The following is a 136,904-nucleotide window of genomic DNA, read 5'->3' on the forward strand; positions in this document are numbered from 1 at the left end:
AACAATAGAAGTGCCCATAACATAGAAATAAACCTTCATGTCTGGTGTAGACTCCCCAGAAACCCACCTAACAAATAATTTTCTGTTACTCCATTCTCTTAGGAAGAGGAGCTGCCTTCTGCAATATCAGCTATGAAGAGCTATGTATGAAAAAATATAAAGACTGTTTTGGTCAATTTCTCCCATCCCAATATGGATAATCTTTGTTTGTGAGCTTCTATTCTAAAAACTGCATCTAATCCCAGCATATTGCATCCCTCCTAGGAAATCAAGTTCAGCCCAGAGTGTTTCAGAAGCCTTTATTTTATATTACTGCTACACTTTCATGGCAAGTCCCAGCCAATAATGAAGTCTTCCTATGCCAGCTGTAAATAAATGTTACAGATAAGTGAACTACAGGATTTCTGCAGTACTGCATTTTGGTTTATCAAACATGGCTGTAATGGCTATTTTCAGATCAAGTGAAAATCAAACTGCTCCTTTGTTGGTGCTATATTCTGAAAATCCTAGTCCTTCCTTTTCTTCTCTGAGCCAAGTTCATGTCTCAGTGATTCCCCACTCACCAATTTTACCCGGGTTTCAGATGGAGAAAAGCATGTTGCTTTCTAGAGAAAGGGAACGGCCCAATGGGCAGGCTAATTTCAAGCTGAGATAGAAATGCAGCTTAATATGCTGTCAAAAATGATTTGAAACAGACCTCTTTGTGCCAGCTGATAAAACTGAAATGTTCTGCTTTGTGCTGAGCCACCCCAGGTTGAAAGCTGACATTTTAACCTTTTCTCATGAAAAGAACAAAAAAAAAAAAAAAAAAAAAGCAAAACCACCACCACTAAACCCCAAATAAATAAATAAATAAATAAAACTTTCTGGGGGCAAAGTGAAAAAAAGAAGTCAATATTCAAGTCCTGCTTTGGAGCTTTTGTAAAACAAAACTGATGATATGAGACAAAGCAGTGGAGTATGTAATGCCAGTGTCAGAACCAAGAGGGCAAGGCAGGGCTCGTGGCTGTGACTCTGCTGATGCACGATGCCTTGGTTTCAATGCCATAGCTACTGCAGCAGACTGCCACATGTCGCAGTCATGATTTGCAGGATTTTATCCAGCCACAGCCTGATGTGCACAAGGATGCAAGAACAACCTACAGCCACAAGAAGATGGTTGTGTGTTCAGCTCCTCAGTCTGCCGTTTGTGTCACCAGACAAAAAGGATGAGCTGCATGGAAAGCAGATATCTTCATTTGATTTATCTTAAGCCGATAACTTATTCCACTTACGCTACGGCATCGAGGTTTAAAAAGAGATGACCCAGCTGACCTCCAGCAGCATCCACCCAGCCCCTCTCCCTGTTGGCTCTCGTCAAAGTCCTGTCTGTCAAGCACTTGCAGACTTTCAGCCTCTGCAATCTCGGTATCACAAGCAGCAAGAGTTTGTATACAAAGCTGTCACCACTCTCAAGAGTGGGTGAATTTTCCAGCTCATCTGTAACCTGAGTGGCACTTCAGCTCTGGGATCTTTCTTCCTAGGGTCAACAGCATGCAGTGCTGCACTATCCCATTACACATTATCTTCGATCAAGTTGATGGGCAGGAGGGAACAGAGCCAGAAGTAATTGTGACAGGCTGGGTGTTTTTACAGGCACAATAGTTAATGGGCTGGTTAATGTAAAGGATTAGCCCCTTCATCCTTGAGACATATGAGAGGGGAGGAAGGGGTGGCGCTACTCGGTAAGCCCCAGTAGGAAACATTGCGATCGGCTTGCAATCAGATAGAAGCAAATCAGAAAAATCATTTAAAATATCTTGTTGTTGGTACAAGGGCTGGCGTTTCAGGGCCCTGATGTTCATGGTACGCAACACAAAAAACAGAGCCTTAATATGAACTGTACTTCAGAGGAGTGGGGAAGGGAGGAGAAGGCTAAACACATGTTCTTCTCCCTCAGCTGGGGGATAAGAGCAGGAGGCAAGGGGGAAGCTCTCACCTGCACTGCAAGGACATCAAGTCTCCTCTCCCAAAAACTCCTCCCAGCAGATGATGCAGTGTTATATCTTTGTGTCGGGAAGTTCAATAAGCAGTTGCCTAGACGTATTGCTGCATGCTGGATCTCTCTGTGTGCACAGTGGACATTTGCCACATTGCCTAAGGCAGCAGAGCCCGTAGAGCTGACCCTGAGGCTCCAGCCTCTCTCTGCTGCATACACCTTACATTACAGAAGCATTATCCAGAGGAGTCTATCAAGTATTATTGTATCACTACTAAGTGCCCAAGCTTATAGGATTTATAGCCATATGCTCTCCTGGATTATGCATTGTGAAGTTTGAAAATCCTTCCTCAAATTTTTCAGGCAGGCTAAAACCTCCTGACTGAGAGCTGGATCAGCTTACAGCACAGACAGTCTTAGAGAGACACTCCCCAGGAAAGCTGCTAAGCACCAGAAGAAAAGAGACCATCATCAACAGAAATCTGGGAGGAGTTAGAGCTGGCTTGATAACATCCCATGGGGAAGGTATATCACCAGGAGGTAGAAATCTGGGGCAATAGACAGGACTGTGTTACCTTGTGTCACCAAGCCAGGGAAATATGAATTTGTCTGTGGCCAAACAGTTTCCAGGTATGCTCTAGCATGTAATTATTTGCAGTTTGCATTAGGCTACTGGGATTTAACCAGCCCACAAGCTAAATCTCTGTCATCTTCATAGCAAAGCGATGTTTAGCATCTTCCTCATCACAGTAACTTTCAGCTGTGTCACATGGTCCCAACCACTAAAAAAAAAAAATTAGTTTAAGTTGGTGAAAACTCACAGAAAAAATTATCTCCTTCCTTCCCTTCTCTCCACAGATGGCATCCTAATTTCAGGAGCAAGAAATACAGGAAGCAAAAATGTAATTATAGATAGCTGCTTTTTTTTTCCTTGTTTTGATATATTTTAATTATTTTTTCATATTCTGATATCTAAGCAAAGGGGGAAAATGCATATTTTGATATCTTGGTGAAGGGGAAAAAGAGAGGAAATAGTTTAAAAGTAAACTTGTGATTTTTCCATCTTTAATTGGCCAGTTTATATTCACTTCAGCAAACTCATAGTACTATCATTATCACCATTAACACCTAGCTGATTTGTAGGACAGGTCACTACAAAGAAAAACATCACAGGGAATGATACATCAGAGAGGAATTTAATTCACCTATCTTTATGAATGTCCAAAATTTATGTAGAGAGGCTGTTACAATACACATTGCACTGAGCCATTCCCACCAGCCTCACTGAATATGAAAGACACCGAGAAGAGATCAGATCCTCTCTAAGCCACCCACCCACTTCATTGTTGTTTTCAAAAAGTGATCAGCATCATCATAATGTTGAACAGCTTTGGCCACCCTTTAGTCAGGTATTTGCTCTCTGCCATATCCCCTCTGTCACCGACACTTATCTTCTACCTTTGCAGGAATTTTTCCAGCATCCTGAGTTCTGCGGGAATTGCTTATGGAGTTTCACAGCCTGCTCTGGTAACTGAGAGACAGACCTTCACCAGGGCACTTCATCTGAATACCTAGGGATCTGAGCACAGGTAGGGAGCTGATGAAGCCTGGAGTATAATTTTGGAGCTGAGAAAGAGTAGCTCAGCTGAAGTAGTCTACTCTATAGGTATATAAAGCGGGAAAAAATTAATCCCACCCTATTAGTCTAATCTACAGAAGATGAGTGAAGAATTTTTATTATCATATTTTCACTATTATTTTGCAATGGTGGTCTGTAGTGACACCCAGAAAGAACCAGTTTCTTCTCCTGAGAACCCTTTTACCTTTTTCCCAAACATGCATGTAAATTCTATAGAAATTCAAATGTAGTTTCTGCTTCTGGTTTACATGCACAAAAAAGATTCAAGTTAACAGAACTAATATTTCTGCTCAAAGCGTGCTCCAGCTTTGGAAAATTTCCATATGTCTACATGTGCAAAAAGATTGAAAGCAACTGAGTTGCTATTGTGAAATATGAGTGTCACAGAGAAGTCAAAAAGGAAAGTGATTGCTCTGTTCTCAGATCAGGGCTTGAGCAGCTTTCAGAAAATTAGCCAGGGGCAAAACCCCAAACTGTGTCAATAATGTATAACATTAAATAGCCAGTTTCTAAGAGGGACCCATTCAATTTTGGACACTGAATGGGCCAGGAGTTGTTCTAGCCCTGCCTTAGAGGCAATACGTGGTTTTGCAATACCAGTTAGAGTTTAGACATATGCTGTGTTTTAGGAAATGGTGAATGTTGTAGTAGGTTCAACAAAGAACAAGGTCCTCAAGGGACTCCCAAAAGCAACGGAGCTAGAAACCACCCTGCATCAAAGAGCTTAGAGACAAAGCCAGTATTATCATGGTCATTACAGATCAAGCCATCAAAAGATTAAAGGCTTGATTCTTATATATGTATCTATAAATGTATACACTATTCTGGCATTGTAAAAGGACCCATAAATGACACTTAATAACAGATAGTTCTTATAAAGTATGTACTAAATCTGGCATGCAGAATGGCCAGTGTCAAGAGATAAGACAAAGGGAGCATATTTCATATTTTCAACCAATCCATAAATGAGGTAAAGAGGTAACATAACAGGCCCAAGTTAGAAGAAATCTGTGGCAAAGCCGTTAATGAAGCCAGAACAACCAATTTCTGACCAAGGACCTGTACTTTTCAGGGGTTGTTTTTATTTTTTTTTTTCCTGTAGAAGAAGTAATTTAAACAAATATGTATTTTAGCAAAGACTAGAGCTGTTTCAGCTGGAAGTGGACTTTTTAAATAGCCTTTCTACAGAAAAATAATGTCCCAACTCTCAGCAAAAGTGAGGAAAAGAAAACAAATATCTTCAGGAAATAGCTGCAGCAAATTTGTCACCAATAAAGTAGTCAGTAGTTTAAATTAGACACACTTCATTTATAGATCTATGTTGATTTCACCTCCAAGGGCAAGATACAAAAGAGAAGAAAAAATCACATTGAGATCACACACTGTTCTCAACAACCTTAGCAATACCTACTTTGCCACGCAAAATTCACTTCAGTTCTGTGTCAGACCAAAAGCAAATCTATACTGCATGAATCAAGATAACATTTTCATTTAACAAAGGAGTGTGGGGTGGAGGGACAAAAAAGGAGAACAGTTAAGAACTACAGTTAATTAATGTAAGAATTTGACCAGATCAATCCACATGTTCATTTCAAGCCACTAAGCTTCAGGCCTCTGCACCTGGACCGTTCAGGTTGCTTTCCACACTAACAAAACAGCAATCCTGATTCAATATAAACAGTGTTCCATACCACAGACAAATGACGTCAATTTAGGATTTATTTATACAAGGCAAGCTTAGATTGGAAGTAACAGATGAGAAAAGGGATGAGAAATGATGAGGGGAAAGCAAAAACATAATTGAGATCAAAGCCGTCATTCAGCAAAGAATCTAAAAATGTGCTGCATGTTAAGCATACGCTTAAGTGCTTCTAGAAAAGTGTGTGATCCTTAATTGCAGAAGAAAACTCCACATTTATTCCAAAAGTACTGAAATAATTGTTGTTTTTGATTAAGAAAGCAATTCATTTATTTATTTTATTGGATTCCATGTGGCTGAGAGATGTCTAGACATGCAAGGAAAATTATATACACTTACATGGTGTTAACATAAGGTGTAGTAGAAAAAAAGAAATAGGAAAATAACTAAGGGGCAGCCTTACCTGCCCAGCTTACATACCTGTTTTCCCCAGCATCATTCTGCAAGATTTTACAGGGCATTTTGCTAGGGCATGTAGTGATATGACAAGGGGGAATGGTTTTAAACTGTCAGAGGCAAGATTTAGATTAGACATTCAGAAAAAATTCTTTCCTGTGAGAGTGCTGAAGCCCTGGCACAGGTCGCCCAGAGAAGCTGTGGCTGCCCCATCCCTGGCAGTGTTCAAGGCCAGGTTGTACGGGGCTTTGAGCAACCTGGTCTAGTGGAAGGTATCCCTGCCCATGGCAGGGGGTTGGAACTGGAGGAGCATTAAGGTCCCTTCCAACCCAAACCATTCTGTGATTCTATGAAAATTATCCGTCTTCTCACTGGGAAAAAAAGTGGTATTCCATGATTAAACATTGCAAACTAAAAGTAAAATTAAATTTATTCGGTAGTTCATTCCCAACCTTTTGTCAATAATCACCTGAAAATCCACTTTTTTTTCCTGGCTAGCTCACATAGTTGTCTAGGCAACCAACACCTGCTCTTAATTAATGACTAATATCCCAAACCAGAAACAGTGCTCCCTTGTAACACAGACATGACCTTTGATCATCTCCTCCTACCAGCAAATGTTCAAAACAGCTGAAGATGGCCAAGCCTAGTTAACATTGTCCACCTGCTGCTGCAGCTACTGAAGCCTGGACTGCTCTGCTGTGCTGAGTTCCTTAAGTTTTTCTTTTGTTTTTTTTTTTTTTCTGCTGTGCTGTGTGTAGTGATCTGAATTGGCACAAATCTGGCACTTGCACACCCATAAATTTGGAAAGAAATAGAAAAGAATAACCAGGCTGTTTGCTATATGTTTTCTTTCCAGAGAAAGGCGTGGCTCCTGCGTTCCACTAGCACAGTTGATAGTAGCTTGTCTCCTAAGATACTTTGATAGGTGGGAGCCCTTCATTCTGTGTGGTCTACAACTAGAGACATTAGGGTCTCCCTTATGGGAGGACAATCTCCAGAAAGCAAGTGCAACGTATATTTGAAAGCTGACCAGACACCCCCACCAGTCCAGCAATCCAGGAGAATCCTGATAGCCAAGATGTGGATGAATCTGGCTATCAGACTGGGAGACAAAGCTCCTCCAGCAAGAAAGGTGAGCAACAACTCTGGTCACCTCTAGTGAAACTTCTCTTTTCAGCTCTAGTCATAGGGATATGTCAAAAGAAATTCAGCTTTGCCTAGCCATTATAGAGAAGAGATCTGATGGGGTTATGCCTCCAATGATGCTGATGTTGGCTGAGTGATGTTCGTTTCCTAAAGAAAAAGACAAAATCTTATTTTATGTAAGTCAAATGTATAAAGGGTAGCTAGTGGTAACATCACTACTTTAACACCATAGCCCAAATGTAAGACCCTAATGTGAGAAAGCCATAGCTGACATTTTTTATCTCATAAACTGTCCATTAATTGTTAGTCTTAAAGCTTGTATCTCCAAGTCTGTTCAATTATCACTGATTATTAAAAAGTTGCAATTTTAACTGAAGGAGCTATCATTTACACAAGGCTTTACCTTTACTTACTAGTATCTCAGACTTCCACTAGCAGCGAAAGAGAGTTGTCAGACTGTCTCTGCTTGCTGGGACTCGGTTGTTCATGTTATTCATCTGTTAACACCGACCATATCAGCCCAGATGAGCTAGCAAACTTGCAAGTAACTCTTGGGTGCTGTTTAGGAGATAGTATGGAAAGGAAACATTTCCAAAGCCGGTTTCCATGCAGCCAAGCAGTTCTGAAGGGTAAGAGTGTTGTGAGTATATGCAGAATTTGTTCCTTCACAGCTTGTCCCTATGCTAGAGTATAAGCATAAATGTAATCTGAGGGTCATAACAAACAATCTATTGGATTCATCTAAGACAGACTTTGCTGCTTACTGTGATATCCAACTTCAAGAAAGCAATGACTCCAGCACTGCCAGCCGCTGGCTTCCCATACTGCTATGATAAGCCCTCCACAGGGCAACCTGCTTTTGGCTTAACCATGATCCCAACTTCTCTCCTCCAAATTATGCATCTTTTTTTTTTTTTTGACATCAGTCATGTAGGTCTATTCAAACCAGACCATGCTAGGCATCCCTGGTAATAGGAGGAGGGAATGGACATGTAATTACCCAAGTAAGTGAAAGTTGGCTTGTCAGCTCATATGGGCCCATGTAACTGCTGATTTCACACCAAGAAGAGATGTGACCTGTAATTCAATCTAGTGCCTGCAAGCAGCAGAACTCTACTCCCTAAGGGAAAAAAAATACATTATGAATGCAGAAAGCTGGGGTGGAAATTGAAATAGAAGTTTAAATGAACTGAAATCTTGCAGTTTGCTTCCATTCCCATACAGATTCTTCTCAAGGTCTCCACCCTTTCTTGCAAAATTTAGTGTAAAGGCAGTGTTTTCACACATGTGCACATGCGTTTGCACATGAGTGGTCACATACACTTTCTCATTCCCAATTGCATGCTGTGAACAAGGCTTAAGCTTATATGACTGGTTAACAGCCCAGGGAAAGGACATTGGTTTTACTCTTGCTTTGTGACTTGGGCTGGAATGGGGAGAAAGAGGTAGATTGAGAAGTGAATGGTGCAGATCAACAGAAGACAGATGAGATGACAAGGCAAAAACAGGAAAGCAGAGGAATTTGCTGTATTTGTTCAAGTTCATCTACCTATTAATAAAGGGCAAATGAGGAGTGACAGGGAGATAACACTGAGCAGGCCTTCACCATTTCATAAACCATAGCCTATAATTTCAGGGAGTAGGAACTCCAGATGACAGATTTTTGGACCTGGCCGCAGTGCTGTCATGGGCCTGGGGAGAGGAAGAAGAGGGGGGTGACTGGGAGGGGGCAGAGCTTGTGGAGAGGAAAGAGAGGAGAGAGAGAGGTCAATGGCAAGGTGTTGGTGGCAGCTCATGTTCTACAGTCTCCCATTGCAGGCACAGCAAAAGCCACTGCTCAGTTTGGATGCACTCGGAGAAGGAGCACTTCATTAACTCTGCACACAACCACAACATAGCTGGGAAAAGCCGACCAGCTCATCTCCTTTGAGGTGGCTGCTTATGCTGCATTACCTGAGATTTTCCCCAACCCAGCTTTACATGACTCAAGTGCTGGAGGTTGCATTAGGGAGGTGTGAACGCCATGAGTCTGGATACCAGCCAAAGCTCATGAAGGTCAAGAGAGGATCTTTTCCACCACCTTCAACTGGACTTTCAATCAATTCCAGGTTCAGACTGAGACTTTCTCTTCATATACCCAAGAAAATGAGACGATGTGCCATGTAATGAATGGGACCACACAGGGGTGACTCACTTGGGGTTCCTCTCTCATGTCAAGTTTGCTGAGGACGTCTGGGAACATTCCTGTTTGGGGTGCATGGAAAACGGGTGTCCTAGCAGATTTTTTACTACTGTCCAGAAGAAGTGTCCAAGACAATCTCATGGGCAGGACGATGTTCAATATGTGGAAACAACATGCAAAATTAGGTCTGGAAAGGTAATATGGTGATTAGTAAATCCTGGGATGAGTTCCTTGCTTTAGAGAGTTTTTCGACCACCAAGGACAGACTGCTCAGACAGCCAGACAGCCAAACCTCAGCTGCTGCTCCTTCACTCACAAATATAGGACCAGAGCAAGATTCTAACCTGACAGGAGGTGCTGGTAGGGTAAAGGCATTGAAGTCAGTGAGGCGATTCAATGTTGTGATTGAGAAGGAGTTGCTCTCTTAGCTTGGCTGTCCTCATCTGCTTTAACTGCCTTTGCAGATCTCACCCAACGTGCTGAAATGCTTCTTCAGCTTTGCCATCAACTCTCAAATAAATTACCACAGAGAGGTGTTTAGAGACCCCATAGTTAGCAATGCCTTTTGAGAAAAGTACTAAAGAATGATGAAGAGTTGGTGAAATTTTATGTTACAAATATTTTTACAGCTTTAGCCCTATTTTTAGTTAACAAATCATCTATGCACCAATTATAATTTCCTTCACACATATTAAGTGCACACAAGAATTTGCCAAACACACTGGTGCTAACCCCAAACATTCAAAAAACATGAGTCAGCCTTCTTTCTGCCTTCCCCCGTCCCATCCCAGGCATATTATCAACTTAAACTTCATCAGACTTTTATTATAAAAACGAACGTAGGCTCTTTTTATTTGCCTTCTCATACTGGAAATTTTTCCATTTTGCCTTTTTAAGGTTTCTTCTGCACTTCTGAGGATTATTAATGCATCTTTTGTTTAATAGAAACCTGAGATTTCCTCATAATTTCCTCCTTGTCTTTCAGAGTGAGGAAGGCATAAAAAACTCTTCAGGTAAAGACTGGGTCAACAGCCCATACAGTCCTTGGATTTCCCCGTTCTGGTTGTACCCATGTGGTCTTAGCTGGTTTTTCTTCATTATGTGGAATGTACAAGCAAGCAAATACTGTGATTACTGTTTCATCTTCCCAACTGGGATGGCTTGATTGAGGACATGGTCAGACCCTCTTTAGTGTGTATTGGAGCAATTTGAAAGCTTTCAGCCTTTTTAAATGGAGAGCCATTCCCTGTTCTCCAAGCTGGTCATGGTGATTAAAGACCATTATTCATTTGCCTGAACATAGGTGTCCAATGTTATTTGAGATGCTCTAGGGTATTCCAGCTGGTCTCCAACATCTGGAGGACAATGAGTCTTCTGCAAGACCTGTCTGGTATCCACAAGACCCATGTGGATGTTTGAGACTTCTAAGAGCCTTGAATCACATTAGGCATCTATTTTTAGGGAACTGTGTGCCCCTTCTCCAGTGTAGGGAGATACAAGTAAATGGGCTCTGAAGATGACCTAAGCAAATTAGTACTTTGTGTTGCAGTGGATTTGTGATAAAGTTACAGTTCATCCAACAGCATGACAACTTACTTCTTAGAATTATAGAATCATAGAATGGTTAGGATTGGAAAAGACCTAAAGATCTTCTAGTTCCAACCCTGCAGCCATGGACAGGGGCACCTTAAAGGCCTGTGTGCAGGCTGTCCCCACGTGCAGAAAGATGAGCAAGCAGGAAAGAAGACCGGCCTGGCTGAACAGAAAGCTTTGGCTGAAACTCAGGAGAAAAATGAGAGTTTACAACCTTTGGAAGAAAGGGCAGGCAACTCAGAAGGACTAGAAGGATGTTGTGAGAGAATGCAGAGAGAAAAAAGAAGGGCCAGGGCTGAACCAGAACTTAACCTGGCTACTGCTGTAACAGACAGTTAAAAAATGTTTGTATAAATACTTTAGCAAAAAAAGGAGGTCTAAGGAGAATCTCCATCCTTTATTAGATGCAGGGGAAAAGAGTGAGAAAGGATGAGGAAAAGGCTGAAGTACTTAGTGCCTTCTTTCCCTCAGTCTTTAATAGTAAGATCAGTTGTTCTCTGGATACTCACCCCCCTGAGCTGCAGGACAGGGACAGGTAGCAGAATGAAACTCCCAAAATCCAAAGGTAAATGGTCAGTGACCTGATACACCACTTAGACTCACACAGGTCTATGGGACCAGATAGAATCCACTCAAGGGTCCTGGGGAAACTGTCCATTTTCCATTATTTATCAGCAGTCCCAGGCTAACCAGGGAGGTCCCAGGCAACTGAAAATTATTAATGATCTGAACAAGGGGAAGAAGTACAACCTCAATGAGTCTGCAGATAAAACCAAGTTAGGCAGGTGTGTCAATCTCCTTGAAGTTTGGAGGGCTCTACAGAGCGAACTGGACAGGCTGGATCAATGGGCCAAGGCTAATTGTGTGAGGTTCAACAAGGCAAAGTGCCAGATCCTGACTTGGGTCACAACCCCATGCAATGCTACAGGCTTGGGGATGGAAAACTGCCTGGCAAAAAGGGACCTGGGGGTGCTGGTCAACAGCAAGCTGAATATAAACTGGCAGTGTGCCCAGGTAGCCAAGAAGGCCAAGAGCATCCTGGCTTGTATCAGAAATACAAGTGATTTGACTTTTATTCATGTACTTATTTCTAAATATCAAAATCCATAAAAGAATTATTAATGAGCTTCCATTTTGCTGATGGGGTCACAGAGGAAAAAAGATTAAGAAATCCTTGTTCCCTTTACTTTCATGTATTTCAGAGGACCACAGTCAGTAGATGTCTGAACTAGTGCAAAAGTTACAGCCTGATCAGCCAGCACTCAGGGAAGTGAAGCAAAACCCCACCAGGATCCCTGCCCTCTTTAACAGTGTGCACAAAAACTTTTGACAATCAGGAGCAGAGAACTGGATTATAGAATCCTAGAGTGGTTTGAGTTGGAGGGGACCTTAACATCATCTAGTTCCAACCCACAGCCAGGGACACCTTCCACTAGACCAGGTTACTCCAAGCCCTGTCCAATCTGTCCTTGAACACTGCCAGGGATGGGGCAGCCACAGCTTCTCTGGGCAACCTGTGCCAGTGTCTCACCACCCTCACAAGAAGAACTTCTTCCTCAGATCCCATCTAAACCTTCCCTCTGTCAGTTCAAAGCCTTGTCCTGTCACGACCTGCCCTTGTCAAAAGCCCCTCTCCAGCTTTCTTGTTGGCCCCTTTAGGCACTGGAAGCTGCTCTAAGGTTTCCCCAGAATCTTCCCGTCTCCAGGCTGAACAAGCCCAGCTCTCTCAGCCTGTCTCCATATGACAGGTGCTCTAACACTTGGAGCATCTTTGTGTTGTCCTCTGGACTTGCTTCAACAGCTCCACGTCCCTCTTGTGTTAGGGGCCCTGGAGCTGAACACATGAGTGTTTCTGGATAACCAGGACCAGAAGAAGGTCCAAACACGTTGCAGCAAGAGACGAGACTGAGAGGCAGAGGTTAATGGGATGGCTTCCACACCTCCAAATTAAACAGAGCTGTTCCTGTCCAACTAACCTTACAAGCGATCTGTAGAGGCTTGACTCATTTTAAGGTCATAACTTAAATATATGTTAAGCTTCCATTATAGCTAGAGATATGCATGAACTGTAGTCTGTCTTTCTACATGGCTAATGCTTATAAGAGTATTTTGGTGCTCTTTGCAATTTAGGACTTTCTTTTTCATCTAATTGAAGAGGGCCACGGAAATGCTCAGCATATATAACATCATCTGTAAAAAGCTGCTTCTTGGACCAATGTTCATTACTGTGCACTGTGGCAGACACTGAAGTAAATCCCTCCTGGCCTATGTGGTTTTGTGAGAATCCAGGAAAAAAAAATTAAAAAAGTAAATTTCACCAGATCAGCTTTCTAAGCAGTGACTTTCCTTGTGCTTTCCTAGAAACCCTGCTCTGCTTTTCCCATCTCCTGCCAAGCTGTATAGAATTGGATGAGCATAATTTTTCTTTTTCTCCTGCTACGTGAGCTGGTGCCAATGCAAGTAAGTTTATTATTGTAACTTAACCCTCTCTTGCAAAGTGCATTTAAATCACCTGGCTTTACATTTTGAATTAAACCGGAACTGACCCTACTTTGCTGAAAATTTAGCTGTTCTTTATTTGATTTGCAAGGGTTTAAGTCAGCTGCAATGGATTGGGGTTAAGGGAGTCTCTGGTGAGAAAAACCTATGAGAGGAGAGAGCAGCTGGAAGTAAAACAGACTTACAAAATCCGTGAGATACTCAGAGACAGTACTGTCTGGCAGTCTTCAAATTCTACCTGTCCTGATGCAAAGGAGGCCCCATTTTAGGGATTTTGTTTGTTTGTTTGTTTTTCTTTTAAATAGGATTATAGACACCTTTAATGAAATGGAACCTGGAGGCCAAGGAGTGAATGGGTGTCTGGAGGCTGCCTTCACTATACAGGCAGAATTGAGTGACTAACACAGACTTAAATAATTTGCAGACATCTGATATTAAAATGAAAGAAATCCCACCCCCACATCTACTGACTGGGAACTGTGCCCTTCAGACACTTTTAATGGCTAATGTGGCTCCATGCACCCTAACCTTCCAGGAATGTGTTTTTCTGGGAGATTTATTGATTTTTCTGGATCTAAACAAAAGCACAGGGAGAAAAAAATAAGAGACTAATAATAATAAAAAACCTAGCTGAGATGAAAACCGGCTGGTAATCACCCCTAGAGAAATCCTTAGAGGATCTGTCTGCAAAGCCATTCTGAAGATGTGGCCAGCTTTGTAAATGTAGTACAACCAGGTCAGGATGTCAAGTGGAGTTAAGAAAGTTAGAGAAATCACTTAGCAGGAGTTATTAAGGGTACCCATAACACTAAGCCTAGTAAACAGTTCTGCAATCTCATCTGCCCCCAGCAAGAAGCAATGTGATCAAGAGCAGTGAACAGAAATCGCAGTCTTCAAAGTTACTTGTTGGAAAATGGGCTTATATCAGAATCTAGAGTATCTAGACTAATAAGATAATAAATTAATTGGGAATTTATTAGTCCAGATACTCTGGATTGTAAAATGCATTGTGTCTTTAATGTTGAAAAAGGAATTCCAAGCAAAACAGGTCTTTCAAATCAGAGGCAATGCTTCGAAATGAAGTATTTAGCTCACTTTGCATCATCTCTCTTCCATTTCATTTCTAATCATCAGAATGACCTTCTGAGAAGGAGTCATTTAAGACAGGTTCCTGTGAAACAGTTAATTTGCCCTCTACATATGCATACCTAGCTTCAGATACTCCAGAAAAGATACTTAGACAAGATATCAAATTTTAGATTACTAATATTGACTGAAACGAACACTACTACTTCCTTTATACCATCCCCAGTTTCCACTTGCAGAGTGAGGATACTGTCATTGCCACACTTCACCTGGTGTTCTGAAAGGTTGCAAGCTATAAACACCAAAACAGTGGTAACGGAGGCCTTGAAAATGCTTTCTGTTGCGGCCAGGCTTAAGCAGTGTTGTCTTCAGTGCTAAGTCTTTGTTCTGCAATTTAGCTCTAGATCTGTCATTCTGCTTGCAGAGGTCCATCATTTTATGTCATTCAGTGTAAGTGAGGAACTATACCCAATTCAGATGAATCCCTGAAACCAGAGAAACAAAGGCTCTTCCTCACAACTTTGGGTCATTTTGAAATCAGTGGCTTTTAAAGTGTTTGAAAGGGTCTGTTGGCCAGAATAGAAATGCTGCCTGATTGACATCATCATTTGCCACAGGGTTGGGAATGAAAAGTAAAATGTCATCCTGCTTGATTCATGAAAGGCTGTCCTTCAGATCAGCGGCTGAAGAATGTTCATTGCCCTTTCCCAATCAATGAGCTAAAGGTAAGCTAAACCACTAGTGGTTTGTCCTCATCTCTGACCCTGCTTTGAGCGAGAGCTTGGACAAGGTGACCTGCAGTCTCCTCTGACTGAATTTGCCTGTGGTACAGTATGGCTTTCACAGGAAAAGTTGTCTTGGAAGTGTGGAGGAAACAGAGACCATCACCACAGGATACTGAGGGTCACACATGCAGTGATTTGTCAGAGAGTTTGACAAACCAAGCAAGCCCCCACCAGTAATCCAGCAAAGCTCGGCTTGGTGAGACTGAACCCCAAGGGGACAAACCTCATCCTGGTTCCTGCGAGGAACAACTGTGCGTGGATGAGTCATTCCAATTGCTGCATTTGGGTATTGCTATTGCGGCTGTCTGATCCCATCACTAACTTCATAACCTTTGCCCTGCCTCAAAACTTTCCACTTTTGTCTGCACTGCCATTCCTGACCTTTGGCTGCTGTGCCAAATTTTTCTCCTACTCTATCATTCCATATCTGAGATGCAAACCTCAACCACAGCATCATCCCCAGCTTAAAATTTATCAAAAGTATGTATGTCAGACCTTTTAATGTTCGGCCACTGGCAATAACTCCAAAAGTTTACCACATGGTAAGTCAAGACAGCACTCATTTTCTGAAGCCATCTTTCCTGTCCTTATTTAGAGAGATATTTCACCATTGGCTTGTTGCTTTCTCTTGGTCAGTACTTCAGAGGTGGGGTAGCTTATTGCCATTAGGCTCGAAGGGCAAGCAGTCAAGACTGTGAAACTTTATTTGCACATTGTTAATCAGAGGTGCATGATCTCTTTACAACACCAAAGGGGATGTTGGGGTCAGTGCTGGCAAGTTTTAATTATGCACTGACCATTAAAAATGCTAGCCAGTAGAGAAAGCTAGAACTGTCTTCTTTTTATATCTGCTCACTTACCAACATTCAGAAAAAAAAAAGGAGGGGGGGGGCAAAAAGCATTCATGACACTTTTGCTAGGAATAGCACAAAAAAAGGAAAAGGCCAAATTCAATTTTTTTTAATATATTTTGATTTTTAAAATATCAGATATGCAAGGCAGAAGCTATTCTGCCATCTCTAGCAGCAGGCTGAAGGGGACTCACAGCAAAGATGGTCCTGTGGTCTAGTTTACTGAAGTAAACAGCAAAATCTGGAAAACCAGGGCAGCTGCTTCTGAGAGAGGGGACGGGTCTTTGCATACTGATCCCTGAGAAGGAAAGGCAGATTTCTCACTCCAGACATAATTGAGCTTGGTTAAAGTAGAGATAGAATAGATTGATAGATAGATAGAGAGACAGAGAGACAGACAAACACATTGTTCATAGGAGTGATTGCAGCACTGCAATCTTCTGCCAGAAATCTGAGGCCAACATGTTCCAAGTACTGCTGAGCAAAGCCCTACAAAATAAGTAGAAATGACCACAAATATGCCTGTGTTTTAAATTCTACGGGAGTTGGCACTGTCTGGTAGTCTGCTGGTTGTAAAGGGAGCAGCCAAATCTATACAATTGCAGCAAGGAAGTCTTGTGTTCTCTGCAAGGGGTGAATTTGTCAAGCAGTGCCCAGCACCCAAGCCAATGCTGCAGAAAGTCATTTGCAAAAGTGATCTTCCTTTTATGAAGCAACTTGCAAAAGCTGTACATGTCATTTCAAAGAACAGAAACCACTGCTGTGTGATGGGTACCCAACAAAAGCAGGTCACTCACAGGGACTTCTGAACCTCTCACTAAGAAGTGCTCAATCTCAGTTTGTTGAGAGTCAAAGTTGGGACATCAACTCAAGAAAATCATAACCCATGGAGACAGAAAGCAATGGAAGGCAGCTAATGGGTTATTAACCACAAAGTGTTTTCCTAGATTTAATCTCTTCCCTTGTCTTTAAATACAAAGGGTTTGGAGGAAAAAAGGGCCACTTCTCTTGTGCATTTAATTCTGTGGCTGATGACAAGGACATCAAGAAGGGCAATTCCACACAGCACTGAGGATTGCTATTTGTTTGTTTGATTGGTTGGTTGGTTTGTTTGGTTTGTAAAGGTGCTTGTACTTGGAGAACAAATGGTCATATTCCAGCCCCCAGGTGCAGCGCATATGGTAGACACAGACACCATAAAGTCAGGAGAACGATTTCCTGCTCCTTTAGTTGTCCATCCTTCCTCAAAATTAGGATTTAGACTTGACTCCCAAAAGGAGCATCAAAGCCCTTGATTAAGTGTCTATTCCTATACACTGTGCATAACTGAACATGAAGTCTTTCTCTAACCATTTTAATCCTGTAAGAAGCACCTACCACATCATTTTTTGGCTAGGGAGTGAGAGGACCCATCAATGCTTCCTGCTTCCACACTACAAAGTCTACAGTTAGTATCTTCAATGGGTCACCCAAATTCAGAGAAATACTCATTCTACATGGGCCACCACAGAGGGATGATATGGTAGCAGTGGTCAGGTTTCTCTTTCCAGCAGCACTGAAAAACATGGAGAAACAGCAGGATTTTACTGAACTCTTTGAACATTAAACATCGGTCCATGCTCATGTATTTCTATGAGGGCTGAGAGTGAAACTGTAGTCTTTACCATCGGGGATAGGTTGCATCTGCCTATTACTCAATTTGGGCATTTTAATCATGACTAATACTTTTTCTTCTCCCTGCATCCTGCCTTCTAACCTCAAGAGCATCAACCTTTTTACTCACCACTTGCCTGTGGAAAGAGCTGAAAACCCATTTGTACTAGATAACATACTTTGGATTGTTTGATACTACATTGCTGTGTTTCCAATTAGGTTTCCTTGCTTTTATCTTCTTTGTGTAATCTGTTCAGTCCCTCCCACTAATTAGAACCTTATTTGCCTTTTTTCTGCTTTCAACAGTGTTTATCCTTTGCATTGTTCCTTGCATCTCTGCTTAACGAGATTGACTTCTGTTATCTTTGCTTTTTAAATATATTTTTAGATTTTATTGGCACAGACATTTGTTAAAGCAATCCAACTATTCATTACAGACCTCATGATTTTCCATAGTAAATTTTTTAGACAATCAACTCAGATCAACGTGGGTTTTTTTGTCTCATTCTACATTCTTTCAGAGAGTTGTATTTTATGAAAAGCTCACTACTTCAGATTATTACCTTCCATACATAACATTCCCTCAGAATCAGTGGATATCTGATGATATTCTGATGGCTAGACCTCCAAATGTTTTGTTTTATTTATCATACTCTCCTTGTTTTCTAGGACCAAGTCCAAAACAGACTCTAATCTCAGTCTTGCTCAACAAATTCTGTAAGGGGCTGTGAAAAGTTATTAAGGGGGTAAAAAAGTCTTTACACAACAAATAATTCTGCAAATCCTAGTGTTGTCCTTATGTACTTAAAATATATCTTAATCTATAATGACCTTGCAAGAAGATTAATAATGTTTTTTTGGGGAGGGAATGGAAACTCTCAGAATAAAACGATTTCTTGCTAATACAAGTCAGGAAGAAACTTTCCAAGGGCAACTTTCCATAATTGTTGATTAGGAGGCTTTTGTGCTTTTTCTTTACAGATGATAGCACTTGCCACTGTTCGAGTGTCAGAAGATATTCTGGATCTGTAGCTTGATCTGGGATAGCAGTCTCCATGTCCAGAAAACAAATACAATGAAAATGTGAGGAACCAAATGTGTAACATGCTGCAATGCCTTCCTGCTTGTGTGGAGCCTTGCAGGGCTTGGAACTGAAAAGCACCTTTCTGGAAGGACAAACCATGGCCTTGAGCTAAGAGGCATTCCTAGAGGTAAATAAAGAAGTAGGTGAAGGCCAAGGACTCAAAATGAGACAGAATAAATGAGCCAGTAAGCTTGCAATTAACAATTTCAGTTTAATGAGTAAAAACATTTAGTCGCATGAGATCCCCCCTGCAGTCCTGCATCCAGCTTTGGGGCCCCAGCACACGAAAGATGTGGAGCTGTTGGAGCAAGTCCAGAGGAGGCCACAGAGATGCACAAAGGGCTGGAGCACCTCTGCTATGGAGGCAGGCTGAGAGACCTGGGCTTGTTCAGCCTGGAGAAGAGAAGCACCCAGGGAGACCTTCAAAGAGCCTTCCAGAACTTAAAGGGCAGAAATGAAAGCTGGACAGGAGTTTTTGACAAATGCAGGTAGGGACAGGACAAGGGAAAATGGCTTTAAACTGAGAGAGGGGAGATTTAGATGAGATCCGAGGAAGAAGTTCTTCCCTGTGAGGGTGGTGAGACACTGGTACAGGTTGCCCAGAGAAGCTGTGGCTGCCCCATCCCTGGCAGAGTTCAGAGCCAGGTTGGACGAGGCTTTGAGCAACCTGGTCTAGTGGAAGGTGTCCCTGCCTGTGGCAGGGGATTGGAACTGGATGAGCTTTAATGTCCCTTCTAACCCAAACCGTTCTGGAATTCTATGATTCTGTGAACCTAGTGGTGTGGTTATCCTGAATGAATCTACATGGCTTGGCAGTGCTATCGAGGCACCATCCCATTCCCTGAAACTAACACTACCTGCACCACAGGCTGTGAACCTCCTCCCCAGACAGTGCCTCCCATGGCAGTGCCAGAAGAGGGTGTCTGCAGCCAGGTCAGGGCTAGGAGGAAAGTCTGTGGTGGTGCTGAGTTACCAGTGGTCTAGACCCAGGTAGGAGGGAAAGAAAAAGTGGTCTCACAGCTCCCAGTGGCATCTCTCACCGACACCATCACTGTGAGATGAAGGCTCCTCTTAACAGATCCCACACTCCAGGTGAGGTCAGAGAAAACAGAGAGTAAAAGATAGTTTTGCCACTCTAATTTCACTGAAGCATTGTGGTGCGCTTCAGGTTTCATGAGATCTCTAGGTTATTGAAGTGAGTAAGAACTTTTGCTGCAACGTGCATTAAATAGCAGAATAGACATTTCTTATTCTATTCATTTTACAGAAAGTTTTATCAGAAGATACAAATGAAATTCACCTTTCCAGTTCCTAACCCAATCTTTTGCTAGACTTCGTTAATCCACTATTTTTATTTGTCTCCTCTTCTACTTTGTTTTCTTCAGAAATTTATACTTCAGTGGAAATCCACAATTTCACACAGGCAAATCACTGGTCATCTGCAGGTATTTACCTGCATGCTCTCTTCTTGACTCCTATAGATCTTCAGCTGAACACCCAATGCATGAATAAAAGCTGAACTAACCACATAATGAAGTACACAGTCTAACCTTGTCAAGTCGTTCTGAAACTCCTCTCGTCAGGTTTTGTATCCTTGATTTCTTGCAGCCGGGCTCTCCAATATCTGCAGTGCTCTTGGGTAAGGCAGCAACAGAACAAACAAGACAAAACCAAACAGAATTCTTTAGAGTTTTCAAGGAAGTTTTGAAAGCTTTTTTTATCTTAAGACTCTTCTCCCAGATTTCATGGAATTTTTATCCTTTTCTTTCAAACCAAGTACAAAATTGACATGCCTAAATTTAGAATACAAAAAGAAAAAAAAAAGTAGGAAATTTGAGGATTTTCCCACCCCACCCCACTTTCAACAGTTTCCAAACCTTTTTACTACGATGGCCTGGGAGGGCTCTTTATTTTTACAGCTGCTGCATACCTAGTTCTCCTCGCTGGAAGACACACACGCAGCTCCAGCGATTCTAATCTTTTCATTCCAGGAAAGGAACCAGCTGTAAATCCACTGAAGCAAGATCAGGATACAGCACCAGGACTGTTGTTCTGGCCTCCCGCTGGTTAAGACTTCCCTTGAACTGCTCTCACACTCACTCCTGTCATGGGTCCAGGAGCCTCTGTTTTAAGAATCCCTTCCCACCTCCCAGTTCAGACCTCACTAAGCCTCTAAAGGCAGTGGTGTTATGATATTCATGATCTACTGAGACATCTCTGCAAAGCAACAGTTGAGTCAGATTTGGAGGAGTAGGGGGTACTTGGTTTCTTCTATCCTGACAGCACCCAAAAGAGGTGCTATGTTTGCATCCACTCCCAATTTCCAAACAAATGAAATGATAGGGATAAAGTTACTCCATGCATACTCCCTCTCCCTCGGTGATGCCGTAAATGAATTTGTGTAATGATGTTGTAGCACTCAATAGCACAGCTCCTTACCTCTCTTACTGCAAGCAGGGCTGCCACAATCCTTGCTGATATCATATCAGCTTTCCACTATACAGTACACTATAAGAACAGAAAATAAATTGGCACTCTGTAACTAAAAATCAGATCAATGTTTTCAAAGACAGACAATTTTCCTGCACCCATGGAAAACTGCTCAGGGAGTCACCTCGTGGTGGCGAGAACATCACCTCCAGGGTGGGTCTTTCCCAAATTTTCACGGTAACCTGGTGCTGAGTGTATACAAACACTCACAATGACTGCTTAGCAACACCTCCTGCCAACCTAGGCAGTGGCAGAGTGAACAAAAATGTGTGCTGTGCTCTCCAGCTATTCCTGCAATGAAAATGTATCATCAAGGAACAGTAAAACCTGTGTTGGGCTGATGGGGATGAGGTGGAGCAGGACCTCCCGTGCCTCTTTCCACAACACTAACACAAGTCTGACTTTGTCTTCTTGGACTTGGCAAGTCTCATTTGAGCTCCAGTGAGCCTCGTGTCCCCAGTAAAAGCTGGCACACATGAAAGCTATGTGGATATATATGTTGTGTCAAGGGACGGGGGAGGAGGAGGCAGTTCTGCAGCAGGAGCCAGCAGCCATTCCTACAGCCAAAGGTCAAGAGATCTGCAGGATTTTTCCAGGCGTGTGCTGTCATTTCTTATCCTGTCTAGATTAAGGGTGGCCCAGCAAAGGGGAATGTGACCATTTGGCATAGAAAGAAACTACTGCTCTAGGGGCCTGATCCTGAGAGCAAAGGCCACAATACACCTCCCTGCCATAGCAGCCCTCTGACCTTCTGCAGGACATCCTGCAGTACTGTTCAGCGTAAGGCAGGACAGGTCTCACTGAAGGCTGGTCATGACAGCTCAGGCTTTTCACCTTTGGGGCATCTGGCGGCACATTTGGTGGCAGTTTTGGAGGCAGGAGTGCCTATATCTATCAGGGAAAAACATTCCAGAAGTGCCTGAGCTAACACAGGAGTCAGCTAGTGCATCCGTACAATACAGCCCTTTGCTATACAAAGGTATGCAAAGCTATTTACTCCAGTCTAACAGCCCACTGTCCACTTTGTGGGTAGGAGGGATGCTACTGATCAACCACATTGAAAGGAAATACAGTGTCTTGTTCCAAACCTTGTTGACATTGCCACATCATTGTAAGCTTGGGGAAAACTCTGCCTGTTGCTGAATCTTTCATCCTCACACAATACCTCCCCATAAAAAGCTGTTTCTTCAGTTTTCTGAGAGGCCAAGCAGAAGATTTTCCTCACTGAAGGACAGTTATGGAAGATGGGCATAGAATCATGGAATGGTTTTGGTTGGAAGGGACCTTAGAAATCATCTAGTTCCAAGACCCTTACCACAGGCAGGGACACCTTCCACTAGAGCAGGTTGCTCAAAGCCTTATCCAACCTGGCTTTGAACACTGCCAGGGATGGGGCAGACACAGCTTCTCTGGGCAACCTGTGCCAGTGTCTCACCACCCTCATAGGGAAGAACTTCTTCCTCGGATCTCATCTAAATCTCCCTTTTGTCAGTTGAAAGCCATTCCCCCTTGTGTGTCACTACAATGGAGTCCATTTGCCACCAGGTCAGCTGACAGCAGGCTGAAGGTCTGTTCTTTCTTAGACTTTCCTGTATATTAAACTGGCTTAAAATCCAGCACTTCGTATTTGAAACCCTACTGAGTGGGTGTTAATGATTCCTGGTCAAAACTCAAAGACAAGGCACCATGCAGTTTTTTAACAAGCATTTAATAAGCACAGAAAACCTTGTAAATCATGTTTGGAAAAAAATCTCAAATGTTTGGGACTTGCAATAAATTTTAAATTAGTATTATTGGGTAGTTCCTCCTACAGACATCCATCTTTCTTTTACGTTAAATACATACCATTGGTGTTCCTTCACAGGTAACTTCTCCAAGTTGAGAGTGTGACTGTAGGACACAATCAGAGCTGGAGAAGAACGGCAGGATCTCAGATGTCTACATGTTGAAAGTGGACACGTCTGTCAGAGCCTATAATAGTGAATTTTTGAAGAATAGTTTAGCTGAAGACATTTAAATTTACTCCCATCCCCAGCAATATTTCAGCCTTGGGATGAATACCTGCCTTCGCTTCATGTAGATAATATGACATAAGTCTATAAAAAGGCAACCTGGACCACACAACACTCATTTCCTAGTCCTGCATCCACCAAGTCTTTATCCATAATTTCTATTTCCTGTTCCTGGCTGCACTGTATGTGTTTCAGTTGTACAAATGTCAGCTGAAAGTGACACCAGCTGCTCTGCAAGCTTCAGAGGCAATTTCTAAGCACAGCTCATAAATACAGTTTCTTACATTTGGCTATGTCTAAGCTTTTCTAGCCATGCTATGCTGCCCTGCTCTCCACGTCTGCAAAAATTAAAGCTTCCCCATATGCCTGCCTCTCCCTGTGTCTTTGATCCTTTAGTCTGGACTAAAGAAATCCAAGCTGATATATAAAGCATGTGTGATACATCAGCCTGGTAGAAAGCTCCTTCGTGTATTAGCCCTCTTCTGGAGGAGTGAGATTTTTGTGGTATGATGCACAGAGCCAAACCTGCCAGCATTCCCTGGAAAGCAAGAATAAGGGGGAAAAAACTGAGCTCATTGGAGATTTGATCATATTATTATACATATATATCTTCATTATTTAACCAAACATCTATCCAGCTAATTTCCCAATTGCCACCCTGCCAAAGAGGCCCTGGGAACTGAGCACTGAAGTCAGGGAATATTGATCCATTTGGAGAGTAAGGGCTGGGTTTGTCTGTTCTTGTGAGCAGTAACATCTGGAGGAAAAGGAGGGTGCGTTCCTGAGCAAAGCAACAGCTGGCTGCCCTGTGCATCCACCACAGCCACAGCTGGCACAGGCACGGCAGCACTGCTGCAGAGCTTCAGCCTCCCTCCACCAGCACTGCTTCCACATGCTATTGCCCTCACATCATATCCTTAGTTGTTCTGTGCATTGCTTGTCACTTAGACCGTCACACAGCAGTGGCACAGCACAGATCTGGCCTCTGGCCCTAAGAGCATAAGTATGTGGGGTGATGGGGGAGCCAGGAGTTGTATCATTTGCATCCCAGAGGCATGAGTAAGACTGTTTCCAAATACAGCAGCCACTTGCTGTCAAGGGTTGCAGGACCATTCATATCAGAAGCAGATGATTTGTGTATACTGTCATACGACATTACTAATGTTATTCCCAAGTGGAATATCACCCCGTTTGAGACAACGGCCAGATGGTATTAGCCAGCACAAAGAATCCTTATGAACTATCCATTCTATTAACATTCTGACAAATCACTTTCCTCTCCCAAAGCAAGTCACAACAGGCTTGTCAACCTCTTCCCCTCTTGACACGAGGAAAGAAACCCTTCTTCTCCCAAGTCAACCACTGGTGGTCAGAGCCAGCCCATAAAACCATCTCCCCCAGGGATGTGCAGATGACTTCTGTCTGAAAGAATCTTCATCCCACCACCATGCCACAGGTCATATCTCTAACACGTGAATCAAGAGCCTCCTGTACTTGCTACAAAGCCACAGGACTGTTTGATCATCTGTCGTGGTTTGAGCCCAGCCGGTAACTCAGAACCACACAGCCGCTCGCTCACTCCCCCCCCCCCTTCTTCCTCCCCCCGCTCCCGGAGGGATGGGGAGGAGAATGGGAAGAATGCAACTCCCACGGGTTGAGATAAGAGCAGTCCCGCAACTAAGGTATAACACAAAACCACTACTGCTACCACCAATGATAATAACGATTAGTGAAATAACAAGGGGAGAGGATACAATTGCTCACCACCCGCCGACCGATACCCAGCCCGACCCGAGCAGTGATCTGGGCCTTCCGGGTAACTCCCCCCGGTTTATATACTGGGCATGACGTGCTGTGGTATGGAATACCCCTTTGGCTAGTTTGGGTCAGGTGTCCTGTCTCTGCTTCCTCCCGGCTTCCCCTCCTCCCTGGCAAAGCATGAGACTGAGAAAGTCCTTGGTTGGAATAAACATTACTTAGCAACAACTAAAAACATCGGTGTTATCAGCGTTGTTCCCAGGCTGAAAGTTAAAAAACACAGCACTGCACCAGCTACTAAGCAGGAGAAAAATGACTGCTATAGCTGAACCCAGGACAGTATCCACCCCTTATTCCATACCATTCACGTCATGCTCAGATCCCACATCTCTCAGCACACCATCACCCCTGTCCCATATATACACATATATATACACCCACACCCACACACAGAGAAAGATATCGTTCCCTAGTCCATGGACCAATCCCTGTAAAATTGCTGAACTCATCCAGTCCATGATGTCAGGCTCCATCTCTTGTAATAGTCTTTCAGGGCAGGAGGGACGGTACATAGTGTTGGGTTGTTGCCTGCTGATGATACCGCCAAACTCATCTGGTCACTGCTGAGCTCGTCTGGTTTCCTCAAAATTCATTCTTTGTTGAGGTGATGATCGGAGGGAAGTCAAGGTCAATGGCTGGTGACCTGAAGATATCTAGCTGGTGGGCTATAAAAGTGTTATAGAGCAGGCAACAGCGTACAATTGAGTTCATTGGCTGTCTTCCCCCAAAATCAAATCCCCTTGAGGTACACATCGGACTTCCCCATCTTCCCGCATTACCCACCAAGTATATCCAGGTCCCTGAGCAAAAGCAACCCCACGAGTGGGTTTGCCTTTACCTGAAGCAGGAATAACCCAGACTGTCTTCCCCAACAAATTCTTTATGTGCACCACAGGAACTTTATCCCCCTCTACAGTACGTAAAAGTTCTGATTGGGCTGGGCCAGCCCTGTTGGCAGATCCCCTACTGTTGACCAACCAGGTGGCTTTTGGTAAATGTGTATCCCAGTGTTTGAAAGTCCCACCACCCATTGCTCTCAGTGTAGTTTTTAACAGCCCATTGTACCGTTCGATTTTCCCAGAGGCTGGTGCATGGTAGGGGATGTGGTATACCCACTCAATGCCATGCTCTTTGGCCCAAGTGTCTATGAGGTTGTTCCGGAAATGAGTCCCATTGTCTGACTCAATTCTCTCTGGGGTGCCGTGTCGCCACAAGACTTGTTTCTCAAGGCCCAGGATAGTGTTCCGGGCAGTGGCATGGGACACAGCGTATGTTTCCAGCCAGCCGGTGGTTGCTTCCACCATGGTAAGCACATAGCGCTTGCCCTGGCGGGTTGGTGGGAGTGTGATATAGTCAATCTGCCAGGCCTCCCCATATTTGTACTTCAGCCATCGTCCTCCATACCAGAGAGGCTTTAACCGCTTGGCTTGCTTAATTGCAGCACATGTTTCACATTCGTGAATAACCTGGGCAATAGTGTCCATCGTTAAGTCCACCCCTCGATCACGAGCCCATCTATATGTTGCATCTCTGCCTTGATGGCCTGAGGTGTCATGGGCCCACCGGGCTAAAAATAATTCACCCTTATGTTGCCAATCCAAGTCCATCTGAGCCACTTTAATCTTAGCAGCTTTATCCACTTGCTGGTTATTCTGGTGTTCCTCAGTGGCCCGACTCTTGGGTACATGAGCATCTACGTGGCGTACCTTCACCACCAGGTTCTGCACCCGAGCAGCGATATCTTGCCACAATGCAGCAGCCCAGATGGGTTTACTTCTGCGTTGCCAGTTGCTCTGCTTCCATTGCTGCAACCACCCCCACAGGGCATTTGCCACCATCCATGAGTCAGTATAGAGATAAAGTACTGGCCATTTTTCTCGTTCAGCAATGTCCAAGGCCAGCTGGATGGCTTTCACCTCTGCAAATTGACTCGATTCACCCTCTCCCTCAGCAGTTTCTGCAACTTGTCGCAGGGGACTCCACACAGCTGCCTTCCATCTCCGATGCTTTCCCACAATACAGCAGGACCCATCAGTAAACAAGGCATATTGCTTTTCACTCTCTGACAGTTCATTATATGGTGGGGCCTCTTCAGCACGCGTCACCTCCTCTTCTGGTGACATCCCAAAATCTTTGCCCTCTGGCCAGTCCATGATGACTTCTAGAATTCCTGGACGACTGGGATTTCCTATTCGAGCTCGTTGTGTAATTAGTGCGGCCCACTTACTCCATGTAGCATCAGCTGCATGATGTGTAGAGGAGACCCTGCCTTTGAACATCCAGCCCAGCACAGGCAACCGGGGTGCCAGGAGGAGCTGCGCTTCAGTTCCAATCACTTCTGAGGCAGCTCGAACCCCTTCATAGGCTGCCAGTATCTTTTTTTCAGTGGGAGTGTAGCTGGCCTCGGATCCTTTATATCCCCGACTCCAAAAGCCAAGGGGTCGACCTCGAGTCTCCCCTGGAGCTTTCTGCCAGAGGCTCCAGGTAGGACCATTCTCCCCAGCTGCGGTATAGAGCACATTTTTCACATCTGGCCCGGCCTGGACTGGTCCGAGGGCTGCTGCATGAACTATTTCTCGTTTAATTTGTTCAAAGGCTTGTTGTTGCTCAGGGCCCCATTTGAAATCATTCTTCTTCCGGGTCACTTGGTAGAGAGGGCTTACAATCAGACTGTAATTTGGGATGTGCATTCTCCAGAACCCCACAACACCTAAGAAAGCTTGTGTTTCTTTCTTGTTAGTTGGTGGAGACATTGCTGTTATCTTGTTGATCACGTCTGTGGGGATCTGGCGGCGTCCATCTTGCCATTTTATTCCCAAAAATTGAATCTCCTGTGCAGGTCCCTTGACCTTATTCCGTTTTATGGCAAAACCGGCCTTCAGCAGGATTTGGATTATTTTCCTCCCTTTCTCAAAAACTTCTTCCGCTGTATCACCCCACACGATGATGTCATCAATGTATTGCAGGTGTTCTGGAGCTTGCCCCTGTTCCAGTGCAGTCTGGATCAATCCATGGCAGATGGTAGGGCTGTGTTTCTACCCCTGGGGCAGTCGGTTCCAAGTGTACTGGACGCCCCTCCAAGTGAAAGCAAACTGTGGCCTGCATTCTGCTGCCAAAGGGATTGAGAAAAATGCATTGGCAATGTCAATTGTGGCATACCACTTGGCTGCCTTTGACTCCAGTTCATATTGAAGTTCTAACATGTCCGGTACGGCAGCGCTCAATGGTGGTGTGACTTCGTTCAGGCCACGATAGTCTACTGTTAATCTCCACTCTCCATTAGACTTTTGCACTGGCCATATGGGGCTATTAAAGGGTGAGCGGGTCCTGCTGATCACTCCTTGGCTCTCCAGTCTGCGGATCAGCTTATGGATGGGAATCAAGGAGTCTCGGTTGGTGCGATATTGCCGCCGGTGCACTGTTGTGGTCGCAATTGGCACTTGTTGTTCTTCGACCTTCAGCAACCCCACAACAGAAGGATCCTCTGAGAGACCGGGTAAGGTGGACAGCTGCTTAATTTCCTCTGTCTCCAAGGCAGCGATACCAAAAGCCCATCTATACCCTTTTGGGTCTTTGAAATACCCTCTCCTGAGATAGTCTATGCCAAGGATGCATGGAGCCCCTGGACCAGTTACAATGGGGTGCTTTTGCCACTTCCTCCCAGTCAGGCTGATTTCAGCTTCCAGCATAGTTAACGCTTGGGATCCTCCTGTCACTCCAGAAATAGAAATGGGTTTCACCCCTTGATACCTTGATGGCATCAGAGTACACTGTGCACCGGTATCTACTAGAGCCTTATACTTCTGTGGGACTGATGTGCCAGGCCATCTGATCCACACAGTCCAGTAAACCCGATTATCCCTCTCCTCCACCTGGCTGGAGGCAGGGCCCCTCTAATAGTGATCACAAAATTCTCCACTTCTGTCTTGTAGAAAGGGATTAGTATTCCTTATCACAGGAGCTGGAGTAAAATCAGCTCTTTCGCTCCATCTGGGAAACTGCTCGCCAGAGACTGGAGCAGCAGCTTTCCTGGGAGGATCATCCTTGACCATTGTTCTCCTCTTCAGTTCACGCACCCGTTGCTCCAGAGCTGAAGTAGGTTTTCCATCCCACTTTCTCATGTCTTCTCCATGATCCCGCAGGTAAAACCATAGGGTGGCCCGTGGCGTGTACCTCGTATATTTTCTTTCTCGAGCAGTAGGGCGCCTTCTGTTGATAGCTGAGACATGGGTTGGTACGCGTGGAGAGCTGGATAGATCGGATAAATCGTCTCTCAATTGTTTGAACTCCTGGGACAGTTTTTCCACAGCTGAAATGATGGAAGGGGTGAGATTGTCTTCGAACTCTCGGAGTTGACGAATCAGGAAATCCACTGTTGGTGATACTCCGTCATTCCAGGTCATTGATGCCAATGTGTGGGCATATGATGATGGCGCACTCCGTGTAAGTTTCCGCCACATGGGTCGTGTACATTCGACTTCATCTGGGTCTACGGATGTGTTCCTGGAATCCGGCCTACGATAGATCATCTCTATAATGGCTGATTCCCTCAGGGACTGGATGCCTTTCTCTATCGTGGTCCAGTTGGCTGAGCGATTCGTAATATCGTCTTTGTAGGGAAACCTTTCCTTCACAGCTGCCAGGAGCCGCCTCCAAAGACTGAGGGCTCGCTTCTCTCTTGCAATCGCTTTGTCAATTCCTCCTTCCTTAGCAAGTGATCCCAGCTGCTTGGCTTCCCTACCTTCTAGTTCATGACCGTCGGCCCCATTGTCCCAGCACCGGAGCAACCAGGTGACAATGTGCTCCCCTGGAAGACGGGTGAAATCTTTTCGCATATTCCGTAGTTCGGTTGAGGTCCGGGGTCGAGAAGTGACCTCTTCTTCTTCTTCCTCTTCCTCTGACCCACGTAGTAGTAACTCTTGTTCAGGTGCTGCTGCATATAGTAATGGCACTGGGTCTTCATCTTTCTTCGCTTCACGGGTTGCTCTTTGTGCCTTTCGTTTGCTTTTGCTTACAGGGGCAACAGACATTGTCACAAACTGGACATTTGGTTTAGCTGCAGTGTTTGTCACTGTGGTTGGAGTGGCTGCAGTGTCTGCCACTAGGATTGGAGTGGTTGCAATGTCTATTGCTGGGGTTGGTGCAGCTGTTGTGCTTGGGAGTTGAGTAACACCAACAGCTGCATTATCTGTTGCTGTCGGGGTTTGAGTAGCTACTGTGCTTGTCACTGGGGTTGGTGTAGCTGCAGTGCTTGGAGTAGCCATATTGTCTGTTGCTGTCGGGGTTTGAATAGCTACTGTGCATGTCACTGGGGTTGGTGTAGCTGTGGTGCTTGGAGTAGCTATATTGTCTGTTGCTGTCGGGGTTTGAGTAGCTACTGTGCTTGTCACTGGGGTTGGTGTGGCTGTGGTGCTTGGAGTAGCCACATTGTCTGTTGCTGTCGGGGTTTGAGTAGCTGTTGTGCTTGTCACTGGGGTTGGTGTAACTGCTGTATTTGAAGTTGGAGTAGTTGCGTTGTCTGTTGTGGTCAGGGTTTGAGTAGCTGTTGTGCTTGTCACTGGGGTTGATGTAGCTGCTGTACTTGGAGTAGCTGTGTTGACTGTTGTGGTCAGGGTCTGAGTAGCTGCTGTGCTTGTAGTTGGCATAGCTGCGTTGTCTGTTGCTTTGCCATCAGATCCAGAGACATTTTTTTCCCTTTGAAGGTGCTGGATAGTGTTGAGCAGGGCTCTGTAGGCATAGGCCAAGCCCCAGCACGTTGCCAAAATTTGTCCCTCTCTGGTATAACCAGGACGACAGCACACCTCGTTTAAGTGTTTTACTAGTTTTTCCGGATGTTGCACTTGTTCAGTGGTGAAGTTCCAAAGCACTGGAGGGGCCCACTGGCCTAGGTACTTGCCCATACTATCCCACACACCCTGCCACTCATAACTGTCCAGCCTCAGGGAAAATCTCCTGGTGGTCCTCCTATATCGTCGTCTAACCCTAGACCAGATTCGAACCTGATACTGCTGAATTTTTGACATTAAACGAAATAGGATGTTCCTACGACGGGATGGCCGTGGGTAAAACACACTCCGTATGTTTGCCAACATGCTGATCCCCAGCACAATCAGCAGGCAGGTTTCAAGGGTACTCAAAGGCCATCTAAAACCTTCAGAACTCTCAATTGCTGTTGCAAATAGGCTGGTGGGGGAACGGGGGGTGAAAGAGAATGCTTCCTTCGTAAGTTTACCCCCCGAGGAGAAAAAAAAAGATATGCAATTGCTAAAATATTTCATTATATACCTCCCAATGTATAGTGGTGATGGCCACGCTGGAAGCACAAACCAGACCAGTTTCATGATCAATGAGTCTATTGTATTACAAGTCATTACCATGAAGTACAGTGAAACAAGAACCTTAGCCCAGGCCCCCCAGCCGATAAACGCTAAAACAGCAAATAGTGGCTGTAAGTAAGGTACAACATGCTGAAACTCTGAGATCAGGCGCAACACGTCTGAGAGCCAAATAATCACCATTGTGACGAGTAGTAACAATGAATGCTTATCACAAATATGATTAAACACACTCTGGTCAGATCTGTCGTTATCTCAACCTTTCGAGCCCCACGTTGGGCGCCAAAAAGAACTGTCGTGGTTTGAGCCCAGCCGGTAACTCAGAACCACACAGCCGCTCGCTCACTCCCCCCCCCCCTTCTTCCTCCCCCCGCTCCCGGAGGGATGGGGAGGAGAATGGGAAGAATGCAACTCCCACGGGTTGAGATAAGAGCAGTCCCGCAACTAAGGTATAACACAAAACCACTACTGCTACCACCAATGATAATAACGATTAGTGAAATAACAAGGGGAGAGGATACAATTGCTCACCACCCGCCGACCGATACCCAGCCCGACCCGAGCAGTGATCTGGGCCTTCCGGGTAACTCCCCCCGGTTTATATACTGGGCATGACGTGCTGTGGTATGGAATACCCCTTTGGCTAGTTTGGGTCAGGTGTCCTGTCTCTGCTTCCTCCCGGCTTCCCCTCCTCCCTGGCAAAGCATGAGACTGAGAAAGTCCTTGGTTGGAATAAACATTACTTAGCAACAACTAAAAACATCGGTGTTATCAGCGTTGTTCCCAGGCTGAAAGTTAAAAAAACACAGCACTGCACCAGCTACTAAGCAGGAGAAAAATGACTGCTATAGCTGAACCCAGGACATCATCCAAAGAATTCCTTAATTAAATCTAGAAATCAAATTCTCAAAATAGATATGTTTCTATCTTGGACTGAGTCCCAGGTTTGGTTTTGATCTTCCTAGTCAAACTGTCTCTTTCTTTTTCTCTGGAAATAACTGACTGGAAGCCTCTGGCACCCAGTGGAGCAGCCTTATAAGAAAAATGCTAAATTAGTAAATCCTGAAATCTGAAATTATAGGACAGGAGTCAGATAAATTGCTGTCATTTTAGTGCCCTTGACCAACTTGCTAGGTATGATTGTTACCATGAAGTGTGGAGTACTGAGGTGCTATAGCACTTTGTGCCCTCTGCCACACAGTGCAAGCTGTTAAGGACAATAAAACAAAGACTTTTTGAAGTCACGGACAATATTACAAAACAAGGATGACAGCACAATCCTTTTTTTTATGTTGGGGAAACTGAGGCAACTGACTTATCAGTGCAATGTGGTGCCAGTTTGAGAAGCTAAAAATCTCTCCAGTGCTCATTGTCATTATAAACCAAATGATAAATGGATGAGTGAGGCTGTTATTAACATTTATTTCTAATTTAACCATTGGAAAGCCACTGGGGAAAATTGGGCCAAACAAAAGATGTTCCTAACCTTTGCCTTTACGAGGCAGTAGGTTGAAGAGTACAAAGCCCTCCAGGATGAAAGCAATGCATATAGGTAATCTAAATCTTGTGCTTGCCCTAAAAATTGACCACAACCTGGGAATGGCCTGAGCATATCAGCTGTTAACTACATCACCCATCCAAAGAAATGGGGGCTAAAATCTAATCTCAGATGTATTGGGTGTAAATCTAGAGCAAATCTCGCTGATGACAGAAGATTTGCCTCAGGCTGGGCTGAGAATCAAAATTGGGCATGAACAGCTACCTTCCACTTCTACTCAGCCACCCAGCCACTAGGGTGGAAGGCCAGTGGAAGAGCCAAGGAAAGAATCGGGAGCTACTGGCAATCTCTCAGCATGACATCCAGGCAATACCTCCCCCCTCCATCCTTCTAGTACCAGTGCTAAATTCAGTCCACAACTCTTACATTTGCACCAGATCAGCCTTCAGCTCCTAGGTGACTTGAGCATTTTGGAACATTCTTTTCAAAAGCAGATGTAGGTCCCGTTAATGGCAGACAGCAGGACTAGGGAAGTGATCGTTCCCCTGTACTCAGCAATGATGAGGCCACACCTTGAATACTGTGTTCAGTTCTGGGCCCCTCACTCGAAGAAAGACATTGAGATGCTGTAGGGTGTTCAGAGAAGAGCAACGAAGCTGGTGAAGGGCCTGGAGCACAAGTCTGATGAGGAGCAGCTGAGGCAACTGTGGTTGTTTAGTCTGAAGAAAAGGCGGCTCAGGGGAGAGCTTATCACTTCCTACAACTACCTGAAAGGAGATTGTAGTGAGGTGGGGGTTGGTCTCTTCTCCGACCTCCAAGGGATAACAAGGGATAGAACAAGAGGTAGAGGCCTCAAGCTGCACCAGGGGAGGTTTAGACTAGATATTAGGAAATATTTCTTCACCAAAAGGGTTGTCCAACATCAGAACAGGCTGCTCAGGGAAGTGGTAGAGTCACCATCCCTAAAGGTATTTAAAAGATGTGTAGGTGTGGCACCTGGGACCTGATTTAGTGGTTGCCTTGTTAGGGTTAGGTTAACAGTTGGACTCGATGATCTTAGAAGTCTTTTCCAACCTAAATGATTCTGTGAATTCCTTTGTTTTAGTCAGATTGCTTTGGTTTTCCTAGAGGTTCAGAAATGGAGATGGCTTTATCCACAAATCACACTTAATCAGAGGCAGAGCATCATACCTCTTCCCTCTTCCCAACCACTGCATCTGTCTTTGAAAAGACCGTTAATTAACCCCTTACACAGAACAAGGTTTGGCTTCTCTGCTGAATACCCTGACAATTAGTGCCAGCTGTTAAGGATGACACAACCCCTGAGTGTACTGAGAAATGAGTTGAGACCACAAATTCATTTCACATCAGCCACCACTAGCACACTAGAGCCTTTGGACACCACAGCCAAAATAGACTACTCAAACTATCCATCCAGAAGAAATAGGAGAGAGGTGTTTTACATTTTCCATAAGACAAGTGGATCCCACTATCCAGCTTCTTAGGTAGTCTGGGTTAGATGTCAATACTGGGACCTTTTCTCAGAAGCTCTACAGATGGGATAACAACAAACGCTGACCTTTATTTTCTGACCAGTTATAGTGCAGACAAGTGATAGCACATATTTAGACTGGTCTCCATGCATTGCTTTCACAGTCATCTCTCCAAGACAAATGCAACAGGTTAGAGGGAAGTGACCTGGTGATCAGATCCAACTCTTGAAATCCCAGCTGGGCCACTGGCTCACTGTCACTGAGTGTGTGATCAAGCCAATTTCTCCTAGATCCAGGTCTCTGGAGCTGTGCAAAAAACCCCAAAGGTGATCTTTTATGATTGTCTAGTGGGCTGTAACAAAAATATAACGAAGGAGCTAAATGACAAATCCAAAAGAAAGGCTCAGAATAGACTTAGAGCTGGTTCTTGAGAGTTGATTTTTAAATTCTACATTTTACAGGAAGTGCGAGACCAATCAGGATGAAAGCAAAGGTTTCACTTCACTCTTGCCATTATCCACAATGACGCTGCTAGGCCTGTGGCAAGTTCCACATCAACTGATCAGAGAAAACCGTAAATTACTTCATTCAATTGCTTTGTGCTCTGTGCACTGAGGTACTCAGCTGTACTTGGGAACTACAGTAATAGCAAAGATACATGGATTTTGGAACTGATCTGGAGAATGTAGAAGCAGAAGAAGCCCCTGATGGAAGCCATGCCTGATAAGCCATTTCTGTTCACATTCTTCGATATTTAATTTTGACCCTCCTTTCCATGTCCATTCAGGAACTTTCCACATCCTTTCTCTTCAAACACAGACATTCCATCCCTAAAATCATCCCAGACAAAGCACATCCATCATCACCAGGGTGTGCTGCACAAAGTCATCATTTTCTAAGATCTCACGGTGCTGGTAATGCCCTAACACATTCACCATACCCTCTTATGTTCTTTACGCTCCTATAAAATTCCTATATACTGTAGTTTTATGAGAATCAATTCCAGAGTCACAAATGTGTCCTTAAAATACATGAGCTATGTTCAGAAAAAAAAAAAACCAAACCTGGAAAATTTGCTGGAAAGACAAAATGCAATGTACTCTGTTTTACTCCTTTTCAGGACTCACCTTGGTCCGTGGCAGCTGGAAATATTTGTACATGTCCTCAGTAGATCCTGTTAAATGAGCTAGAAATTTCCAGGGAAAAAACCATCCAATGACCCACATCAGGTCTTACATCAAATCCAGGACCTAGATAGATGAATCATAGAGTCACAGAATGGTTTGGGTTGGAAGGGACCTTAAAGATTCCAACCCACTGCCATGCGCAAGGGCATCTTCCGCTAGACCAGGTTGCTCCAAGCCCTGTGCAACTTGTCCTTGAACACTGACAGGGATGGGGCAGGCACAGCTTCTCTGGGCAACCTAAGTCAGCGCCTCATCATCCTCACAGGGAAGAACTGCTTCCTAATAGCTGATCTAAATCTACCCTGTGTTAGTTTAAAGCCCCTTGTGCTATCACTACATACCTTTGTAAAAAATCACTCTCCAGATTTCTTGTAGCTCAACTTAGGGCCTACAAAAATGAAGTGTATGGGGGAAACTTTTGCCCTCCATAGATAAATAGTAACCTTTTAGTTGCTAGTAGCCCAGTTAGTAAGTAACCCTGACAGGATTTGACTAAGTGCCCTTGCCAGGGAATGCATGTAGACAAACAACAGTAGAATAAACTAAGAAAAATGTGGAGCTTTGCATGCAGTTCTGGTTGCTCTGCAGCAGGGCTCGGCCACAGTGGGGGAGGATGGGGGAGAGCTCCTTTGCTGTTTTTATGGTGTATTAGTCCTGTGGCTAATCATAGGGTTTAAGGTCTACAAACCATCAGTACAGGACTATAATCTCACACTACAAATAGCATCAAACTCACAAATGTACACTGTACACAACGTTCATGGAAACAAGTAATTCTCCCAGACTAATAACCATTCCATCATTCCTTCGGGTCTTGACATGCCATGGCCTCAGGCTCAGGTTATTTCATGTTCAGTTGGCTTCTTTGTGGCCCTGTGTGAGGTCTTTCTGGAGTTTAAGCTGGAGGACAGCCAAGGTGTCAAAGGGACACCTTTTCTCTGAGCTGTTGAGTGGAATGTCCTAAGTTTATGAACACTGGAGTAATTCTAGGTATATGGCCCTCATGAGCACCATCAATCATGGATTTTCATTTCAAACTCTCCCTACTTTTTATGGCACTTCCCATGGCTGGGTAGGAGAAATGCTGTCACTCCCACCAGATCACTGCAGCTTACTGAAGTTGCTGAGCTGGGTGCTAACTTACTTTTAATACCCAGAGCACAGCCTTCAGCAGATGCCTGATGAGGGCTCTGGAAATCTGAGAATGAAGAAAACCCTCTCAAATATTCCAACTCAATCCAACTTCAGTGTAAAACTAACTGTCTTAGTGACTGCTGGGGCGGGACTCGTAACTATGTGTGACTATGGATCATTTCTCATGGAGAAACGTACATATACATTCCGCAAAAGCCCAGGGCAGTGATAGTTGGGAGTCTGTGCAACATGGTGCTAATACCTCAGGCACTTTTAAATATATTTATTTATCACTGAATTATCTATCACACAGCTCTAGAAATCAGTGCTAAGGTTATTGATTATAATTTCAGAGAATATTTTTCATGTTGAAATACCGTAACCAAGAAAAGAAACAAGCAAAAAACCTGAAATATGTATAAGGGTTTTTTTTCCAAACCAACACCTACAATTCTTCGTTCTCACACTTCACTGGACATACTTGGACAGATATGGATCATTTAGACCTATCTTTCTGAGAATATTATAGGAATTCAAATAACCAAACAAGCACAAAAGTTTGGCCCAGAGCAGGAGTAAGGACTGTTCTTATTTTATGAAATTACTCATGCAATAACCAGAGCAGATTGAACTATTATTATGCTTTGGAGATATTATAATTTATTGGAGGTTTTCTCCTTAAAAAAAATTCGGATCTGGTAGAATCAAAACTTCTTAATGGAGCATGACAATCCTGCTCAACTAACCTGTAAATGTTTTCTCCTGTCTGCCACTCTGATAGTGCTGTTTGTTTGAGAATTTGCTGGCAGGACCTCTTGGTTTCAAAGGGCTGCTTGATTATTTGTTTTCAATGGGAAAATGTCATTTCTTCACAGAAAAACTCTTCAGTTTCCAGACAGACACTGCTAAGAGACTGTCAGGTTCAGGATAAAATATCCCATCAAAACCTGAAAAACCTTCCCAAGAAGTTAGCAGTAGGTTGGTGCTTCGGAAAACAGATTGGATGAGAAAACCAGAGTCAGTGACCAACTTTTGAAATTTATCATGAAGCAGGATTTTTATTCCATAGCCGTCTCTCTCTCTTACCTTCTGGCCTGTGCAGTTTTTTGGCTTCCTGCAAGATTCAACTGACCACCTCCTTAGACAAAAAAATATATAATCTCTCAATTTCGCAGGTAGAAACAAAAACACACTGAAAGCTTCTATTTGACAGCTGTGGAAGGAAAAAGCTGAACATATTACCTATGGTTTCAGACCAGCATGCCAACTCCAGATTCAACCTGCTTCACTTTAACATGTGGCGCAGACCAAGGTATGAAGCAGGCTGCTTTCCAAAGTGAACATGCAACTGTGGTCCTCAGGCCTAAGAGAGGGCTCCTTGACAGAGGTGAGGATGAATAAGCAGAGCAAGACTAGGGAGCTATTCCATCTTTGGATGCAATAAGCTGCAGCAGCAGCAGCAGGGAACCACGAGACCACAATTCCCTCCTAGGTGCTCTGGACAGACTTAGCCTTCCCAGCACACCCAGGGAACAGGGAAACAAACCTCACCAGCTTAGACTCACCTCCCCGTGTCAACACCTATCCTTGCCAGTCCAGAGCCCTCCAGAATCACATCCTTGTTACAGTGCAAGGCGGCTTCAAGAGTGTGGCATCTCAGGCTTTCCCACCCTCCACTTTTACAACATGATCTCCTTCCTACCCTCCAGTCTTCCGCTTAAGCCTACCTTGAACTATGGCCAATGGCAGACGAAATCACAGAGGATTAGTTTCCCTCAACAGGGAGGGGGTCAGTGCAGTGCCAAGCTGCAGACAGCGATTTTCCCCAAAAGCACCACTACTCCTCCAGCCTTCCCAGACATCCGGAGGCTCTACAGCCTCTATCTCCCAAGGCTACAGCCCAAGGAGCCAGCAGCTTTGTCCAGCTACTCTGCTGCCTTGAGGGAAACAAGGAGGGTATTTGCTTGTTCCTTAATTCGGTCAGCAAACATTCCCCACACAAAAAAGCTTGGCTGCGAAGAATTGATCTATGCGCCATCTTGCATTTGCCAAATGGATTAGCTAGTAATTGCTGGTTGTCTCAAAAGCAAAAGGGCTCCCGACTCCTGTGTATGGAAAGACAGGGCTTGGTCTCAATTTATTTATCATTATTATTTCCCTCCCACTTTCTCACCCCTGGCAAGAACCTGACCCATTTCCTAAATCCTTTCTTTTTTTTGGGGGGGGGGGAGAAAAAGAGGAAGCAGAGGAGGGGTATGGGGTTCTTTCATTAGCAAAACCTGTGAGCTTCAGAGTGACTTCGGAAGGGAAGATATTAACTGTTACAGCTCCTAATGTGTGTTGCAACATTTAATCCTGCATTCCAAGGCAGGCTGAAAAATGAAGAAAGGATGGGTAGAAGAGAAAATATCACTTATTATGCAAAATGCATTCACTTCAAAGGAAACAGGGGTCATTGCGAGGAAGGTGATGAGACAGAACAAAAGAGAAACCAAAATAGATTTGGGTGAATTTTTCTAGGGATGTACAGAAATTTCCAAAAAGCAAGGGGGCTCTGGAGTGATTTATTGAAATGATAATTTCATTTCCTCTCCTTGGCCTCACACCTCCTGCCCATGCCCTCCCAGAAGTTATCAGTTCATGACTGTTATCACACATTTATCACCCAGGTGGTGGGTCAGAGCAATAGCTGTCCCCAACAGAGCCAGGGAGGAGCTGAAAATGAGGTGGGCAGCAATGTGGTTGTGTGATGGGGTGGGAAAGTCCCACAGCATGGAGGGAACAAGGAGGCTTCAACAGCCCTCCCCTCTGAATGAAGCATGGATTGACCAGAACTATTTTTTCGCTCTGGGATGACTGATAATGTTGTAACACAGGTAAAGGTCTCCCTTTGTCCATGTTACCCTGCCAGCAGGCTCAACCTACCAGTCTATTCCAAAAGAGTGACAGTGTCTAGGACAAGCCAGCTCTGTTCTCATGATCTCCTTGCTCAAATATTTCACTCTTTGTACAGTAGATGGAATTTATAGCTTGATTTCATGAGACCATACCTGTCTGAGACATAATGTCATTAGATAATGTAAATCTTACTTCAAGGTATTGCTATGCATGCACACAGTGAAGCAGGAAGAAGAGGAATCTTGGTAGAGGAAGGAGAAACAGGCAACCCTGAGTAAACCGTAAAACATCAGCCGCAAAAGGAAAAACAGAAAGAAGGTCAGTACTTGAAAGTACCTGTGTTTGAAAGTCAACATTGATAGCTGTGACCTGAAGAACACCTCGAGGCTTTGGTGTGTTCCAAAAATAGAATCTGAGCTTGAGTCGGTAATGTCTTCAGCACAGTCTTTTCTTTTCCAATGGTGTAGAGTGGGGCACTACAATACGGTCAGACAATGGTTAGGTTGATAAAAGCAAGGATAGTGCTTTTTAATCAGCAGCAGTGACAAAGCAAGGAACAGTGCCCAAAAATTTGTTAGGATCCCGGTAGCTGTTGAGCCTCTGGGAGATTTTACTTTGAAATATTCTTTTTCAGGAAAAGAGATGAAAATATCACATGGGAATTGATTAATTTTGATAATATTTTGTTCCGGGGGGGGGTAAAAAAGAAAATAAAATTAATGCTGTAAGATGAAAATTTCTTTCTCTGACATGTATAAGGTGAAATGATTCATGTTATTCCAGCAATCTGGAGGAGAGAGGGTAAGGAAGGGGATTTGCTTCTTGGTAAAGTTTATAGTGTTTTTTAAATTACAGAATTCTCTTCAAAGCCAAAGCCAGATCCCACACATTTTGTGTGCCTTCCAGTCTGCATCTCTGCAGATGAATGCACTGATACATACTCATCTATAAACCCAGACATCTAACTAATGATTAGATTTCATTACTACAGTCTCAAGAAAGCCCCTCACATCTTGCTTAGAGTCCTGACTCCCCATCAAATGTGATGGCAAGTGAGGAAAAAGAGGTCCTGGCTTGAGATCTGAGAGCTGGGTACAAATACACACTGAACGATCACCTCCAGCTGTTGTAAAATTACTCTCTATTCACATTCCTTGATCACATTCTTGCTCCTCTGCTCAGACACCCCACTTTTAAACCATTTCTTTTAGTTTACGTTCACGCAGCTTAAATGAAATAAACCAAAGCAAATCATCCCTGACTAGTTTTGGGTTTGCTTCCTTTCTGCAAAACGCGCACCAGTACTTTGCTTACAGCACAGCCAAAACCAAAGGACAATTAGACTCCAGGTTCCCTTTTAAACTAAACATTCCCATCCAGGTCATGGGTTCTGCTCCAAAACAGACAGAGAATCCACCAAATGGTAGGCAAGAGAGTTCAGCATTGTGGCATTCAATTGTACAGCTCCATGCAAATCACCATCATTCTACAGACTTCAGGGATGCTGACCTTATGAACTCCTGATTCAGGATCTGAACATCTTACTTTTTCACCTAGGTCTGCAGACAGTGGAAGCATGTTTGTTATTCTTGAGGATAGATTGGGTTATTTTTCCTGGATTCACAAGAGCAAAGACGGTTGGATAAGCTCATTGCCTTGCTAATGTGTGGTTTGCAACAAGAGCTGCGGAAAGGCTTCTTGAAGGAAAATCAAACTGGCTTCAAGAATGAGCCAAACCCAAGTGTTTGGGAGGGATCTAGGGAAGAGGATGAAGAGTGAGGAGGGGGAGAGGTAAAGGAGGGTAATAAGAGCTGTGTGTGGTACTTCCACAGATTAAAAAAAAGTCCTGCGGAATGGATTTGGGATTCATCCCTTTGGAAACAGTTGAAAAAAATGGAGCAGAAGCCTGCATTTAAGAGGTTAGAAATGTTAAGAAAAAAAAACAAAAACAAAAAATAGACCAACAAAACCCAAAACCATGTCCTTGTGCATTTCTCCCCCATTTTCACTCCTGTTCCAGGAGAGCACACTGGGTAAAAGCTACGTGACCCATGAATGCATCCTGACCCCAAATGCACCACAAGAATAATAGATCTTATATTGCACTATTCTTTGGTAGAGTTCAGAACACTTTATGGGAAAAGTTGTGTTTTCTAAAAAAAAAAAAAAAAAACCTTCCTACAGGAAGTATTAAAAAAAAAAAAAAAAAAGAAAAAAACCCCAACTTTTAGAAATTTTCCATCTAAAACATAGAATCTAGAGGGAAAAATCTTTTAGAGGGGGATAGTGGAGGGAAGAACAAAAGTTTTGTTTAAAACCAAAACATTTCACTTCTGAGAAGAAAGCCAAAGCGTGGGGAGGTTAAAGTGGCTTGTCCAGAAACCCACTCAGGACTTGCACTTATATCTCCTAAGCCACAAGCCAGTCTGTCTTCAGTTAAACTGTAATGTCAACAGAGATTTCAGGCAAACATTGAAAAAAGAGTGCAGTATTACTGGTAAAGTCACCTGGCTATAAACCAGCCTCTTTAAGAGATCTCCATGCCCACACACGTACTATTCATCACTGGCATGTAACAGAAAAGCAAGGCAGGCTGTCCTAGAGAGACCATTTACCCCTCTTATCCCCCTGTAATAATCCATTAAAAGTGCCTACAGCATTCCTTGAGCTATCTGCTCATCTGCTGTGTATAATATCACACATACTATGTGTATAAGGTCAAGCTGAACATGCACAAGCCATTCCCAATGCTCTGAAATCCTGCATGCTCCACTTGGGCAACTTCTGTCAGTGAATTCCCCTGAATGACACTGAGTTTCAGCCTCTCCAAGACCTCGAGATTTTCTCCTAAGCAAACAGCACGTTAATCCTGCATGGAGTTTTTACAGAGCACATGGATCATGTCACATATGGAGACTCTCAAGATGTCATCTGCCACTTAAGAGGTACTAAGAGAGCCAAGAACAGCAGAAACCCAGAGCACTGCATACCCTTGGGTGCTCTACAGCTGTGCTTGAGTATGGAAGATATGTAATTTTCACACCATTTCTCACCAACATACATTCAGTCAACTCCGTTTTCCTGGCTCTGTGGTCTAAACACACAGATCTCCAATTTTCACTTTGTCGTCCGATTTAAAGGAGTTGGCAGTGCCTGTAGGCGAAATGCTTTCAGTCCACTGCATTTCTGTGCTCTGATTTACATTGGCTTCTGGAATTGGCTCTTCTTTTTGATAGCTATTTCATTAAGCAAACTGGTGAAAAAAAATAAAACCCAAACAACTAAACCTACCTGGACGGATTGATCAAAATGGTTAATGGCTTTACTACAGCAAAAAAGTGAGAATGAGGTGGGACACTGCAAACTGGAGATAAAAGAAAGCACAACACACTAAAGCAGAAAACGTGTTGCTCTACCCCCTTCCTACCTCCTCCTTTTGGGGTGAAGAAGTCTTCACAACTTTCAGCCCCAGCCTTACTTAACCATATACACTTCTCTAGCTAATAAAGGTAGAGAGGCTCTACCAAGGAGGTCATTCATGTTATCAAAAGAAGGAGGAATTCATTATTTGGGAGGTACATGTGTAAATTGGCTATCGTCAGTCATTAGTCACCATATGCATGATGACTAGCTTAACAGGACCTTCTCTCAGCTGGAACTAGTCACATACCATTAATCACTTCTCCGTGAATAAAGCAAATTTTTCCAGATGAATGGAGAGATTTTCATGAATTTTATACCTAAAACAAGCATTGGGTGTAACCAATCTAAACTATCATCAAATTTGATAACAAAAGATAGAGGAAAATGCCTTTTAAGGTGGGCTTCTTTCCATGACTTTGAGGGAATTGGAACAGAAAGGTTGGATCTGCAATAAAACCTAGACACAAACCTAAGACTTGGTCTCCACAGGAGCATGTCATTGCATCAGCTTGAGAGTGTTATTGTTAAAGCCATGCCACCATTGCGTGATCCTGCCAGTAAATCCAATCTCCAAAGCTTTCAAACCAAACTGGGCTTAGATATTTAGGCTTGACTTTTTTTCTCTGGGACCTAAGTCAGTTAGGCACTGAGCTCGCACTGAATGCTCTTTCTACACATCTTGTGGACCTCTGGTAGCCCTAGCTTTCTACTGCTGCTGTGCTCTCCAACAAGCTTCAGCTCCACAGACAAGTGCTGAAATACAACCTGACAACATAAGGGTTAACACAATACCTAAGGCATGCTTTCTACATTTAAAGAGATTAAAAGTTAGATTTCTTTGTGATTTACTGGCAGAGGCAGTACTCAGGGAAATATCATCCTTTACCAGTCCAAATGGCCAATAACTCATTACACTCAAATCCTCTCAGGTTCAAGAATTTCATAGATCAGATTCTTGGTTCATTTATCTGCTTTTTTTAAAGGATGGGCATACAATGTAAACCTTAAAACAAACTCCACATGAGGTAGAAACCTGTCAGCAACTGACAGCAAAGAGGAGCAACATGTTGTTGATGCCACTCTAGCAGCCAAAATGTTTACTCCTCCTGGAGCCCTCTGTGCAGACATGGGGCAGGGATCTGCAGTGGATCTGTTGTCTCCTGCATTTCTTTTCCTATTTTTGGAGTAGAAGAAATGGCTGAAAGGGACTGCACACCCAGAACTGTGTCTGTACCAGCAAGGAACTGCACATAAGGGCTCTTGCTTGCCATCCTGAAATTGCCCACTGAAGTCAGTGCAAGAGCATCTGTTGAGTCAATAGATTGTTGGTCAAGATCCAAAACAAGTGGACTTCACTCTTCAAGATTCTCTATCTATTCATAAAGCATTGTGGCATGTGTCAGCTGCCAACAGAAAACGTGGGGTAAGGGTAGACATGAAGAATAACATCTCATGAGAGAGGGTCTCAGTGATTAGAATAAAAAAAGAATTCACTAATTTAAACTAAGATCAGACTGGGTCCGAAAATTAAAAAAAAAAAACCAACAAAATTAATTTATCTGCGTATGTACTTTTCTCTAAACTTTAACATAAAAAAAATAAAAAAAAAAAAAGAAAAAGAAAAGAAGATAAAAAAATCCCAGTTTGGCTTGGATTGAACTGAGTTTAGTACGAAGACCAAAACCAGTCACTAATTAATGGTGTCTGGTTTTCTGGTATTTCTGCACCATAAAAATTAATAAGGGACTACTCTGGGAAAATAAATGGTTGGCTGGAAAGCCAGTTTTGGTCTTTGTTTTTTTCTGTTAGTCATAGTCTTTCAGTGAGATTCCTTGAAACTTCAAGCTGGTTACTTCCCAAGAACTTTTAGTGATTTCCTGGAGCCAACATTTCAAATGAAGAAATGATGCAGTCTCCCTGATATCAGCATACAGAGACTGGGTGTAAAATTTAACTGTTCGTGCTGATTCCCAGACCTCATATTCTCAAGGTACACATAAGCAGGAAGAGCATGCACAAGATTTGTAAAAGCTATATGTATTTTTAGATGTGTATATATATATAATTTCCTGCATATCAAGATTTAGACACCAAAACCCCTATTCTTAGCAGTGGTAATCAGCTGTAGTGGTCATGTGGAGGTCAGCAGGTTTTTACTTTTCTACATAAGAGGCTCCAAAGCTAGGGAACATTCTGACTGAGCAGCGGAGTATGGCGCAGAGTCTTGCAATGATACTTAGTTTAGTTCTAGCTAATATAATCAGGTCTGGTATCATGTAGAGTTAGCAGCTTAGTCGTTTAAACAATATAGTGTATGAATATGGCATTAAATATTGTACCTGAGCTGAAAATTTCTGCTTTCCAGGAAGCCATAGGGGAAAGCTACTTAGACAGCAGACAGCACATTTAGAGCATAAATTCTGCTTGGGCTTCAGCAAAGTCTCAGATGTCTGATATTACCCGCCTTCCTGGTGGAGTTCCCATACTCCTTATCAGCCTCTCAATATCTCAAGAGGCAAATCCATTGCAACACCACCATCACCACTCATGGAAGCAACATACAGCAGCCTGGGTGGGCTGGCAGAGAGGAGAGCAAGTGCATTGTTTTCTGCTGAGCAAACCTTGGTGCAGATCAGCAGAGTTCAGTGAACATGGAGAAAATGAACCTAGGAACCCATTTTTAGGTCTTCATGAGAAAATGCAGCGCCGGCACCACATCCTTGCATAGCTTCAATGGTCCTCAACCTTGAGAGCCTGAAATCGAAGATCTCAGGCCAAATCTTCAGCTGGAGTAAATCAGCTGCTGACATCCACAGAGCTCTTCTGATTGACATCTGCTGAGGACGCTCCCTCCTATTTTATTTTTGCTAGATTTTGGGGGGGATTTTTTTCCTTTTTGCAGTTCTCCTGGAATCTGTGACTTAAGCTTTTCCTCTTAATGATTCCACAGCATTGGAGAAGGAGTCCTGTTTGGTCATTTCTAGGCAGCGAGGTCTTCTTTGAGGCCTGTGGAGAGCTACAGGTGTTTGGCTTTGGATGAAAAGAGGATCTAACAATACTGGTTTATTCCTGACATTTGTCCTGATGTTTTGCTGAAGTATTTCAGTGATGACAAAGTCAAACCTTAGGAAAAACATATATATATGTAGTACACATGGTTGGGACCAGCAGATGGATTAAAAGAACATGATTATTTTGATTACCTTGATTTAGAGCACCAGCGGTGCCGAATCATGTTCAGCCAAAGAAATATCACGGAGACAAAATTTGCCTTGCTGTATGCAGAAAAGCAGAAGAGAAAGAAGGCAGGGAGGAAAGAAAAATTGCTCTGAATCAAAAGATGAAAATATATACCAGTTCAACATTTTCTTCTTGTAACAATTTTCTTTCTTATGAAGGCAACCACCAAACACAGAGATGTTTAATCCATTAAGAGTGTAAGTTCTGGACAGAATAATCTGAGTTTAGTCAACCCACCAGCCTGCTTCTCTCTGGGTGGGCTCTGGCTAGGGAGAGGATAGGCTTTCACTTGACTCCCTCAGACAGGTCAATGTGCCACAGGTTTTATGGATGATATCTAATAACCTTTTCTGGCAGATTGTCAACATAAGCACGATGGGAAGATGGATTTTCATAAAAGAGTAGCACAGATCTGAATATCATCTGGTACCATGGTGTCAAGAAGGAAGATGACTTTTGGTGAGAGTGTGTGTCTTGGGGAAGGATTAAATTCTGGTTTTCTTGATGGTTTCCTTGACCAGCCATTCTGCTCTCCCCATTATTCTTAAAGGTTGGAGATCCAGAAAGATCCCCTGCTTTTTGCAATACATAGATTGAGAGATATTTTGAAAGCCTGGCTTGAGCCACAGCAACTTAAAGCATCTTTGGAAAAAGAGTTACTTTCCTTAAGCGTTAACACAGGGAAGGGCAATGAGTGGATGCAGATGTGTCCTGTTCCTTGCTCCTCCCCTCTGAAACAGGGAGGACGCTACCAGGACCATTATGTTATAGCATTGATATACAGACACTGAGTGCCTGTTTGGAATATACCTTGGCAGATGAAACGAAGGCTTATCTGTCATGGCATGAGCACCATGATTTGGGTTGGAAGGGACCTTAAAGACCAATATAGAAATATTGCATCTATAGGTCCCAAGAGATCTCCACACACACCCCCACATCTCTGGAGTGAGCAGACGCCCAGCAACTGCACTGCTGCTTCCTGCTCTGGCAAGGGTGGTACATGAAGGGGTAAAGGAGAAAGGATCAACTGACAGGAGCCAAAAGATAGGATTTTCTGGAAGGAAACTCAAGGAAAATCCCTTGCCTGAAGTTCACCCTGGTCCTGAGCATCTAGCTGTGGGTCCTTCCTCCCCAAAGGAAAGTCATCCTAATTCTCTGCCGTGCATTTCTAACTGTCTTTGGGCATGGGAGGCAGCAGGTTCATCCATCCCACTCTGGCATGAACAAAATGAAACAGCCAGTTCCTCCTGTTCCCAAGGTTTTGAGGTTCAACAATGCTCTGAATGAATGGACGCCTTACTGGACTTAATAAGCTATTACTGTGGGGAAGAATACATGCAGGCTTAGGACCAGCATGTAGAGGCACAAATCTTGTAAAGTGGTCCAAACCCACACCTTTACATGAGGCTTTTCAAAGATGGAGCTTATCTTGCAGTATTCATTGGGTACCATGGGAAAGAAGACTTCTTCACTGAGGATTTTCCCAGAAAGGATACAACTGCCCCAAAAGCCCCATGCATTACCCAAGCACTAAACCACACACAAACTGAGTCCCAGAGGATATGGAGTTAACTGCTCATTTCCCAGAACCCTCAGGCAGTTTGTCACAGGATAATAAAAAGAATAATGGATCATGGGGGAAAATCATAATTAGGCTTACAAAACATAAACTAGGCTTCTAGTTTTATTTCACATATCAGTCCCACCAAAGGAGGAGTATCTTGTGTTTCTACGATTTCCTGAGTAAAATTGAGAGAAAATCATAAAATGCAAAAAACACCCAACAAATGAAAAGTCCTTATCTTGACATGAAAATATTATTCGGAATCTCTGCGGATTGTTTTGCTAATTTCCAAAATGGATGATCAAATACTGAGTGATCCTTCTTTGGTTGCCAATATTTTTAATAGGCATCTTAGTCAATGTTAGTACAGCTGTCCTTTCAAATCAACTCTTCTGATGACTCACACTTGGATTCACAGATTTCCCGAGGTTTTATCTGCTCTCCTAATGCTTTTGGTGGACCCGTCCTTGAATCCTGTCACATGAGAGAGCAAAAGGTGCCTCTTCATCCAAAACACACAATTTACTGGGCAGTGAAAAGGACACACACAATTAAAAGAGACAGGAAAGGAAGGGAAAGCAAAAAAGAAAACAAAAAAAAGAGGAAAAAAATTAAAAAGACCAGCAGGGTCATTTCATGCTCCAGCAGATCGGCATTTATATATAAAGCTCTTGGAACGTTGTACTTCTGCAGCCGCCCTCCAGCCTTACTCATGGCGAGTTCACATCACCTGCTTCCCCCTTGAGTCGACATTTCCAAGGACTTTGACTTCCTGACATGTAATTGGAAAACTGAAAGGCAAGAAAGTCTTCACATTCTGAAGAAAACACGTCTTCTTGCAAAGCTCCACAGAAATGTCAACAGCCAACGGAAACGAGAAAGAGGAAGCCATGAGACACTATCCCTACTGTAGAAAACAACAGATGAATTAATATTCACTTGAGGAATTTTATTTCTCCGTGATCAAACTTTTCCCATGTGAATTTGACTGAAGACTGAAGGAGATTCAATAGTGTGGTTGAGAAGGGGAGAAACCCCTCTAAAAGCTCATTCTTCAGGTGGAAAAGTGATTTGTGGCCCAAAGTGTAACATGAGAAAGGTTTTGTGTAGGTAACTATAGTTTTGTTACTGCTCAGATTACTCTTGCTCCTCCTGGGGAAAAAAAAAAAAAAAAAAAAGGAAAAACAAAAAAAAAAGGAGAAGTCTTTGGGCTGAATACTTTAAATTTGAAGCCTCCAGTAGCTTGAAATATCTCCAAACCTATTAAATCCTGAAACCAAAATAAACATTTTGTCCTCCCTTCATGGAAGCATAAAGAATGTCTTAAGTCAACCCATCCACTTGCCTGCCAATACCAAATTGCCCTCAAGAATATATTCTCCAGGGCTTTGTCAAATCAGCTTTAGCATTCCTCAGGCAACAGGGGGTTCTACCATGTTCCTGGAAAGTCTATTCCACAATCTGTTCCCATATTCTTTTTAAAAAACACCTTAAAGCACATGTTACCTGCATGCACCGTAGCTGGAGAGGAATCGAATTTTCCATTCTGTGGTAAATCCCATGCTTTCAAGTATCTTTCCAGTCTGGATCCAAAGGAAAGCAAACTATTTTCAAAATTTCCTAACAAACACAATTCTGAGAGAAAGAGACACTTACAGTTGATAAAAATGTTCATGTTAATAAAGACAAATTTTTGCACTGAGTTCAAGGTTTATTGTTTCTATACAACCACTATGCTACAGCACATAAAATAAAAAATAGAAATGAAGACACATCTGAAACTGCAAACCAAAACTTTTTTTTTTTTTTAAATGAAAGATCATCGGAATTAACATTTGCAAACCATTTCAGTTTTATCAAATTGGCTTTTCCCAATGGGAAAACATTCCTTCAGAAAATTTCCCATTGGCTCCAGACAGGCTTTTGCAGTATCAAGGTCAGAAAGAGTGCTTTTTGTTTCTGCTCTCCAAGAATTTAAACTGCCCAACTATTCCTTTCCCAGAAGATGCATTTCACAGAAAATTACTATAATGCAATTCAAGAATTCATTTTAAATTGAAGGAATTAAAATATTTTAATCAATGCACTGAGAAGTAAAGAACATATGGCAAAATTCAAACAGTGCTTATGTAGAGCTGATTCTTTTTTTTCTCAAAATTTTAATATCTTTTGTTTTCTAAATATGTTTATTCAGTTAAGAACCTACATGTTCCTTACATTAAAGAAAGTGTCAATACACAACTTCAGCTACTCCAAAACTTAAGATTAAGTCTGGGCTTGAAGCAGATTGTCGAATATTGGAGAAGGGGGAAAAAAATGGGAAAAATAAAAACAACAAAACAACCAGCCAGTAAAAAAAAAATACCAGAAAAATCAAAGAAGAAGGAATCTTTTCCATTTAACATTGGCACAAGTGACATCAGGTCCTGGGTACCAACACAACATTCATCCTTCTGCTGTCAAAATCATGTCAGCATATACCTGACATAAACACATATGCCCTCTGCCAAAACTTCTGCCGTTCATACAACCTCCCATTCACTCCCATCTTCAAGGCTTATTGCATACCCTTCACCACCAAAGCCCCCCAACATTGATTCATAATTGTTTGCAGAGGGAAGCTGCTTGCACTGTCAGCCGTTTAGTATTGATTAAGAAGCACTCTGCAAGGAAAGGCTGGGTGGCTCCAGCTCTGGAAAGTGCCAAGGAAAATAAAGCTGGTATTAGTGATCCTCAGCTTCTCTGCTGGGGCTGAGAAAAAGGCAGTATTGTGGGCTGGGAGACTGCTCACCAAGACGTAGATCTTTGCCAGTTACCTAACAACAATAATAAGCGTTGGATAAATAGGTGGGATACTCACAAGGGGAAACAAGGGAGGGAATTAAAAATGAGTAAAAGAAGAAAATGAAGAGGGAAAAAAAGGAAGGCGTTAGACTTTCCAGCATCTTGAGAGAACAAGGTTTTATCCTCAGTTGGGGGAAAAACAGATTTACTAAACACCATGACCTCAGTTGTTTGCATAGCATTCGGTAACATGTATTTTATTACCTATGATACCTCCATGCTTGCTTGCAAAGCCTTTCCAGCAGCCCTGTGAAGGATACCGAGAATATGGAAAAGAAATAAACCAACTTGAGGAAGGAATGGCACAGCTGGGTGAAGCGAAAATTACGGGCTAGAAACACACTGCTTGTGTGTAAATATAACTGAGCAAGGGAACACACTGGAGAGAAGAAGTTTCTCTCCTCTGGCCAGTGCCAGCTCACTAGTGAGGGTCATTTGGATTGGTGATGTGGAGGTGCAGACAGTGGTAAGAAGAGACCTCTCACTTCTCCCTCTCAATGCATGCACCATGGACGGTGTGCCACAGGCAGGGACACCTTCCACCAGACCAGCTTCCTCAAAGCCCCGTCCAACCGGGTCTTGAACACTGCCAGGAATGGGGCAGCCACAGCTTTTCTGGGCAACCTGTGACAGTGCCTCACCTCCCTCACAGGGAAGAACTTCCTAATATCTTAGCTAAATCTAGGTCTAATGGAAGCGACCTGGGACAGGCTGCAGGGTGAGAATGTTCCTTCTAGAGAGGCTCCTCTGAGGGATCAGCCTCTGTCTGCAACACATCTTCTGCTCCTGGAGCAATCATGACAGGCACTGCCAGCACAGTTTATGGGTGAAGGTGATCAGCCCTCCTTGGTGTGTGAGCATGGAAAAATTGGGGGTTAGGCCATTGCAATACACGGCGAATGTGAAACAAAACACGTCCGCTCACATGACATATGCTGGTTATTTTTAATGAAGAAAGTACCATATTTATACGTAACCAAAGGACCCCCCAAAAGTCAGGTGGTTTTATTATGGCACAATTTGGACCCTTGGATGTGGCCACAAGATATGACCATAATGTATGAAACCAGAAAACTGTTGGTCTGGCAGCCCAAAGACAAAGCCCAGAGAAACCCCAACAGCCATTTCCTACAGCTCAGCTCCACCTTAGACGTTTCCATCTCTTTGCACTAAGAGCATCTGTGAGCTGAAAGACAGCAAAGGAGAGCCTGTGAACTGAGTGTTAAAGTTCAACAGCACTAAAAAATACAACAGAAGGAAAGCAATTTCCATTAGAATAAAAATATTTTTTAAAAAGCACGGAAGGAAAGGACTTATATGAGGTGAAGCCAACAGTCAGACCAGCTTGAAAAAAATGAAAGCAAGACATCTGATGGTTTGTCTTATTCCAGGTATTACAGGAACAGAGGCTCTGCCTGCTCCTGGAGCAAATATCACACAGGAATTGGTTCAGGTAAGAAATCACCTACACTGTTATTTCCTATTAAGCCAAAGTGAAAGCAGGAGATGCAGCTGAGTAGAAAGTGAGCTGTGAGACCCTGTGTGTCAGGCAATTGCCATTTAGCCAGTGTGGGGTCACCCCTGCCTGAGAACAGGGCACCAAATTACCCAGGACCTGTGCAGACCAGACCCATGCAACAGTCTGTGCTTCACTTGTCCACCAGCTGCTGAACCTGTCACGCTTTACCCTGACGGGAATGAAGGTTTGCCTGGGCAGAACGTGGATAAGAGAAAAGTAGCTCTCCAATACCTGGTCTTGCCTCAGTCACACTTGATCCTGACCTTGTGTAATGGATTTTCTGACCTTTAGTCTGTCCCAAGACAACACCTTTTCTTTGCCTTACTCTTTTAAAGGGTAGATTTAGATTAGATCTGAAGAAGTTCTTCCCTGTAAGTGTGGTGAGACACTGGCACAGGTTGCCCAGAGAAGCTGTGGCTGCCCCATCCCTGGCAGTGTTCAAGGCCAGGCTGGATGGGGCTTTGAGGAAGCTGGTCTGGTGGAAGGTGTCCCTGCCCATGGCAAGGGGTTGGAACTGGGTAATCTTTAAGGTCTCTTGCTACTCAAATACAATGGACCCAGGCTCTGACCTGCTGCAGGTGAATTGGGCCCTTTCTGGGCCTCAAATAATCATGCTACGGCAGATATGACTCTTGCAGTATGAGCCCTGTGTTCAGAGGCAGTAGATATTAGCACATATAGCATTATGTTCACCTGTTCAAATGGCTTTCAGCTCGCAGCCTATTACATGTTGCTGGGGTAGACTGATATAAGATGACTTAATCATAGAATCATAGAATCATAGAATGGTTTGGGTTGGAAAGGACCTTCAGATCATCTAGTTCCAACTCCTGTGCCGTGGGCAGGGATGCTTCACCCTAGACCACGTCGCCCAAGGCTCTGTCCAACCTGGCCTTTAGTGCCTCCATCTCCCTATCTGCATGAAATAAAACCATGGACAAAGCTAGTGATCGCTAGATAGCTGACCTGTAACACAACCACTTTTGTCAAATTGCTTTACATTTCTCAGGAGAGAAATGCCAGACATTGCCAAAGGAATTCATAATCTGTGGAGACCTGGCAAACCTTGTGCAATGTATTTCTGCTGTTGATATTGCATATTAGTATTAAGTCTCAGTAAGGTTCCTCAACACCAAGGTGAAAACCACAAAGCAGCAGCTCATGAAGCCAACAGAGAATGGCCACATTTGATTTTATTCATGCAAATTGGGCATGTGTGTAACCATCAGACTGGAAACAAACACTGTGGTGGAGGTGGAGGTGGAGGTGGAGGACAAAATATACAGCCTAGGGAAAGGAGAGGCACAGTAGGGCACTCTAAGTGATTCCTATAAGCTGTTAAGTGAGAGAAGCTGTCTCAGTGGTTAAGATTCTCTTATAGCTGGGAGAAGTGCATCAGCAGAGCATTTCCATGCACTTTGGCTCAGGACTGAAATAACAGAAGCGGTCAGGAACGCTGCAGTCTGCACCCAAGCAGCTACTGAGGGATGAGGGTAGAAGCTCTGTGAGACTAGCTTGAACCCAGCCTTATTCCCAGCAAGCCTGGGTGGGCATTCCCAAGCTGCAAGGTGACTGCAGGCAGAAGTGAGGAGCCAACCTAGCAGTCACACATGAGATAAACAGCTATGACAGCATGGCATTAGCTGTTCCTCCCAGCCAATGGACAACCATGCCAAAGAATGGTTGCAGTGGACAGTTTTACATGTTAGTGGGAGATAAATCTTTGAAAACAAAACCAGAGGCGATTCTCCCTTATTTGATTTTTGGGAGGGAATTTCTCAGTAAGACAGACATGAATTTCCTGGGCTGGGAGCTGGGGGGAACGACCAACCAACCAAGCAAAAAATTCCTCTTTCTGGTTTGCCACAGGCATTGTGCAATCATCCCAGGGTGCTGTCAACTGGCCCGTTCCAAGGAGCTCTCTCCCAGCTCCACCTGGTGGCAAAAAGGATGTTCGGGCCATTGCTGTGGGCATGGCACTGGGCTCCAAGGATGCTGGGATTCGGTTTCTGCTGCTGCCATTTTGCATGAGTGCCCGCTGTTCTGCATGGCATTGGCTTGCCTCCTCTCATGATGTGGGAACAGCCCTTCACTACATAGTAAGTAAACTCAGCCTCCTACACGTGTGCAAGGTGAACGCGATACAGTGGGGAGATCACAGTTTGGAGGAAGGCATTTAGCAAGAAAGCAAAGGGAGCCTCGTGCTGGCAGCCAGGCATAGCTGACAGCTGTTTGCAGTATTTGCCTTGTGGCTGAACCACTCCTGGCTAAGTGGTTTTGTGTCAAAGATCACAAAAGACCATCAAGTGTCTCCTAGGAGTGTAGTTAGAGCAGTGATATCTTCTAGCTTGGCATTTAGGTCCATGGCTGAACTCAATTGCCCAGACACAGGAATGAGATGACCTGGAGTGTCCCACCTGTCCTGCTTTCCTTCTCATGATGCAGTGGAAGTTGCACCACTACCTTATGCTGGTGAAGATACCTTCAGCTCCATCAGTATATTTGACATGACCATGAATGAGAAGGAGTTGTGAAAACAAGATACAGATATAGGCATGCTCAGATAACACTATATTGGTCCATAGACCTCTCAAAGCCTTGGCCTTTTGAATGAGTCAGATAAAAATTCTTGATCAAGATAGGTTCAGGATCTGGTCACCTCCAAGCCCAAAACACAGCTCAGGCCAGGCCTTACCACAAATTTCTCCAGCTACAACAATAAAAACAGCAATAGCATCATTGACTGGTTTGGGCTTTGCTATGTTTCCTTCTGAGGGAAGGAAAGAAAAAGGAAACCAAAAAGAGAGAGAGAAAGAAAGAAACTAAGAAGAAAGGAAGAAGAAATCAAAGAAAATCCCAGTAGTTTTAGACCAAATGCAGAGCATCCCTCCCCTAAAAGCATGAATTAATTACAGCTCTTTTGAATGCTAGAAATTTGGTATTTTAAAACATGTTAGAGAATACTTTTCCTGAGGAAAAAAAGAGAATCATTAGAAAGCCTCATTTTTTTTCTCTAAATATTCAGTATCTAATCTCTAAACTTCAAAAATTATCAAAAATCCTGAACTGACAAAAAGTCCTGGGACTGACTCATAGCTGATTAAGATGCTACAGACCCAATCATGTAATACTTTGACTTCTAACATAAAGCTGGTTACAAATACCGTTATTTATGGTTGCAGAAATTACTCTCAGGAAAGCTGTGTATTCTCTGGGGATCTTCCCCTACAAGTACTAGTCCTGGCTTATACATGCCAGGACCTGAGATCACTGGTATGAGAAACATCAGGGTATAAGAAGTGAAGCTGGTGTAGGAAGTTATAGGAGCTATAGACAGCTAACACCAGGTTCAGAAACACTGATGAAACTGTATAAAGACAATACAGTATAAGGAAAGGGGTGAGGAAAAGGCAAGGCAAAACCATGCTGCTGACTCCAGAAATGCTGCATACCACTGGAGCCCCACTTATTCCGTAAAGGGCCCAAATATATATTAAGCTAAAGCCACATGAACACCAGCAAAGCAGATGTCCAGTCTAACCTCTGCCCATCAGGATCTACAGGGCAGTTCACTGCTGCTTGGTGTCCTCCACCCACAAAGGCAGATCCCTTTGGGAAGGTCAAAGTGCTGATGTGAGCAACAGCAAGACACCAAGGATGTAACATGAAATCTGCGTTTTGCTCTCTCCTGGGGCAAAGGACAGCATAGAGGGCATTTCCAACCCAAGAAAGAAGTACGAGAGTCACGCTGTCTCCTCCAACTCCAGAATCAGACAAGATTCTTGGAAATAACCAAGGTGAAGTCAGTAATTGCTCATTAGTTCCAAAACTCTAGTTGAACTACAGCTCAAGTGGAAGACAGGCTTAACACAGCATTGGGGGAAGGAGATTTAGCAAAAAGTTTGCATTTTGATCTCTACTCAGATTTTGTGCTTTTCACAAGGGCAGATTCTTTTCCTCAAAGTGATTAGGACTAACTGTATATCACAGCATCTGTTTCTTACCAGTAGTGATTCCTGAAACAAATGTACCAGACAGATGCTTTTAAAAAGTGAACTAAGATCCCTGTAAAGCAAGAATGTTCCAATACCAAAGATGGTATCTGATTAAAAATAAATAATTCCTAAAATAAGGAACATACCTTCAGTTCTATAACTCTTGAATACTTAAATTATAAGGCTTTCCACACAGCTGTTTGTTTTGCATTTTAAGTGAGTATAACCTGAAAGAATGGACTCTGGATTTCTGTCAGGATTAAGCAATAAAGAATTCCAAAATAAAACTGAAATATGGTTTCACATGTTACCAGCCTTCACTTTCTTAGGGTGCACTTCCCATATGTCAAGCGACACCAGGTGAGCAAGAAGTAAAACTGAGGTAGAGTGGGCAAGGGTAGCCTTGCGTTGATCATGGCAATAAGAGCCAAGAGATGGAATTGGGAGAATTCACTGTTATGCTGATAATCTTCTCTGAGGATCCTCTTTTTTGCAGATATCTATGGGTAAAATATTCCCCTAAATACTTGCTTTCAGTGGAGAATTTTGGTTTCGAGTTATCTTTTTCACAAAATATGCTCTGATTTCCATGGAAAATATTGCTATTTTAATAAAATTTCCTGCCTACCATCCCTTCTTTTGCACTTCTAGCCACTGAAAATACTTTCTCCCTCCCTGTGCTAGCTGCCTCCTGTCCCTGCTCTGAGATTCAGACCAAGCTCCCAGAGCCAGTTCATCTCCCGGAATGCCCAAAGAGGGAACAGGACGTTCACTGGGGGAGTCTGGTGTGACCAGGAGGACAGACTATATGGGAAAGAGGGAATAGAAGCAATTGAAGTTTGATTTTCATGAGGCATCACAGCTGCGTTTTCTAATTCCAAAAAATATTCTTTTTCAGTTTTCCAACAGAAAATTGTGGTTTGTACATTAGGGAAAAAAAGGCAGAACAAAACATTATCCCACCAGCTGTAGTCACTAGCACCAGTAGCCCATTTATGCTGTAGAAATAACCCATTCTAGATTATTTTCTGTCACCAAACCTCACTGAAGCTTCAGGAAAATTCATGTGTGCCTTTTCCTCCCCGCCTTTGTAGCTTCAAGCCATGACTGAGAGTGGAAACCTTCCCTTCAACAGGTAACAGAAAGCTTGCTTGATTCTACCAGCTTCTCCACAACAAAGCCTTCACACTGCAGATCACTTCACTACAGCACTTTCAATTTGCAATGCAATTTACTGCCACAATAAAACAACAGCTGATTCTTGAGTGCAACCAACCAGATCCACACAAAACAGACATTTACCATCTTTCCTTTCACTTACCCAGTATTTACAGTCATTTTCATTTCCCTCAGAGGCACCACTATCCTTGAGCGAATCTACAGCATGAGACACCCATTGGAGTACATAGAATTCCTTGACTGAATATTTCCACCATCTCTAATGTGTTGACCCATGAAAGAAAATCAATTTAGGACAAGCATCTTTATGCCAAGTCCATCATGTGCAGTGTTACGTGTTGTATGCAACCACCATGAATGCTTTGCTGTGACCTGAAAATTAGGAAACACATGATTTGACTGTCTGTAAAGTAGTTTCTCTTGATGGTAGATGACTAACAACATTTCAGGGCCATTGCAGTTGTAGTAACTGAGATGAGCCAGGCTAGCAGGGAGAGGGAATCATGTAAGGCTCAACCAACTATGGTTTGGGTAAGACCACAATCAGCCCCAGGTTTTGACATGAGCTGCCCAGAACATCCAAAAAAAGCTAAGAATGGCTTCCTCATGTTTTTTCCAAATGTCAGCTGGTAGAATTACATTTTATAAAAGAGGGTAAACTCAAAGTTAATAGCCAGTGCAACCCAGAAATAGAACTCAGTTATAAATATACCCCCTCCTCATCATGTCCTTGTACAGCCAGGCTGTGCTGCTGAGCTGGATACACATCCTAGTGACCTGTCACAAGGAATAAAGAAAGGCTCACAGGCACAAGTGAGGTCATTCACAGCTGGGAAAGGGAAAACGTCCGTTTTGTTGAGGTTTCCTTGCCTCAGGAAAACATGATAGCAGACCAGCCTTGATACTTCGGACATTTTGTGAGTCTGGAAAATTAACCAAGACACTAAATCAGGTAAAGGACAGCCACTAGGGCCTCAAACGTCTTCCTTATGCCTTTTTTTTGATTTTTTTAGCCTGTGTCTAATACTTCAGTTTGTTACCTTGATAGAAGTAATTAACCCCATTTTTTTATCTTTAATCCTTACAAAAAGCAGTGAAATCTCAGACACACAGACTCTTCTGTCCTGCTTGAATCATCAAGTAGGGTTAACTGGTAGACCTTCCGAGCAGATGTTGGGAGACTTCCTAGGGCTGGAGGTCTCTTCAGCTTACACCTCAGTGCCCAGCCGCTTTTGTTTTCTTTTTATTCCCTCATCCTTCCCAGCAGGCTGCCCAGCTCTCCTGGGACATCACTTACAGAGAGCCTGGTCCTGCTTTAACAGCATAATCATAGAATCCTAGAATGGTTTGGGTTGAAAGGGACCTTAAAGCTCATCCAGTTCCAACACCCCTGCCAGAGGCAGGGACACCTTCTGCTACACCAGGTTGCTCAAAGCGACATCCAACCGAGACTAATCCCTTGAGGGATTCTTCCATACAAGTGAGGGGGAGAAATGAGTGGTAATTTAGGATGAATGCCCTTGCAATTAGCACCTTGGAGAATAATGCTGTGTAGAGAAGCCGAGAAGGCTATAAATGAAAGCATAGCCAGGACAGAAGTGTCATTCTGATGCGAAGTCTAAATTCTTGTTAAAATCAGCAGGAGCTGGTGGAAAACAACAATAGCATAGCCTAGGGATGGGGGGCATGGCCCCAGGAACCAGAGTTTTGAAACTCTTCCCCCCTTTGTCTTACCTGAAGTGATATCAAGTTCTTCAAGGGAGGAGCCATTAGACAGAGTACACTTAGGAAACTGGGGCTACTGCCAGTGAGTTTGGGTAGTTCATCATTGGAGAACTGAAAAATGGACTGAAACACTGGCTATGGACTTAAATTCTAAAATTTATAACTGATATTCTAATATTAGTTATGTGGACGTGGGATTTCATACTCTAATCAGAGCCATTAGGGTCTTTCTATTGACTCCTGAAGATTTTGTGTCAGTGCCTGGGTTTGGCATTCGTGCAGTGAATGCTGCCACCCATTCAATTTATAGGTTATGTAAATGTAAATGTATGAGTGCAAGCACAGACACGTATAGATAATCCAGAGCATGAACAGTCAACAGAGAAGGAGGCATATGAAGAGCACCACTTACCCTCTCTAGTAGCATCTAGCCTTTATTACCCTTCCATTAACTTTGCATGGAGGTTACATTACCTGCATTCCTTATAGAGGTACCCCAGTTAATTGAAGAAAGCTGTGGCTATTCAGTCCTTGAGCATGTTGAATGAAGCAGTGGAATGCTATGCAGGGCCTACAATCAGTGATAAGCACACAAATAGATTACCCTAACTGCGGATGTCTTGACATAAGGTCTTTTTCAAGGTCTGGCCATGTCTTACCCAAAAAGTGATGAGTTTTGTGAGCTTTAGTTATAGTTACCATTACTGAAATCACTTCAGAGGTACCTGGAGGCTGACGCGCTGAAGCAGCTGTGATGGATTGTATCTTGCTTTAGTCCTGGCCAACTAGGAAAGCCAATCTTCCCTGAGATGTGGTTTCCCCACCAGCAGAAAAAAAGAACTGATCAAGAAATACTTCAGGCTTAGTGTGTGGGGATTATTTGTAGAGCACTTGAACTTCTGCATCTATTCTATCAGATTTAGAGTGACAACAACATTCCTGGGCACTGGAGCTTGGTCAAGTATATTGTTAAAATATCAGAAAATCCCTGGTGTGTTTTTGGCTTGGGCAAAAGCACACTCCTAAGCAATTCCTGGGTATGGTTCAAAAGTCGGCATGGGCCAAGGTCTGCTCCCAGGAGACATTTTGCACAGAGCCACCTTGTTCTGGAAGGCAAGAGTACTTAATAGGTTAGATGTGGGCTGTTTTATGCCAGGCAGCATCAGCATGAGATCTATGTTAAAGTAACTATTGGAGATGTAGCCAGAAAGCCTAATCCACTCTCTATACTGACACTGTAACTCTTGGAAATAGGAGCAGAGATGACTTGGGAGAGAATGTGGGAAGTGAAAAGGCTCCTCCTCTTTTCCAAGCAACTGGCAGCATCTTCGCTCACTATCTCTATATCTCAAATCCTGAGGGAAATGTTCCATTTTTCATTCGACAACAGCTATACCCTTTATTATCCTGGCTACAGCCCACCACTACTATAGCCAACAGTGCATGAGGAAGTCATATGTTTACTGTCATCTCCAGCCAGCTTTGAAGCAAATCCATAGGGAAACACATAAATCATGCTGCTATTCCATCTGTTTCCCATTGCAGAATGGCAGGGTATGAACACTGAAATGTAGATGATTTGTGTCTCTTTCCTGGCCACCTGTGATACTCCCACATCTCAAATGGTATTGAGGGCACTTATCACTACCTGGTCATAGGCCCAGTTCTCAAAATGACCAAGGTATGAGTTTGGGCAAGTCACATCTTTCTAGCCCTCTTTCATCTCTCTGTCTGTACTTCTATGCAGACTGAGAGACCTGACTCTCCATTCTCATCTCTTGGGGGTTAACTTAATTTTTGTCCAAGTAGCAGTCAGATTTTCATCTTTAGTGCTTATTTAAGAGGGAGCTCTAAGTAAAATTTGTCCCCTTGTTATTTTTTCTCTCTCTTCTAATTTTGGTTTGGTCTTTTTGGTTTGTTTTTTCCCCTCACAAATGTACGTGCTCTTCTACATTCCTAGCTGGGTTACACACGCAGTTCCACACAAAACATATTTCTCAGAGATGTATTTAGAAGCTTGTAAGAGATTCAGACAAGTCCTTTCTTCTTTCTAAGCTAAAGGCACCTCTATTTTTTATTGGATTCTACCTAGTTCTCCCACATCACTGCTGCTCAGCACATCCACAGATGCAGGCTGAAACCACCTTCTTGCAAAGACCTAACAGCAGCCCTGAGGAAAGCAATGAGAGAGAAGAAGGAAGGAAACCTATTTTATTTTTCTGGAGGTGAAGTCTCTCATTTGATACTCTCTTTTTTTTTTTTTTTTTAATCCCAAATTCTTACAATACACATTCTAGCTTCACCCACTTCCTCTGTGGGAACAGCTGTCAAAACGCTGTTACATCCTAGGCTACTGCGGCTTTACGACTCACATTAGCAGCTCTTTAAGGGTCTGGCGGAGGCTGGCTGTGAGGTTTCAAGCCTGCGATTTGTCATTACCTAACTGCCAGGAAGCATAAGGCAAGGTCAGTTGGAAAGCTGAAGACGGCAGAGAGGTATGCCGCAGCGTCTGACAGGATGTAGACCAAAGGTAGCTCCTTGGATCCCTATCTCCAATCCCATAAACTCAAATCATCCACTCTTCTTGCCTAAAACTACCTAGACCGAACATTCACCAAAGTATCTGCCCGGTTCCTCAGGGCTTGGTGCTGAAATTTCTCATCACAGAAGGGACAAAGCAAAACAAAAGTAGAAGGTGCATAGGTTGAACAGCGCTCTCACTGAGATAGTAAAAATCTTCCTTGGGTGAATGATACAGATAAAAAGCTGTGAGGAGTGCAACAATACGATACGATACCAACATCATCATTATACTGGATAAAGATATCAGCATTTCTGTTTGAGGATGGATAACTGCGGATTCTGTGTAAAGTACAGAGGACCCATCGCTTAAGGGGCTGGTTAGAGGTGTGGATGAGACTGGTGCACCACAGCGGAAAATGAGATCAGAAGGTAAAATGAATGCAAGAACTTTACATGCCTGGGAAGGAGAGAATTGGATAACCTCTGACTTTGTGAAGCACTTTGGAGACACCAGCCAGAGTTTTCAACATCCTTTATCACACCATCAAGAACACAGTAGCCCTTGTTTAATAGTCTAACCTGGGATGTAGGTTAGACTACCAAAGGTATACACTGAAAGGACAGCTGTGGCTAAAGCTCTTTCTAAGTTCAGTTCTTCTATCACATGCCCAGTCAGCCTGACAAGAAGCTTGGGTTGGTTGTCTGCTTGTTTGAATCATTTGGACCTGCTGCCTTGACAGGGTGCCAAACTATTGAGAAGAAGTACCTGGACACATGTGTGAAAGCCAGTAAGTTAGTGCAGGGTAGGAAGTTGCCTTCTGCCAGATGAACAACTATTATTGGTTATGCGCTCTTTCTTACCCCACCCCAGGAAGATGCTTTATATTAACATGATGCCCATTGAGGGAGATGACAAGGATGCCTGTGCCAGGTTTCCTGCCTCAAAAGAGAGTAGCCCACTAATCTAAACAGCCTCTTACTTAATAGTAAATAGTGTTTGGGTTAGGTTGTTTCTTTCTTTGTTTTAAACATCTTGAGCAGTTGGACCTCAGGTTGATCTCTAAGCTTTCTCCTCATCCACATGAAAAAGCAACATCTGTGAACCATCCCAAAGCTGTGGTCCTGAGAAGCAGCACCTCATTGCATATATCCACATATGATGCACCATGTTGTTTCTCAGAGGCTTTGCAAACTCAAATCACCCATGTTTGAGTCATTATTAAGTTGTAAAATGAACAGCAACAGGCTCTGGTTGTTCAAAGCTCAGCTGAAATGAATTCCAGGTACTAAATTTCTCCAGGGGGCCATTGTGAAGAAAAAGACATTTGATCAAGCAAGACAATATGTAGCCTGGGATAATGACAATTTTTTTAGTTGTTGTCATTCAGCCAGACTAAATTTGGCCACGTCCTCCCTGTTCTGAGCTCCAGCCAGTTACTTGATCAGAGTACCTTTGCAATCACATCATGACAGTGACATTCTGCCAAGGTATCATGACTTTTCCAGCAAAGTATGATGACTAATGCAACCCCATAAAAAGCTGATGGAGCCCATCAACCTCCTGATCTTGTTTAACACTATACCGCTCAAAAGTCTTTGAGGCTTACATTAGCCACAAGGACAGGCTAGCTCCAGGACCAGAGGTCCAAACTAGTGCTGAGGGAGGTACAGGGACTTCCGTAACCACTGAACATAGTTCTTCAAGATGCAGAGAAAGAAGAGGACACTTCAAGTATAATTTAAAATACATTTATTGTTTCATTTGTTCTGGCTTTTTTGTTATACAAAGATGTTAAATAACTTAAATACATTCTCAACAGTCACTCAGAATCAGATTTATACCTACGAGCTGTACATATGAGGTAGAGAAAAATAACTTAGGCTCCCATAAGACATTGGAAAGAGAAAAAAAAAGTAAAAAACAACCAACCAAACAAAATAAAAATACTAATCCTTCATGTTAGTATTCCCACCTCCCTTTAAAAGGAAATGCCATCCCAGGTGTGCAAAACAAATCCTAGACTTTACATTCAGGCCTCAAAGGGCATTGTTATAGACTGGGGTGGACCAAAGGAAAATTCCTGTGCTAATTTGGAGATTGCTGTTTCAGATTGGTCTGTGCCCAATGTGAGCTGGCAGGGTTATCCACTCACACATTGATGATAAGTCCTGAATTCATCCCCACATTTATAAACATCTATTAACCTGTGTGGCTATGTTTTTGTCCCCTTCTATTGTCAGTGGCGAGAAACTGGCTCCTCCACATGGGCCAAAACACCTTCTAGTGGCTCCTTATTTAAGGTGGGATGATTCCAGACCCATTGTAAAGGCCCCACTACACCAAGCGCATCAGCACTTCCCCCACCTTTCCTGATCAACCCTGTTATGAAAGGGAGGACTGGATGAGGGAGGAGGAACTTTTGTCCCTTGGTCACTTTGCCCAATGCTGCTGGGAGGAGTTTTTCCCATTTCCAAAAACATTCCGCAACAACTGTGTTATCAGATAGACTGCCTAACTTTATGTGTCTGAATCATTTATGGCCTTACACCCTACTCACTCCCTGCATGTGAATAAATGTAGTTACAGGAAGCCTACCATGGTGGCAGAGCTAAACTGTGCTTGCAATGGCCATTTGCTTTTCCTCTCCACTCACAAAGACTAGAGATTTCCCTTTTTTTCATTGCTGAGAACCACTGTTTCCTGGAGCATGCAAAGAGCTTGGTCAAATCCAGTGCTCATCAGTGAAAATAGATCTAACAGCTATTCGACACTAATATCCATGGCCCTCAGCTTGACTGCTTCAGCAATGGCCAGATTTCTATGGGCCCTATACCATACTGAGCATCTTTCAAGTTACACAAGCAGTGATGGTCATAAAAGGAACTATTTCTTTTGCAGGAAAAGGTTGCTCTCCAAAAGTCATCACCTAGTTAGCATTCTGAAAACTGAATGCCAGGACAAGCTGACCATGGAAGCCAGACTCTACCCAACAGATGTGCACACAGAGCTAAATTAAGTGGGAATGGAGAGCTTTGCTGCACCTGTTTTATTGAGCACAGAACAGACCTAATTTTACTGCAACATCAACGGAGGAATTTTTCACAGGCACTATAATCCACCAGAAAATTACCTTAAGCAGCATCTACTCCATGAAAGTACCCTTGAGAAATCTGTCCCTTCATCTGGGTTCTCATCGAACCCTACCACAGCCAAACCAACCTAATATATATTCACTAAAATAGGTCAGCTGAAAAATGATTAACAAAGAAATTCAAGACCTGGGCTGGAGAAAGGCAGATGTGTATGAGCTGGCCGACCACAAAAAATCCTCAGAAATTATCTTGCTCCTGCTCAGGTCTCCAATTCCAAAAGCTCTTTTGAAAACAGGCAGTCCATAACTCATTCCCTGCTTCCAAAGGAGAACAACAGGCTTCCTGAAACACAGCACACCAAGTTCCCAACTCCCAGGTTTTACACTGCCCCATTCAAATAGATAAAAATTGCTTGTGTTAAGTCAAGCCTGGGATTTGGTCCTCTTCATTTAACCTTCCCATGTATCAGATTTTTATTCCCCTCCCCCCGCCAATAACCTTTTTAAGAATCATTCTTCCCAGGCCAACTGAGATCAATGGCAAATATCTAGTTATTACACATAGGTTTTGGCTTTCAAGCCATCTCGAAACCAGGATACATAACTAAAAAGGGATAAGCTTGAAGTTTCAGAGTAGGTTTTTGCATTTATTTACAAGCTACTCATTGTTCATAACTCATTTTTAGTGTCAAGAATAAAAAAGAAGTGCCCCTTTGATTAAACACTAGTTGTCTCACCAACTGGAGTCTTTTGAGAGGTGGAAAACAACAAGAACATAATGTTTAGGACTTGTTTTGCATGTCTCCACATCCGGCATATATGAGTCAGTCACACAGAACAGAAGCTTGTTAAAAAACAGATGATGGGTGCAACAATTATTTGTGGGGGTTTTTATTTCTTTTAATAGAAAATTCTAATATAAAACAGCAAACATTTTCAGTTTGCCTTGTTTACAAAAATATTATATATATTTTTTTATATTTCTGACATAACTAAATGCACTATTCAATAAAAATATTCTTCCATCAGCTAACTTCTCTTTTAAAAAAATTAATTAAAAAGTTATATAAATAATGGTTGCACCCCCCCACCCCAAAACTGATCTCACAAGTTTTGCTGGATCAGCTTAGGAGAACCAACACTTTGACACTTTTGGGAGACAGGGGGTAAAAGGGGATTGGAAACCAGAGAATCCCCTGGTCACCCATCTGTCCTTCTCCAGTTACATCTGCTGCAAAAACCTGTTTCTATGGGGGTAAGAAAAAGGAAAAAAGTTGCTTCGCACTTTTTTTTTTTTTTTTTTTTTTTTTTGTATCAAATGATACCGTGAAAGATTCAGGGACCCAAATCCATTGTTGTAGTAGTTTTACAAAAATGAGCAATTTCATTAAATTGCACTGGACATCCAATGGGTAGTGGTAGAATCAGCCCCTCTGGAAAAATCCAATTTCATGCAGCTGGAATAAAAAGCAGTTTACAGGACACTGCCCAATTTATATAGAGGACTCAGGGTCTCTTATCTAGGGTTTTCTGAACTCACATATGGAGTAACACAAGCAGAAACTCCTGCTCCATGGGTTAATTCAATCCCAACACACATTATTACCAGCAGAAAACCCAAGTGAAGCACCTGAGAGAGTTTTGAGAGGGTCTGACATCTTTTCTACCTGCTGCTACTTGTTTCATCCTTCTCAAGCTCCTGGATTTTTCCAAAATGAGGCTTTTCCCCCCATTCTTTCTTCAAAGATAAGGCAAACATTAGAAAATGCTGGAACTAAACACCCCCACACCCCCAACATATATAAAACATGGTGGGAGGAAGAAGAAAAATAACCCACGTCTATTTTACCACCCTAGGTCAAAAGGCCAAGAAGACAAGTTCTCCTGATTTCAGAGTGTTAGTATATTTTATACACTGCCTATACATTTAACACATGTGCCTTGCTACTATTTAGTTATTTATAATTTTTTTTTAACCACAGGAGAATAAACCTTGCTATTTACAATATATAACAGGCAAGTAATATATCCACATTAACATAAATACAATTTGGTTTTTGTGTGAGTTTTTTTGTTGATTTTTTTTTTTTTTTAAATACTTACAGAAAGCATCCAGGCTTCAGTGCGTGAGTTATAATACACAGAAGAGCTCTTTCACTCAGTAGTTCATTCACTCTTTGCTGCCTTACTCTAGTCAAGCTTCGACAGTCTGCCTTATTGCCCACCCATCTCTCTCTCCCCCCTGCTGCCAAACACACCAAGCTACCCTATCCCAGGCATTTTCTCCACAACAGTATCTATGCCAACACTGCCTTCTCTTCTACATCTAGGGACTCATTCTCCTCTCACACCAGTGCAATGCGGAGTTACTCCAGCGAGGTCAATGGAGACAGAGACACCAGTGAAAAGAAGGAAAATGGGGCCCATGGTTTAAATATAACAATAATTAGTAATAATAATGCACATAAATTGTGGCCCATTCTTTAACTAAGAACCTTTTTTTTTTTTTTTTTAAAGAGTGGAGCCAGAAATAGTAATTCAGACCCAACAACCCTCATGGTTTGAGGAGGTTTGGGTCTGACCTTACTTTGGAGGGGAAGAGCTATTCCAGCACACACACAAAAATGTAACAGTGAGTTTGCACATATGTGTGAGAGAGGGGAAGAAAGAATTTAACATAATACCACATTGAAACCATTAGAAGGTCCTTCTGAAGGGCTTGACAATAAATAAATGTTCATTCAATATTTATATATATATTTATGTGTCAGCATGTGTGTATACACACACACACACACACACAGAATAGATTTCTAGTTAGTTTATTTTTTAAACCATTAGATAAACTGCTTGTGGGTGACTCTCAAAGCAGTGCATCTCTCAGAAGCTGCAAGACCTTCTTGCAAACTCCCTGCATTGAATGCACCGTTGTACATTTGCTGTGGTGGAAGGGACAAACACCATGTGTGGGTTCTGCCTTCTCCAGCATTACCTCCCCCCCAGAATTGTACAGCAAATAAGCAAACAGCAAAAAAAGAGACAGTAACTTCACTTTGCAGGACCATAGCGCTATTGACAATACCATCCCATCCATCCCCATGCTCCCACCTCAAGATTTCATGCCAACAAGCCAGGTTGGACTGCAGGTATTTGTTAAAAATATCTTTTCTCCTCCCAGTAGATGAACATGAACAGCTTAAATATTAGTGGCTACTATTTTGGGAGAGAAAAGAAAAAGAAAAAAAAAAGAAAATTAAAACCACCTTAAAAAAAAATGACCCATTTTGGAAAACTGCTCTCTTTTTGTTTGGCTAACATCTACTACTGGTTGAAAAACTCCAGCCAGCTTTCCTCTTTTGAGAACCAGATCAATGGCTTATATAGAATTGGTGGAAATTGCTACTACTGGGCAGTCAAAAATTGCTACCAAAAATAAAACAAAATGCCCTTCCCTCGCCAATGTTTCCTTAGAAAGCTTCGTTGAGGCATCCACTGGCTGCTTCCAATCCACTTTTATATGACTGACAAATATTGTTGCATCAAGTCCTGGATTGCAAGTATCCTCTTCAAATGAAAGAAGAGATGCTGAAGATTGTCATCTATTTCACAGCATCAGAGTGATCTACCACTGCAGTCAATCTGTGGCTTCTCTGGCCACTTGATAGCTTGACTCTGTGTCAATTGGTTGTTCCGAATCCAAGAGTTGGTTACCATTTAGCAGTTGTATTTTTTAAATACAGTTCTCAATCTAGTGGTTAAAAAAAAAAAAAAAAAAAAAAAAAAAAGAAAGAAAAATCTTAAGGTCATATGGTTTACATACAGCTTGTGTCATGTACCACTGCCATGGTTTAGAGTAAATGGAATGATGACCTAGTAACAGAAACGTCAACTCCTCCAGAGGTCTGATCCAGTCCAAAATGGCTGCTATAAAATGCAAGACAGCGCCGCGTTCCAAGATGCACTTGAATTTCTCTTGGCCTACTCAGAAATACATGTCCAAATTCAGCTGGCATAAGACTCAAAAGTTCCAGTTCAGATTTCTGAAGCAGTTACCACAGGGTGAATTTGATCAACAAGAGGTGGAAAGAGGACAGAAAAATAAATCATGCACAAAGTGAAAATAAAATTTTAAAAATATCTAGTGGTTTTTGTCAAGAAAAAAAAAAAGAAAAAAGACAATGATAGTGCTAAAGAAACTGCATTTGAAGAAACTGGTTGTAAAAAAGAACACATGAATGGATTGAAGGGGACAGGCACGTCTGGTTTTCTGCAGTCTTCCCAACCTCTTTCTTGGATATATTTCTGTTTGCAATATGGTGGACCCAACATTTGAGCTGTAGTTCGTGATCAATGCATGTGGATATGGAGCTGTCATTAAAAAGCTAATCCTCCCAGTGGGTCTTTTTGTCAGAGCCTTGTTTGCTTGATGTGCAGAAACTCCACTAAAGGAGCCATCAGGCCTATTCCTGCTTACCCTACACACATCTCTTCAGTTTTAGAAAGGGACATAAATGACCACTTCCTGTACCATCACATCTGAAGCAGATCTTTCTTTCTTATCTGCTTAGCTCTAAGTTGTTGGGTAAGCTTCAGGAATAAAGTAGTATAGGTTATTTATGCTAAAGAGAATATATTAGCCCAGGAGTTCATGGAGGAGTGGTAGAACGATCAAGATAATGTTCCAAGGATAAATGATCCACCAAACTGCGTAGACTAAAGTGAAGGTCAACTGGTGTCTAATCCCAGTGTGACAGGCACTTATTTCCACATGGTTGGACCTCATTAAAATTCAGTCTACCGGAAAACAAAACAAAAACAAAACAGCAACACAACTGGGTCACCTGTACCCTACAAAGTGCTTATGTCTCAACATAGCTTTCAGATCCCAGAAGGTCAATCAAACCCTGTTTGTCTCCATGTGCAGTTCTCATAGATCGCCATTACCCATCACCAAGGGTTGCCATTGAGCAGAAGATACGTCAGTCTTTGCAGGTATAAACCTCTTCTCTCTGGGTGCATTGCTTGCATTCCACATAGCAGCACCAACGGACCTGGCACTGGCATGGACGGGTGACCACCCGACTCTGTGTATTGTGCCCTCGCCCACAGCAGATGCTGTCACAGTTCTTGTCTTTGTAACATTTCCTTCCCGAAGTCCCAGGTGAGTATCTACTCATCATACAGAAGCTTGGGGAATCGTCAATGTAGACAAGATCCGTAGTCCTTGGGATTTGATCACTGTGACCAGGGATGGACTTCTTGGGTGGGGAGATGTCTCCTTCCCCTGTGGCCTCGTTGGTAGTGCTGCCCACTTTGAGTGATGTCTCGTACTTCTGCTTCAGCTGCTTCCCTATTTCATGGAATGGAGAGAGTTGCCTCCAGCACGTTCGGACAGTACAGGATCCGGATACACCATGGCATTTACAGGTTGTCTCCACTCCAGCCTTGATAACCTGCAGACACACACAGCCCAAAAATAAAATCAGTTATAGGGGGAAAACATCAAGATACAGAGTAAAAAACAAAACATGCTACAAAACACTCCTGGAACACAAAGTTGATGACAATACAAAAACTATCTGTTGAAAGAGAACAGAAAACAGATATAACAATAAATATTTGTTTCAGAAGGGTCCCAGTTATGACAATACAGAATATAACATTTGCTTGCTATAATAATGCCTTATTGGCTAGTTAATTACACTAGTAAGGTGTGCAAAGGCTGTCTAGTGCTGGCACTCATTTATATACATAGAGGTTGGAAGCTGTGATGCAACTAAGACATCAATACATGTTTTAGCACCTATTTATTTTAGTAAGAACAAGGAGATAAGATGTAACAACCATGGAAGGAGTTGGTTTAGTGGAGAGAAGAGGGAAATTGCTGCTGTAACACACACAAGCACACAGGTGGGGCAGCATATGCTCCAGAACACGAGCGTGGAGAGCAGGAACTTTCTCCATACCACATCACACAGGATACCACCTTATACTCACACAGCTCCCACACAGCAGCACAGCCTCAGTGGAAACATGGTTAAGCTGTGTTGTTTCCACCATTAGCAACTAGGCATAGCATCCCACCCATTTCGTGACTGAGGAAAAAACCTCATGTAGCTGAAATATATATATAGTCCTCATGAACACAGCTTGAATTCACCTTCACCAAAACCAGCAGCTCTAAAACATCCAGGTAGTTTCTGCCTCTCCATCCTGTGCTCAGGATCCTATTCCAGAGTGTGGTAGCATGTTCAAAAGGACATGTCAATTTTTTTCTGCTAGCAGTGAAGAATCCTGTGCTTTTTTTAAAAAAAAGTGTCATTGCTTGCTGGCCATGCACGTTTAACAAACCACATTTTCAGGTAGGATGAAGCGTAAGGCTCCCTTATTCTCCTCTGTGTCCTCCCTTTCTCTCAAAAATTAAGATGTGAAGAAACAAAAAACAGATCCCCCATCTTCTTCAGAGATAGATTTACACCTGGGACTCCTCTATTGGCAACTTGAGAGCAGACATGTTATTTGGACAGTCATAGAAAACCTGCATTTTGTCCACTGATTATAAACAGATATTTATAGTCCTAGTTCTCCCTCCCTGTCCCTTCCCCCAAAATAGGTTACATTTGGACTTTAAATGCGTAACGTATAACCACCCCTTAAAATAGCAAGTTAGACCAGAGTTTGTTTTACAAAGCTGCCACCTGCCAAGGTGCTTCTGAAAATGCCCTTCTTTTGAGGATCTATGGTATCTAAAAGAGAAAAAAATAAATCTTCTCCCTCTGCCCATTATGGCATCTGCCTACATTACAGCCTCATGACAGCAGAAGACTGGCTCCAGTCCATTTCCTGACCATCCAGTTCCTAATGCATGAGTCCTGCTGAGCACCATGTGCAAATGTGCAATAGGTCATGGACTCAGATTTGGGGTCTGGCCCAATCCTGATATTACAGAGATGTTTTTAGAAAGACAATATGCATAATACGGCCTTCAGCAAAGCCTGGCCAATGGTCACACTTCATTCCTGCGACAGCCAAGACCTTTTCAAATGCAATCCAATAATACACAGTAGCATTCAAACAAGTGATGGGTTACAGAGAGAGATGTGTTACTGCTTATAGTACTCAGCTGGGCCGGCTTGGTCAGGGGCTGTCACGCTTTGCGTGCCAAAGTGTCTAGCCAACTCTGCAAGAAATCCCACAATGTTAGACAAGAGCGTACAGAACACGTTTCAACACTAAGAAAAAACCTAAACCCCTCACCCATACTATCCCTTATGTAAAGTCACATTTCACTGGTTGTCCAGAAGTGAGAGCTGAGTTCATGTGAAACAAAGCTCCTGTACCTGATTTCACACCCAGACCATCAGCAAATTGAGCAAAATTGCTGAGGCACCTGCAGAAGTGCTGCACACTGCAGTTATTCACAAGCTCAGCCTTTTCTCAACCCTCCCACCTCCACCAACCCATTTGCATCTGCTCCACCTGGAAAAGGAGACAACCACTGTTGAACAGATAGGAAAGGAAGACACCAAAAAGAATTGGCTCAGCTAGTAGGCACACTCCTGTGCAGAGGCTTGACTGCATTTAGAGCTGGTTGAACAAGGCGTAGTCATGAAATGCAGGAGGAGAACCTGGAGACAGGGCCAGGAGCCACCTCTCCAGAGCTCACTGGGAAAGCTGACATTGCAAGTACTGTATATATATACAGTATATATATACACAGTATACCTAAGGCATCAACATGGGGCTGGTAGATACAGCACAACACAAATTGGAAATACAGATGCTGATGGATTGATAACTAGCAATGGCAGCAAACCTTCAGTCAGGAACAGATATGCAGGTTTAGGCACTTGAATCACACCATCCAGCCAGGGTTGACTTAACTAAGGCATGTGTTTGACTTAAAATACCTATATTTGAGAAACCCTCTAAACTCCAGCCTGACTCAGCAGAGCCAAAGCAGCCAGAGGATTCTGTAGTGAAGCAGACACCTGCACATGCTCCACAGAGCAGCTCTCTAGGCTCCACTGACTGTGCTGACCACATCTCTACTTGCTAACCCAAGCCTAGGGACCCAGCTCACACAGAGGCACGTCACTTTAGATATCTTAACCTGTGAGGAGAATCCCACCTTCTGGGACTAATTCAGGTGTCTAAATATCAGCATCTAGCATTATTTGGGGTACTGTAAAACACTGCTCTTCACCAACTGCTCCTCCAGGAGCATAAAGGTCTCTGAAGGGGTACCAATGCATATACTTAGGTAGATGAATTCTATTCTCCTTGTCTGTGCTTAAACAGTGACTAACAAAGCCCCTAATGAATCCCAGCTCATTTTTTTCCTGACTCACTTCTAGCAGTGGCTAGGACAGCTTAGATGTCATGCACTGGTAGACCAAAGCATAATAGGTTTCCATTGTCCCCATTCGCATGAATACATCAGTTCATGAAATCCAGCATATGGGTTTTCATATGGCCACTGTGCAAGTTTGGTGCATCCCAACCACCCCATAAACCCTTTCCTTGAAGCACAGGGAAGGGCTCAAGAATGTTACGAGGCAGCTATAGTGAAAATACTAGAAAAATTTGTTCCCCAGTCAGCCTCCCCTGCTGCTGTCAGTCACGACGCAGCTACTCAGGGTGATGCATGATGGAGAAATGCTGCCTACAGGCCCCTAACCACCCACAAGCCAAAATGAATCTTGGCAAAGCCCTTCTGTTTCCAGTCTCATTCTCCAGCTTCCACAAAAGTGTTTCTCCTCTTATTGCATGCTCCTGACAGAGACACTTAGATCCACCTCATTGCTCTAGGAAGGGGAGCAAGACTTATTCAAGTCAGCAGGTTGCTTGGAGCAGTGTTGGAGAAACCTTTTCTGGCTGGGCCCTGGGACAAATGGGTAAAAGTCTAGGTCATGCTTTCAAATGTGGAGGGACTCCCAGGGTAGAATAACTTAGCTTTTATTACCAAATAATTTTAGAGTACCTGAGGCAGAATAAGACTTCTTTAAAAAAACAAAAAAAACAAAAAAACACCCAAACAAAAACAAACAAACAAACAAAAAACCCCACCTTATTTCAAGAGCCAGAGGTAGCTCCTGTTTTCTTTTCAAGGCACATCACACTTCAGAGCCTGATCTGCCTCCAGCCTACATAGACCTGAACTTCTCCTGAACACCCATGGCATCACCACTTATTAAATAACTGTATTGCATCTACACCAAGTGGCTGGTGAAGCTACACCTTGAATACTATGTTCAGTTCTGGGCCCCTCACAGAAAGACAGACAGTGAGGTGCTGGAGCAGGTCCAGAAAAGAGCAACAAACCTGGTGAAGGATCTGGAGAATAAGTCTGATGAGGAACGGCTGAGGGAACTGGGGTTGTTTAGTCCGGAGAAGAGAAGGCTCAGGGGAGACATTATCGCTCTCTACAACTACCTGAAAGGAGGTTGTAGTGAGGTGGGGGTCAGTCTCTTCTCCCCAAGTAAGAAGTGATAGGAGAAGGGGCAATGGCCTCAAGCTGCACCAGGGGAGGGTGAGATTGAATATTAGGAAAAATCTCTCCACAGAGAGGGTGATCAGGTATTGGAACAGGCTGCCCAGGGAAGTGGTGGAGCCTCTGGAAGTATTCAAAAATCATGTAGGTGAGGCCTTCAGTGACATGGTCTGCTGGTGGTTGTTGCAGTCCTAGGGTAATGGTTGGAGTTGATGATCTTACAGGTCTTTTCCAACCTAGCTGATTCTATGATTCTGTCTCATCACAGATGTGAAGCAAAAGGTATTAGCTTAAATCCAAAGCACAAAATATTTCATGCTCCCCATGGCTGAAATATACCATAGCTACCACACATCAGCAGAGCTATAGGAACCCAGGAGTAACAACACATTTGAATCCTTATTACAGTATATGCTGTAGAGAGCTTCTAAGCAAAGTGCAATGAAGACAACTAGTGGGTCAGGGATAGCATCACACTGAAATTATGTCCTCCCACTCTTCTCTGAACAACCACCTGGTCTGGCAATCTCACAAATAGGAGAGCAGTTTGGGAAGAAAATAAAGCTCTTTGAGCAAATTAGTTTGTTCAACTTAGGAACACAAACTCCCATTGATCGTCATGAGAATACCAAATACTGACAAAGGCACAATGAGAAAAACAATTATGATAGAGCAAGACTGAACAGTCTTTATTGGTACTTGCTGCTAAGAGGAAATTAGATAGCACCACAGGACTGCCTGCCTAAATGGCTTTACAAGAGCCATAGGGAAAAGGGATCACAGCAGAGCATTGCTATGCAACATGTAATCCTTCCTCACAACAATGGCTTGCTACGAAGCTCAGACTAAGTGCCCCCATAATGATCAGTCTCAGACATGCTGCAACACACAATTTCTCAGTGTTTTAGCTGAAACACTGAGGACAGATTCCCATTCATTCCCAGCTGGGTCATGGGGCTCTGGCAGTGGTTTTCAGACAGCTCTTGTCTGGGCAGCAGCAGTCCAAAGCGGACACAGCCGTGAGAATTCCTCAGTTATAGCCCTGCTGTCGTCATGGCTGGTCTGCAGCTTCAAGGCTTCAAACCATTTGCTATGGTTTGGGGCAGAGGAGGGAGCAAATGAACCTCCTTAGAGTCAGCTCCTCCACGAAAAATCCTGCCCTCATCTTGTCTTACTTCAGAAAGGTCTTTGGGATGCTTCTGTACAAATCAAATCTCTTCCATCCCTTATATACATATCCTCTTTCAATTTAAATAGGCTTAGTTATTCTCTCAGTTCAAGTATTAATGTTTGGACAGCAGCCATGGTCCCCATTTCTTCACAGGGCCCAAAGACCAGACTTGTTCCTTAACACTGGCCATTGACATTGGTTGAATTATAAAAGTTTCACATGTTGTTAGAAGTTTTCTTTTTCCTTTCCTTTTTTGCTTTTATTTTCTTAAAAAAAACCATACAAATGAAAAAACAAAAACAAACAAAAAACAGCCTTTCTGAGCCTGTTCTCAAACTGTTTTTTCAGAAGTTTTCCCTTTCCACTACCATTTAAAAATGTGAACGCTCAGATTTCAGTGAAATATGTATTAAAATAAATTTAAGCATAGAATAACATAACCTTACTTTAAATTGATAACTTTAAAAGTCTTTTTTCCTCCTTCAGTATTCCTAGCGTGCTTCACATACTAAGAAAGCTCCACATAAACAACTGCAATTACTTATGGGACACCGCAAGCAATTTTTTCCATAGTGTTGATTTCCAGACCTTAGAAAGACTTTGGCTGAGCCAATCTCAGCTTAAAAGGAGGGGAAAAATCTAAAGAGCATGCTTATGCATTCCTACCTGTCATAACCTGGTGCAACTAATACTGGTGGTGGCCCTGCAAACTGATCTGTACATACGAAGACAAGACCTAGTCTCAGAGAGGCTGTTATTTTACTGAGGTACAAATAAAACCCAGCAAAGCACGATGCTACATTTCTCACTGCAAACATACCCTTAAAGAAACTGCCTAAAGGATGCATTATATCTTTTTTTCCATGCACCAACTGTATTAGTAAGCTCATATGGATTTATCTCATAAAAGGGTAATTATTACACTTTTTGAGGGTATAGAAAAACAGAGGTATTAGCATTTAAACTTGCCGGTTCAACCACTCTGGAGTTTGACCACAATCATATTTGCTAGTAGGAACCATATGAGACAGGATGTGTAGTGCTTGTAAACACTGTCTCTGCAACAGGAGACCAGAGTGCTAGTCTCTGCTTTGCTATGCTTGTGTGTGACCTTTAGTAAGTCACTTAATCTTTCTGGGTCTCAATTTCCCCTCTGTAAAATGGAGATACAGAAATGAAGAGGGTGGTATGCTCTGATAACATGTTATGTGATAGCTCATGAAGTTCCTCAGACAGATGATAGCTGGGCAAACATCTACCTGATATGGAAAGTCCATCTCCAGTGCAGAAGGCACGTTCAGCCTTTGAGATAGATCCCTGCCAGCACTGCCTAAGGGGAAAAGCCATTCCTTGCATGGACTTCCAAAACAAGTCAACAGCAAAGAAAAGTCCATGCACCTCCCACTATCTTCTCCAGAGCATCCCACATGGTTTCAGAGATGCAGGTATAACCTGTCGTGGGATGGGTCTGGACTTGAACCCTATAGCAAAAAGAGTGACAGATCCTCCAGGAACACACACATTGTCTGTGCAGACCAAACCATATGGGTTGATATTGTGTGAATACAATTAAGGAAGCCTCATGAAGGGAACCAGTTTCAAAGGCAAGACATTGCCTAAAGAGAGACCTTTGAGGAGGGAGGAGTTTTGTGCTCCATTTCTGCCCTCCCATGTTGTGCACTAAACACTCTTGGCTCTGAAGGAGACTGTGGTTATACCCCTGATTTCAGGGTCCTGAAGGCAAAGGCTCATTTGTGTCCCTCCTTCTGGAAGGATAAAGGGAAAAGGGAATGGGAACATGACAATTTCTGTTTCCTTGGGTAACAGCAGCCCCCTTTAATAGTGCCCCTTGGATCTGTAAGACATGCTTGACCAGACATACCTCTGGAAGAGGTCAGCACTCCTGGGATTAAGAAACTTAGCAACGCTCCAGAGAGGGAGTTGGAAAGTCATGTTTAATGATACTTTGCTGAGAAACTGGGCAAATTTAATTAAAACATCACTTACTCAAGCCCAGTGGAACTAATTGAGTGCTCTAATATTCTGACTTTTCATTAATGGGTTACAAAAGAGGGCTGCACTTGTGTGTACAAGGGCGAAAAAAGGGGGGGGGGGAAGGATATAGAGAAGAGTTTTAGCAAGGCTGCCTGTGCTTCATTTAATATAACCAAGAAACTTCATTGCTGATAACAGAGCTTTAATACAGTTGACTTCTCATCACCACTGCCACCCCCCATCCCCTTGACACACACCCTCGCCACCCAAGACCCCTCTGAAAGAATAGCTGAGTGAACTAGAGTAGGTTTGGCAAAGGAAGGGAAATTGCTTTTTTAATAAGTGGCCTATTCAGAGCTCCTACTTTTCAATAAAGAGGAGGCTGGAGAAGTCCTGGTCTAATTACCTCATCCTCACACTAGACAAGCTTGCCCTTTCATTAGCAATTGAGGTCATATCATATAACTTTGTGAGCCATCGTGGGCACAACATGCTCAGTGATTATTTCATTGGAGGCAGAAAAATTGGAGTTGGCCCATCAAGGTTATAAAAAACAGAAGTAAAATAATAATTGAGAATGTCTACCAAGCGACATTAAAACTAGGCGGGATAGGATAATGTCACCCTCACAGAAATACACAGATTGTTTGCCAGTGTGACACCATGGAGAAAATGCTGTGTTGACCAGAAGGGTGTAGGGTTGGTTGCCAAATCACCCAATTAAGCACAGGTCTTTTCTGGGTCTCATGGGAATATTTATATGTTTTGCCATGGTTGGGAGTAATTAGATGGGAAGGATTATATGTTGTTAAGAATCAGTGAGAGACCACCAAGCTTGGGCTATATCTTTAATAGTTATTTCTCCACTCCCCTAGCAAACGCACACATGCACATCTGTATGTACACTGTAAGTACACCAACATAGGCTAGCACTGGAGCAAGCTACCATAGCAAAACCAAGCACTGGGAAAAAAAGTCTTTGTCCATTCTCAGCTCAGTCCAAAGCTGCCTGTAGTGTGGTAAGGGGTTTGGTTCATGCATGTGTGGCTTCACTAAGACGTAAAATCTGTGGTTTAGTTAAAGAAAAAACACAGCAGGTGCTGAGTAGGAATTCAGGAGAGCTGGCTTCAGTCTCCTGCTCCATCATCAGTTTGCTGCATGACTTTGGGAAAGGCATTCAGTTTGTATCTCAGATCGCGCTTGAAATGGCCATAATCATCTTTTTGGAACTCACAAGGACATTTAACACATTAGAGGCCATAAGAGCAACTTAGTTATATAATGGTCAAAATTGTTCAGTTCCAAATTGGCACAAATAAAGGCTAGCTGCGTTCCTCCTACATTGCCTTTGATTCGCATTGAATCAAATACACATGACTTATTCATTAACCAAACTAGTGGGTTTAGACTGTCATAGCCACTAGGTTAGCAGCTCCTGCTACTCAGTGTTTGGAAAGTCTACACAGCAGCAGTTAGTTGATGAGTAGCTTATTGAAGACAGACAAGTAGAGGAAACATGATGAGCATCACATTTAACCCACTACCTTCATCAAGGAAAACATAATAAATTCAGCGAGAAAACCTAGTACTGCCTAGTGAACAACCCTTATCTTCCACCAGTGCTGCACTTGCAGTGGGACCAGGAGGAAGAAAGCAGATTGAACCTCATAGTAATCTACACCCAAGTGTAAGCAATGTCAGAGACAATCCATCAACCATACTAAGGTCAATGCACAGGCTTCAAATCAGATTCAATGTTTTGAAGTCTGAAGCAAGTATTTCAGTTTTGACCTTGCAATTACAAAGCCAGCCTCATCTGACTCTATCATCTGATTATCACCCTAAGGACACTATATTGTGCCATTGGATTAGGTCCACATATCCTGACTGTTCAGACATATGTTCTCCTAATCTTGGACCACTCTCCTCCAGAAACCTTCCTTTTCAACATGCAGTTTACCTGGCTTCGATGATGGTATTGTGAATCTGGTGGGCTGCTTGGCTTGCCTTTCAGCCAGACTATGGTACAACTATTTTTAAGAGCATAAACAGATAAATCCTTTTAACTGCTGCTGCAAATAGGCAAAGAAAGCTGTCAGACAGTAATACCAACTCAACAGACACACCATGGGTGAACAAAAATAAGAACGCTGGATTACTGACCTGCAGCAAAGGTCTTTGACTTGGATTGCCATGAGGGCGCTCAGTTTCTGGACAACCATCACAATTTACGCATCTGTTTAGTGCTTAGAAACCACTGCAAATGACCAGAGCCTGACTATGCCAAGTAAAGGGGAGGCAGAAGATGCAAGAGAGTCCCACTGACTCACGGTGGGATGAGGACAAAGGAGGGGAGAAAGAAAGAGGATATTCGCTCCCTCCAGCTCACTCTTGGAGTTTTAACTCAAAGTCATACAGGCAATGCAGAGCAGCGATGACAAATAAGGGCATCTATCCTAAATCCAAGACTGGGTCTCAGCCATACATGCATCATGACTGCAGCTACTGGGGTGGAGAGCATCGGGAGTTAAGTCAAATCCGTTAGGCAAGTTATTTAGCCCCACCGCTGTGGAAGGGAGACAACTCCAGGGAGTTACAAGAACATGTCAATGGCCCCTCAAACCACAGCCTTGTACGTGTTGGTAAAACTATATTATGACGACTCCGGAGAGGGAGGAAAAAGCTGGGACATCTCACAGCTCTATCCTGCATGAAATCACAGCCTCTATGGACCACCTTCTCCATTTTCAGTCCCATTTGCTCCACAGCCAGCTCCAAAGAGTTGGGACAGGCCCTAGGGAACAACCAACTACAAGGATTGAAACAAATTTCCTCACCCTGCAAAGCCTGTTTCACATGTCAAAGAGCTGCAACAGGAGTTCAGAGGTGCTCAGCCTTTTAATTCAGAGGCAGAAAAACTGTCAGCCAAAGCCAGACACCAGCTAAATCCAGGACATGTCTAATCCTGATCTCAGCGCTGTCTAGGAGTATCTGGTGGTGGGGAGGGAGGGAGACATTTTGCTGGCCAGCACTCACTGGTGGCATTCTCCAATGCCTCAACTCCACCGTGAGGAATGGCATTTTATGCATACGCACAGGAACAACTGAGCTGGAGTGGTGATTCCTAGAATGCACAACTGGCTGGGCTGCATTTGCCTGGGAAACTAGAGACCCAGGTCCCCCCCCATCCCAGTCCCAACCCTCCATCCAATCACACAGACAATAACAAGCCTGGGAAGTTATTTATAGCCTTACAGTATGTCCCCCTTCGAATTTGGTGCAATGAAACACTGATCCTAAGCACCTGTGCTGGCCAATCTGCAGGATTTTAGTGTTCAAGCAACTCTAGGCTAGGTACAGCCAAGCAGATTACAGGAGAAGGTGGAAAGCCCCTTCCTTTCCCCTCTCTTGCTGGGATGACCCAGCAATTGCAGTCACTTTGTCCTTTACATCAGTCCTGCAGGAAGGCCCTCAGGCAGGAGGGTAAAGCCTTGTAGGAAGAACATGATGTAAAGAGCAGAAAGTCCTCCAGCAGAGAGGATAAGGACAGGAAAAGAAAAAAGGAAAAAAGGGACTATACACCCAAACACTATCAGCTGCAAGTCCAGCAGCTCTAGGCAACACGGAAGGCTCTGCCAGAAAAGAAGGCAGAAGGGACTCTTAGGACTGAGGTCAGAGAGTAATCTCCAGCCTCATTTTCTGTCAGCTGTTTGTCCAGACAGTTTAAGCCTTTATGCTATGGACATGATAGCTTTTCCATGTTCTACTGAACTGCTGCAAGAAAAGCATCCCTCAACCTGTGTGTGGCAGCATAACTCCCTTCCTCATGTAAGCCTGAAGAACCTGTCCTTCCATCCCTTTGTAGCATTAAGACCCTCTCCTCCCTGTGGACAGCCAGCAATCTTTGTCCCCACCTCATGTTTTCTAGACCTGGACAGTCCTGTTTCTTTCCCTCTGGTCTCACTCCAATGGTTTTCCACAACTCTTGAAGCACAGTAACAAAACTAGGGCATAGTTCAATAACTAAGACTTCACCTGTCCAGCAGAAGGACCACTCCATACATTTTCCATCCAACACTCCTATTTCCACACACCTTGCTGCTCCCACAAACCCCAAGCAGTCTGCAACGCACCTTCATGCCCACAAGGTTATTGTGGAAGTCCACCCTGGCTCGCAGGTCCTTGTTGGGTTTCCTCCCCAGGAACTCCTTGACAAACTTATTGCTGTATTTCAGGTTGTCACCGCAGCCACCCCACTGCCAAGCCTCGCGGTTCTCCAGATCAGGGGCCTCATCGCAGGTGCAACGCTCCATCCGCCCTGCGCTGCATGCCTTGGCCATGGCATGTGTCAGCCCTGCGGAGGAGATGGCGTACAAGAAGGCTGTCTCCTTAAAACCTGCAGGAGAGAGGAGGCGGCAGCTTTAGTTACAGCTGAAGCAATAGCTAAAGAAAGAAAAACTGAGGAAATCAAGGCAAAATCCGTTGTGAGAAGAATTTGAGACACAAAGCATCACTGATGGTGGAGGCCAAGGAATGATAGATAGAGGTGGCATGAGTCAGGATTCAAGAATACAAATTAAATCTGGCCATCACCGTAACTGTCACTCTACAGACAGTCTTTGCCCGAAAACAAAAAGAGGCAAGCAAGAGCTGGACAGGCCATGGAGGTACCATCACCATCGTACTGCAATACTGCAATCAAAGTGACACCAAATAGCAGGAATCCAGCATAGATTTCCAGTCTGATGGCTGGGAAAGAAGCCATGAGCACTTCTTCTTGTTCCCACACCCACTGAAGAAAAAATAATCACTAGGTCCTACTGCAGTTCAACACAGTTTTTAACAAGATACCTGAGGGCTTGGAAGCACACAGTAGGCAACCTGTCACAGCACCTCAAATGCCTCAAAAAGCAGTTTACCCCTCAAGCTTTTAATGTACAACCCTTTTCTACATGTCCATGCTTACCTGCAGGAATGCAACAGCATCTGATGCCCTCAGAAACTGAGGTCCAGAGAGACCCATGATTTCAATCCAAAATGTAAAAGACAAATAAAAAGCAAACATGCCAGTATTTATATCTCTGTATTCTCCAGCTATGGAAGCCATAAACGACTGCATATTTGAGATGCAATTCCAGAACAGCTTTGGATCCGACTCAAGAAATCCCCCATTCAAAAATAACACAAGTGGATGGTGACAGTAGTGGATATATCTGTAAGCTGGTGTGTCAACCAAGGACATGCAGAGACACTGCCAGGTCATTTTTGGAACTGTTCCTTGGGAGGTGCATGGTCATCCAAGCAAGCTCACAGGGCACTGCCCTGGCCCATCCCCAGAGCCTGCCTTCCCAAAGCACTCCCAGGTGCGTGATGCTGAACTTCAGCAACAGACTGACAAAAATCCAGCCCAGGAGACTGAGATCCAGTCCTCCCAATGGGGCTAACTCAAACCAGATTGTGGTAGGAATTGTCCAACCATTCCTATTGCTTACCTGGAAAAAGAGCAGCAGGAACCTTTCTCTCTCGGGAAGGAACATACTTACCAGGACACTGTAAAGAGTGGTCAAGGTTGAGAAAGCAAAATTTGGGGGGTTTCCCCTCGTTTTCTCCCCGAAGTTAGACCATGCCCTCTGGCACCCCAGAAAAGCCTTCAGCATTGCAAATCTCATTGGGAGTGGTGGGAGAAGTCCTCACTTAAATCACCCAATAAAAACTCATGGGTATGCAGACCACCAGACTCCTCCGGATAGAAAATGCCTTCTAAGCAGTTTTCATCTTTTGAAGGCTAGTTCAGCATTTTCTAGGTTGCACCCTAGGTCAGACTGCCCACATGTCTATCAAGCGATGCTGATACTAGAGACAGATGCTCCCAACCCTCCATTCTCCAGAGAGTGGTGGCAAGAGGCCAGTTCTACAATTTGTGCTATGAAATGGAGGGGTACCAGTTTGCTAACAGAAAGTCCTTGATAGAATAGGGTGTGTAAACCCTCCTCTGAGACGCTGCAATCAGCAGCAAACAGCCTGGCTGTGATCCAGTTTAGCAGACAGCCAAGATCAAACCAGGAGGCCTTAAAGTAGGTTGTAGAAGGACTGGATTCAGAGTGGTTGTGAAATCTCAGCAGAAAGTCAGTGCCAAACAACCACAGCACATACCATGTTTGATGGAAAGACAGAAGGAATGGTTCAGTTGGCAGATTTTCCCACTCTATGAATCTCCCCATCAGCTTCAGCTCTGCTCCTCCCATTCTCCATCACTGAAAGCTTCGCAGATTCCCAGCGCCCACGGGCATCATCTCACCCACAGCCAGCTTCCAAGCAAGTCCATGTGACATTTGGCTCTGGCCAGATTTAAAGCCATCTCTGCCATGCACTATTTGATTGCACCAAGATATTTTGTAACAAGATAATGAGCTTTAAATCAATGCAGGCATTCTAACCCCCGGTGCATTGACAGCCTGCCATCCGCAGCTATCCCGTTTCAGACATTTCCAAAATTGTTTGTGAGTATCCAAAGAGGATAACGACCCTTAAAAAATCCCCTGTTATTTTAAGAAACAGGCTGCATCAGCCTAAGTTGCAAACCAGCAGCCAGGCTATTCTGGTGACCAAGTGTAAAAATGGAGGGAGAAACTTAAGCGAAATGGGGGGGGGGGGACAGGGTGTGCCTTCCCTTCTCCCCACCCCCCTTCTCTCCTTTAAAAGCTGCAATGGTCCTCCTGAAGGAGAGGAAGAAAGCCTACACCAGCATATTTGGATAACTGTGTCTTAGTGGGTGATACATGTGCGCCTTTGCCCTGGGGTATCACTTGCTGCAATGCTGAACCAGGAACCAGCAGCTCCCCGAGAGGAGGAGAAAGATTTACAAGGTAGTGTGTTATGCTGCACAACCAACATCTGAAGGATTTACAACATCAGTGGAGGGTAGAGATGTTGTAGGGGCATAAAACATGGAAGAATGAGACAGGAGGCAGAACCTTGCAACCCTCAGAGCTGTATTTATTACACGGGGTTCTGACAAGGGAGGGGGGTTCTCAATGATGTTTTAAGGCAGCTCACATTCAGGCTGCTTTGAAATATTCCTTGCCAAGGGCTGCCCACAGGGGCAGGCACGTCTGAAGGAACAAGCTGTGGCCTCCAGGTGTCAGCATGAGAAAGTGCTTGGCTTTCCTAAGGCGACACTAATCCAGGGACTCCTCTGGCATGCAGGGTTATTTTTAAATGTCTTGCAGCTCCGGCTGGACCTCTTGGGTTTCATAAGGACTTTCCTTGTTTCCACTGCAATCAGTGACAGTGCATTAGTTAAGCCCTAGCACTTCTGAATTACTCCTCCTCACTAATTAATGAGGGAGGGAAGGCACCTTGCAAACACCTGCGCTTATCTTTGAGCACATCAGACCCTGGATTTCCAGGTCCAGGTCCATTGTTGAGCATGGGCCTTTCTGGAAGTCACTAAAGCCCTCAAGACTCATGTAAACTATCTGTAAAATGGTCCTGCTGCACCATTACCTGGAGTCCAGAAACAAGAACTGGATTTTACTGGAGTGGTGCAGGAAACTGGACTATGAGGTAGCACAAAGGAAGGAGATAAAAATAAAACCTAGTCCTCCAATACTCTCTCAGCTTCTGGTCATCTCCACCTGAGCTGCTGGGAACAGTTGTGGGAATTACCTACCACTCACATCCAGGGAGTTTTTCCCTGGGTAGAGCAGTAACAGGACTCAAACATTTGCACATTTTGCCCTGCACTATGAGAGGGGTCCCCTTGCCCCCCCTAACAGGGCAGCAGAGAACAGTCCATTTTACTTTATTCCCCTTAAGGCATTTTCTCAACTTCTTTCCTGAAAGGTTGACATAATAAATAGTGGGGGAGGGAGGCGAAAGACGGGACAGCTTTGGGAACTTCAACACCTTCCCTGCAGCAACGGTCCAACTTCCATCAGAAGTGAGAAGCCACTGTAGTTATTGGCAATGGACACATGTATGAACATTTCCAGCCTCTAAGCAAAGGAGCCATGGGAAGTAGACAGGGGCTGCTTAAGTAATGCAAGCATATACAATACTACAATACAGCACATCCTTTGCTTGCTGTGAATTCTCATGGATGAGCTGAGCTTGGCTTAGTGGTTACCTTCTACAAACTCTAGAGGAGGTGGTGACCCACCACTGGCAAAGAACACACCAGGATGACCACCCTGCAAAAGGCCAGGAAAGTCAATGTGTGCAGAGGGTTCCAACGCCCTCATCCAAGACCCCCTCCACCCTACTCACCTCTTTTTAGCAAGCTGGCCCGGTAGCGACCCTCAAGGGTGCAGTTCCAGCGCTCAAAGCGAAACTGGTACTGGCACTCCAGTGCACTCATGCTGATCGCCTCCATCAGGGTCTCAGCCACACCGGGGTCCCGCCGGCACATCCTGCGCTGCTTCTTCTCCAGCTTCAGGCGGTCACAGACTTTGTAGTGGGCTTTGACTGCAGCTTCCTCCATTTCTGAGGTCAGAGGGAGGATGGTCAGGGGTTCGTTCCCTGTCAGCCTGCAGACGAACAGAGGGGCACAGCAGTGAGGATAGAGAAAATACAGCCTGTGGCAGAAGTTGGAGCCATGGTGGTCTCTCTCTGGCTGAGAAACCATGTGGGCTTGCTGATGTCTAGTCAAGGCTCTCTGCAGTGCATGTGCAAGGTGGGAGCAAGAGAAGGGTAAGAAGCAATATTTGGATTTATGTTCTCTACCAGCTCTCGCAGCTTGTTTGGACACAAGTCCTTTGCAATCTCCACTCCAGGACTATGCTGAAAACTGAAATGGTAAAGAAATAATTGAAGGGACCTAATTGCATGAACTTTGAAAACTAGCAAAAAACCCCACAAAACACAAGAGCGCTACAGTCACTCTCCTGTGCATAAACAAAAAAAAAAATAAAAAGTTTAGCACATCAAGTAGAGCTAGAACTGGCTTGTAAAGGTATAGAGGATGATTTGTCCCACCAGACCAAGAGACGCACCAAGAAAGCATGCACAGCCACCTTGCCTTCAGCAAGAGAGATCCTGACATAAAACTTAGTGAGCCACAGCCCAAGGCTTGAGAGCAGAATACACTTTCCAGGAGAATCTGCCAAAAGCTTCTACAAAACCCTAAAATATGACCTGAAGAAATTCATGTCCATTGCCTTCTCTCCTCCTTTGCCTTCTCCAAACACAAGGTCCTTGACTCATACAATGGGCAACAAAAGAAGCCAGCATACTGTTCCCAGTATCAAGTGACGAGCTGCTGGAAGAGGACCAGGCTGGCATCAGCCCCAGGGAGCAGAGAGGCTTCAAGAACATCTGCTGGGCTCATGAGTTGTTTGTTGGCCAGGCTGCCCGCACCCCACTCTCCTGGCTCTGCCCTTTTCCGGCCAGGTGCCAGTCCACACAGTCAATGGGAATCACTATGCAGGGTTTCGAAGGACCTGAAAACACATTTGCCCCAGCCAAAAAGGAAGAATTGCTTAAAGCCCAAAATGAAAACATGCTGGAATGCTGCAATCCTGCACAGGCGAGCATGGGGATGGGTCACAGGCTCAGACATCTCCATTGCTGCAGGACCATTGAGGAAAATGGGGTGATGGGCACAGGAGAGGAGCACTCACCCCCTTCACTGAACGCAGAGGAATCCTGGAAAGCCTTTAAAACACCCCCAGCAGCAGTCTGTGCTTTCCTTTTTTAATGGTGATTTCTCTCTCTTCTCCTTTCCCTATCTGCCCTTATCAAAAGCCCTGCTCCAGCTTTCTTGTCAGCCCCTTTAGGCACTGGAAGCTGTCTCCCCAGAGTCTTCTCTTCTCCAGGCTGAAGCAGCCCAGCTCTTTCCGTGAGTCTCCACAGGAGAGACCAAAGAGACAGGCAGGGAAATGTTCTCCTTCAGTAACCTTCAGATAATTTCTGGAAATTAAAATAATTTCCAGAAAAACTGCAATGGTAAAAATGAAGAGTCGGTGATTTGTGGGGAACATGGAAAATTAGTGTAACCCAGTGCAGATTTCCCAAAAAACAGTTTTTCACCAAATTCTGCTCACCAAAACAATTATAAAAATACCCAAAGGGCCAAACAGTAATCTCCATCTGAAGCACTGACAAGTTTTAAGCCTTATATTTTTGCTCTGTTTCAACTGGGACAGAGTGCGGACTTGGTCACAACTGCTTCCCAAAGAGACAGGACATCATCCAGCCCTGGTGCCTTGTTAACCAAAGCTCCAAGCAAGCTTGTTCATGAAAAAGGTGGCTTGGTCTGAGCTTCACAGTAGTAAACACCTGTAACAAAATCTCCGGGACATTCATTCTTGCCCTTCATCCATACTTCTGCTCTGGAGATTCATTTCTGCAAACTTTCACAGTTGGCACAAGAGATATCCTCAGATGGCAAAGAGAGACGGAGGCATAAAAGTACTTTCTACAGCTCCCCCTCCCCAGTTTACCTTTCCAACTAAGCAGGTACTGTTCAGCTAAGTGTTCTGCAAAGCATAAGCTTCAAGTATCATGTAGCAGATGTCTACCACAGTGAGGAGGAATACAGGAATGGATCCTATAGAAAGATCTTCGCAGAGCGATTAGCGATTTTGAACTCTTTCCCCACCTTCCCCTTAGGTGCTTGGCATTGAAATACTTCAAAGTACGGCTTAATCATAGAATAGTTAGGGTTGGAAAGGACCTTAAGATCATCTAGTTCCAAGCCCCCTGCCATGGCGGGGTACAGAACTGTACATAATACTCCAAGTGGGTGCTCATGAGAGCAGAGTAGAGGGTCAGGATCACCTCCTTCAACCTGCTGATCACACTCCTTTTGATGCAGCCCAGGATACAATTGGTTTCTGGGCTGTGAGCGCACACTGCCAGTTCATGTTCAGTTTCTCCTCAACCAACACCCTCAAGTCCTTCTCCACAGGGCTGCTCTGAATCTCTTCTGTACCCAACCTGTAGCTGTGCCTGGGATTGCCCTGACCCAGGTGTAGGACCTTGCTTCCCACAGATCAGCCCTGCAAAACTTGCTGATAGCACAGCCCAATTGCATGTATCTCCAATAAAAGACACCTAAATAAAAACAAAATAAAGAGCAAGGGATAGGGAGAAGAAAATAGAATTTGCAGTGCTGCACAATACCAGAGAACTGGCCTCCAGCAGCCACTTTGAATGGTTGGAAAGCCCTGGGAAACAACAGAAAATTGAAGCATTAAATTGACTAATTGTCAGCAATGTATATTTTCACTGCTTTTTGCAAAAGGCTTTGGTAGGAGCTCACCTAATATCTGGGACACATTGATAACAGCCACAGTGAGCTAGGAAGCTGGGCCAGCATGCAGACACCCCTTTCATCCCTTCCTGAAAAACACACCCAAAGACAAGACACCAAGTTGATGTCCTATAAAGGCACAATACACCTTTTCCCACCTCCTGTTTCCTGACTCAGCTCTTCCCTGTCCTCATCCATCAGAGAAAGGGGACATGAAAGTCCAAATTGGTGAAAAACGATGCATATGCAGTGCACACGCTGAATGGACCCATCATCATTTCCTGGCTTATTGCTCAGGCTAATTTCACTGGCTTTCAAGCTGGTCTGAATTAGAGCAAGGCAAGTCTATTAGGAAGGCACCTCCAGAATGAGATGAGGAGTAAATTTAAAGGAAAGAGGCTTTTACTAGACAGCAAGCAATGAAGCTCTTCCAGGACAAGACCTCCATAAGCAAAAGCGGCACATGTGCATGCACACTTATACATTTCCCTCCACAGCGCTGGATGTATGCCCATTTCAGCAGCAGGAGGAACACCACAGCACCCTCAGCTCTGTAGACATGTTCCAGGGGTCAGGTGGTACTTTTTAGAGCATGGCACCAATAAACAAGTGCAAGCAGAGCCAGGGAGTGCCGGTGCCTCACCTGACACACTGCCTTAGAGCTGCCGCTGCATGGAACCTTTATAATCCTATAAAGCCCTTTTATGCAACCTAGGCTGAGTGAGGTCTTGTAAGGCAATGGTGTCAGTCTGATGCTTTCTCAGCACCTCACAAAGACCAAGCTGTTCTTTCCAAGGAAATTTTTCAGGAAGGGGGGGTGTTTTTTATTTTATACACACGCTATCCACAACTGTTAGGATTAAATTGCCAGCCAGCACTCTGCAATCGTATTATTTTGGAGCCCCTGCCACTGCACAACTCACACCAATAGCTGAATAGACAAGTTTTACCTATAGCACCATGGAAATATTGCTCTTCCAGAAAGGCAATTCAAATTGGATCCTGCTTTCAGCTCATCTCAGAAGTCAAGATATTTTATTGCCTCATCAGCTTACGCTTTCATCAATGTCCCTGTATTTTCCCTTGTTTAACTGGGGATTTTCCCAATGAGAATTTGAGGGGGATGAGACAGAAGTAAGGCGCCTGTATAGACCTGTGAGTACATTCTCGTTTTTGACATGCTCAAGAGTTTCCTTTGCAAATGCCGCCAGAGATGCAAGCCAAGGTGAGCTGCTTTCCTGCAAGGAAATACCTCTGCTGTACCCGCCTGGAATGACAGGCCTGCTGAAATATTGCATTCCTATCCCGGCACTTCCTTCTCTGTTGGGAGATTTATCTTTGCTACATCTGTACAATGACCAAATTGATTTCTATTTTCCCTTCTAACATTAATGTTTTTTTTCTGCAATATTGCTACTCTTCAAACCCTTTTTCTTGTCTTTCCACAACTTCTTCCCTTTCTTTGAATAATTAAAAAGTTACAAAAAGTTTACAACTTGAGCACTAACCTTCATGGCAATATCTAGATTAATGACTCAAGTCAGCAAGTTATGCTGCCTAACAGGCCTACTCTTTTTTTTTTTTTGTATCCAACCACCTTGAGTTGCCGTTTCTCTCACAATCACGCTCCCACACCGTGAAGAAGTTTTTCCCCATCCCACAAACGCTAATTACTATTTGGAGTATAAGAAGCCAAAAGTCCAAGAAAATTCTGAATTCCGTGGTGAGTGATGTAAACTTGATATTTGGAGCAAGAGCTGGCCATTGAAGAATCAACTACCTCATTCTACACTATGTTTGGGTTTTGAAGTGTTCAGAGATACAAGTGCCAGCATTGTGCTCTACATCCTTTGAAGGAAACCATATGAAGAGCGCTCACCAACGTCAGTTCTGCTCCTCCCAGAGTTATCAGGATCATAGAATGGTTAGGGTTGGAAAAGACCTTAAGATCATCTAGTTCCAGCCCCCATGCCATGGGCAGGGACGCCTCACGCTAGACCACATTACCCAAGGATCCCCAACATCATTTGGGATAAGAGGCAGCCTTCTTCTCTTTGCTACTAAATAATTAGTTCTCTATTTTCTTTCTACCCCTTTAAGTCAGATCTAAGTGTAGTTGCTCCAAAATACATTGCTCACTCCAGCATGCAGGTATTCATGTTTATTGTTGTCTTTCTTAGACCACAAAATCCAGAGCCACACATGTTAGTTTCTAAATTCTTTACCATTCTGAGCTACAAAGCCAAAGGTTTCCTTTGGCTAACGCATATATGTGCGAAAAAAGAATGCATATCCCATTAAGTCCTTTCAAAAAAAAAAGGCAAGGCATTCTCCAAACCTCAGAAAGGATTTCTTGGCTTCCACAATATCCTGCAATCTCAGCAAGTGTTAAGTCACTTCATGAAAATTGCTCTGTTAGACTTATTTACTTCCATCTTAACCCTTCCTCAGTGTAGTTTTTCCACTGATCTCCTCTGGATTGGTGCTGTAACATTGTGGGAGTCAAAGAACATGACAGGAGGAGAATTGTTTCTCCCAGCCCAAGACGTAGACCATGCAGGGCTTTACAGGGCAGAGTTAAACAGCCTACACTCCACCTAGAAATCAAAAACATGTTTGCTAAAACTCCATCTATGCTGGCAGTTTACAAGGTTTCCTCCCCTTATCTACAGACACTACACTTTCTGCACATGCTAGTTATTTTCCTTCAAGGTCACTCCCAGACAACTCTGCTCTGGGCTCACCTCTCCTTTTTGCTGTTCACATCATTCACTATAAACAACGGTGTCTTGCTGTTTGAGACCATGCAAAAAGGCAAACACATCTGGAAACTCAAGCAACAGAATACAGCTATCGTCATCGCAATTATTTCCCAATTGCTATTTTGATCTTTATTTTCCTTTCAATAGCACAGTACACATACCCAAAGCTTTTTTTTTCAGATGGTAACGCCTCAAACATGGGCTTCTTAATAGTGTCAAAATCTCAGCTGCAGCTTCCACTTGCAAAGAAACAATTAACATCTCCCACCATGGGAACCAGAGCAACAGGGCTTTGCAACCTCACTGCATGCAGGTAGAAAGCAGCCATAACCCACACATGCTCCAGAGAACACGCATTTCAAGTTCTTGGATCAGTTTGAGGGGTGGCAATTTTGAGGGTAGAGAGGAGAAAAGCTACAGAAAGGGGAAATTTCCAAGGCAATAGATCCCACTTATGAAGGAAGAAAACATCCAACTCCATCAGACTCCTGATGAGTCTGCTTAAACAGATTTGTTAAGCATGCTTAAACAGATTTTCTCTTTTTAAGAGACAAAGGTGCAGATTTTTGTAGGCTTCAGTCATTCAAACTTGGCCTCAATCACTCCTCTGCCTAGATAGATCTAGACAGTGGTTCCCTCTGGGCCCCTTCTCTGAGGATTGTGGGAAAGGGGATGGACAAGTGGACTTGTAAGGGTCTGCTACACATACCTGTCAGGCTTCTGGGTCCTATCAAGAGTTACTTCCAACATCCAGCAAAGAGAGGACTAACAGCTGCCTCTGGAAGAAAGAATTTGCTGGTGCAAATCTCCAGCTCTTCCCCTTCCAACACCACTTTCCTGAATGCTACTAGCACTCACAGCAGCCACTCTGATCCCAAATAATTAACTATTTTCAGGCCCAGGTGTTACCACAGAGATAATTTATGCCCAAGTTTCCCATTTTAGCCTTATAACTGAAGTTCACACAGAAGTCAGAGGACTTCTCCCAGGCTGCTGAACACAGCAGCCCAAGTGAAATCTCCCCAGACCAGCTGTCCTGCATTAAGAGGGCTGGACCCCCAACATCCTTAAAGGAGTTGTCACATCACTTCAGAAGGGATTTTTCTGTGAATGAGGCAAGACACAGATGGTTGCCTACCAGATGCAGGATAGTTGCTGCATGTATAAAGAAGCTTCCATGCAATTTTCCTGCCAAAACATGCCCTCAACTTCTCCTGTACAAATTACCAAAAAAGTTTGGCACAGAGTTTATGAGGGCAAAATTTAGCAACTGAAGGAAAAATACTTCAGTGAATGAGCAGGGAATATGTGACTCAGTTCAGATGTGGAGGGCTGGAGATGTTCTTGGTACGGTGAAATCCTGCATAGGATCCATGGGGCCAAGGTGCCATGAGGAACAACTATTTTTGCACTGTGGCAATCAGACTTCAAGCTGCTGCAGCATTTCCCACTCATGCAAGGCATAAGACCTACACAGGTTATGAATTAGAGTTAGCAGCACTCCACTGAAGTAAGGAAGCACTGCCTTCCCTTCTGCCCAGTGAGGAGGGCACAAGCACAGAGAAACCCCACAGGAGAGGAAGGAAACAGATTTGGGTCTTTCAACTCTTGGTGGTACACCTGAACCACAAGGCTGAATTACCTCTCCTCCTTTCCCCCACCCTCACCTCCCTTTACAACAAACCTTATTCAAGAAGTTTCCAGTCCATCGGAGGAAAACATTTTTATTTTAGGAAATATCTCAGTTACTGCATTAAGATTCACCAGCATAGAAATTATACAGAGAGGGCAAATATCAGGAGTAGCTGTACAGGTATTTGCAATTCCATGGCTTGTGCTGAACAGTTTCCAGCACCAAGCCACCTTTAGAAAACTCTGCTGGGTTTTTGAGGTGTTCAGTTTTTACAGCCCAATGACTATTAGCTGCCCTTGACTGGAAGATCCCAGGTAGCTTGGCCCCAAGAGCTGCCTGCATACTAATCCTGCTGGAACAACCCATTTTGTCCATAAGGGAGCAGAGGTGGAGAAAAGAAGAGGGGAGGGGAAGGTTGTTTCCTCTCCCCTTCATCCTCTCAAGAATGAAACAGCAATCAGCAAGATTTACGAAGGATTTTCAACTGAACTTAAAACCAGCCAGTGAACTGCGGTGCCAGTGGAATGCATGGGCTAGGCAGCAACAGGGGCTTTCACTCCTGATTTAAGACAGCATTAGCTTTGCCCTTGGCAGCCTGTGCCAGGAATTAATCCCCCACCAGTGCCCCTCTCCTTGGCTGGACAGCTCCCAGACCCCCACCTTATGACCATTGCTGCTCCTTATCCCAACCACTGCTTATTTTCATTATTTTTTTTTTTTTTTTTTTTTTTAAGCTTAACATCATTTCTTTTGGCACAAGTCCCTCTAGACCATTGGCAATGTGTAGCTGTGTGTTTTGGTGCAGGGCAGCAGTTAAAATGGGGAGCAATGCAGTGGAAGATGAAAAGTCCAGAGAATTAAAAAACAAAAAAAAACAACACAACAAGGTTTGTTTTAACCCATTTAGCTCCACATGGTATGGAGGGAAGAAAATGAATATTTCCAGAATATTTTCCATGATAGGATGAATAGCTGAGACATACACACATGCACAACATATCCACACCCTATAGTAACACCTTCTGACAAGAGGAAGACAAAACTACCATAAAGTAGTGGGGTTGATTGTGGTGGGGTGTCTTTTTGGTTTTTTTGTGGCCTGGATGTTTTGCAGGGAGGTTTTGGGGTTTGTTGGGGGTTTCTCTCAATTATTTTTTCTTTCTCTTTTTTAGTTGTTTCTTTTTATTCTTTTTTTTTTTTTTTTTTTTAACTCACTGCTGAAAACCCTTCAGGATCCCAGATCCTGAAGTAAAAACCAGCTCAGCTCCATCTTCCACATGGGGTTGCAGTAGTTAATTTTAATCTAAATTTGGGCCTAACATCTCCATGACAGAAAAAGGACATTCCTAGATCATATTTGTCAAAGAACCCAGGACAAGAATATACATAAGCCATCCCTCCTGTGCCTTGCTTTCAAATAGTTTTTGGTGGCATTGAGGAGCAGGAGAAGACTACAGATGAAATGGATCACACAGAGGACTACAGCAGAAGAATTTATGAGAGATTTTAAAGCAAGCAGACCAAAGGAAACAGGCCAGGTGCTCAACAGCATGATTTTCTTACAACGAAGAGTTGAGCCATACACAAACTGTTACACCTGCATCTACCACAAAGCCTGAATTCCTAAAAGCCAGAAAGTGATCTGTGCTGTAAGTCTGCACCAATAGTTTTGTTTTTCTGTTCCAAGCAAAGAAAATCCAAAAATCCAAAAGAAAATCCATGGTCTTCCCCAGTAACTTCCCTTGTCTGGGGAGAAGGGAAAGAGACACATAGAAAAGGATATTTAGCATTTGACATCTAAACAAAGAGGACCAAAACCCCCACATTTATTGTGATTTTTGCACTGCTGCTGCTTTATGTTTATTCCAGCAGGTTTACAAAGGCAGGATTGGAAAGCATCACTCATGAGGAAGTGCACTCCTAGTTCCCAAAACACCTCCCGCCCATCCTTCTCACTCTCTACAGCTCAAGCTACTGACATGAAGTCTAACCAAGTCCTGCAGATCTGCCCAGGGGCTGGGGGCTCCACAGGAGCATTTCACTCAGGGCAATGCATGGATCGGACCTTTTGGCTGAGGCCAGGCACAGCATGAAACAAATAATAGATGCTAGACACTGAGAATGAAGCCTTTCTTCCAAACAGCACATCGTTAAACTGAAGGCTTATTGCCACCGGATGTTGTGAAGCCCAAAACTATGCATAGATTCCAGAAGGGATTAGACAAATTTAGGAAAGGTAGGTTCACCCAGGTGGGTGATGAAACATGAGGGCTTGAACACAGCCTTTGGCTCAGGAAGATTCTAAACCACTGACTGCCAGGAGACACCTCACTTGTCCCACTTCTCCTTGGCTTCCTCAGATGTCCACGCCTGACTGAAGAAACCTTTGGTTCAACCCTTTATAGCAGTTACATTCTCAGCACCCAGACAGGCACCTGTAAGATGCACTGCAGGACATGCTGCTGCTTCAGCTGCGGCATTTGGCCCTCCTCCTGCGCTCTCCAACCCTTTGGATGACAGCAAGAACTGACCCAGTGGTGTCAAGCACACACCACACTAATGCTTTGCTGGATTGATACATGCAATGCACCCTGCTCTTTCCTAGGAGAGGCTATCACTGCTGTGCTTGCTATCAGCAGCCCCACCTCCACGTGCCCAGCAAGCCTCCCACCCACAACAGCCCTTAGTGCATCGGGACGTGGGCATGCCTTGTACAGCTCCAGCAACAGCACGGCCAGCCATGTGTTAGTGTCAGTCTCTCCCACCCGCCCCTGCCAGGGAACACATCTGACTTCATAATGAATCGTCCATTTGTCTTCCTAACACCTCAGCCAGCATGTTTGTTAAATCTGGGAGACAAAGGCTCAGCAGCTCCACAGCACTCACCATACAGCAGGACTTGGCCTGTTCCTTTCCTCCTCCCCATCCTGCCTGTCAGATAAATCGTGCTGTCCCTCCCAAACACTGCCTGGTCTGTTCTCAGCTGATGCTGCAGTTATATAGCTGCCCTTGCCCAGACCACAGAGATTGGCAGCCAGGGAAGAAACTTCTTTTAGCCAACACAGCAGCTTCCCTCGTTGTCTGGAGATATCCCTATGCACACACACACTCTAGTACAGCAGCTAAAGAGAAAATAAAGATTACTTTCCAGACAAACCTCAGGAGCTAGGCATTTGAAATTGAACCTCTGATGGAAGCACATTGAGTGCAGAATGCTCATTAAGTTCATTGGGACAGAACAAAAACTGGAGAATGAGCTTCTTCCTCCTTCCCCAGATTGTATACTCAGGACCTGAAGGTCCCAGCTAGAAGCAGAGACTGGCTCCTAATCAACTTCTGGACAAATGACAACTTGCAGAAATAAGCATGCAGATTCAGGCAGAAAGGGGGTTTTGCCTCCCCCTCCCCTCAAAACATTTTACCCAGCCCCTATTATATATCGCATGGAGGTCAGCTCGTGGAGTATTTAGATAGTTGGGTGGTTTGACACATCATCTGATCTATTTTGGGAGCAGTTTACAGCTCTGCAATTCCTCCCCTGCACAACAGCGATAGCTTCTCCACTCTAATGTCATATTATCCTCGTGGCAGGTTTAAAAACTAAACAGGTGAAAAAACAAACTTTCTGGGCACTGGAGAGAGCAGGCTACACGAGACATTCTGGTAATGGGAAGGTAGAAGTTTATCCTCATTCTGAGCCCCAACAGAGATTACGGGAATGAACTGTGAACACAGAGGCTGGTTCCTTACAAAACTCAACAGGAAGATACTCAAAGGCTCTTGCATAAAGGTCATCCCATGACAAAAGGTGTTTCATGAATGTCTGAAGGAGCTTTGCAGTCCTGAGGTTGTACAAGCCTCCAGTGAAACCTCAGTGGTCAGATCTCCAGCTAAGGAAACTAGCTCTGGCCAAGGTTTCAAAATCATCAGATAAGAGTAAACAACCAGTGCAGGAAACAACATTCCTGAAGTATTCTAGAACAGGTTCCAATGGAGCCAGCCAACATCACAAACCTTACTGGTCTTCTGCTGCAGATGCAAGGGCACTGCATGGTCCTTTGTTCACTGCTATCCACTGATGGCATCATCTTTCACTTTATCTCCCCCAGCACTCCAAAACACCACTCCTCCATACCTTAGTTTGTCCCAGCAAGAGGAAGATTGAACAAGCAATGTTCACCACCATCAAGAAAGGCCCAGGTCCCGCACCATTATAGGAATGGTGCAACCCTTTCTGAAGGGATTGAATCCATGCAGTTTTGTGGAAGGGAAGCGGATGCTGTAACAATGGCTAAACACAGGTGACAGATAAATTGATATTGATAGTCAAGATGTCTTTAACAAACCTGTGCGGCTGGCAGGACCTTCACCTTTTGAAAGTGACTGAACTACAGAATATTGGCAAGGACCTCAGCCAGACCCACCTCTGCCAACACTTCAGGTAAATACTCTAAGACTTGGTGACTTCAGCATATACATCTTTTTTATCATACTATATAAAGTCTACATGAATAAAGAGTGATATTAACCAAAATATTATAGCCAAGGGAGAGCCAAAGCTTTGTTCTGTGAGTGCTGCTGAGCAGACAGGACTGCATACTACCCATCTTCAAAGCAATGCATTTGTGCTCAGCAATTAAAAGAAAAATCCCTTTTGCATTGTATTAAAGGGGCACGTGGGGCACACTCAACCAACTAGTATTAAGGAAAGCATTTCCTTCCTGTATTGACCATCCACCCATCCAACCAAGCTGCATTAAAAAGACAGAGGGGAAGACAACAAGCCAAGTATTATACATAGCAAATTCTGATTGTATTATGAAACTTTAAGAAGATCTTAACAAGTGGACAGTGTGCATTTTACATAATTAGCTTGTTACTTATAAATGCCCTCCATAGTGCCAATGGCAGATTTTCACCACCTAAAATAGCCTAAAGCTGTTGGATTCAAGAACTGCTGCCATCCCAATTTAGATCAACTCAAATACAGAAACCACGAGGTGGTTTCGTTACACCAAGATTAAGAATTGAATCGGCTCTTGTTTGCCTGGATGTTAGAAGGGGTAAAAGATTACAGAGGGGAAAGACATTATGTTACACTAACTCAGACCAGTCCAATCCTCACTGAATGTGAAAGCTGTTCACAGCATTTTGACAGATTTCAAGTCACTTTGAGGGGGATAGACCCTCACTAAGATGGGACATAAGGATGAAGCATTGTGGGATGCCACAGCTGTATCTATATTCATTTAGCAGAGGACTGGTCTCCAGCTCCATAAGACACATGCTTCATGAAGCTGGGACTGTTTTGCCTCATTTCCAAGAAGTAGCTCAGAGCAAGCCTTGAGTTACAACCTCAGCCTATAAAATACGACCTCAGAAGCAGCAAATCAGGTAAGGAAACCATTTGATTTGCAAGTTGCTCATGCTTGACATGGAAGTCCCAACAAATGCAGAGCTACAATGTTACTCCTATGCCAAGCCCTACACCAATCTTTCCCAGTGCCTGCAGACTTTTAAAGAGAAATGTTTTCCATTGTAAATAAAAAGTGCAAGAAAACATGCTAGAAAGCATTTTGAGGAAAAACTGTCTCGTGGGAAGAGAATTCACATGCTTAGTTATCCCAGCATGTAAACCCTATCCAAGACACCATCAACCAATTCATGCAAGTTCCCATTTTCTAAGCCACCCACCAACAGCTAGCAAAAAAAGCAGAGCTGAAAGACAGTCCTTAAATCATTGGTTACCCCAAAAAACTGTGGAACTAAGCTATGAGCTCTATGGGTGTACACTTTATAATTCCCTATCCGCATCTACTGACTAGCATTAGGAGATACATAAAACTGCCATGGCATAACACTGAGTATGCCCCTTCAATATGGCATATAACGGCCATTTCCAAGCACCGAAGGGGAAAATGGCGGCCATGTATCTAATGCAGCATAAAGATCCAAAGAACTTAAGGAAAAAGGAAAACACTTCCTATTTGCCTTTGCCTTAATAGTTCTACTCCTTAGACCCCAAAAGTGTCACTGGGTCCATTCTCCAACAAATCTACAGTGCAGTATTTGAGTCTTTTCCTGTAGAAATATTACCAAGTTACAGCTGAATGAATGGCATAAGGTTGCAGCTGATTGTGGGGCACTACAGCAAGATCAGAAGCTCCAACAGAGATGTCCCATTAATCTACACATTTGGGAAAAAACAGGGAAGAACAACAAAAACAGTGCACTTTCTGCACTTGACTCTACAAGAATGACCCAGGTTGATACTGTCTTACAACACAAATTGTGTGGAGTCCAGGGCTGGATGATTAGAAACTATGCTCAGTACTACAAGGGACAAGGAAATTCCGGGGACTCCAGCCTATACCTGGGGGGGGCTATATACACATTAGGGAAACCCTGTGGCATGTATAAACAATCAGATAAACTTATTTCTGACAATGTTTCAGTGCTAGTGGAATTTGTCCAACATTGAAATACTACGAAAAGGAAAATTAAAATGAACATATTGAACATTCTGTAAGCAAGAGACCTTTGCTGTAAGCTTTCATAAACAACCTGTATCTTCCTTTTCAGCTTAGCCCTTCATATCCTAACATGAGCAGTAATAAAGAACACCAAGAACCCTCTCCCTGGATTACTCCATCAACAGATGCTCATTAGAGCTAATCACACCCAAAGCATCTCCAGCCTGAAATGGAGTTTCCAATCTGTCCTCAAAACACATGTGGGATTGCTTTACAATTCCCACATCCCACCTCTTTCAGCAGGTCTGGAGACTGAGTCATCATCCCCAGGTTAATACAGGGCACAACTACATGGAGTCTGTCAGAATTCGAGCCAATAGGCTAAAAAAAAAAAAAAAAAATTAAAGAGAAGGATCTTACTTATTTCCAAGTGTCACAAAGGTACTCAGCTATACAGCAAAATCCCCAAAACCTATGGATAATGATACTGGAGCAAGAGTAGGCTTATGTTTCCAAGAAAAGAAACAACTTGCCAATGAATAAGTCTTCCCCAGCATGTTCTCTCACCATAGCGGATAAGCAGGACCAGAGCTGTCCATCCAAGATAACATGCAGAAGACAAAAGTCAGAGCAAAAGAAGTTAAAAGCTGGCTGAACCACCAACTGTACCCTCCTCACACTCCAATTTAGCATGAGTTACATTTTCCCCTGAATCCTGTGGCAAAGCATATCTGAAATAAAGGGTATGAATGCAAGTTGAAGGGAAATAACTAGGAGATTCAAGACATTTAAGCTTAAACAGATACATGCACCAAGATGAGATCTCTTTGGCTTCCTGTACAAACTGAACTAGAATTCACAGCACTAAGCAAACCACTGCACAACAGCATTGCTGAAGCAGCAGCTGAAACCTTATAGCACTGCAACAAAACTTGGCTGCGTCCTTCTCTTAGGTTTTACGTCTTTCCCTGGTAGATGGTGTCACATTCCTCATCCCCTTTTCTTCATCTGCACTTGAGACTTCTCGGTTGGCCCCATGTCAAGGAAACTGTCCCACCCTCAGCCTTGGACTCCCATCTTTGCAAGAGCACATGCCTTCTGCCAAGCTTTTCACCAACCTCCCCGGCTCCTGAGGTTACAGAGGCATCCAGCATCTCCTGACCTGCATCCCCAAGGGATGCTAACCCACAAGTCTCACACCTCACTTCCTTGAAACCCCGCAAGCATGGGTTACACTTTGCAATTCTGCAGGCTGAACCACAGGAACAAGAGTGGCGGGATCTCGCTCTCTTTGCCAGCTTTCTCTCCACCACAGTCCCCAGAGTGACATTTGTTTTCTTGGTGGTGAAGAAAGGAATCCCTCTAGTTTACTCCTCTCCAGCCCCAAAACAGCAGTGGTTGAAAGTGCGCCAACAGCATATAACTTGCATACACAGCTGGAGCAATAAGCAATACTGAAACTAAAAATCAGGGAAGGACATTTTATAGCAAAGAAACACCCGTGAGACATTCGTGCTTTTTTTGTTACAAGGCTGACTAGCAGGTCTCATCACAGAAGGGAGCAAGAATAACATTCTAGCACACAAATATTACTTATCAAAACCGCTGTTTGTATTAATGTCTTCCACCCTGTGTCAAAGAGTTTAAGTAGTCAAAACTAGTTTTCTAGACTCACTATTTCTCACCCAGCTTTTTGCTGAAGGATATCCGTGTCGAGAGTCTTGACACTTTAATAACAACCTCTGATCTGTTCTGGAGCTGTCAAGAAGCAAAGGCAGCTTCAGAGAGGAAAGTAAAGCCCAAATAACACAAAAATGGGAGGAAACCTTTCTACCAGAGCTCTGTAACAATTTCTTTGTGAATCAAACGCATTCTTCACACTGGAATTTTCCTCCAAGTTAGAGGGCTTGCAACTAATTAAAAAAGCCCTCCAAGTTTCCAAAGTATTTCAAGTGATAAAACGAAAGTTACTGCCTGAAAATAAATCATAACAGTAATATGCACACACTTGAGGGAAAAAAACCCCCAGATATAAACCTACACTGGAAAAATCTTACACTTAGTGCAGCCAAAATGCCAGTTGATACATGTCACATTTAAGTGCTCCAGGCAACGCTATCACAATGGCTAATACAGGCAGGCAGAGCTCCAAGAGGAATGTCCAAAGCCCAAGAGGGCAGAGATGCTCCCCGGAGCCTTAGAGAACAGTGATGGCATCTCAGGCCTTTTGCTGAAGCTTTCACACACGTTTAGCATCTTGAGCAGCAGCGCAAGTCAAAGCAAGGCTACGACCTTTCAAATGCTTTACCAGCTAATCCTCCTTGAAGGAGGGCTCCAGAAAACATTTAGGTTGAACTATCCATGAGATTAAGACGTTTATCCATCTTGTATTTTGCACATCTGTGATTTTAGTGTCTCCTGGCTGCAAGAGCTCCAGAGGACCAAGGTCCAAGAAAGAGAACAACTCAGAGAAAGGGAAATCATAGCAACACTAACAAATGCTTTGTATGTTTTCTAAAAAGAAAAAAAAAAAAACAAAAAAACAAAAAAACAAAAAACCCACAAAAAGAAAACCACAAAAACACCAAAAAAACAAAAACAAAAAAACCCCAAAACCCCCAAGAAAACCAAAAAAAAAAACCAACAAAAAAAACCAAAACACACCACACCAACCAAAAACCAAACCCAAACAAACAAACCAACAACAACAACAAAAAAAACCAACCAAAAAATATAAACCTGTTGTCTGCAAATAAGAGTAAAACAAAATTAGGGGAGATTTTTTTCCCCAGATGGAAATACCTTGTGTAGCTGAGTTGACAGCCCTATTGGGCATAATAAGAACTAAGAGCATAATGGGAGACATGCTCCCTGCTGAGATTTTCCAGGTGTTTATATCTGGCTTCAGCCAAAAGTGCCATGAAGATCATGGTGCCTCAGAAGTACCTCGAGACCACCCAGCCTATCAAAAGCCCAAAGCTGTCTCAGCACAAATGCTAAGAGGTCAATCAACTACCACTGTGGCTAGAGATACTGTGCTAGTGACCACAAGCAGACACAAGGGTCTTCCCTTCTCCAACCCCAAACTGAAAGGGAGTTTGGCACCAGAGTCCCTGTGGGGAAACCTCAAGACGCTCAAATCCCTGGAGCATAACGAGGACCTTTTCCAAGCACAGCTTGCAGCATGGGAATGAGGGTCTCTAAAGAAGGTTTGGCCACATACCACAGAAAAACATGCTTTATATGATGGCAAAGTGGAGGAAAGTTTAGGTAATACAACAGGAAGGAGGATGAAAAGACAGCAAGAAGAACAGAGCATTCTTCACAATGAATATGAAGTGAGGAGGACAGGGTTTTATGGCAAGACAACAAGTAAAAGCCTTTCTAACTCAGCTTGTCACCTTCACTCTAGAATAACTCTCCTTTGCAGAGTGCACATAGCACAGCTTGCAAACTCCAGAGTTCAGAAGCTCACAGCAGACATCTTTGGTCACAGATGAGACATCACTTCGCTCCACCACAGCAAAGCCACACCAAGCTACAACTGCTCTACAGAGTCTTGCCTGCTGCATGGCAGGAGTTCCATTATGACAGAACAAATTACCCAGTTCTTCTGAAAAGTTACTGTGGCTCAGTCAGCTGGTCCTGGACAAGGATGGTCCCTGGCAGTTTTACATTCCTACTCATTTGGTCACAACAAAGGGACAAGTGGATCAGAGGGAAAGAGTTTCACGATGCCACTGAACATTTGCCCAGGCAAGGCTTTATAGCCTTCCCAAAATAATCTTCATTGGTTTCACACTGAAAGCCCCAGAACTTGTAAGGCAGGTTTAATTTTAGAGCACACTCATTGGATTTGCTTACATAATTTTCTTGACTTGGAAGGCTTTTTATTTGCCATAGTGAGAAAAGCTGTCCAAATTTGCCAGGTTAAGCAGGGGGCTGCTTGCCCATAAGAATCTTAAAATACATTGGCTGCAATTTTCCTTTTAAAGTTTGCATATCACAATTAGGGCAATATGGAATTAGAGCAGTTTTAAGAAGTGAGGTAGGAAAGAAACCATTAAAAAGGACAAATCCCTACCAAATTATATTGGCATCTAAGTGCAGTGGCCCACAGGGTGTTCAGAGGCTGCTGAAAACAGGGCAGCAAGAGATCAAGAAATATTCCAGTCTGAACCCATTCAGCAGGATGTAAAAATTCCACAACAACATTTTTATTAATTTTAAGATTTTTTAATTATTTTGAGAAACCATTTCTGTTAAAGGTATATTTTTTAGTACCAAAGATGATGCTGGCATCATCTAACTGGACAAGAGCTTAGTCTGCAAAGAAACCTGTCCTTTGGGTATCCTGTAAACCAATCCTCATAGTCACAGAAACAGACCTTGGTAGCAGCCTAGATACTACCCCAGGATTAATTCTGGTCAGCTTCTCCACCCAGCCCTTCTAGTCATCACTTGATTACCACAAGAATTCAACTTCTGAGGTTTCTACTTACCAACCTGAAATCACAGAAAGCCATAAAACACTTATACCAGTATCTAACTTGATCCATTACTCCCAATTTTGACACTATTTAGTTCATTTTCGCAGATGGAAGTTGGGCGTCTTTGGCAGCAGATGCTTTCCAGCCCTATGGACAAGTTGCAGGAGTAGAAAGAAAGGGTCAATTTACATAGCCTGAAAACAAAGCAAGGAAACCCCACAGACTCCATGAATACTACCAGACAGCATACCTCAGAGTGAAGGCTCACAGGAGGGAGAATTCTGTTTAGATGTTGCCAGATTATTTTCACCTAGTGAAAGCCCATTTTAAGGGCCATGCCAGCAGATCCTTTACCATTTTGCCCAATGATCATAGCAACACACAGTGGAAGAAGTCACCTCAGGCATTTTATATGGGTCTAAAACACAGATCACAGGTCTACACAACTCTTGCATTTCAGTTTCCAGCACTTCTGACTGAATGATGAGCTCCCTGCCACCACTCTGGAAAGCCTCAGGGGGTGGAAAGCCACATTCTAGTTTGCTTTTAGATGTGAGCAATCTCCACTTCAAAGGTACCTCGTTAGCCTCCCTCTTTTAGAAAATGGTTACAAACTCAAATGCCAGCTGCCTTCCATCACTGAAGCCTGAGGTCTTTTGGCCATAAGCTTTGAGGAAGATGACACCCCCACGATAGAGGCAGAGGACTAATTAACTAAAGCAGAGCAGATCCTCACTTCCAACTTGCTGCAGGGAGGGATGGCAATTCCTCCAGAAATCTGGCCTCTCTTTTGTATTAGTGTACCTTTTCTCCCAGCACCCAAAAACCTATTTGTTGTCTTCTATTGAAAAGCCTACAAAAGCATGGACTCAGAGAGGCCTTTGAAGAACTATTCTGAAAAGATTCCCCATGTTTGTTCAGGCATTCCTAGGAGAGGAGGGGGTTCTGCATATAGCACTGTTTGGCAGGATATATTAACACACCTCTTCATAGATCTTGAGGCTGATAAAAAGCATCATCCCCAAGTAAAAAATTGCGCCTAGGTGAAACCTCTCCTTTTAGAAAGACCTTGGTGTTCTCAAGAGTGAAATTACAAACTGGCTACTCACATAAAACATGTGTTCTCAGTAGTCATTGTTTCAGTACTGCCCAGAGTAAGAACCCCCAGAAACATTTAAGAGATGCTAAAGATTAAGTTAATGGCCTCATATCTTAAAGGAGGAAACACCAACCCCTTGTGGTGCTAAACTCATTAGAGCTTGCCACCAAAACACAGGGAGACAGAGGTCTTGGCCCAGGTAATCAAAAACCTAAGGTTATAATACATTCATAGGACTGGGTTTCTTGCCCATACTGGTAGAGAATGCCAAGTATTCCTTTTTGAGGGTATTCTTTAAGCAAGAATAAGAGGAAGAAAACCTTCCAAAAACTGGCCTCTGATTTACATTACTGTTCCAGGAAACTTTGCCAGAGAAGTTAAATTTAATGCATAACTACACTTCAAACATCCACTTGTCATTGTTTGTGCTCACCTCATGACCAAGTCTGGAGGCCAGCAAATGAAGAGCAGTGTGGTGGCATTTTTCAGCCATGCACAAGCTGCTCTAGAGAGGGAAGGAGTTCCTTGGTGGTAAGAAAATAAGATTAAATTGGCTTGTGGTTCAGCCAGAGATGCAGTGAGATGCAGACTTCGCATGGCAGCACAGTGGATCCTTTTGAGGGATTTCAGAGCTGCAGCATTGCAGGACAGAGCAGTCTCACAGCCCTGGCACAGCAGGGCAGCATCATCCACGTCCTGCTTGTGTGCAACATCTGTTCCCTTCTCTGTAGCCTGCAAAGCAGCAGGGGACCCTGTGAGAGCCATGAAAAACCCAAGCTAAAGAAACTGAAGGTTGTTACCCTTCCTCCCCCCAAAAAATAAACCCTCATATAGCTGCCAGCTGCTCCTGTGGTCACCCAAGGGTCAGTATGAAGGAAAAAATACTAAAAAATCCCCTATATTGTGATGTTACACACACACACACACGCACGCCCCCTCAAGGTCCTTCCCTGTATATGGTGCTGTCAGGATTCCCCTCATCTCCCCGGCACACACATCATCTGACACTTAAAACAGAAGAAAACCTTGTCTCACCCCACTCTCTCCAAAGCAAGAATTATCCTGCCTGCTTGCCCAGGACATCGCATGTAAAATGACTGTTTTCACTTAAGCTTCAGGAAAACAGAGGCCAATCTTTTACAACCACAGCTCATCTTCAACTGGAAAGTTACATTACTGAGCTAAGACGACAAACGCACTGTAGGTGAAGTACTGCCATTTCATCCAGTGAGTTAAGGACAGCAGAGAAAAACTGGTGTGACTCACTTCCATGCATTTTTAGTGCAAAAGCAAAGAGCTTGTTTTAGAGAATTGAAAAACACAAGAAGAGAAAGAGTTAAAAAACAAAGGAGAGCAAACACCTCTAAAACACCCTGTTTGGGCACTTTTAAGCACTGAATCAGCAGATGCAGGAGCTCTTCACAGGTGCCAGATCACACATTAGCCTAGGCAATGTGTTTGCAGCTTTATATCTGAGAGGCTGCCTATATTAGTAATCTGTAAGGGGACACTTCAGCAATGCTAACTGGAATGAACTGAGCACAGGAATGCAAAGTGGGGTGGTTAGGCCACATAAGTTTTGAAGGAGCACCTCTGCATAAGGCTCTAAAGCGCCCTTAATTCAGTTTAGCCTGATTTGCATTGAAATCAAGTATGTTAAAGTGAATTAAGGATGCTTAATCCCCAAGGAGAGTGTTTCCACTGGGGCTAGTTAAGAGTAATTGAACTAATCCACTTTAAAAGTCAGTTCAGATTAGTTGTGTTAAGTGGCTGTGCAGATGAGGCCTGGGAGCACAGGGACTGTCGCTGGCATGCAATAACACATCAATCTACCTCTGGGGCTGCTCTAGGAGGACAGCTACAGCAGGACTATTTTGCTGTCCAGAGACTGGGAGTGGTCCAAGACACTCAAATGCAAACACTAATAGAAATGTCTACTTGTGCTTGACAGGTGCCACCTGGTTGCAGCTGAAGGCATTTTCCTCATGTATTTTCTGTACCTAATGTATGCTGGATGTAGCCATGGGAAGCTGTTTTTATGGGCAGCTCAGTGACTGGGCTACTGGTCCAAAAAGTGCTGGCAAACATCTCATTCAAGCCATGCTTGAAGCTCACACCCCCTCACTGAAATGGGCAATACAAATTTGCAGGTTTCCACTCAACCATCCCAGAGATATCAGGAGACATTTGTGGGCTCAGTGGCAGACTGAAGGGACCATCTCCACCATACACTAATGGTTGGGGTGGTTGGTTTCCCCATTTAGTGTTATCACACCCACCCCACTCTTCTGCAAGTTCCAAGGGTGTTTATCCACCTCCCACTGATTTCCATTCCAGCTTTTCAACTGGATTCGAGTGGTTAGAGCAAAAGCAGTTCAACCTCACAGAAAGAGGGGAAAGGAAGCTAAGAAAGGAAGCTAAGAAAGGATGATAGAAATAAAGAAGAGGGCTTAGAACCCCACTAACCCCTATCCTGCCCCATTTTCTACTGCAGGTCCCCTCTCAGACCAGGCTCAGCAGAGGTTTTGCCTTTCTAGGAAAGCACCAAGCCCCTCTGATCCAAGCCACTTCTTCCCCAGCTAAGTATAATCCCTCCAGCTGCTGTTTGATTTACACATTACCATGGACACAGTGTTTTTTATCTGGTAGATATACTGGGGGAGAGGGAGCAAGTCTGCGTGTGTTCATTCTAGTTAATATTTCCTGTGCGGTTCAAGACGTTATGCCTACAGGTATGTTTATTCCACTACTTTAGCAAACCAGCAGACTTTTTAATGGAACTGTTGATATTTTTCCTGGCTGATCCTCCTGGAGAGGCAAGGCAGTGTACAAATGAAGTTCATTCCTAGCCTCAGCCTGAAGCTACTCTTCTCCTCCTGGGACTGCAGGGAATTGAAGGTTTCCATTGCACTGGTCAGGTTTCTTTCTTCTCTAGCCTTCAAGTCTTAGATACATAAACAGAGGCGCTCAGGCAGCTGACAGCAGCAAGAGCAATGTGTGGATGGTGCTTTAAGCAAGGGCAGCAGCTGCACTGAAAATACAGCCATGCATCTCCCAGCAAGGCTCTGGAAAAGGATAGCAGGTGCAACAGTGCACCCCTAAAATGAAGCTTCAACTGCACAGAGTGTTTTGTCATAAGATCTTGCAGGCTGAAGCTAGGTGTTTTCTGTTTATTAGAATTTCAGCATTCACTAAGCCATCAGTAGATCCCCTGTACATGTCTTTGAACCCGCTTTTTGCTGCAACAGGTGCAGTAACTCCAATCCAGTTGAGTCTGCTTCATCAGGCCCCTATAGAAGACATTTTCAGATATGGTCCATAGTCCAATAGCCCTTTGGGGTCTGAAGAAGAGCCAAAGGTTATGCACCAACTCCCTGACTGAGCTCACAGCCTGCTTCCTCTGAGAACAGCCCTGTTTCACGAGCTGAAGTACCCCGAGGTTAACAGACATGCCCAAAGCCATGCAGATGCTTCGCAATGTCTGCTCCCTTCACTCACATGGAGCAACAAGGTAAAACTTACCCCAGGCCTCTGAACACATCAAGACAGAGGAGAAACCAGCTCTGGAGCCACTTCAGTTGAAAGCACTTGAAAGGAGCACTGCAAAGAGCTCTGGTAACAGAGTAAAAGACCCCATGCAAGCAGGCAAGAGCATCTTGTTCGGACAAGGCTACCCACCTGCCCCTGCCTCTGACCCTGTGCTGCTGCTCTGTCCAACAGCAGCTGAAGTACAGCATCCCCAAGAGCAGCTCAGCCTCACACTACACTCAGTGCTGGAGCAGTTTGCCTCTGAGAGCAGATGGGGTCACCACCCATTTCCACACAACAAGGTCCCCCCCCCAACCCTAAGGAAGAGCACCCAACCCCAGCCAGCTGCGAGGGGACATGGTAAAAATATATCCAGTGTCACCACATAACTGGGTCATCAAGCCTGGTGTGTTCCCAAACTACACGGAGTCAGAAAAGGCCAAGCCTTCACGCTCACCTCCCTGATTCCAGTGCCAGCTCCAGCTCTCAGGTTTTCCATCAGTCTCTCAGCAGCCCAAGCAAGTACCTCAAGTGACACAATGCTGAGGGAGGATGCCCTTCTTTTATTGCCTTGTGGGATGTGCCACAGTGTCTGGGACATCCCACACAGAACCCTGTCCATGTACTGGGTAACACTGGGATCACAGGCTTCACAGAGACAAACTGCAGTTAGTTTTAAGGCATCTCCGCTACATCAAGTGAGATTCATTTTTGCATGGCTGTTGACCCCTCTGCAAGCCTAGGAGGCAAATGCAGGGTCATGCCTGGTCCTGCTCCCCTTCAAACATCATCTCATTAGCCCATCTTCTGTCCTGCACCTTGCAGAGATAGGTCTCTGCTTATAAACACATTTTCATTTGCTACAGAAACCAGCATGGATACAACGGCTTGTAACACTGACCACAGGGACTGCTCAAAGCCTTGTGTAGTCCAGTTCACACTCTCCCAAGGGCACCTCTTCAGCTTCAGTCCTCTCTTCGGACTCATGCTAAGCCTTCAGATTTCCAGAGTCAACATGGGACAAGCCAGAAGATAGAAATAGTCACCAGGGATGCAACACAGCTGTGCTAATGAGCCAAAGGAAGTGTTGGATCTTTGGTTAGACCCTGTAATTCAGCTCAAGCAGCTGTTTCACCTCTGGCCTGTCAGGTCAACTTGCTAACCACAGACTGGGAAATAGCTCCCTGCTAGTTCCCAGCAGGAGATTTATCTTTGGCAGGGAGTGAAAGCATCCCTACCCCCCACCTCCACCTTTGATTACCGAGAGGCCCAGAGATGCAGAAAGAGAGCTATGCTATAAGTTTGCCAGGTATTTCAAGATCTCACCTTACACTGGAAGAGGATTAGGGCTAGAAAAGAATTTTGTCAAGATTAAGCAAAACAAGCCAGTTCTTTTAAATAAAGTATCAGTTCTGGTGAACTGTCCCTAGAGGGGTTTGGGCTCCAGGATAGGGTTTCTGGTCACAGGAGATGGAGAGCTGCAGCACAGCAGGGCTTGCAGCAGAGTAGTAAGCTAAACTTGTGTTCTCAAGAAGGGCAAGCTTCACTGAAGTCACTGCACCGGGAGAGGTCCCTGTAGCCAATGCCAGTGGAGGACCCAAGTTGGGTCCTCGTCCTAAGTGCAGTCACACTCAACTGTCTCCCAGGTACCCAGTCCCACCAGCTACCCCAGCTCTCAGGTGAATATCCCATCCTGAGCTGACTTGGCTCCCAGACACTCTGATGTCCTAGCATGTCATTGCTTATTCATTCACAACATACACCTGGAGCAAGACCAAAGCTGGTTCCACACAGCGGAGGAGGTCAGCTCTACAAGCAGTGCTGCCGCAGAAGGCAGGAGTATGCAGTGCTGTGACATGTCCCACACCAGTGGGGTACAGATGCTTCAATACCTGAGAGGGGACACAAGAAATCTCCTTTGAGATTATTGAAGGAGGTATCTGGGCCTCCTCAGACCTGGGTGGGTTGGAATACTTCTGCTTGAGGCTAGAGAGCAGTAGGATGTAAAGAAGCTGAGAACAACTAAAATACGCAGTGTCCTTCCTATGCTAAACTCAAGTGGAAGCACATTTCTTGCCTGAGTATTTTCCAATGCTTTGACTCATGTGCCCTCACCCACACTCCCTAACACTGAAAGGCACTGCCTTAGAAGAGGCTGTGCACCCACAGGAGTCAGGACTGACTGATTTTCCATGGGAATTGGGAAAATCAGCGTTAAGGCCAAGCAGGGTAGATCCCCACCATAAAAAACCCCATGCCCTACAAGCAGTCAGCAGACAGAGGTCTTAGCCCTGATTCCAAGTGAGGTGCTGTATGGCCCACCAGGGTAAAATGAAGCTCTTATAAGCTCCGCTTCAGGCTTAGCCAATGAACACTGCCTCAACACCCAGAAGACTGAACACTTCCCCTTGGCAACTTCAGAGAGCAAGGTGCTTACTGACAGTAATCTAAGAGATGGAGCTGGGAAGCCCTACAAGAGGTCCTCTGCAACATGCAGAACCAGCTTCACCTACAATTTTGAGTTGCAACCTCTAACAGAAGTGCAGTTATGCCCCCCAGGGCTTTGTTTTCTTGCAATACCAAGCATGAGATCACCAATCTTTAATCACCAACCTCTGCAGAGAAGATATTACAATGAGGATATTTAAAGATCTGAGCTCACCATAACAGTGAAAGCCAGACAACATACCCAACTCAGCAGGGGTTCATACAGCAATATCTACGCTGAGAATTAGCTGTGGGCAAACCATGAGGAGTAAGGCATAGCAATTCCTCTGTGCAGTTTAAGCAATCAGGTGGGGAAGTCTACAAAGATCACAGCAAGTCACAAGAGCAGCCTGCCAGGCTGTGCATGCCACAGCTCAGCAGATGGTCACTCCTCTGAGCACTTGGTGATCCTGCAGTCCCCCAACACGAGCCCCTCCAGCTAAGCCTACAGAGGAGTCGGCTAGCACCAGAACGCTCCTGCACACGCTGTTGCAACACACAACATACTCCCACATGCAGAGCTGGGGAAGCTGTCACATACAGCTGATTGATGACAGGAAGGAACATAAATAAGGCACTTTGTGGAGGTGGAATTTAAAGAGTAGCAACTTGCTTTGACTGGAAGGTGGAATAGGTATTATTGAAGACATAGGTGAGCCCACCCTAGCAGATGCTCATCTAGCAGTACTGATGGTTTCAGAGCAGAGTCATGACTAGTTCCGTTTGGGAAGAAGTTAAGAGGTGCTTAAGATAGAGCAGCAGTTTGACACTGGGCTTCAAAGCAATTCATCTTGGCAACTTGTCTCACCTACCTGCATGTTACACATGAAGGCATCACACAGGGATCAGACTCAAGATGCCCTTGTGTACCCTAAAGTAAATTTTTCTGGACTCTATTAGAGGAAAAAAATTAGGTAGACCAAGAGCAGATGGAGCTCATCAACTGACCTCTTCATAGAGGACTTGGTCTTGAAAGCAAGAGTTGCTTTAGGAGGCTCCTCTACAATTGGGTTTCAGAGAAGTTCAACAGCAGACCAAGGTTCTGACTAAACTTACACCCATTCCTCCCAGGACTGCCCTAGCCAAACAGAGCCATTTGACAGGTCTTATGCTAAGCTCAGATATTCCTATGGGCATCTAGTACTTCATTCATGTCTAGGGGAAACCATGTGTTGCTCCACAACACAAGCAGCTACCTCTTAGCATGCAGAGTAAATGGCCAATTATGCTACTTCAGTCTCTGGAAGACTCAGAGCAGTTTTTCCAAGAAAGGAAACTTTTGCTGCAATTGTGAAACTTGTCCATCCAGTGCACAGCAAATGCAGAAGTTGGATCAAGCTAGTTTTTCCCCAAGCTCCATAAGCATCCGGCTGTCCAATTAATGCTATTTTAATGAGCTAGGCTGAATGAATCTGCTTATAAATCTCACCCCAACTCCCATACAGCCTGATGGCCCATCAACATGAAATCACACTCCATGCTACCTTCCAAGCCAGCACAGACTCAACATTAATGTCAGATAGTGTTGAGTTTGCATGTTCTAGATTGATGTATAGAAGAGCTGTTTTGATCTGTGTTCCTTCCAAAGGAAGAGTTCAAGTTTTGTTAACCTGTTATTTCCTCTTTCCCCAAAAGAAATCCTTCAGCAACTGAATTATAAAAAAATACTCCTCACACCTTATAGAAGAATGATTTAAGGTCACAAGCAGACTGAAGGACCACATAGCACATGCAGGAGCTGCTTGATCCATTTGAAATAGAGCTCTCCGCAACAGGTAAGGGAAAAGTCAGAATAGATTTTTCTATCAGCTAAAGCAAATCCCATAACTGCTATGTTTATCCATGTAGTCAAAATACTCCCTGTTCCACTTAGCACAGTGCAAACACGCATTACAATAAAATGTAAAGCTTACTGAGCTGATAAACTTCATAAGTGTATTTTATGACAGTATCTCAAGAGATAAGACTCATTAGCACTTCCAACCACAATCTGAGGGAACCTTTAAAAGCACAGTTGAAAACAGAAGAAAAATTGCTACTAGATGTCAAAGAAAACTTCAAAAGGGTTAACCCTTTTCACTTAGTATCATCATAATTTCTAGCTCCTACTCAACTTGACCAGAGCTGGCTCTCCAGCTCTGGGTCCAGTAAGTCAGGAAAATACATCCTACCTGTTCCACCTGCAACCAGATCATGTGCTAGTCCAGGACTTGCAGCACCAGTCAAAAGGCCCTCTGCTTGAGGACTGCTCAGGTTGAGAAACTAATTACATTAACACATTACAAGCCACCAGAGAGCTTTTTTGGTTGCAGATAGAAAGGCTGCTTCATTACAGAGCAAAGACAAAGGCTCAGCATGTTTGGAAATCTGGAAAGTCAGGTACGTGAGGCTTCTTGGATTGCTTCAGCACACACCCTCAGGAAAGATGACAGGTTGCTACCTGGACAGTCAGGGAACTTGAGGTGAAGAAGTTTGTGTTTAACATAGGCTTTTAGTATGAACTAAACAAGTGCCATCCCACCCGAAGTTTGTGTTTAACATAGGCTTTTAGTATGAACTAAACAAGTGCCATCCCACCCAAGAGTGTTCCCCTCCAGGAGGCAGCTGTAGCCAAATGATTGTGCATAGAGCCTTCACATACAGCACATTAAGACAGTTTTAGTGCATTGAGCCCTCTCCTCAAATGCCTCAGACAAACATTAGGATAACGGTTGACCCATTTGTATTCTACGAAACCCAAGTGACCAGAGAATCCAAGATTTAAAGGTGTTAAATCACCCCATGTAACTGGAGTCAGATGCCCTGGCACAGGTTGCCCAGAGAAGCTGTGGCTGCCCCATCCCTGGCAGTGTTCAAGGCCAGGGTGGACAGGGCTTGGAGCAACCTGCTCTTGTGGAAGGTGTCCCTCCCCGTGGCAGGGAGGCTGGAACCGGATGAGCTTTAAGGTCCTTTCCAACACAAACAATTCCATGATACAGGGCTTCTGGCAGCAGAAGTCTTTACACCTCTAGTGACCTGAGACCATGTTTGAGACTGTCTCTCCAGTGGGAATATTCCAATGTAGCATTTCCAAAAAATGCTTCAAGACTCCTTTCCAACAGGGAAGCTGTGCACAGGGATGTAATAGTGAAACAGGGCAGGCAAGTCTGGCCTTCAGGTCCCCAAGCCACCCCTTTGCAACTCTGATCAGCTCTGCACCAGAAATTGCCTCGTGCAGTGGACACCCTAGTGGTGCTCACTGGTTCAACACCTCCTCCGGCTACTCAGACACTTCCACGACTGCTTACTTCGGCAGTGTTTTCTGGCTTGGCTTTTCCAACAGAAAATGTCTTAAGGAGCCTTTAAATATCAACATATCACTGAGGAAAACATTATGAATAAAAACCACTGTCAGCATGTCCCTCAGTGAAGGGAATGGAGCATCTCTGGGGCAAGAACATCTTCAGGAGGCAATTACACCAAATCTGCCACCACAGTGAGTTAAGCAAACAGAAAAATGAGAAAAGCAGCAAGAGACTGACAAAACCCAGTCCAGACAGAAAGATTCAAACTAAGAAGCATCGCGTTGGCTTCTCTGTGCAGTCTTCCAGACCTTCCACTTAACTCTCACCCTGACCACAGCCTAATTCAATTACCCACCAGTGAATAAGCCTTAAGGTGATTCTCATTACTCCATGATAAGGCACAAGGCCTTTAATTATTAAACACTCCTAGGCTTCTCATGTTGGGGTTGTGGGGCTGGACTCCCTTTTATTGTTGTTAGCAGCTTCCAGAAAGCATGTTAATCATTGACCAAGCCTTTCACCAAGAGACCAGAGTCCTATAGATTCCTGGTCTCTAGTTCTGCATCACCAATCACACTAAAGAAAGCCACTGGCCTCCTGCTCTGCCAAGTATATACTCAGTATTCTCCTAACAAGCCATCTTCTCCCTCCAGGAAGTCACCCATAGCACTGGTGACCCCTGTAAAAAAAGAAAACAACAGAAACTATGCAATATTTGGACACAGCAGCTGCATACAATGCTCACCATGAAGTTTGGCTCAGAAAGAAACAGTCCCAGCATCTTTGCAAATAAGGGAAACTGAAGCAGGAGGTAGATGTTCTCAAGTCTCAAGCAACATGATCAATAGATATAAGTCTAAGACATACTAACCCCTGTCTGGATAAAGTTTTGCTCCATCCTCTAAGCACATTGCAGGTGGAAGGAGCTTTTGTGTACTTCCTGCCCTGTTTTGGGCAGATCCTGGTCCCCAGGGCTGAAGATGCAGGTCTAGAAGATCTTAGCTGCATACACAGTTACTTTTGCCTGCTCCTGGGTTTGTCACCACCCTTAAGGAACTTCAAATCCAGTGCAATCTTCAAGCATCTACAAAGGAAATGCTTCTTCTGGGCATGGGATTCTCCTTCACAGAGGAACAGAGATTAAACACTGCTTTGAACTGACCCAGAGAGGCCAACTCTGGGAGAAGCGCCAGTCAGGACTCAGACAGATCAGTCTTTACGTGACAATTCACCCAGCTCAAAAGAATCATTGGAGGATAAAAAAATCCACACCAGGCACACCCTTCCTATTCCAAAGAACAGCAGAAACCCAGCAACTTAAAAGCCAGCATCACTGTCTAGAGAAGGCAGAACACCACTGAGTGTTATGTCAAAGCCACTCTCCTAGACCCAGGAGCTGCCTTCTCACGCTCCAGCTGTGTTTGCCTGTGTGCCGCATTCCTCCCTCACCACCCGAGCCCAGGTTTTGTTTTTTTGGGTTGCACTGAGAACCAGCTGCTCCATCTCACACACGCCAGAGGCAACCAGCACGTCTGGAAAGACAGAGCACTGCGGCCTGGCTATGCAACAGCTTCCTGGGAAGTTCACACGGCTTTGGCCAGAGCTGCAGGCGCGAGCACATGGCCCCACACTACCATCAAGTGACAGGTACAGAAATGCATGATATGCAACAGCCATGTTAGCACCTAGCATCGCCCACAGGCTGGAGAAAACAGGCAGCACAGCCTGCCAGTGGGCTTGCTTTTATTGGAGATGACATTCAAGCTGATGCCACACACTTGTAGAAACAGTTCAGAAACTCGTGTTAACTGACACCCCCCTAAAAGCCCACCCTGTCAGGATGGTCTCAACCCCCGAATACCCCTTCAAGTCCAGCATTCAGATCTTTTCTAAGTAATTTTAGCAACAAATCACACCCTGAATTGCAGGGTTTCTACCCCAACAGCACCTAAAGCATAGCAGAGTACCTATTCTGCACCTGCCAACGTGAACAAAAATGCACTGCACTTCCCACACAAAAAAACCAAACACTGCGCAGAAAAGAACCTGCTTTCACTAGTGATGTATTGGTAAATTAGGGCAAGCTATGCTTCCCCTCCCTCCCTCTCCCCCACGCGAGCATTTAAGGGTTCCTGTTGCCTGCGTGCAGTGTACAGATCAGTTACATTTATGAAGAACATTGCAATCTGTCAATATAAACACTATGTAAGCATGAGCCACTTGTAACCTTACTACTGTCTTGACAAGTGTTTGCAGAGAGGGCTCCTGCTGCTGGAGGGAAGCAGAGCAAATCCCAATCTGTAGAAAGCAACACTTCTTCCAGCAAGGAAAAAGAGGCGTGCATCAAAACTAATTCAGGCTATAAGTCAGAACACCTAGAAAGAAATAGAGGGGGCTCGATTTATGGCCTGGACAGATTGCAAGCTCAGATCCACAGACCAGGAAGCTCAGGAAAGCAGCAGGCTCTTCCAGACCAGTTTGCCTTACCACTAGCATGAGGGCACAGTAGGATTGAAGTGCCTGTCACCCCAGCACAGCTAATCCTGTCATCTGCCACTTCCAAAGACCAGCAGTGCAAGACCCAACACGGTCCCCAGATGCTGCTGTGGCATTTCCACCACCCATTTTCCTACCCACATTTGCGAGAGGAAAGGGAGGGAGGGGAGGTGCTCACACTAAAAGCTTAAGGCACAAGAAAAGCAGAGCAGGGAGGAGAAGTGAAATGCAATGCTTTCTCAGGGATCCCATCAGTCTGAGGCTGCTCCAAGCTACCCCATCAGCCAGTTGTAATATGGTGCAAATTAATTTTCAGACAGCCCAGCTGTAGAGGAGATGGCTGAACATGAAAGAAGGCTCGCTTTTGGAACAGCCAGTGCACCTCCTACAAGCCAGGCTCAGCTAACACTTCTCTCAAGGCAATGCTTCCCCCTCTTGTATAGACAGAGCCAGTAACAGTCTCCCTTATGTACTCCTACCTTAAAAAAAAAGTCATCATCAGGCATCTTGATGGGCAACTCCAAACCTACCACAAGCTACCCGATCCTGCTGAGTTTTGCAAGCATGCTTTCTTTTCTCTAGCATCAAAATGTCCCATATCAGACAAGGCTTAGGGGCTGTAGCATCACCACATCCCTGAAGCCAGCCTCTTTCAGCTGCCTTCCAGTTACTAGGATTAGCAAACCCCCAGGCAGGTGCCTATAGGGGCTTAGCTCTGCTCACTGCTAATCATCAGCATCACTTCAGGTCCTGCTTTTGCTGTGTACCATCTTCAGGTCAAGCTGGCACCTGCTTCCCTCCTGCACCAGGGATGAGGTAAGCAAAACACAGTGAGCAGCACTGAGACTGCCAGTGTAACCCTCAGCAACAGACAAACCCATCCCTCCCTTCACCCCAGGCAGTGAGCTATTACCCTCTGCACACATCCTAACCAGGCAGCATGGGGATGGAGCAAGATAGCAGCAAGGGCTCCATCCACACCAACACTTTCTCTCACATGCACCAAACTCTACTTCCAGAGGGCATTTTTCATTTTTGGTTGCTTATGCATCTCTAAGAACCCCAGATACAGGCATACAGAGAAGCAGCAGCCTCCAGTCATGGTCTTCCCACCCCATCATCCCTTCCGCTCACTAGCTGCCCCGGTGGGACAGACACAGACATAACTACGTGCTGACACAATCTTGTTATCATGTAACCATGCCCAATTCCTGTCCCCATGTATTAATTCCCCACCAGGCCACACATTTAGAGACACCGAATTCTTTCCCTGAAATAAGACATTAGGGATGAAGGGGGAAGGGATCATCCACAGCTGTCCCTATCCCCTACCAGACTGTGGAACAGAGCAGATAAGCTGCAGCTACAGTGTGATATCTGTTTAACACAGCCACCCATCACGCTCTATACTCCACCACCTCCTGCAACAGGGATATTAGCACTCAGAGCAGAGGGCCTAGCAGGCCACAAAAAGGCATCAGGATGGCTTTGATGATGCCTTGGACCTGGAAGTAGCATCCCTTCCCCTGCCTAGAAAGGGTGCCACGTTAACTGAGCCTACTTCAGTATTTCAGCTGAGCCCCTGAACAAAGGGTGATGCCTCCAGGTTTTTAGGAAAAATTTCTATTAGAATGAACAGATATGCTTCCTCACCTGGAGCAGTTTCTCTTACCTTTCCAGGAATAGCAAGAAGGGATAATACCTCCCTTCAAAGGGCACTTGCAGGAACATACAGCTTTTAGCAGGTAAGTTTTCTTTCCTTATCTACAGAAGCCCACAGCAAGGAGGGCTCTGCTCTTCCACTCGCACTTAGTCACATATCACCAGGGATTAGCAGGCACCCTGGACCTCAGCACTGCCCACTCCCCCTGGACCTCAGCAGTTCAGCAAGTGCAATCTCTGCTTTAGGCCTCTTGGAAGAACAAAGAGGAGATTAGCAGCAGATGCTGCTCCTTCACTGTGGCTCTTACCAGAGAGCAGGATACTTTGCATAAGCAAACTTCACTGTGCACCACAGCAGCCCCGGAGCAGTTGGACTGCACATCTGGCAGCATCTCTTCTCCCCTCCTTATTGCCAGAGAGGGAGTCTCAAATCAGAAACAGCAGCTGTACTGAGACAGACAGAATAACCCAAAGCAGTCAGGAGAGACCCAGCAGCACACTTCCCTTGGCTCGACCTGTTTGGTCTTAAGTTGATATCTACACCAGCCACACAAGGCCAGAAGAGAAATCCCAGGAGCGACTGGAATGAGTTACCTGCTGCCCTACAGCAGATACAAGCACTGCATGGATTAACTGGAAAGCTACAGCCAAGATTCTTACAAGCCCTGTCAGTCTCTAAGGCACAGTACAACTGCACAGTGCTGGTGGTCTCCAGCAGACACACAAACTAACAGGCTCAGCACAGCCCTGTGTGCTGCTGGGGGAAAAAAGAGGGCTTTTCCTAAAAACCTACACATAGGGGAAGCTGTTTCCTCAGAAAACCAGCCCCAGCAGCAGGAAGTTAAATGGTTCTCGAGTTGGAAACAGAACATGTAAGTAGCAGTGTTTGGAAAAATTTGCCAGACCACAAGCAATGGACAAGCCTCAACATCAGGATTTATTTTACAGGAAAGAGGGGAGGAAAACCCTCAGGTCTGGTAAAGCGTTCTCCAGGGCCAGTCTGGTGGCTCCTACCAGCGGTCACAACACAGCATCCCAAAAAAGCAGCGAGAATCATCACTTTTGAGTGAACTTACACCAAAACCTCTTCATCAGGTGTTCACATCCCACTCCCCTGGCAAACCGACCCTATTTTGGAATAAGTCTTTAAAAGAAAGAAAAAAAAAAGAAAACCAAAAAACAAAACAAAAAAAGGGGGGGAAGATGCAGCTACACTGACACTCCAAAAAGAAAAGGGGGGCTGCACAGAAGAAAGCCAGCAGACCCTTCACAACGTGGCTATGGTTGCAGGGAGCTTAAAAGAGGGTGGGAGAAGGGGTTTATTTGGCTCCTACAGCTCAAAGAACAGGGACAAGAGGGTCCCGGGAGGGGTGACTGGGAGGGAGTAGCATCCACCTGCGTGGTGCGGGCCGGGCTGGTAGCGCCCCCTGCCGGCCGCGCCCCTGCCTTGAGCACAGGTGAGCACGGCGGGATGCAGCGGCTCCGCGCCCAGCCCGGACGGGACCCTCATCTCCTTTGGGAATAAGCTTTGTCCCGTTCCGGGCTGGTGACAGCACCATGCACACCGCCCGAAAAAAAAAAAAACCCCAAACAAGCAATAACGCCGCGGGGATAATGTCGGGGTTCGCTTGCTGGCACCTGATGCTGAAGTATGAGCTTAAATTAGAGGGAAAAAGTTTTTTCAGGGATGTCCCATTATGTTGGAGACCGGAGCTCCCCAGCGATCTCACCACGGGTCTCCTCCTGCGAGCCGCTGCCGCCGGGGAAAGGCCGAACGAAATGCTCTGTTCCCTGCCCTTAGCGGCATGTACCCGCGGCCCCGGTGCAAAGCGCGACAGCTCCGAGCAGTCTGCAGCCCTGGAGACCGCCCGCGGCAGGATCGCCAGGGACGGCAGACGAACGAGAGGACGGAGCTGCCGGTGCCTCGCCCGGAGCGGCTGTCAGAGGCGGCGGGAGGGGATGCCCGCGCCCACCGAGGGAGAGAGGCTGTCAGCAGGCGTGCAGCAGCATCCCCACCTCGGGCGGGATGGACAAGGTGCAAAGAAACAGACAAAAATCACTAAACGCAAAGTTGCGAAGCAAGAGCGGGGCTGCGGGCGCGGGGCACCTACCCGAAGTAGGCGGCGGAGGGCCGCGGGGCGCAGGCAAGCAGCCCTAGGAGCGCGCAGGAGGAGAGCCATCCCAGCAGGACGTGTCCATCCAGCATCTTGCAGCGGCACCGGCGCTGCTCATCTCGTTCCCCCGCCGCGCCCGCTGCAGCCCCGCCGCCCGCGCCGCTTCTTATAGCGCGGCCGGCAGCGAGCGCCCGGCCGGCGGCGGGCGGGGTGGGGCGGAGCCGCGGCGGGGAGGCGTGGCGGGAGGGGGGGCACGCCCCCGGGAGGCGGTGCAGCGCGGAGCGGCGGGGCGGGGAGAGCGGGGCGGGAGCGGACCGGGACCGGGAGCGGGAGCGGGAGCGGGATGCGGATGGGGGCCGAGACTGGGACTGGGACTGGGACCGGGAGCGGGAGCGGGAGCGGGAGCGGGGCTGGGACTGGGACCGGGAGCTGGGCTGGGACGGGCGTCCCAGGGTGAGGGCGTGTGGCACGGCCGGGAGGGCAAGGACTGGACGTGCAAAGGCTGGGCATGCCGGGGATGGGCAGCTGTGGAAGGGACAGGCAGCAGTGCAAGGGGTAGGTGTACCACAGCTGCGCAGTTGGGTAGTCCTGCGTGGGCCAGATGTGTAAGGGATTTATGTGCCACAGCTGGGCAGTCGTGCAAAGGCCAGATGTGAAAAGGTTGCTTGTGCCACAGATGGGCAGCTGGGAAGGAATGGGCAGTGGTGAAAGGGATGCTTATGCAAGAGCTGGATGTGCCAGGGCAGGGCAGCCAAAGAGGGCTGGATGTGCCAGGAATAGGAAGCTGTGCAAGGGTTTGGCAGTTGTGCAAGGGTTGGGTGTGCAAGGGCTGCATATCCTAGGGATGCCAGGTATGCAATGGCCACGTGTGCAATGTCTGACACTGCACATTCAATGGTTGGACATGTGAGGGCTGCATGTGCCAGGGCAGGGCAACCACACAAGGGCTGAATGTGCAGAGGTTGGGCAGCCATGTAAGGAGTAGATGTGCCACATCTGAAGAGATGGGCAGTTGTGCAAGGTTTGGGTGTGCAAGGGACAGATATGCCAGAGTTGGGCAATCATACAAGGACTGGATATGCCTGAGATGGGCAGTTGTGCAAGGATTGAGTGTGAAAGGGGTGACCATGCCAGTGCTGGGCATGCAAGGGCTGGACATGCCACAGCAGGATAGTTGTGCGAGGGCTGAATGTGCCAGGGATGGGCAGCTCTGCCAGGGTCAGGCAGTTGTGAAAGGGGTAGATGTACCACATCTGGACAGCTGTGAAGTTGTGCAAGGGTTGGGTGTGCAAGAGCTCATCAGCTGTGCATGGACCAGACACGCAAGCACCAATCAGTCAGGCAAACGCTAAATGTGCCGTGGCTGAGTGGTCACATAAGGGCTGCAGCTGCAAGTACTGATCCATCCCATACAAGAACGGGGCAGTTGTGCAAGGGCTGTATGGTTGTCCAAGGGTTAAATATGCCACTCAATCTTTCAAGGGGTAGACAGCTGTGCAAAGGCAAGGTGGGCAAGGGCTGATCTCAGCATACAAGTAGTGCAAAGGCTGGACGTGGAAAGGCACAAGCATTGTGCCCTCCTGTACACACACTCCCAGCCCTGTGCAAAAGCGATGCACCCCAGCAATCACCAGTGCAGTGGAGGGGAGCACTGAGACCCCAAAGCACTGACAGGACAATGAGCACTCCAGCTGGGAAGCAGTTAATGCCCTAAATGTCAGCCCTTCGGGGCTGGTGCTGGTGTCAGCGTTGTTCCAGGTCAGCCGGCGTCACTCATCGTCATCCTCGAGGTAATTTCTGCACCTGCTGTCACCCAAGAACAAAAAGGTTTCCTTCCTGAATGTATGTGTGTGTGTGTCATGCTGCTGAAGTGCCCGTGTCCCCCACGGGGCCAGAAACGGGAGGACATGTAGGTATATGTCACTGGAATCAAAAGCCACCATCCCCAGAGGTTTAAGGTGTTCAGCTCTGTAAAGGTGGCAACTGGGTGCATGACGAGACAGAGAGACCCTCGGACAGTCATGGCAGGGCTGCTTATGTTTCTGACCCCCATAGTCTATGGATAGGAACCACACAGGGGGTGGGTTAATAGGGACGAATCTTTTGTCCTGCAATAGCCCCTGGAGTGACACTGGGAGCTTGGTGCATTTGTTCTCTCCACTGGACATGCACTCAGGCATTTCCAGCATCCGCGACTCTGTGCAAACTATTTGGGTTCCACTTATTTATTATTATTGCAGAATAAAAGCCAGGGGAGGGGAAGCCGAGGGGACCGTTTTAATTTTTAATGTGTAAAATATCTCAGCCCAGTTCCTCACTAAACCTTTTCAAAACAGCCTTGTGGAAAAGCACTGTGTGCATATCCACGTGCACACAGCCAGGAGGGGTGAAGTGTCAAATCCAACCCAGCAAATAGCTTCTTCAAATCCACGGGATTCACCAGAGTCTGGGAATATCTCAGTGTCCTTATCCCAGTGGTTGGGGTGAAGTGGCACCATGCCACCACTGCCGTGTGCCCCCATGGGTACTGAAAAGTGAGCAGCTCCCGGGCTCTATGAGCGACGGCAACCTGGCAGAGGCCAGCAGCAATATTGCATTAAAGCCCCATCTAGAGGCCTTTCATTGTGGAGAGTTTGGGACATGAGGACCAGCTTTGGGGTCCAGTTTGGTGTTCTTATCCTTCCAATCAGAGCTTGTCCAGCTTAAGAAAAGGCAATAAAGGACGGTGGATGGAGGGGAGGACAGTCAAAGCTACAAATGTATATCATTGGGAGGCTTCGTCCGAGTGTTTCTCTGCTGGAAAAGACAGTGTAAGAGTCGTTCTTCATGCATGTCCCCAAGAAACCAACGTGCCCAGCATGTGGAAGGAAACTCCTATTATGCCAGGCAGCCCCGGGGCAGAGGTCTGGGGCACACAGCTGGGGCTGGGTCATGGAAAGGCAGTGCGACCCTCGCCGTTACTCATTTCCTCTGCCCAGAGCAAGGTGCCGTAGCCAGGATGATGCTCTGGGGCATGCGCGACTCTTTCCGAAGTGAGGCAGCACTGAAAATAGTCACCACTTCTGCTTTCAGCCAGGGGAAAGGGGAAGCCCAAGCAGGCATTGACTGCTCCAAGGGCTTTGCTGCCGACAGGTGCTGCTTGTCATGCCAAGGGATCATTCACCGGTCCTGGGTACAGCATCCTTCTGGGGCAGCTTTGTGGCTTTCCAGCAGTCCCTGGGGTAACACAAAAGCTGGGTGTTTCTACTCATGCTGGCGCCCCCATAGCCACCGACAGCAGAGGGCAGTGCCACACAGGCGCAGTGCTGACGGACATACTGTCATGTGCTTGGCTTTTCCAAGCGAGCGTTTTTCAGAAGGGTGTTTTGTATCCAGGATAGAGGGGACACGCCATAGCCAGAGCGAAGCTGCCAAGGAGCCGAGGAGTTTGGCGTTTCAAGTGACAATTTCAAAGGGCCATAACCTCACCAGAGAATGGTGCCGCTGCCAGCACTATACCTTCTTCTTTAGGATCAAAAGAAGATAGCAAGGTGAAATGCTAATGCTGGGCAAGGAGTGGTTGTCACCAGAACTGCCTCTGCTGTAGCAACAGCAGAAAATCTGCATCCTCTCCCTAACCCCGACCCCACCATAGTGCTTCTGTAATGTGCTCCTGCATGCAAAGCAGTTGGGAAGGTGACCTGCGAGGATCCCAGCAAAGGTCCTGGCATCCTGCGTCTACGGCTGGGGTGAACCCTGCCTCCCAGTGCCAGTGGTGACACCAATCCATGACAGCCAGTGAGCGCAGGTCATCCTCAGACAGCACAGGCTGCTGCAGCCGCCCTCTCAGGCTCCTCTCGAGCATGTTAGACCACAGGGGAATCTGGAGGGTGACTTCAAGTTTTCCTTCTCCATGACTCAGTTCTCTAGCAGGGCTCAGACTGCCTGCATCCCTCCAGAGGCTTCCCCACCTCAGGGCAGCCCTCGCCACAATCCTCATTAGGTTTTTTTTTTGTTTGTTTTTCAGGAAAGCCAGCATCTCTTTTGCTTGGGGCTCCCATTCCCTCCTCCATTTGCTCTGGGTGTTCTTCTCTGCAGTGCAGAGCTGGGCTCTGTCTACCCTCCAAGCAGCTCCCATCAGAGAGGCAAGACTTTGACCAGCTCACCGAGGTCTTGCTGCATGAACCAAACCTCTCCAGGGCAGCAACTCCAGCTCAGCGGGGCGATTGAGTCATAGGAGTGTGAGAGGGAAGGAAAATACCCGTGAGGTCATCTTGTTCATCCCACTCGTGCATGGGTTCCCCACCAGACACTTGGCACTAGCTCCCAGATCAGAGTAACTCAAGCAAGGCAGCAAGAGGTGGGGACCTCACCAGGCTCGGTCTGGGTTGGGTATCCAAGGCTGTGTCTGGGATAGCTGAGAAGTCTTCAGCTGCATTTCCTCCCAACAGATCGCCTCCGACATTTCCCTTCCTCAGTTTCCTTAATTAGAAGTGGGCCTGGCATTTATCTGCCCTCCGGATACAGTCTGAAATAACAGACAAGACCCGGGAACACTGCCTGCCCACAGGATGTCGTTTATTCCACCATCTCTGGGATCACCCTGTGCAAGTCCCCCCTGCGCCACCACCTTAATTTCCAGTTACTCTTTTTTCACCGTCACATGGACTTCCAGGGTGTTTCCTCCTTTCGAGTGATCACATGCTGGCTGGAAGCCAGATTCTCACTTGTTTTCCATCAGGCTTGAATACAGTTAGAGTCACCCGGGGATAGCTCTGAGCTTCCAGGCAACGTGGTGTTGTATTATACTTCCATCCCTTCCCTCTATCCTGCCAGCACCCTGGCAGGGTCAGGCTCATTGATTTTGTGGGGTAGAGATGTGGTCAAAATATGCCAGTTACTTTCAGCTGGGCTGCTGAGAGCCAGGCTGAGAGCATCCTTGTTTCCCCAGGGCTCTGGATAGTGCACATCACTGCAAATCAGAGCAGCATGGCCCTCATCCCCACCCCTGCCCTGTGTCTCACACCTTTCCAAGTAAAGCAAAGGTACTGAAACCAGTTGTAGTGCATTACTTCAGTGTTACTGAAGGCAAAAAGCAAAGGAGACCCTGTCGTGCCGTGATGGTCTGCAAGCAGTTCTCCATCATGGAGCCCCTCTTTCCAAATCAGGCAGAGATGGCTGTAGGGACATGGGGGTACAGTAAAGCTGTGTGTGTCCCTGGCTGCAGAAGGTGAGGGGTGACTAGCTTTGTCTTCTGAGATCCATGTGATGTGGGGATCATGCTGGAGTCAGAGCCATAGCTCATTGGGCTACCTGTGTTGAATTTTTGCTTGTACATCTGTAAGTCTACCACAGTGCGGCAATCCGATAACAAAAGCATCAGCCCAGGGCACCAAGTGGCAATGAGACTCACCCCTAGCAGGGCCCCTCACACCAAATCTCAACAAGCCATAGATTTCCCTTAACCTCACTCCCATCAGAGATCCTCTCTTAACTGATTACAGGACCCATATTAAAATACTTTGAAAGTAGCTCTGGCAAGAAGAGCAAGGGGTGAACTTTAGGAGCACTCACCTTTTTCCCCCTAATTGAAGAGGCTATTTCTTGCAAGTTAAGCTGAAGGACCAAGTTCGCCACCTATTTGTATCAAGTGAGCTTGAGGCGTCTCAAGACGGTATGAGCGTTGCACACAGGTGGAGATGCTTGCAGCTGGTCTTCCCTTGTGCATCCTTTGCAAGGATCCTTACATCCCAAGGCACACTATACAAACCTCGACCCACAGGAGCTGCTGGTGTCCTGTTACATTTGCTCTTGGTCTTTGGAGCAATGTATAATGGCAGTGATAACCCAGCTCCTGCACAGACTTGCAATAAATCCAAATCAGGGCAGTCCCACCACAAAAAGCTCAACAGACTCCACCAGCATGCATGAGGTGGAGAGGGGAGAGTGACCCAGTGGGACTCATCCAAATGGCTTTGATGGGCCTGAACCACAGGAAAGCACCATCAGCATTCCTCCAGGTCTCAGGGCTTGCTGGTATTATATGTGTGTGTCTGAAACAAAATGTTTTCAAGCTTTTTACTTTTTAGTTTCACTTCATCCTTAAAAAATTTAAATTATGAAATATCTCCTACTCATGTAAAGCCCAGTAAATGCTTCTCTTAAGGTCTAATAATTTCTCTCTGGCAGCAAATTACATCTCTTTTCACTAATGTTCCCAAGAGCTGGAAAATTATTTAAAGATCAGCTAAAAATTGAGATTTTTGCCTCCTGCTTCTATGCATATCTTTCCTGAGTTTTGCTCTACACTTGCAAAAGTTTTTCTTCTTAAGCACATAAGTACTATCAAAGTTGTTCTTTACATGGAAATCATTTTTCACCTGGTACTTTCATGAAGAATCAGGGACTTTATAGTCTGGACCAGAATGACTTTTAATACAATTAGTCCCAGTGCAAAATAAGGTTCTTATTGTCTTTATGACAATCAGGCATGCTAGGAATGAATGTGTTTTTGTTAAACAGAGCTGCAGGAGGTATTTTTTAGGTCTGAACGAATAGTGCCAAAGAAGCAGGGACTCTTTTCACATTCTGCATGAGCCCATACTGTAAACCACAGTGATTTACCAATCATTATTTGAGGAATTTCATGACAATTTGCTTCCTTAGGAAAATCACGTAGAGGAGAGAGACATAAATTTTGTGCACACTGGAGGGAGAGGCTCCTGTGAGAGCTCAGCAGCCTCTGAGCTGATTAATACTGCTGATGTGGTGCCAGCCCTGAAGCAGCCCTTAGCCATACTGCTCATGGGCTTACTGTGGAGATACCAGAGCTGGCAGGGGAGTGACAAGAGGAGGGAAATTGGGAAATGGAGGTTGTATATGTGTTGGGGTAGGCATTGGGGGGCTGAAGGTGATGCAAGGGTTACTGTGAGGGTAGATGCTGTCTGCAGATCTATAGGAGATCTCATTAGCTCTGCGTCTGCGAGGCCTCTTGTTTATCTCATCCTTAGGGTGACAGGTGCCCTGGGGTAACCTAGTCTTCTATCTTTAAGGTCATCCACCTTGCCTCTGTATCTTAGGGACTGATGGCAATGACCAGCGATACGCCCAAGTCAAGGGTCTTTGACCTTGAACATATATTAAACCAGTTAACTGAAGGATACGCATGGTCCCTGAGAGGGAAAAAGTGAGAGATGATAATCTGTGAAAAAAAAGGAAAAGGAGAAAACAGAAAGAAAAAAAAATAGAGAGGGGGGGACTTGATGTTGTGTTTTTGGCCCCTGTTTCCATGTCCCTAGCTGCAATCATTGCTGGCCCCTTTGAGAGAAGTTCACAGAAACCTCTTTAGATCCCTGCAAATTCATTTTTGATGTTTTGTAAGTTTCTTGACATTCCAGTTGTCTGTAGATATTGCAATCCGCAATGGGTTTTTTGAAGTACCCCTGATTAATTACTGCTGTGATAAAATAATAATACAATAATACAAAATACTCTTATTGATTCCTAGTTTCTTGCCACCAATTCATTTTGGGTCTCTCTTTGATGGTAAATAACAGGTCGTAGCATCTGCTTTTCCTGGACAGCACCTATGCATATGGGTACAATAACACAGGGCCGAGATGGACTGGCGTGTGTTGATTGTGAGCGTCTGAGTGTGGGTTGGTGGACAGGGCTGGGGATGCTCTTCCCTGATCCAGTTCCCTCCATTGGCTCCACTGAGAAGCAATACAGCATCTTGGACCATATTTTAACATGGCAAAGAGCGAGAAATCGTAATAATAGTGGATGAGGAGTAGGTCTGGGTAGTGTCCTTTCTCTCTTTTTTTTTTTAATAGTGAATTTTCTGGAAATGGAAATTGGGGAGGGACAAAAGATATTCATAAATTCATGTTGAAATTTCTTAGGCTGGAGGAAAGGTAGGGGAAAAATTCTGGAGAAAAAATTAAACATTTCACTGCAACGTTCTCAAGGCAGGTCCAAAATGCCAAGTGATTTCCTTGGATATTTCAAAATATGACCTTTTTGTTTGAAAATGACACACTCTCTTAGTTAAAAAAAAAACAACCCTGTGTGCAAAGGAAAGGCAGTTAAGGGAGGAGTGAAATGCCCTCAGAAGGAAACAAAACCATCAACTGAGCTTAAATGGACTGTTACGAGTTGAGCCAAAAGGACATTTGCTGTTCTCCGATTTCATTTTTTGCTGGAAAGCCTGGAATAAAATAAAAAAAAATTAAAAAAAAAAGATCCAAACAACTTTGGTCTTTCCAACCTCCTTGAACTTCTGTCACCACTTGCCAGCCCCCATTTTTTGGGTTCAACCTCCCTTTGGCTGTCCCTCAGGAGATTTACCTCTTTTCCCCCTATTCTGGGGCCACGTGGGTTGGCGGAGAGGAGCCAAGAGCATTGTCCAAAATCAATTACTGCCAGCTCTTGGATGGCAGGTGTCTCCCCAGGGACCTGTCCTCCCGTTCTCCTTCATCCTGCAAGCAGCCATGTGTATTAAAACAAATGGGGAAAACTGCTGCTCCTCGCTCCCGCTACGCCCTGTTCGAAATGTCGAAGCAAAAAAAAGCTGTTGGTTGTTTTTTAAGCAGCTCTGGGCAGTTTCTCTGAAAGTGTTGACAGTTGCAGTGGCTCGAAACAGGGCAGTATTTCTAGGAGATTTACCAGGGGAGGGTCACTTCCCAAGTCCAGCAGCACCACCGTCTCTTCAAGACATACAAGTAAGCTAGCAAATCCAACTTATTGAATGCCGAAGCAGAAGGGATCCAGCCAAGAGATCTGGCAACCCGTCAGCTGCAAAACAGCCAGAAACAAACTGAGCAAAAATATTTTTGTAGTCACAATATCAAGCCCACCCATTGAATGTGTGTCGGGTGTTTTCCAGCACTGCTGAAAACTCTCTCTTTGCTTTTATTTTTAGATGAAGGGTGATTTCGGTCATGTTATTTCACTTTTGGATGTTTCATGCTAACAAAACTGTTTTATTTCACAGTGTTCAGCCTTCTTTTAAAGCTGGGCTTACGGTTTACTGCTGTAACTGAAATGTCATTGTCTTGAACATTGTTATCTGGCTGGCTGGTCTTCAGCCAGAGTGTGTAGGAGCTGGGTCTTTTTACCTGTTCTAGTGCTTAAGTAAACTGCCATATTTTGGCTCATGAGCCACAAGCTGGAAGGAGCTTGTCATGGATAAGTCCCCACTCCTATGAGCAAAATGAGCCTTTTGAAAGAAAACTCAAACTCAGAAGTCAAAATTGCAGTCACTGGACTGATCAGCCATGATGCTTCTGAGTGGGTATACAGCAGCACACAGAAACCCTTGGTGGTACTCAGCCCTCTCCACTCAGAGATCTCCAGCAAAGGTTTCCCATGCCTGTTTGGCACCTGAACCCCCATCCCAAGTTCTGAGAATCCTGAGGTACACAAGGAATATGCCATATACCAAAGGTACAGCATACAGGACACCCACCCCGTCTACATACATTTACTAGACTGTAAAAAAAAGAAAAAAAGGGTATATTCCCATTCCAGCATCTGGTTTTTGTGTCACATCCTGATTTCAATGACATCCAGATAGAAGACATTCTCCCTTCATATCATCACATCGTCAGTTTTCCTTTTATTCTGAAATCAGATAGATGGGAAAATCGGTTTCCTGAATTTCCAGTAGCACCCACCAAGGACAAGGACAGGTAATAAGCACTGGACAGCTGAGCATTTGTAGAGCAAAACCACAAGAGTGATGATTTGACTGAGAATGCATCCGACAGTCAAGGCAAGGATGTCATGAAATGCAGGGATTAATTAGTAATGATGAGTGACAAAGGAACGATTAGTTCTTCCTCATGCAAGGACTAATGGGTGTTTGGCCAATGCCTCCAGATGGGCAAATCTGTGTGCTTTAACAGCTCCTGAATTCAGACATAGCATTTCTTCAATGCATAGACACATGGCATGCAAAAATGAAGGTGAAAAATGAGTGGCAGCTATTAAGTCTCCCGCAGTTTGATACAAAGCATGGATTGAGGCAAGATTAGGTTCCAAGGTCAACCCAGTGCAGATGAGAATGTGGGGAGCACTTTGATACAAAGCATGGGTTCAGGCAAGATTAGGTTCCAAGGTCAACCCAGTGCAGATGAGAATATGGGGAGCACTGGCCGCTGGAGCGCAATTGGTTGCGTGAGAGCCCAAACTGAGTCATTACACCACAATATTCGCACAGGTCTGTCAGCAGCGGCACTGACGAGATGGGCAAATCGGGGTACTTTCTATATGGGACCCATTGTTTAGCCAACCAGAGGGCCTTCCTATGTGGTTAATGGGTCAGCAAACTCTGTTGCTTTAATGGTTAATCATCTACCTTACATTGTTCAACAAGTAAACCCACGCAGATAATGCTCCTTGCCTACAGTTCATGTGACAGGCTGACTTCCCAGCTGTGAGCAGAGAAAGCTTTTGGCATGGGGAGAATAAGAGGAGAAATGCCAGGCTGTGAGGATCTGTCTTCAAACTGGAAACAACAGGAGCAATAACATACATAAACACATGCACACAACTATACGTGCATGCACATGCAAAAATGTCTGTATGAACAGATGCACAGACATCCACATAAAATGAGTATTTCAACCCTCCCAGACCATTTTTCAACAGTTAAATTAGCTGACTAACAGATATCACACAAATGGCTGCAAGCTAACAAGCAAAACTCACTCTAAACTATTTTAAGCAGCAAATCAAACTGAGGGCCATCACCATTCAGGATTTCAGAGTCTGAGTAATATCTTTTATTCTGATTGCTTGAATATCATACAACTCTAGACTTCTGGATCCCAAACTTGCACATGCCACCTCTGTGCACTGTGCTGTCTGAGTAGATCCAGCAGAGATGTTGTGGACCTTGGAGTCAGGTGGCCAAATTCTACTCACTGGGGACATTTTGGAGGTGTCTTGAGCTTGGACATGTCTGATACAGGGAACGCATCACTACTTTTAGTCCTGGAAGCACCTGGAGTCATCCAGATGAGAAGTCAGAGCTTGTCAGGGTCAAAGCAGGAATCATTGCATCAAATTTTCTGATTTACTGCATTCAGGCTACCAAACTGCATAATTACGTCTTGACCTAAAAATCGCTGTCTCTATCTGACAATGACAAATATACACTTTACCTGGTTGAAGGTAATGGTGATTTCACTCCTAGCTCCCCTAATTTGTCAGAAGTTTAATTCTACATGTAATCTAAACTGAGCATCCAATCTCACTCTCTTGAGATGGTCACTTCCAGAGACCAGAGCTGTCCCTTCCCAAGACAGGTGTCTATGAGCTGATAGAAGGAAACACCAACCACCAATATGCTGGGGAGATGTCCTTTATAACTACCTATGACACATTCCACACCTTGAGTAGGACTTTCATAGAATCATAGAATCATAGAATGGTTAGGGTTGGAAAGGGCCTTAAGATCATCTAGTTTAGGCAGAGACGCCTCACACTAGACCATGTTGGTGTTGCCCAAGGCTCTGTCCAACCTGTGCTTGAACACTGCCAGGGATGGGGCATTTACCACTTCTTCGAGCAACCTGTTCCAGTGCCCCACCACCCCCACAGTAAAGAACTTCTTCCTTATATCTAATCTGAACTTCCCCTGTTTAAGTTTGAACCCATTACCCTCTGTCCTATCACTACAGTCCCTGATGAAGAGTGCCTCTCCAGCATCCTTGCAGGCCCTCTTCAGATACTGGAAGGCTGCTATGAGGTCTCCATGCAGCCTTCTCTTTTCCAGGCTGAACAACCCCAACTCTCTCAGCCTATCCTCATACAGTAGGTGCTCAGGCCCCCTTATCATCCTCGTGGCCCTCCTCTGGACTTGCTCCAACAGCTCCATGTCCTTCTTATGTTGAAGACACCAGAACTGCACACAAATGGGGTCTCACAAGAGCAGAGTAGAGAGGCAGCATCTCCTCCTTCGACCTGCTGGTCATGCTCCTTTTGATGCAGCCCAGTATATGGCTGGCTTTCTGGGCTGCAAGAGCACATGGCTGGGTCATGTTGAGCTTCTCATTGACCAGTACCCCAAGCCCTTCTCTGCAGGGCTTCTCTGAATCTTTTCTGTACCCAACCTGTAGCTGTGCCTGGGATTGCCCCGACCCAGGTGTAGGGGACCTTGCACTTCGCTTTGTTGAACTTCGTGAGGTTAGCATTGGCCACCTCTCAAGCATGTCAAGGTCCTTCTGGATGGCATCCCTTCCCTCCAGCGTATCAACCGAACCACACAGCTTGCTGTCGCCGGCAAACTTGCTGAGGGTGCGCCTGATGCCACTGTCCACGTCACCAACAAAGCTGTTGAACAGGATCGATCCCAATACCGACCTCTAGGGGGCATCACTTGTAACAGGTTTCTTACTTTCCCATCTGCTAACACACACAGCTAAGCAACCTAACAGTGGGAAAGCCACTAGATAAAAAAAGACATATCTCAGATAATAAGGGCTAGCAGGACTCAGATAATAAGGACTCCCCACAGCAGTTTTGAGATGCTTGTGACTCAATACAGTCAATATACTTCAAGTCCACTTAGGAACAATGGCCTTGACTTCATGTCATCATCTATGGTGGTAAGAGGTAATAGGAGAATAGTCTACAAACACTTGGAGTGTTTGTTCCTCCCTGGCGGATACTTGTCACTTCGGAAGTACTTCCAGCCTTCCAGGGCACGGATGGATAACCTTTGAAGTAAAGGTTCCTTTCCGATCTGGAGAGGCACGTCAACACCGGAGCCTCACCAGATTTTTTTGTCGTTAAGCAGTGAACGTTGCACCAGATTATGGGGAGAGGTCATGGCCGCTGTGTTAGAGAAGAGGATCAGCAGCAGGAGTTAATCCTTGTCTCTAGGAGCAAAATATGCTTAACTCACATCCTAAAGACAGGGGGAATGGGGCCGTCTGAAATTTCTCCACAAAGAAGTAGGCTGAGATAAATACAGATGGCCTGAGCTGACATGGATCTTTTTGCACTGATTTCAGGAATAAGCTCCTCCACTTGCCGTTGTGCCAGAGGTTTCTGCACTCCTGGAGGAGACTGTGGAACAGTGCCCACAGCCCAGCTACTCCAGATGATCCCACCACCTTGGCCAAAATAGCTGACCTCACTGTGGGCAAATGTAGCAAAGAAACAGACCTCCTTTTGCTCAGGGAAAACGAGTCCTGAATTTTACCTACTTTGGGACTTTATCCTCAGCCCAGACAGGAATCCTCATGTCCTTCCTAACACAGGAACCTGTCTCAGGCTTTCTGCTGCCTCAGGGAAGGATATGTCCCCTCTAGAGAGGGTGACAGGACAGCAACCGGGATGAAAAGAGGTTTTTCCAAGAAAAGGACCTGTGAAGGGCAATGGAGGAATAGGCCTGCTTGGTGCAGGGGAGACTGAGAGGTATTGGGGTCAGTGTATCGACTTGCACTGCTGGGAAAGGGAGGGAATAAACCGCTCGTCTAGAGGGAAGGCAACGACAGGCTCTGAATGCAGTGACACAGGCTGGAGTTAAACATTAGTGTGACCTGTCTGCAGGCCTGGCTGGCAGCAACACAGACTGGGCTCAAGTGTGAAGGGGTCACTCAGAAAACACCAGCCTGGGCCTCCAACCGCAGGAACATGAAGACATCCAGAAAAACGCACTGGTGCCCAGTGAGCTAAAACTCCCCCTCTCAACAAGGCAAATAATTTAGTTCAACAAGCGGTATTTTACTCAAGGGAGAAAAGGCAAAGCTAACAAGATCGAAAAGCAAAGTAACACACAAAATACTTCCCTTGCACACACAAAAATACCCTACGTAAAATACCCTTCACACACACAAAAATACCCTATGCAAAATAAAGCCTGTTCACACTTGCTTGTTTGTCTCCCCTGTTTTAGCTCAGATCTTCTCTATCCAATGCCAACATACACTCCAGCCTTTGGGATCTTGTCCCCCTGGAGGACACATATGATGAGTGGGTTGCTTTGTCTTTCAAGTGTTGGCTCCCAGGCTTATGTTTTTTAACTGGAAATCCAGCAAAAGCCTGGAAACAACCTGCCTGTGGAGGTTCTAAAGGGCATATTCCTGCCTGGATTGGTCTGGGCAGACAAGGTGCTGTCTTGGGGCGGGGCAACAAAGTGGATGAAATGCCCAGGACCTTTTTCCAGTCTGGCCAGTTACAGCTTTGTGAGAGCCACCCTCCCTTTTCCAAGGGTTCTAACTCATGAAATACAATTTAAGTTCAAATCCCACCTCATTTTCTGCTGTGGATGTCTGCAAGGTCCAGAAAAAAATATGCAATTGAGACACACATCATCATTTCTAGCAGCACCCCTGCATGCAGATTGCTCTGCTGGTTCTTGCAGACAGTCTCCAGTTTCCCCATCTCACTCTTTCAATGCTTTCTTTATCCTTTGCACTCTCTGAAGGAGTGGAAACTGAAGTGCACAGCTATCCTAGGGAAGAAAGAGGCTGATAGTCTCCCAAAAAATGTCCAGCACAGATCATTGAGATGTAGTCCAAGCAACCCATAGGTCTCTCCCCATCCAAATTTCTCTTTCCAACAGATTTAAAGTGCTTACTACAGTAATTGTCAGCTAAATAAAAAGCTGCAGAGTTTAAACTTCCATTCCGTTACAATGTGATTGTTCTTTACAATGTGATTACTGTAAAAATAGCTTGGGTAAAGCTATTGACATTGATTCTCGGTGTTTCCCCTTCTGAATGTTCCTGTAGCAAATGGTTTTATTTTATCACTTCCTCAGTGCTCTACATGAGCTTTGGGGCTACTAGGTCTATTGCCAAAGGCAAGACTGGCAGCAGCCCAGAGCAGCTCACTCATAGCTAGCTGCGAGGCCGCTGGTGACAGAGTTTATGCCCAGGAAAACAATGCAGAGGATGGAGACCCACCTCCAGGTCCGAGTTGCCAGATATTCACTGGTTTGGCTGTTTTCACCTTATTCTCCACTGCCTTTAGAACTCTGATGGTCATAGAAAACTTTTGGATTAAGCTCCAGCTTGAAAAAGCTGTAGAAGTGGGATCTGGCTGCACATTAAAACGCCTAAGTCTTGGTGTCTACATTTGGAGGCACGATTCAGTTGCTTAACCACAGCTACCTACTGTTATCTAAAATGCTCTATGGGATGCCCCACCAGGCTTCAGCTGCCACTCCATCTGAATGCAGTCCTCCAAAAGGTCCAATGTCCTGCAGGCCAGGCCCATGTGGATGCCTTAGATGCCCCAGAATGTCTCAAATAGCACTAGTGCAGCTTACACTGGTGCAGCTTATTCAAGCTTTGGGGTCTCCATTTGAATAGATATCTAAGCTTTCATAATCAGTGGAGATCTGGTCAATGGGGACTATAGAGGGGTTCAGGCATGAGTCTCTTGCTCATACCAGCATGGGGGACAGCAGCCTGGAATGAATTCAGGAAGCCACATGCTGGTGACTGGGTCTCTTGCTCATACCAGCAGGGGGGACAGCAGCCTGGAATGATGCCATTGAAAAGGGCTCAGCTGCCACGGCACTTGCCACCAAAACAAAACACATGGGCAATCACTCAGCTGGTTGTGGCAGGCACACAGCAGCTGCTTATCTACTATCATGTGCCTGGACCCTGTCAGGCCACATAGAATGACCCAAATGTAATGAAATGTTATCTGAATTTGCTGGATGCAGAAAAGCCTTTTTCAAGAGGTTTCTGGGGTCCATAAGCAGGGACTTAACTTGCACATCATTGCCTGATGCCCTCAGCTTTGACCTGGAATGAGAAGCAAAACTTGACCTTGGAAGGAGTCGCAAAACTTGACCTTGGAAGGAGTCACAAAACAGACTGACTGTGGCTCTGTGTTTACATCCTTCCCTGCCTGCCAGGGAGGTTATGGGAGCCCTGATCATTAATTTCCAGTTTACTTTATGTTACTTTTACTGTCCCTCATTTTCTGGCTTTTTTGAATCAGTGCTGGGTTTCCATGGAGGGGACAGTAGGAAAATGTTCTGCTGCGTGCTCTGCAGATGCTGGACGCTCAGGCCTGTTTCTTTATGTTGCTCCAAAATAGTCATACCACAACACAAGTCATAGGTTGTGTGGTTTGCTTGGAAATATTATCCAAGATTTTTATTATTGCATGAAACTAGTACATGTGTATACTTGGAGGAAAGGATCAGAGCATGATTGTGTATGTGTATGAGTATGTAGGTTTTTGATGGGCACTCTTATCTTCCAGTGTATTTCTAAGGAAAATGTAATTTTCCCAGGAGCTAATCTGGGGCAGCTACCCTATTTGGAAGGGGGACACCATGCAGGTCTGGATATGTTTTGTGCCATGCTGCTTGCCCTCAGACTGAGAGCACATGCTCCAGCTTGTCTTGTCTAGTGGCACAGATATTGCCACAGGGTCCTGGC

The 136,904-nt window shown here is 44.7% G+C and overlaps 1 protein-coding gene and 1 long non-coding RNA gene across 2 annotated transcripts; both read right to left on the reverse strand.

Moving 5' to 3' along the window:
* Positions 1–19,847: 19,847 nt before the first annotated feature.
* LOC115611962 lies at positions 19,848–23,650 on the reverse strand. Its single transcript, XR_003992803.1, has 3 exons — positions 22,930–23,650; positions 21,034–21,102; positions 19,848–20,228 (listed from the first exon to the last, which is right to left on the reverse strand). It is a non-coding gene; the product is annotated as an uncharacterized LOC115611962 (long non-coding RNA).
* Positions 23,651–63,246: 39,596 nt separating this feature from the next.
* On the reverse strand, positions 63,247–120,633 carry WNT9A (Wnt family member 9A). The gene is made up of 4 exons (XM_030503710.1): positions 120,505–120,633; positions 85,494–85,753; positions 81,359–81,621; positions 63,247–70,019 (listed from the first exon to the last, which is right to left on the reverse strand). The coding sequence occupies exons 1-4, from the start codon at positions 120,597–120,599 to the stop codon at positions 69,546–69,548; spliced, it is 1,092 nt and encodes a 363-aa protein (XP_030359570.1). The 5' UTR covers positions 120,600–120,633; the 3' UTR covers positions 63,247–69,545.
* Positions 120,634–136,904: the final 16,271 nt, after the last annotated feature.

This window comes from Strigops habroptila, chromosome 1 (genome assembly GCF_004027225.2).
Source record: "Strigops habroptila isolate Jane chromosome 1, bStrHab1.2.pri, whole genome shotgun sequence".
Taxonomy (NCBI): domain Eukaryota; kingdom Metazoa; phylum Chordata; class Aves; order Psittaciformes; family Psittacidae; genus Strigops; species Strigops habroptila.

What these genes read in the sequence shown, in the direction of transcription:
- WNT9A (XM_030503710.1), bottom strand. Translation starts at nt 120,599, where the DNA reads ATGCTGGATGGACACGTCCTGCTGGGATGGCTCTCCTCCTGCGCGCTC. An exon ending in GGCCAGCTTGCTAAAAAGAG is followed by an intron (nt 81,622 to 85,493) that starts GTGAGTAGGGTG and finishes TCTCTCCTGCAG; the next exon opens with GTTTTAAGGAGACAGCCTTC. An exon ending in ATAACCTTGTGGGCATGAAG is followed by an intron (nt 70,020 to 81,358) that starts GTGCGTTGCAGA and finishes GTGTGTCTGCAG; the next exon opens with GTTATCAAGGCTGGAGTGGA.